Here is a 122,206-nt window from a genome sequence, read left to right on the forward strand (position 1 = left end):
TCCTTTATTTAAATGAAATGGGGAACTTTCCAGGGGAAACGCGAACGTCATCGTTTGCAAATGCAGATTACGGCAAAGTTCGGAAAAAACGAAATTTATTTTTAGCATCCGCATGATAATGCTGTCAAAACAAAAGTTTCATTATGATTCTGCTGTTTGGACATAGATAAGCCTGTCCTGTCCTACAAGGTAATCCATGTTAGATATATTGTTATCGATGGACCTTATCTCTTTTCCAAAACTAAAACAACAAACTAAGGCAAAACGGGGAATGAATGCGTCAGCTGTCAAAACAATCAACAGGGAAAGCTATTTTTAGGGGGGAGGGGAGGGAGATGGTTGATATAGAGAAAGATTCTTCTGACTTGCCAAATTTCTCACTTGATAATTTTAAAGAGTTGACAACAGTTGAATTGTAAATTTCCAAGGTTTCCATTGGTTCGAAAAGTGCTAAACAAATTCAGACGTATTTGTTGACGTCCCCCTAGGTGACCCTTTTATTATATTTTTCCTGATAACACCGACCATGTGGATCGAGATTACCTTTGATTTGTCATCGACTCTGTCTGATCGAAACTTTGCAGACAGAAATAATTAAATTTCTTGCGAATAAAAGTGAAACGGCGGCCAACAGCAACAATAGAAATGACGTTGATAAGTCACAGCTCCTGCCCGGCGCCCAAATCTACTACAATATATGTATTTGCTTTATGAATCAAAAATGTGTTAATTACATAAACACGTACAAATCGTTGACCAAAATTATTTGTTTACTTCGCGCCTTGACCGTCCACAAAATCGCTTTTGGTGTCTTTCCAACATTTTTTTGGCTAACAGCTTGGGCAAAGAGCAGAAAAGAGGTCCAACTGACAGGTTGTTTATGTCGGTCCACACATTATAACTTCATTATGAGAACGCATCTAATCTGATCTGCATATTTGTGGGAATAATGAAAGCCCAAAAGTGGTGTGATTGAAATTTGCGTGTTAGCTGCGGGGCTCTGATCATCTGATATCCCTTTTTGTGAGTACCCTTTCCCAGGCCCAACATCAATTAGGAACTTTTGAGCGTCACGAATCATAAATTTAGAGTTAATCGTTCACTGAGTCAAGGCTATGTGCTTCACAACCTTAGTTCTAATCTATTTAATTACCACCAAATGAATCAATTAGCAGTTACACCAGCTTCGAAGAAAAGATCAGTTTGAATTAATTTCAAAATTAATTTCTACGCGCGTAATCAAGTTTCATATCAGTCGGCAATTGTCATACATCAATGTCGATGCCAACTCTATGCGATGTTTTTTCGATATTTTTTGTCTCGCTTACGTTGTCACTGTTTTTTGGTGACCTTTTTGGTTCAAACCGTGTTTTAGTCCAAATACAATAAAAAGCTGCACTTAAAAGTAATCAATCAGGTAGAAAATTTATTCATTAATGGCCTAAAATTTGCATTATTCAACGGAATAAAGAAATTGAACAGTTGGAACGATTTTTCTCTTACGTTTTATTACGTTTCATTTGTTTGACCATTTTCGCTAGAACCTATTTTTACGCAAAATGCAATAAAAGCAAGTATTAAGAATAAGCCAGTTAAGTAGAACAATTATTCATAAATCGTATAAAATTATGTGGGCATGGCTAAATGTGCTATATATATAGTAATATTCCACGGAAGATCAAAAATGAGGAATATGTAAAATATAACTCGAGTTCGTCAGTATATTTACGGTATATTTTTTTAGTGAGACTGGATATTTTGGTATTTATTTGAATCGGGTACAATCTGTAATAACCGGTTCACAACAATGAGTCCCATTCCATGCACAAATGATGCGCATTCCATACACAAAAGTTGCAGCAACATTTACTTGAAACCCGTATTGTAGTCAAAATAAAATACTTACAAGCAATTTAAAGATGTTAGAAAATAGAAAATGTATTCATCTATGGGATAAAACTAAGTGGGCAAAGCTGAAAACTCTATATAGCTTGAAATATCCGGATTTGGCAATACCCGGTTCGCAACAGATGAGTCCCATTCCATACACAAACATGTTGCTAATTCCATGCACACATACCCTGGGGAAAATGGATGTTATAGAATTGGGGAAATGTGTTTCATCCCATGCTCTAATTAATGCAGAAACAAGTCAGTATCTATTTTAAACGATATTTTACAATTAGTGGTCTTCTTACAGAGACAAAGAATCGCAACAGGGATCAGGTTTTATATACAAATAACTAATCAAATGCATGAATAGACCAAAAAAATGCAATCTAAAACAAGGCCTTTATTAATTACATTTGAAAGCAGCTTGAAAAACAGTATCTTTATATAATATTCACGAAATAGGGTATACAAACGCCCATACCCTGGTTGACAACAAATGAGTCTGCAAATACCAGCAACATTGACGTCACAACCTGCGACTATTGAACATTTTTGTTGAAATCGTGTTTTTGTCAAAATAAAAAACATGCAAGTACTTAAAAATAATTAATCTTGATCAAAATTGATTCAGCTATCATATAAAATTGTCTGGGCAAAACTGAGAGATCTATATAGCTGAGAATTTTTGACGGAAGAAAGAATAACCAGGAATTAGTCGTCATAACCGGTTCAGAACAATGAGTCCCATTCCATGCACACATACCCTGGGAGAAATGGATGTTATAAAATTGTGAATATGTTTGTCATCCCAGGCAAAAACAATTCATTTTCAATATATTTTAATATAATTCAATATTATTTAATATTATTTGCATTATTTCAACGATATTTTAAAGCTTATTGTCTTCTTGTAGGGACCATGAATAGGTATCAGGATCGAGATATATATACAAAACACTCATCATATACATGAATATGTCTAAGAAATGTCAATTTGAGAAAAGGTCTTTATTAGTTACGTTTTATCTTCATATCAATATTTATACTTTCATATAAAATTAACAAAATCGGGTATAGAAAGGCCTATATACGGCTTACGCGCAATATAGCGACTCTTTTTTTGTTGAACTTTTTCGTTTAAACCTTTTTTTACAATAAATACAATAAAAGCAAGGATTAAAAACTATCCAATCTTGTACAAAATTGATTAATTAATCGTATAAAATTATGTGGGCATCTAAATGTGCTATATATATAGTAATATTCCACGGAATATCAAAAACAAGGAATATGTAAAATATAACTTGAATTCGTCAGTATATTTGCGGTATATTTTTAGAATGAGATGGTATATTTTGGTATATTTCTAAGGGTCGATATTTTATTTTATCGATACGCACTTCGGCAAACCGAGCGTGAAAATTTTAATTAAAAAACGCAATTTTTCGGTAAAAACAACGCAATAATGTCCTACCAGCTGTACCGTAATACCACCCTGGGCAACACGTTGCAGGAGAGTCTAGACGAGCTGATCCAGGTGAGTCGCAGCGTGCGGAAACAAGATGGCTCACAGTCTGGCCTGTCTGCATTTATGCGCATCGCGAATGCAATAATTAAACAATAACTTTTGTTGCCCTTCTCCCTTGCAGTACGGCCAGATCACGCCAGGACTGGCCTTCAAGGTGCTCCTCCAGTTCGACAAGAGCATCAACAATGCCCTAAACCAGCGCGTAAAGGCGCGCGTCACCTTCAAGGCGGGCAAGCTTAACACCTACCGTTTCTGTGACAATGTCTGGACGCTCATGCTGAACGATGTGGAATTTCGCGAGGTGCACGAGTTCGTCAAGGTGGACAAGGTGAAGATTGTGGCCTGCGATGGCAAGAGCGAGTTCTAGCACTGTCATTGGCCAGAGAATATTTAGATTTGTAAGATTTATATTTGTTTAGGATCCTTTACATCCATCATTGGTGAAGAGTAGACGACCATGCAAACCTATTGGTAGAGGGCCTTGGTCGTCGAACTTTAAAATAAATATCGTGAAACTGTTAAGGACTCTGTCGTTATGAATGTTACTTGCCCCTGGAGGACAACCATCCCTGCTGGATGCCCTGGCGAATATCAAGTCTGTGGCTGGTGTTGGCAATGAGAGGAGATGTTGGGCCTATATTTGTATTATTCTTATACAGAAGAAGTTACGTTGAAATAGGGCGAACCATAAAGGAAGTGGGCCGGAGACACAAAGCTGCCAATTTAGATGAGGGTATAGGCACCAATACACCCTTTCCTTTACAAGTCTGCCATCACCTTTCCAGGCAACAGACGAACAACCACTGTCAGAAAATGTATGGTGTAGGGGTAACAGCAAAAACAGAGGCCTAACTTCGCTTGTCAGTCGTTGCGGACTTCTGCATCAACAAGAGATGGGCCTTGTACTCCGATCTGAATGCCCAGCCATACTATGGGCCACCATCGCCTGGATATCTATCGGAGCCAACAGCAGCAGCGGATGAGAGAAGTGTGCACATCGGTGTAGACGTTCGCAGACACCAGACTCAACGTGCTCCTCACATTCCGCAACTTCCCAATATCATTCGGCATTATCCCCGTTGCATCTAAAGGATAAACATCAATCTTCAGGAACTCCAAGTAATGAAGAGATGGTGCCTCCAGTCGTGGATCATTCATCTCCAACTTCAAACATGTCTATGCAACGGCAAGCTTCAACGAGAACTGCCGTGAAACCGAGAATTCCGAGCATAGGGAGACTTACAAAACGGATGTTGCAGTTGCATAGACTTGTAATTGCAACTTCCGTCTTCCGAGTCTCCATATTCTCGGTATTGTCGGCATCTACGCAGTTCTGGTTGGAGGTTGCAGTTCCATAGACATGTATGAGATTAGAGAGGTGAATGGCAAATAGTCTCCATTCAGTTCTCGTCCGCAGAAAGTTTGCCTACATAAAGATTTTTGAGTTTTGTTGCTTCGTTCTATTCTGATATTTTACTCTATAAACCTTAAATCAAGATTATTGAACTTGAAAAAAATATTCTTCCATAATAATATTATTTAGGAATAGTCACAATTGAAGCCAACACACAACTGAAATTTTAAACGTCCAACCCAAATTCGGTGATACAAACTAGATCTAGAATTTGGCAACAAGAAATTGTGGAAGACACTGCCGGAAAAATAGTATTTTAATCATAGTTTTAATTTGTATTTTGATAAAGCTATCATAATCCGATGTCGGCTATATTATTGTTATTTTCGAAATAAACGGATGTTACCGCCGAATTGAACTTCCACCTATCGCACAAAAGTACCAATATTTCTGTGCAAGCTGTGCACCGATAGCTAGAATCAAAAGTCGAGTATACTTGTTCTAACGACATGTAACAACAGTAAAACCGTCACAGTTTGCTGGAAAATCAGAAAATTATTTCCGTTGAGTCCATATTTACAAAATGCTTACAATTTTTTTCAGTCCAAAGAATATCACCTGCAAAATGGCTCTTCCATGTCTAGCTCACACACCTTGCCGTATACCTTACATATTACTTTCTAGTATTTTCTAGTGTAATTTAAGACGTATGAACCACCCTCTTGTCCAATATAGAAACCGTGTAGAAATTCCATTTAGAGACATGTCCCAGGCCACATTGAATACAAATTCGGGATCAGCACCGAATTCCTGATCATATGCCATCAGAGTCTCAATTTTTTCAAAAATTTTAGAAAAACTGCATGTTACACTGGCACTTCCATGTAGTTAATATGTAGCATATGTGTAGCTAGAGTGTAGTTACCATGTCAAGCTATTAGTGTAGTGGACATTTTTGCTTGCCCGTTTTACCTTAAACCATATTTTATAAGCAACACAATAGAGATGAAAACCTAAATTTAACCAGTCTTAAAGGAAATTGATTTAATAATCGGATAAAGTAATGAGTTCAGAGCTGAGGGCCTTATCTATCTAGTAATATTCAACCGAATATAAACGAGGGGGAACGTTGTGAGTTGCTGCGGACACCGCAACTCTACAGTTATACCCGATACTAAGTCAGTATGGCTCTCCTCCGGCAGACGCTGCTAATATTAAACGAAACGACAAAGAGTGCGTGCGAGAGAGACAGAAAATCAGTCTGAGCGTGACGTCGGGTGCTGCGTAGCCAGTGCAAATTGATTTGTTCCTTTTGGCTATAAAAATTATCTGATCTGGTCCAGATTCAGCAATCTGATAGATACGGTCGTTATCTATGATTCTGCGTTTTTAGTTTTCTCGAATGTGCAATATTGTGGATGCAACAGATTTTCGTCTTTTGTGGGGGCGGAAAGGGGTGGGGCGAAATTCTGAGATATACGTTTTATAGTGAGATCTAACAGAAGTGCGGATACCAAATTTGGTTACTCTAGCCTTAATAGTCTCTGAGATTTGTGGATGCCCCAGATTTTCGTCCTTTGCGGGGGCGGAAGGGGGTGTGGCGAAATTTGGACACGAAACGGTCAAGGTCCGATATCACAGGAGTGTGGATACCAAATTTGGTTGCTCTGGCTCTTATAGGTTCTGAGATCCTTGAACTCATATTTTGCAATTAGCAAAACCGACCATGAAACCTGTGTGTTAGAGAGAGACAGAGCGAGAAAGAATGAAATTGTTTTCTTGATGCTGGCTATAATAATTATACGATCTGGTTGAGATCTTACATTCTAAAACATATAGTCATCCTCTACGATTCTGCGTTTTTGGTTTTATCGTATCTTTAAAAATGTGGATGCCACAGATTTTCGTCCTTTGTGGGGGCGGAAGTGGGCGGGGCGAAGTTTTGAAATATTTTCGTAGCAGTGACATATCACAGAAGTCTGGATACAAAACATCGTTGCTCTAGCTCTTATAGTCTTTGAGCACTAGGCGCTGAAGGGGACGGACAGACGGACGGACGGACAGACGGACAGACAGACATGGCTCAATCGACTCGGCTATTGATGCTGATCAAGAATATATATACTTTATGGGGTCGGAAACGATTCCTTCTGGACGTTACACATCCACATCATCCACTTTTACCACAAACCTAATATACCCCAATACTCATTTTGAGTATCGGGTATAAAAACGAGGAATATGAGCAACTTGATACAAATAATTCGTCAGTATATTTACGGTATGTTTCGAAATTTGTGACGTAGTTCGGTATATTTCTTATCGATAAGTCCACTGGTCACACTGAAGCCTAGCCATTCAGAAAAATGGTCTCACAAATTATTCTGCCGCGACAATGAAAACAACAAAAAAGAAGTGCCGATTTTGTTCCTGAATTCTGAGATCCGTTGATAAATTAAAAAAAATATATATCATTAATATTCGATATATCAATATATAATCAACGTCGCTAGTCAAACAGTTTATTACAAGTGAATCGTCGTCGTTTTTTTGTCGTCACGCCTGCATATTATTGTTAAAAACAAAACGAAAAACGTCTTAGAATAGCGTTCTGCGAATGTTTATGCCATTTGTTGAAACAATCGAAATCAAAGGCCGCGAGCGCGCGAGATGCGGAAGAGCCAAACGGCGGCAACCATTGTTTATGTGTGCAGCAGCAGCGAAATAATCGCCAAAAATTAATGAGAAGTAGTGCCCCTGCCCCCCGCAGCAAGTGCATTAATAGGTTGCCGCACAAATCATATTCCAGTAAAGGTAAAAAAAAATTCAAAAATTCAGAGTGGAAATATCTAAAGTGCATTCCGAATTGCGTGTTAATTTTGTTGTGCATAATTATAGCGAAAGCGGATCAATAAAATAAAGTGGAGAAGCAAAAAAGGCTTGCAGAAAGAAGAGAAAGAGTAAACTCTGCGTTGGCGGTGGGCAGAGCGGGAGAGCAGCAGCATAAGAAAACAAAGCTCGACGTTGCTGTCGGGCGTCACGTCTCTGTTCTGTTTGCTGTGGCTGCGCAGAGGCAGAGGCAGCAGATGAAATGTGTAATTTAAATAAAAGACGTTAATAAAAGAATATACGTAGCGCTCATTAAATGCGAATCTCTGTTGTTGCCATACATTTTATGGCCGCTGCTGCTGCCCTCTGTCTTGTTTTGGTTTTTGTTTTTTAGCGGTAGTCCAATTGGACCTCCTGCAGCGTCGACGCCAACGCCAACGCCAGCGCAGACGTTGACTGCACCTCTTTAATGTTAATTGTTTCTACTTCTAGAAAGTAAAATATCGCTCAGATATAAATAATTATATTAAAAATCAAATAATCAAACAAAAATCTATACATGTATAATCCCTAAAGGTTTAACAAAAAGATCGTCAAAATTAATTTCCGTCGCATTAAAATCTTTACCTCAAAACTGGATTATAACCGATCCGTTGACATTGGCGTGCAGCAGGAAAACAATTCGGGGGTAACCAACAAAATGGTGAAACGGTAAGTCTCAAACACCTTTCTTATCCGAAATGTATTTCTAATCAGTCAAATGGATCGATATCGATCCATCCCCCATACAACGCGATCAATGTGGTTCGTTAACCCATTTTGACAGGGCAATTAGCGGCATCCAGACACTGTTTATGGCCTCTCTAATACATACATACATATGTATGTGTGAGGGGAGGGATATGGATTTGCGTTGCACTTTGTGTAGAGTGATCACATGTGTTTCAGGTCTATTGAACCTACCGACCGACCTGATAAACACTCGTACAAATTATAACGCAATTTTGATTGCTTTCTTTTTATTGTATTCCTTCTCTTTGGACAATCGTTTGGGTTCGTTCTCTTAATCGTTGATTCTACGTTTCTCAACATTTCTGCGGCGCAATGCAAGATTGCCGTATTCTATTTATATGCGCATTTCGTCACTACCTCTCCTTCTCTTCATGCTTTGAGAGAGCTCCAAAGTGGGCAAACAACAAGCAACCCCCGGTTTGGAAAAACACCCCTCTGGGTGCAGCCACCACCACCGCCGCCGCCGCCACCGCCGCCACCGCCGCACCACCAACTGTCTTTCAGACGGAAAACATTTTCATGTACGTTCCCCCCTCCACAAAATAGCAATTCAGAAGAATACAAATCCAGATCCAAGGAAAATTATTCTCTCCTTTGGACACTAAACCCTTTTCAACAACAGATGGTTTTCTAGTGGGTTTTTTCAAAGTCAGAGAACCACTATCCACTGCTTTCTATTGTACTGATGTCACGAACTTGGCGTCTTAATGGGTATACCCCTTTCGTCCTGAATGATATAGCCGTATAACAACATCATTTAAGGAATGACAGCAAAAACAGAAAAGCGGCATTCAGATCAACGCATGCGCATATTGACGTCACGACCACAGAAACGGCAACAAAGATACGGATAGCATCTGCAACAAAAACAGTAAGCAGAGTCCGGTTCGCGGAGTTGCCTGCAATTTGATTTTATACACGATTTAATGCATTTTCATCTGCTTGCCTCCAAAATAGCCCTCTGTCTGTGCTGCTGTCGCTGTCGCTGTTACCGTCGCTGCCTCTGCCTACATAAATAACTGCATACGTTGCACTCTGTCTCTCTCTCTCTCTTGCTCTCGCGCTTGTTTTAATTTTAGACTTTGCCTCTAACAATTTTTTCCATTACTTTGTCGCGTTGTTTTTCGTGTTCTTGTTGCCCTCTGCTTCTCCTTCTCCTCCTCCTTCTCATGCTGCGTCGGCCTCCAGCCATGATTCTCAAGCAGGTTCTTCTTGTTGCATTTTTTTTACAGTTGTGTTGGTTTCCTTGTCGCGCCCCCACTCGTCTGGAGCCCTGTGTGCTGCTTGCGGTCAGCATCAATGCAACAACTCTTGCTTGGAGTTTTCTCTTCTCTTCCCTTTACAATGTTTTCGCTGCTTTTTACCTGCTTTGTTTTGACCACGAGGGCAGCCAGCGCAGGCCTATTCAAGGTGTATTTCTATAAGGTGAGAGGCAGTGCCAGATCGTCAGAGAGAGAGAGGCAGAGAGAGAGTCGTATGAGGCATACTGCGACAAGCAGCTCACACACACACAAACACTTCCTGCCTGCCTACCTGGTGCGCGACCTGTTCCTCTTTTGTTGTTGTTGTTGTTGCTGCTGCGTTTTTGTGGTTCTGGCGATCGTCTCCCATGGATTTATGTATAAATCCCCGCAGCCTTCATGCATATGCCTTCTGTCTTTTGTCCTCTGATTTCTGCTGCTGCGTCGCGTCTCTTTCTCTGTTTCTGTTTTGTGTTTATTAAATTCTTGGATGTGTATATACATACATTTCAGTTGTTGCCTTCTGACTGAAAATTTATTTGTCTGCCTGCATAGAGAGGGGCGTGGAGAGGAGAGAGGAGTGGAGTGGTTGCTGCTGGCAGGCCTTCTCCCTCTTTCTACCCCATTAGTTTTCTGAGTTTGTGTGTGTGTGTGTATGTGTGTGTATGATTGCATTCTCCCTCTCCGTCTCCCACTGTTCTGGTGTTCTTTTTATTCATTTTTGGCGATTAAAATTAAATTTTAATTCCGCTCTTCTGCCGCACTCCCATTGCTGTTGTTCCTCTTTCATTGAGCATGGCTTTGTTTTATGACTTCCTTGTTCCCCCTACCCTCTATCTCTATCTCGATCCCGCTCGCTCTGCTCTCAGACCTTCCGCCTGTTGCTCTGCAGTTTGCCGACATTTTGTGCTTATGTTGCTCATTTGTTAAGTGAAAATTTATTTATGAAAACTCTACTACACTTATACTCTCGAAACAGACTGAATCACATGTGTGTGTGTTTGGGCATAATTAACTCTTATTATTCATGCACATGACTCAGGGTGTGCGGGGATAGCCCCATTTTGGAGGAGGTACAAAACAAATAAAAGAACTATTTAACACTGAAATAACAAAATTTGTACACATATTCGTATTGTAAAATCCGCTGTACGCCGGAGATTAGCATTTTAGACCCTGTTTCAGGGATTTACTCTTTGTCTTGTCAGATTTTCTGCTGCCCTTGCCTTATCATTTCACTTTTTGTTTCGGACACACACAAAGTGCACTGCCAGCTGATAAGACCGAATACTTCCAGATAAGATGCATGAAAAATCTCTCTCTGATTAGTGAAAAGATGCAGCAACAGAAGAATTTAATCAGACAAGTAAACACACGTGACCTGGTTTGCTAAAGTGAACCTTAATTAGGATTGTGTGTGTGTGGCATATGGCATGTGGCATGTGTGTGTGTGTGTTGCCGTGATAAGCACAGACAGTACTGAATATTTGTCAGCAAAATCAACAGCCTGAACGGTAGACTGGACTGACTGGATAAACAATATAACGGGCGGAAAAACACATTTCGTACTACTAATCATGAGTGTTTTTTTTTCGGGAGAGAGAACAAAGGGAAGCATCAACAACTGCTTTGCTTTGCTTTGCTTTGGCCACCCCCACCCAGTCCACTGCTTGCCGAAAACTGCTTCAACTGTAATATTTACTGCTTGCGAGCGTTGATCTGATGAGAAAAGAGACGAAGAGAAGTTCAGTTGGGTTCAAAGTTCATGCCTATCAATGGACAGAGATTCGAAGCAAATTTCGCCCATTGCCCGTGTGTCCCGTGCATTGGCATTTGAACCCCCCCAAACCCCCCTTAAAAGCCAAAAAACTTTTGATGCCTGACCCACATAGGGAGTGGCCGGCCACCGCCTCTTTTTTAAGCCTCCTTCCTTTCCTCCCAAGTGAAAGTTACAACAATTTACGACAAAAATTTGCATTTGGGCGCCTCTGTTTTCGGAGCATCAGAGTTTCGGAGTTTTGTGGTGTGAAAAAATATGAAAGTGAAAATGAAAATTACTTAATGAATGCACTTAACTTTTGCAATTTGGGATAGGTTTTTGTGTTTTTGTGAGTGATTGTGGGGAGATCCCTTTCCTCTCGACAGGATGTGCATGGGCAGGATATGCGCGTCGCCGATTCGCAGCTGCAATGAAAACTTGCACACATCCTGCAAAAACACAAAAACGAAACAATGTTTCATAAAAAAAGCCAGCATGAAAAGTGTCGCTCACGACGACAGAGAGAGAGAGAGAGAGAGACAGACAGAGGAAGTCGAGAGGGTGAACGACCATTGGGACACCCAGTAGACAGTCGATTAAACTTTTATTAAATGTCACGGAACAAAGATAATATACATTTCAGGCTTTATTGAATTCGCACACAAAGGCCGCGGCGGCGGCGGCGGCGCACCCCTCCTCTGGGGAGGGGGGACCTCCAGTAAGCCTAAGAATTGATGGGAATAAATGGAAAATATTTATTTTCAAGGAGTTTCCTTGAAACTCAACAGACAATGGTTTCGGAATGCCGTAGATTCGATTCGATGTACAAAGTTTTCATAAGCGAACAGATACATTCGCCTGGAGCGTTCCGATGAATCTTTAAAAAGATATCGAAGATGTATCCATGTCACCAATAATTTCCATCATTTATCTGTGTTTTCTATAACTTATCCCTGTTATCGATCATTTAATGGTGTTATCGATCATCTATCGGCATTATCGATCCTATCATATCGATAATTTATCGGCGCTATCGATAATTTATCGGTTATATTGATCATTTATCGGTGTTATTGAGCATGTGTCGTTGTTATCGACATTTTCTGTGTTATCGATCATATACTGGTGCTATAGATCAGTTATCGGTGTTATCGATCATATCATACCGATCATTTATCGGTGCCATCCATCGTTTATCCCTGTTATCGGTCATTTATCGGTGTTATCGATATATTATTGATGTTACCGATCATTTATAGTCGTTTTTGATAATTTATCGGTGCTATATATCACTTATCGGCGTTATCGATCAGTTATCTGTGGTATCGATAATTTATCGGTGTTATAGATCATATCATATCGATAATTTATCGGAGTTGTAAATAATATATTGGTGTTATGGATCATTTATCGGTATTATCAATCATTTATCGGCGCTATCGGCCGCTGTCTGCTTGGCCTGTTCCATCTCTCCTTCCTTTTTGAATAGGGATATCCCCCGCCATCCCCTCGATTAAGAGGTATCATATACCGTGGCACCGCACAGCAAACTATGTTGCATGTCGTTGTCATTAATACCAGGCCCAGAGCAGCTCTCAGAGGCAGACACCACGACCACAGACAAGTTGGCTGAGCGAGATGAATGCGGGCTTAGACCTACCGCCCCCCCCAGCTGCTGTCAGACATGTTTGTGCCTGTCGTGACTGGGCGGGGAAGGGGGACGCTTTTGTATATGATTTGACCTTAATTCCCCGTGCATAAACTGCACTTTAAATGCGGCTCGGAAACTGCTCCTTTAAGCGCGCTTTGAACTTTGCTTTCATTTTGGTTCTTCTCTTTCTTCGAGCATTTCCGGTCTGTGCGAAAATAATGAACAAGGAGAAACAGAGAAGAGAAAAGAAGCAAAGACGGAGCGAAGCCCAGGTTAAGCTTCCTTGTTGCAAGATGTTGTTGGTCGTCCTTTAAGTGGTCGTGCTGCCACATCCTTTGTGTGTGGGGAAGTTGGCTTAGTTTCCTTTTGGGCCAGAGAGGGAGATGGAGGCTTGTGGCAGAGACAATGCGCCCGCAGGAAAGTGAGCGCTGGAGCGCTGGAGAGTGTGCCAGCCAGCCAGCCAGCCAGCAGCAGACGACAGACAGGACGGACAGGACAGTGTTTGCCACAAAGGATAGAGGATATTGCTCTCTCGCTATCTCGCTCTCTGTGTCCCTTTCTGTATCTTTCCTTGGGTCATTGGCTTGCCTTCCAACTGATGCCTCGCCCTCCCTGCCATCTCCCTCTCTGTCCCTGGAAAACCACCCAAAAAAAACTTTACTTCAATAAATTTTCTTACCACATTTTTTCTCTTTTTTTTTTGCAGGTAAGTTTTTTGCTTAAAAACTTTTTGAATCTTGGAAACTGTTTTCACTGCCCGCCCCCCCCATCACCGCCCCCACTGCATGGGCACCACTTGACTTTGACAGCGACCTGGAGGTGGAATGGTATTGGTATTTGTTTTGAAACTTTTTCAATACCCTAAAAAAGAGTATGGCGATTTTAAAGTGCGGAAGAGCAGATAATTGAACCAAATAATATCCCCCTCCAAATTCTTCGACCTTGATGACACGAATTTTTGATTTATATATTTTTTTTTTTGAAATCGTAGTTTTTCCTGTAATTTTTGTAAAAATTGTTCTAACAGTAACATAATTTTTAGCAAAGATATTATTTTAGATTAAAAAACACAATCCATATTAAAAAAAAATAAAAAAAATTGAGAGCAGATGGAGGGAGATTGATTCTTTCAGATATAATGATACCTAACACAAGTCTGGACCCTCAAGAACTTTCATATATGATCAGACTTTGACTACTATATCGTATATTGTATATGTATTATAGGAACGTTTCTTTGAGAAAACAATAAATTACATTGTAATCTTATGATTAAAACGATTCCTTGTAGAAGAAATCCCTATAAAAGAAGTCCATATCTAGAAAATCGTCTAAATATAGCTTTGAACAATCTGCCAGGGTATCTTTAGCTCTATTTAACCTTTCTTTATTGTTTATTTTCGTTGTTTTCAATGTGGTTTTGTGAACTCATTTGAAATAATTACCACTCCACCATCAACGTCCTCATCTTTAACCGAATCTGAACGTCTGGGTCTGGGGGACGCCGCGTTTATGCTTTTTTTTTTACAACAATTGATTTCCCACACAACAAAGACAGAAATTGCAGAGATCACAAAGACCAGAAATGGGAAATTCCTTTGCTTATTGTTGGCTCTATAAATACGAGTATAAATATGTATGTTATGGCACTCGTTAAAAGTAGTTGGCAAATCGCGTGGGCTGTACGTTGGAGTTGTTTGGGGATGGTAGGAGTGTGGTGGTAGGTGGCAGGTCGCAGAGAGCGGCTTGTTAGCCTTGTTATCGCCCAGCTTAGGCGTTGTCCCACGAACAGTTACTATTATTCTGTGGCAGTGCCTTTTGTTGTTGCATTTTCCAAAATTTTGCTTATGAAAATGTTATTGTTTTGGTGTTAAATCACAGCGCGATTTCCCACAAAAGCTAAGAAAACTATAATTAATTTGGAAATGCACATATTTATGGGATTGTCATGGGAATCTTATGAGCTCTCTTGAGGTTCTTGATTCAAGAATATGCCGGAGATGATTTGTAGATTTGAATCACTACTTTAGTATGTGTAGTCGTAAGGTCAAAATGTATACAACTAGGAAGAGAGGGATTAAAATAAAGACAAGAAGAGCTACGCAGAAAAGAACGCAGTCCCGTTGGATTGCTGAGAGATAGAGAGCTAGAGAGAGGCTATCGTTGTAGTGCATTCGGAACCGAAGACTCGGTCGAGTGTGGGCGCAGAATTGTTGCCGTTGCCGAGAGAGCAAAATAGTGCAGAAGCTGCGAGCACATGTAAATATTTGCGTGAGAGGAGCAAAGCTCGTGAAATGAAATGAAGAGAAGAGATCGGAAGTCCGAAAAAAAGAGAGCGATTGAAAGAATAGAAAGAATTGCAGAAAGAGAGAGAAATGCAAGCAATGGAATTTCGTGAGAAGCACAGCTCGGTGCAGCGATTTTATATGAACAAGAATGCGAGTCTTTTCGGGTCTTATTTTACGCTCAGCACAACAGAGAGCGCCTTGGCGCCGTGTTTAATGTGAGAGAGAGAGAGAAGAACTAAGTTTGCGGTGGCAGACCACCTTGTATGATTTTATCAAGGAGAGAGCGATTTAATATCAATACGACTGCGCTTAAGGTCAAATATGACCCAACAAAATGCAAGAAGAGAGGAGAGCAGAGCAGAGCAGACAGAAGAATGTCCATCTCATGATGAAATTATACAAGGTAGCCCGCAAACTCCCTTTTCGGGTCTTATTTTAGGCTCAGCCCAACTGAGAGCGCTTTGACGCCTTATAGATGCGAAAGAGAGAGAGCATAACGAAGTTTGCTGTTGCACTGAAGGAAATAAGACCCTCAAAGAGAGCGCATTGTGGCTGCGGACCACCTTGTATGATTTCATCATGGGTCGAGCGGTAAAATATCAATAAGAATGCGCTTACCAACCAACCAAATGCAAGAAGAGAGGAGACGAAAGCAGACAGAAGAAAGACCATCTCTGGCAAACGTGGGTACCTACATATTCTTATTTTGATTGCCATACAGATGTAAATGATTCTTTACCATAGTTTAATCTTTAAGATGATTCTTGAGTCCTTAAACTTTAAATTATGTATTTTCACAAGACCTAAAAATGGGAACAAGAGTACTGGCAGTTGTAGCTCCCCCACTCCCCTCTCTTCAGTGCAAACCGCACTATCTATTCGTAGTCCCTGCCACTCGGGTTAAGTCCCAGAGCCAGCTCTGTTCTCGCCGCTCAGAGGCGCGATTAACTTTGGGGACGGGAGTGTTCCACGATTACCTCAGGAAATTTGTAGCCCCCCCCCCGCTCTCATAGTTTTGCCCTCATTTTCGGTGACCCAATTAAACTGTTTACTTGCATAATTTCCACGTTTGTTGGCGCGTAATTGCATTAGTTGGAGTGTTAATAGACCATGTTCCTGTCTCCACGGCTCTCCCTGTCTCCCCCTCCCCCCCTCTCTCTCTTTCTCTCTCGCTCACTGTGTGGAAATTCGCATAGCTTTTCGCGTAATTTTCGCATTTGAAACGCGAAAATTGATGAACAAACTACGGCAATGATTACGATTTCTATGATGACGATGAAGGCGCGCCTGCCATGCCATGCCATGCTATGCATTTTGGTTTTCTATGGGCTGGGTCTGCCGGTACTTTGATTTGTAACTGCAATTTCAAACTGCACACACAGAGATACACATGTACAGATACAGATACAGATACAGATACATTCTTGGCACACAATTTGCTGTGTGGCATTTATTGGGTGTTATTGTTGTGGTTTTGCTGTTGACCCACTTTTCCAGCCAATAGTTTACTTTGCAGTTTATGCTCCACCGTCCCCCCCTCCTCAAGCCTCCTCCCAGCTGGAAGATTGTGGCACCCAGAGGAAGTGGCACCCTAGGTGTCATTTATTGTCTATTATTTATATGCATAATTACGGTATTGATTTGAGGGAAACGTTAGCTGTATCTGTGACTGTATCTTTTTCTGCCTGGTTGTCTCTTAAAAATGATTACATTTTACACAAATTTTTTGGTATTTGCTTTTATCTTTCTTCTTCTTCTTTGGCAAAATGGTAAATATTTGAATATGCATTTCTGTAGATGCCAGAAAATATGGGGCTAGTACAGTGTGTTGCGAAAGTATGTGTCGTCTTAAAAATAAAAATATATGATATAAATAATAATTCCCCTCGAGCTATGTTTTATTTTTTTTTAGCAACTTTTACAACAGTCGCAGAAAAAATTACGATGCCTTAAAAAAAAAAAAGCTTGATAGTACGCTTGAAGAATTTGGAAGGGGATATTATTTATATTAAATATTTAAGAGTTTTATATATACAACAAAGACAATTAAAATAGTTAAATTAAATGGGGTTTTCCTGGATAAAAAATGATTTTTCTCAATAGATTCATCGCTATTATTATTTTATGTTTATTATTATTATTATCATTTTTAATATTATTATTATGTATATAACATTAATTAAAATTTTGCTCTACAAATAATATTTTTATTTAACACAAAATCTATAAGTTTGAGGAATCTTAAAGATATTTGAATCATGATAAAGTGCAATATTTTTTTGTGTTGCTTTAAAACATTAAAAAACTTCAATACTAACAATTTTGTACCACACTGTACGCCTACGTGGGGCGTGTGGCCTGTGGGGGTGGCATGAGATGTGCGGCACATATTGCAATGGTAATTTTTGTTATCTCCAATGTCTTGACTCTTGGCTCCCAGAAGCAGAAACAGAAACAGAACCAAGACGCGGGCAGAGCACGAAATAACAATTCCATCTCTGCTGATAAGCAAAGGGCGGGGAGGGGGAGTGGGAGGGGAATACAATATTCAAATGCGGTCGTGACTTTGAACGCGAATCTCTCAACCCAGAGATTGAAGAACTTTTTCACGAAATATTTGCCAAGAAATACAGATATAGATGGAAATACTATCTAGATTATCTACCAGTTTCTCTGGAAAACTATTAAATTTCAAAGATATCCTTAAGGATCTTTCCATATCTGAATGGCTATCGAATGTCGGATAATCCTCGCTATTGTCTTTGGCAAAAACAAGGTTATCGTAGGTCCCTCCCCATGATGTACCTGGGAGTGGATTATTTTGGGATCAACAAGGGATTTTTGCATGCTGATAAGATTAGCTTGGATTTATGGCCTTATTATGATTGTTTTTAGATCATAGCCGGTTCGGGGCTGGGATTATCTCATCTTCATTACCTGAAAAGACACACGACGCGGCGCGACGATGCACACGATTCTGTGGCACCTGCTTTTGGGATGACCTCAAAAGTGAATCACCTCTTAATAGAGCTTCATTTGCACTTGCACTTGCACTCCTCTCCTCTCCTCTCCCTGCTCTGCCACCAATTACCAGTATATTGAAGTATATTTTTCAAGTAAAGAAAAAAGCGAGTAAAACATCCATGAAATTGCTCAAATTGCCGCAATTAACTAACAAATGGTTGGTGCAGATCAGTGATTAAAACATGAAAATGCTTTAAAAAAAAAAAACCAAAGCACATAAAAACAAGCGAAAATTTAATCAACTATTGTTGTGTCTGTGTGTTTTAGTGTTTAAAAGCTGTTAACTATAAAAAAGTAAACGATGAATCGTAAGAGAAAGGAAGAGAGTGTTTTTTTTTTGCATTTTTATTGGAGATTTTTGAGCCTGGATCAAAATTCGAAATCAAGCCGAAGACTGGGGAGTTTTGGGTTAAATTTTTAGAAATTATCGATAGTTCGATTAATGACCAGTAAATCATATCAATTTTCTTTATATAAAATTATAGGTTATCGATAAACGATCGAATTGACAACTGATACTTCATTTGTATTAAATGATAAATTATCGATAATTATCGAACATTAAAATCATTCGATTAAAGTGCCAAAAAAGGTAGAATATTACAGATTTTGATCTGTTGAATTGTTTTTAGAGATGGGTACGAAGGTCCCTCTCGGGTATAGATTCTTGAGTCAAGATTCTGTAAAATTTATACCAAGATAATACGCAATATTAATAGAAATAATCGTATAAATAGCAGCCCCGGGATTTCCATGGAATTCATTCGAATCATTCTTATCAATACCAAGAAAACTCCATTATTTGCGTGATGGAAAACCATTAAAGGCATTTATAATTGCCAGAACAATACTATATAAAAATCGGTTTACACATGCAATAAATAAAGACCGATAAGAGAGAGAGAGAGGGAGATTGCTTCAAGGGTATGCAAAAACTCTGACTCCGAATCTGTTATTTCTTTTTCAAATGAATCGGAAAGATCCGAGGGGATTGTCTTGCACCATGAAACCCAAACCGATTAAATCATCGTAAAAGAAAAAAAAAAAAAGGAAAACTCGATGGTGGCTGCTGTTGCATGCGTCATAGATGGAAGTAAAACTGGTTCGGAGTCGAGGCGCAACAATACCATACGATCGATGAGGCAATGTCGCTGACCAGCTTTTTCCACCTTCAACAACTTTACTGGCTCCCCCTTTCCCTCCACCTCCCTCTCTCTCTGTTCATTTCTATCTTTATGTGAAAGTGAGCAGCAGCCGCAGCCGCTGCCCCCCCCTTGGCCTTTGTCTCGTCTCTGTCGGCGGCGTCTGCCTTTGCACTGATTATGGCAATTGCAATTGCAATTGTCGCTGCAAACAATGCGAAAAAAGCCGTAAAAAAAAGAGAGTAAAAACTCAAAGAAAATATACGCAATAGTCAAACGTAATGAAAAAGGAAACTGCAACTTTTTGATGCTCTTTCCCACACACAAACACAGACACACAAGCAACAAACACAATTCAAAGAATTTTCTTGTGCTTTTTGAGCAGATTGATTCGAGGAGATGAGTATTCTGCCTGCCCTCTGCTGATGAGCTTTCCGCTGTGACAGGGTATTCCAGCGAGCGACTCTCTGCTGCTGCTGCTATGCTCTGCTGTCTGTCCGTCTCTCTCTGTCATTGTCGCCTTGAGACCGACTCCTTGTGACTGCACTGCGTCTTTCGGGTTCAGCGTCTGATTATTGACGAAGTCAACGGCGACGCTGTCGAGCGAGTGTTGTTGACATGGACCCTACCCCCCACTACCCACCCCCCACATTGCGTGCTCCTCTAGAGAGATCTGTATCCATAAATCCCCCAGGCTATCATCAAGGTGGGTGCATGTGTGTGTGCACTGCACTTGTCAACGCAATTTGCGGTTTTTGTTTCTATCTGTTGACTGCTCTCTCTCGCGCTTGCTCTGTCTCTGCCGAAGCTGCTACTGCTGCTGCTGCTGCTGCGGGCTACTTGTCGTGTCTGTGCTTGCATTTACTCGTATAAGAGTGGAAAGGGGATGGTGTATAAGAGTGTAGCTGGGTGTGCGTTTGTGTGTGGCGTGCCCATAGCATTTGCATTAAATATCCATGAGAAATTGATTTTTTTTTCTCTTGTTACCCTAGGGGCGTAGAGTATTATGATTTAGACAAGACTTGGGCGGGACACCAAAACGATTAATACCTATTTCTCAAAATGAAAGCCATCAGCAAATGATTGATCTTCAAGGGGTATCAATGTCTTCGAACCCTCTTTTCGTGTTGTTGCAATTAAACACAAAATTATCTGCACACTTTGGCGATTTGAGAATTCATTGAACAAATATCAAGATATTGTATGTCTGGGAAGGGGGGGCAGGGTGATGTGGGATCGTGGAATTGCATTGTGTAGTATTTGCGGTTCTGTTTTGATTTGTCTCCCGATCTCCCGATGTGTGTGCGTGCGCGTTGAATCGATTTGTGTAGCGTAATGGTTTGGAGGGGGGGGCGGGAGGGATACATATGTGGAGTACTGTACCGTATATATCGTATGTGGCATAAGGAGTGGCACGATAACGAGCCGCATAGATGGCAGGTTTTCGCGGGTGTCTGTCATGATAATTTACGAATACTACGTTGTGGGCATTAACTTTGTTATTAGACAAACAAAATGATAAATGAGTTATCGATGGGAAAAGTTAAGAACTTTTGGGTCTTCTCTTTATAGAATACCACCATTATTAGATCATAGCTAGGGGGAATCACCTATACCAGTACCAAGCAAAAGATACATATGTCTGAAATATGCGAAGGTTATCCGATCCACTTTTAGGCGGGCACTTCCGTCGATAAGAAAATCGTGAAACGGTAAAACCCAACTAGATTTTATCGCTCCTCCATGCAGCACACATGCTCGTACTTATTTTAGTATACATATTTGTACAAGTACCTTGGCTAGGCCTGTGGGTGTGCGTGTCCGTGTGTGCGTGTGTGTGTTGGGGGGCAACAAAAGTTTTGCGTCAATATCCGTTCCAAATTGTTTCCAGCTAAAAGTAAACAAAAGAAACGGTACGCCAGTGGAGCGGTGTAGGGGGGTAGGGGGAAAAAAAAAACTAAAATTGAAAGTGCGCCATGGTAAATTTTACTAATGTATTTCTTACAAGTACCAGTACGACGAGTATACCCTTGAGTGGTGGGTGTTTATGACTTTTAAAGTAGGTTTACTCAACACAAGGAAGGGGGATAATCGAACCCATATAAAAGGTGTAAATCTAAAGGAAATAGGGGACTTTTTTATATAGATCTACAATATCTATCATCTCTTACCGATGAATCGTAGGAGAAGGGATGAGAGTGCTCAAAATTCGACTGGGGAGTTTTTGTTTAACTTTTTAGAATTGATCGATAATTCGATTATTTTAAAGAATAAATTGTGGATAATTATCGATTAATGATCAGTAAATTATATGAATTTGCTTATAAATAAACGACTGATACTTAATTTATATAAAATGATGCCCACAAATGCTCTGCTTAAATCGCACCCACAAGACGCTCGACTCGAGACGCACAAGCGATGAGTGCAAAAGAGAAAGCTCGAGACATGTCGTGTGCCTGATTGCTCGCCTCTAAAGAGGATTGTTGGACTTCTCTCAAGTCTTAAGGGTATTCCAAGCTTCGAAACCGTCTTTCGTTCTGCTTCTTCCTTTTAAGCAGCACCGTTAGCAACCATACGACGAACCACTCTGTAATGAATAACCTCTGAGCACATTGGGCACTCACTCACTCAACGTAATCGAATCGACAAATTCTTGGCATTTCGTAAATCACTTTGGAGTCGGAAACTCCCCCCCTGGAAACTAGAACGGAACTCTGACAAACGAACGATTCTTGCATTAGCAAAATTAAAATAACAACAACAAAGCATATGTACTCCCTGTAACAAGGGCATCCATCTCACCCGAAAAATGGGGTCGTGGTCGGGTCGGCCCATGAAAAACCCCGCCCCATTGGTTGGCAAAAAAAAAAGAGAGAACAATTAAATTGTTGTACTGTGGCTTAGAGTGGTTCTTGGGACCTTTGACATTTGCATTTCGGTTATGGATCTCCAGATCTGGATGGCAGGGTATGGGGGTCTCCATTAAGCCACAGAATTTCACGATTAACGGTCCTGACAGCTCCGAAAGCCCATTTCTCAACATGTCACTTAAGGATTTGGGACTTTACAGTGGAGACTCTATAGGATATATCTTTTTGGGGATGCTGAAACTACAGAGTGTATCAGGCTAATAGAAATTCCATCACACATTCCACAGCCTTGCATTCCCACAGATCTCCAGCTCGTATGGGCAACAAGAATCTCTAGATCGTTGCAACATGCTGTGCAGAAATTCAGAAATAAGCCACTCAGCCGGTCACAGCCGAGTCCGTTGTCATGAGGCGTTGCCATGGGGCTGCCTAAGAAGCCCAGAGAGACTCCAGAGACCACATAATGATGGCAAGATGCGGGATGCACAAGCAAAAGGGGGGGGGGCTGTGGGGGAGACCTGTTCTTTAACCCATACAGCCACCACGGGTGACATAATCGGCACAGTTGTTGGCCTGGCAACAAATGTTGTGCCAGTACTTGCATGTGGTGGGGGGCTGTGGGTGTGGAGCAGTGGAGCTTGGTATTCAAATAAACGTATTTCTTGTGTACACACACACACACATTCGCATCACGCATATTTCTGAGATATCCCGGGGAATGTTTTTATGTGGAATTTTCAGAAATTGCTACCTTTTGGCTATGGATTCTAATTAATGACTTGTACAACGGTCCGATCTCCAGTTCTTGTTAATAAATAAAACACTGAGCATTTGCATATGCCCTAATTCGTTGGAAGGAAATATTCGTGTATTCCATGATTCACACAAATTCCAAAAGAGAAACAGTGAAAGGTCTCTTTCTTTACATCGATTTGCGGACTTCCACTCAATCGATCGGCAATCACAAAATAATTGATTTGATTTCTCCAACTATCGATATTAAAGTCAGGCTATGCTTCCGATATTATCGTAATGACAGCCATACCCATACCATGTAACGGGATATGCTGCAGGTCAATCAATACACACACACACACTTTCACCATGCCTCCTTCTCCCTTGCGCCTCCTTCGCTTCACTGGAATTGGAGGTCATGCCGTGTCTGACCCAAAACTGCACGTTTTCGGATTTTGTGTTTGCTTTTTGGTCTGTGACCTTTGACATCTGACTGCCTGCCTGCCGCCAGTTGATTGACATAATTCCATTATAGACAGACGCCTTGATTTGGATACACACTTGGCTTCATTCCCCCCCTCCCTGCCACCGTATCGATTGGGGTTTGCGGGCAAATGTCAAAACGAATGTAATGCAAAATGTCAACGATCCACACGGATGGAGCGTGGGCAGCTCTGTTTTATGGCTTCATTTCAATTTATGCATTAATTGGCGCACGAATCGGTGAACGTTTGTCGGCTTTCGGCAATCAAAAAGTACACTCTTCAACTCCCTTCCTTTTTGCCAGTGCCATTGGCACTCTCTCACTGCAGCTCATCAAAAAGCTCTCTCACAAGCTGTAATGATCTTATAAAAGGTGGTCGAGCGCTTTGACGCCATGCTTGATGGGAGAGAGAGAGAGAGAGAAGAACAAAGTTTGCTCTACCGAAAAGAGAGCGCCTTGTAGTTTCCTTTTCACACAAGCTGCTGATTTGCGTGCGGTGCCATCGCGGGGGAGAGATAGAGAGGCTTAGAGCTTAGTCTTTCCTCTTTCCCTGCCATTACCCCTGTTCGAACTCCTTATCTTGCTCTCCCCTCTGGCCATTCAGCTGCGGCTCTTTCACTCGCCACTCTCCTACTCTCCCCCCTCCACCTTTCTCTCTTGCATGCTTCAGTGAGTGTGTTGCCTGACGAGCATTGCGCTGGTGGGGAGATTGTTGCTTTTGGCTGAAAAATTTTCAATGCATAATCAACAACAAAAACAGTAATATTTTTCCTCTTTTTTTTTTGCAACGTGACGAATTACGTGCAAAATTGCCGCAACAACAAGAACAGCCAAGCAACATCGTCGTGCCCTTTGTGGCAGCTGATGTTTGCTGTTTGTTGTTGCTTTGTGGCTAAGGGAGTTTTTTGTATTCCGTTTCTCTTTTTTTTCTTTCAGGTTTATGCAAGTCGCTGGCAAAAGACTTTTTTCTAATGCGCAACAAAATATTCTCTTTGACGTGCCCGCCCCTCCCCCCGTTTTCCCCCACGGGTGTGTCACGTACAGAGCATGGCCAAAAATTTGATTGATCCCCCACTCCTCTGCCCTAGCCGTTCGTCTGCTTCCATACCTCTGCATCTTCCCACTCGCTCTCACTTTTGCGTCGCTCCATTCTTTTGTTGTCTGTTTCTGTTCTCGGCTCTTCGGGCTGTTCTCATTCTTAATCTTCTTGTTACCTCCTTACGCATCACGCTTCGCACACAAACGATCCTAATTATAGTGCCAGTTGCTCTTCGTAGGACACATCCAACAACAAAATGGAGCTCTATGGGGTTATGTGTGTCTGAGGGAATGATCTATGGGATCTGCAGTACTATAAGAGCTATAGGAAGCATAACTAGAGTGTAGACTAGTGTAAGACCCACGCAGAACCAGTTTACTTTGTAGATTCTTGTTCCCAAAAAAAATCCAGTATCGACCACTCCATACTCGGAATAAAAACGTTAACATTTTTGTATATTTTAATCAAATTGCAATATATTTTTGTTTTGTTTCTTGCGGGCAGCATATGAGGAGAGGCTCTGCCCCTCCCCTGTTGGGGCTTTTCTCTTTGTTATTTTTGCCTCTCCTTTTGTGGAGAGCAGCCAGCCCCATGGACTGGTTGCCTGTCGTCCGCTTGCAGGTGAAATTGTGTGCAGCGTAACATATTATTAAATTGGCTTGATTATGGCCATTGCCCCGGTCCCGGTCCCGGCCATTGCCAGTTCTCGAAACCACGGTCAGTCATTGGGCGGGGAGCAGCAGCCCCCAGCAACAGCCAGCAGGCAGCAGGCACCAGCCACAGAAAAGAAAAAAAATAAAACCAATTTTGAACCGCCCGAACCGAGCATTTCCTGTCGTGCCGTGTTGCCGGTTCTGTTCCTCTCTGCTGGCCGGGCAATTAAAGCCGTGTAAACGTGGCTCACTGAAGCTGTAGCTGTATCTGGGATCCAAACAGAATTGACTGTCAGCATGGCAGACAGCAGACGGCTGATCATAAATCTTCCGAGTGCTGCCAAAAATAGAGACATTCCCTTCTTTGTAGGGTTCCAATTGGAATGGTTTCGATTCGTTTCCATTTAATCGAATGGATGGATGGATGGATGGTTGGTTGGTTCGATGGGATGCAAGCATGCTTCGATGCACGGAATGGAAAAACAATGAAAACGATAAAAGACCAAAAATAACCACCGCCACACACACACACACACACGCACACAGACGGAAAACGAAAGGAAAAGAATAGAAGCAGAAGCAGAAGCAGCAGCAATGCAATGGAAAGAAAAAGCCATAAGAATGAGTAGAATAAAAGAGAACTATTTATAGAAAACCGAACCCACAAACACACTGGAATATCTGAGAATTTAACAAGATTTTGGTGGGTTCTGGGGCGACATTTGATACGTGCCTTATGCCATCGATAAGGAAAACAAATAAAGTACAAAACACCGGTCTATATCCTGTTTTCTATCAGTTAAAAATCAGCATTATATTAGTTTTCTTATCTAACAACCAGCCTTTACCTCTTTTAACCTCATTTGTGGCTCTGGCCTGTCTAGCCTTCGTTTAGAGAGGGGATTATGATGTGCCTTATCAGTAGTTTCCGCTAATTTGTAATGCCAGAAAAGTAAGGGTATATAAAAGTGTTCAACGCACTAATGATTGATCTACAAATGGAAGTGGGGGCTGATTGGATCCCCATCGCACTCGTTCCCGTCGTATATGGGTCAATAGTCTGTCGATCACTGCCATGTTACAGGCCCTCTACTGATAATGGTATCCCCCCACCCCTTTTACCCCTCCAATTAACTGAAGTTCTCTCTCCTCATCTCTATCATAAATTGAAACGATTTTCCCCCCCCAGTTCTCGTTGGGCTTTTCGGTCTGTTTTCCCCCCATAATTCCACGGGGGCTTTGTGGAGTAAGACAACGTGCTTTGGCGTTTCATTATTTATTGTTATAAAATCCGCGTTGACTCGTTTTTTTTTTGTATTGATTTAACGCGCTTTAGTACGTATGTATATTATGTCATAACGATTTTAGTCACGCATCTATCTGTGTCGACAATTTTCATAACTTTTTTTGTTGCTCGTTATTTTCTTCAGCTGCGTTTGCGTTTGCTTTTGCTTTTCTGTGGCACCTGCAGCTGTATAGAGTTTCTTTTCCTCACCGCCCGTTGGATTTTCTTTTCGCTCATTTGGCCAAATTATGTCACTTTGTGGGTTGAATGTTTATTTAAACGGAGCCAAAAAAGTTTCAATTTCCGTTTGCTCATTAGACGCTTGTGGTTTTTTTTTGTTTTTTTTTTAAGGTCTTTTGACGGCTACATAATTAAGCGCTCTTTTGCCAGTTTTGGGCAGAAGTAGAAAGAGAGAGAGAGAGGCAGCACCACCTACACCCATCGGGCAGCCGAAAAATAGCTGCAAATTTGGTTTGCTTTTGGTTCATGCCTATGCTGTAAAATATTCTGTTTCCCGTATCGTTATTCCTTTTTCCTCTCCCTCGAACTCAGCAACGCCAGGGCGTACGTTCGCTGGCAGCTTTCATTGCCTCGCTCTTACGATCCACTCTCTGAGCGCGCCTCTCTCTCAGAATGCACTCTCTCTCTCTCAGCAACACACGATTGCAGCATGAACAACGGTGTGCAAAAGCACAAAACGCAAAAGCATGGCAGCAAAGGGCATGCACAAGCAGAAAAAGATTAGCAGCAGGCGGAAACAATTAAATCTTTGGATTTACATGTTGTTAATATTTATACATTATTTTGTTATAGTCTTTGATGTTAAATTCCTCCCTTTTAGGGAAGAACCTTCTGAAATGTGGATATACAGAAGCGGTTTACTGGGTATCGGCTAGTTTAAACCCATGAGTTTTTGTGTTTTTTTTTTCGGTTGATTTGTGCTCCTCTCTCTTTGAGTGCTAATGAGTTTAACAACCTACGGACGGGGGCTGCTGCTTTTTCTGACTAGAAAATCACTTGAAATTGGTTTATGGAAATGCTGTGTGTTTGTGGGGAATACCAACAAATGAATTAGTCAGAGAGGGAGAGAATATTTGCGGGTGAATCAACTTTCACAATGGCTACGCGTATGGATCTCTGGATGGGGGGGAGGAGGGCTCAATAAATACTTGATCAAACGGCAACCACAAGCACCAGCGACTAATAAACTAATTAAAGTTTTTGGCAGCGTAAACAACATTTATGGAGTTTAAAAACATGCTCTTATCTCTGCACTAAATTTGTGTTATCTTTTGAACCGACCAAAGAGGCAGAGGAGGCCCATTCGTAAGCGTCTTAACCCATGACATGACATCATGTTGATACATACATATATTTTTTGCACTCTTTCTTGCATAAGTCGATGGCAGTATTTTTTTTGTCGCACGCCCCCCAGACGCCAGAAGGCAAGAAACAATTCCGGAATTAATTGCAATCCATGGAATGGCGGCATGAGAGAGGGAAATTTAATTTCATGCGACTACTGCGAGAGAGAGAGACTCCTTCTTGCGTTTCCTCCTCCCTTTTTGCCGCCAAAGCTGGTCATTAATTTCTTAATCACGTATAAATAGAGAGGCACCAGGGGACAGAATAGATAGATGGAAAGATGGCTGACAGCAGAGCGACGGCGACGGCGACCGACTGTTCGTCATGGAAATGGGAAATTAGAGATGGGAAATTAGCATATTCCTGCCATCATTAACCGACGGCAGACGGCCTGCAGTCGTTGATGAGCACATTTCAGGTTGTGCCTTATTAGCACATTTCTGAATCCCAGACAAAGGCCAAAAGCAGCGCAAAATCCAGGCCCAAACCCCAGACTCATTCATCGTTGGCTGGTGGAAAGCGGGCTCTGGAAATAGAAGAGAAAAAAAAACACTCGACAAATGAAAAGCGAAACTATTAGCACGGAAATAGGTTGCTTCTCTCTCTCTCCATTTTGGGCTCCTCGTGGCTTTTATTTTTAGACACACAAAAAAACTGTCAGGCGTTGCAGTAAAATCCATAAACATGGAACATAATGTAGGCTAACATTAGGGAAAAATCCAACAAGGAGAACATCAAAGTGGTAGGCGGAAAATACTCTACTCTACTAATGGAATGTTTCGAAGTAATTTGGAAACAAAAATCTATCTTCGACTAAAAATAGTTGAACATTAATTTGAACGCAACGAAAAGATAAAAAATTGTATATTGAGATTAATAATAATAATAATTATGCCACTGGAAATGTTTATTCTTATTACTGGAATTTATGATTATGACCCAATAATTATTTGTGTTTATTAAGTCTTTCAATTGCAATTCTAAAATAAATTTACGCAAAACACGCATTTAAAAAAATTATTTATTTTTTATTATTATTTTTATTTCTTTTTTACATTTTTTTTGATTTGTTTTTATTTTTTTTAAATCATCATAATTTTTTCCAGTGCTGTTCCAAAAGTAATAGCAAGCAAAAAAATTGTACTATTATTTTATAATAAAAAAAAGCCTTAAATATTTCAAAAAAAAATAAAAAAATAATAAAATAAAATAAATAATAAAATTCTAAAATAAAAGTAATAGTTCTATGATGTAGTATTTGATCTATGAAATTTAAAAACTGCAAAATTATCTAATTATGAAAAAAATATGAGATGAAAAATGAGACAAAAAACTCGCGAAAATCGGTGGCTTTTGAGACTATGAAATGCAGGAAAAAAGAAAGTACAGAATCATAGGGAATGATCAGATATATTTGATTGCAGGAAAACTATTCCATTGGATCATTAGTAAAGCCTGAACGTCTGCAGCTGACGTTGGGCTCATTGAACACCTGGCTTTCGAACTTCATTGATGTTAGAGCAAGGAGCTTTTTGTATATCTGTACACAGGTTCTGGATCGTTAGCTCAACATTAAGAATACTTCCTTAAAGAAGTAGAATATCCTAGGCAAGAACTCCTCGAAGACAAAACCTGTGGTCTTTTAGGCATGCCTTGGACTTTTTTCTTTTGGGGATCTTTAGAAATACAAAAAACGTGTTCAAGAGCAGACGGTTGTGCTTTTGTTTTTCTTTTGATTTGTTAAGTAAACTATGTATTTCGCTGTTGCTACGGCTTTCTGTTTGTTTGTTTGTTTAATTCAAGTTAGTTTTGTTCTTTTTTTTTGTTTGTTTGTCCCTGTGAGCAGTGCAAATTTGTTTGCCAAAAGAGCAGCTGGGAAGAAAGGAACACCCACCAAACAAAAGACAACAAAAAATTGTACGAAACGTGCCGCTGCATTAACCAGAGGCAAAAGCTGCGGGGCAAAGAGGGGCAAGATCGAGGGCAGCAGCAGACAACCAAGAAAAAAAGCCATTGTTCGGGTCTTGGGCTCCAAAAAAAACCGAAATTTCTGCTGATTATGTAACAAACCGAAAGAGAAAGAGACGCAGAGACACAGAAAGACAGAGAAAGAGTTTTGTTTAAAGAAAAGTTGTTAAGAAATTGACAAGGCAGCAGCGCGGGGGGAGGGGGGAAGGGGGGATTTGCATAAATGGAATTAGTGACTTGACGCTAACAAGCGACCAGCAACAACAACAGTAAAGACCCCGCCCCAAAAGACCCATTCAACTCTTTGACCCTGTCGCGGTTGCAACAGTTTAACAGTATCCGATAGATACAAGCACTTTTGGTTGTATCTTTTGGTTGTACATATATGTATATGTATATTCTGTTGCCTTTTGCTGATTCTCTACTTTTTATGCTCTTCAATATTGTTGTTCGTCGTCTTCTGGCCAAAAACGAGTTTCTGCTTTTATTTTTTTTCGTATTTCTTTTTTGAAGTTGTCTCAATGAGAGTTCCATTCTTGAAATGCAAACAGCTGTATGGCAGATACAGATACAGATACAGAGGCAAACATCTAAAGAATATGAATGGGAAATGCGAATGGAAACGAGCATGTTCCATGGGCAATGCTCATGTTTCAGCGTGAGAGCCGTCGCCAGGGCAGGACAGGGCAGGGCAGGGCAAAGCAAGACCTCAGAAAACCGCAAATTTAAACATAAAATATGGCAACGAAACACCTGCTCTGCAGTGAGCCCCGACCCCCTGAAGCCGCTCGCTCGGCTGCTCTGCTCTCCCTCTCCCTTGCCCTCGGCTGCCCTGCTCTCCTCCCTCTTTTTCGGTTGCCCTGCTCTTCAGCACCTGCAGTATATTTGCAAAAACAAAAAGCCGTATCGTCTGTCCCCTTCGCCCATGCTCTTTGTCTCTGCTCTCCCCCTCTCTTGCAGTGTTTGGCATGTTTTTGCATTGTTCTGCTTGCTCTCTTGTTTACTGTTCAATCTGCCATTGCATTTTTGACAGGTGGAGAGCGAAACTCCGCTCTCTCTTCGGCTCGAATTTCAAATTCCACAAATAAAATAATAAAATGGAAGTGGAGGGAGAACCCCCCACCCCTTGCCCTGTGTATGCTGTCCCTTTTTTCTGCTGCTTGAAATCTATTTTCCGCTGTTGTTGTCGCATGTAAATAAATCCAAGCGGAGACACCTCTTCTCTCCGTCTCCCTCTCTCTCCACTCCTGCTGTTGACAGACAAACTGGAAAGATTTACACAAGTTATAAATATAGTGTGGAACCATCTATGATCTCTGTGGCCCACAACCAAACCCAAGAGGGTGTGTGGAGGCCTCCCTGTAAAAGTGGAGCGAAAGAAGAAGCGGATTTTGCCGCAGAGAACTTGGAATCGGAAAAGTTCAACCGTGGAATAGTATTTTTAAATGCTGTAAGATACTAGACAAACCCACGAAAAAATTTCCCAACTTCCCCGCAGAATTTATCTCAATCCCTAACTGATTCCGAGTCTGAAAGGCGCTTCAAGTTGTTCGATAATTATATTAAATATCAATATTTAAATGGTTTTTGTGCATTATGTAAGCCAATAACTATTTTTCTGCCTTTTCTTCTTTGAATTTTAGTTGAAAAAATTATGGAATTTCGGGGGTTTCACGGAGGTTAATATTCATCGCCGGGTGTCTGCTAGTCATCTTTTGTATTGTCCTTTTAGGTTTCCGAGGACAGTGGCTCCCCATCGGCAAGGATTACACAGTTTGTAGGCGCTAAGAGGCGCTCCTCCAGCTGCTCGAATTCTTGCTGATCTATCTGCTCCTTTAGAGATTGATCCTGCAGCTCCTTATGCGATTGATTCTGCTTCTCCTTCAGCGATTGATCTTGCTGTTGCTTTAGATTCTTCTGTTGCTGCTTTACCTCCTCCTTTACCTCCTCGTTTACCTCCTCCTTTACCTCCTCGTTTACCTCCTCCTTTACCTCCTCCTCTACCTCCGTCTGCTCCTCATCGGACTCCGCCGTGGCCATAATGGCACTCATGCAGAAGAGCGCCGCTATGTATGTGACCAGGATACCCACAATGGTCGTCTCGTGATGGCCGTAGTCCGCTTCATTCACACTGCCGTAGTAGCGAATCGCCGCCTTCACCCACAGAGAGATGAGCAGCTCGATGCGGGCCCAAACGAACAGCAGCAGCACCTCCATCACGGTAATGCTCAGCGTCAGCTCGATCAAGAAGCTGATCGGCCAGAACATGCGACGCTTGTAGTACTGCGGCAGCAGCACCATGTCCTGCAGGAAGTACAGAAAGCCACAGTACATCACGAAGCTGGCGCACAAGTTCCCCGGCACTGCGATCGGCTGATCGATGTTCACGAAGATGTTGGTCTGAAACCCAATGTGCAGGCAGGCTGTAAAAAACATCACCGAATACGAAACCATGATTGAAACCTCTTTTTGGATTTACAAAAAATGTAAAAGGCTTGAATTTACGAAATTTTGTTGGAACAACTTTTTGGAAGCCGACAAATTGTTAGTGCTGTAGGCAAATAAAGTGAATTATTTTCCAATGATGTTTGATCTAAAATAAATGGTATTCTGGAGTCGATTCCGCCAATTAAAGATTGTTGTTGTTGCTGAGAGCGATATTGTGCGCAGTGCAAGCGGGAAACGATGCTCCTGAAATGAAACGAAGAGGAATCAGTCCCGTTTTCCAACAGCAACAAAAAGGCAACTCCTCAGCGCTTGCATTTGTGTTTGTTGTTGCCGAAATAGCAATAGACGAATGGAAGGAATCGCTGAGAGAGCTTTCCCGCGTGGCGGGAATACACCACCTTGCCTAATGGGCAGGAGGGTGCTCGAAGGTTTTCTTTCATTTACTCACTATTCGATGATTCGGGATCGTATAAATATGTATTTCTATAATATTCCTTTCACTGTTAGTACTTTCTAAATGGAATTTTCAATGACAGAAAACAACCCCGTTTCTCTCATAGAAATTATATGCCAGCACTTTTCTGGTATTTATTTTGTATCCCAAGTGCTTGTTGCTGTTTAGCCCTAACGCATTTCCGCTTGCCCTCTGTTGCCGCCGGCTTAACTCAATTAGATGTGCAATGAAATGCTAAAAGCCTCTAAAGAGAGGGCTGGAGAGAGGCAGGTAGGCGCCTAGGGACAGGCTAATGAAATGAATGTAATGCATCTGCACCCTGATAATCAAATTAATTTGCATAAGCTGCGACCTCGTGACATTAAACCCTCCACATGGGGCCGGCCAGCAGAAGAGAACAAAAAAAACCCATGGTCAGAGTCGGGTAGGGGAGGAAGGGAGAGGGAGAGGGAGAGTAGCCTGTGTGTACACCTGCCCTGATTTCAGAGTCCCTTCTATACCCTTGTCCGAGTCCTGGGTGCAGTTTTTAGCATGCAATCAAGGGAAATGTTGGTTTGCCCTTTGCGTTTTGCTGGAAAATTTATTGTAATGCCATTTTGTGGGGCCTGGCGGCCGCAGAGAAGAAGGAAAATCGATGGTATGCGAGACCGACCCATTGTCATGCAATGGAAAGGCCATGGAGAGAATGGAGGGGGGACGACGGACATAATATAATGGAAATACTGCTTTACGCTTTTCCACTGTAATGACAATGTCCGCACAGCCTTCACTCACACACAAAAACGCACAGAAACACACACACGCACACAGATATAGAAATTGATTTCCCTAAACAGCAGACAGCCACGAAAAAGCAGAACAAAACCCGAAGAGCCGACGCGCCACAGTTAGACCAGAACCAGACGGAACCCATACACGTACATGGCATACAGGAGGCAGAAAAGAGAGGGATTAAATTCGCTACCGAAGCTTTGATACCCTTTAGCGGAGGGAGAGACTACTTTGGGAGCAATAAGAGGACTTTGAGAGAGAGTCGGTCTTGACTGGAAACTTGTTTTCTTTGTTTCAGAAAGGGGAATGTTTTGATTGAAACAATTAAATAAATATAAATCAGTTTAAGATATTTGGGCAGTGGCTTTAGTTTTAAACTTAAGTGTAAGCACCGCAACAATTTCAGTTTATTGCTATTTTAAGAGCTACTCAATAGCGACTTTTAAAGGAATTTTAATTCCAGTTAGGGAATGTTTTTCGACTTCAAATTAAGGTGCCGCTTGGTTGCCGTTCCGAAAAAAGAATAACAGGGTGCTGTTAAGCGCACAAATTTTATTATCAGCTGTTTAATGCATCAGCTGTTTATGCTTTATTTACTTTCGTAACTGTCAAGTGTCTTCTCTTACTCTGTATCCAGCTTCCTTAAATCAGCTGTCAATAGTCTTTTCATGTATTTGTAGAGCCGAAAAACTTTAAATAAACTTTTTCTGACACTTTTTCGGTCCAAGAAAACCCGTGAAACAATTTTCTATGAGATTGGCTCCCTATAGAATGTCTGTAGATGAGCCTCATTCAATCTACGTACATAATTGTATCTGTGATAATATTTTATCTTCAAAAACAAATTAAATTCATCATTAAAAAAAATAGTCGCAGTGCACAAGAACTCGTTTCGGTTCTGCTATTCGCTTGCCATTAATACCCTCTTTACAGGGTGGGCAACAAAAAAGCCAATGCAGAGCCCGGGCATATGTAGATAACGTATCTCATGGATACCTCTTTCCGTATCTGCCACAGTATCACTGCTCTCTGTGTTCGCTTGTGTGTGGTAACTCCATTTATCTGTGTATCTTTTTGTGGCCTAACATGTATCGCGCATTTTCCTCTTTTTTTTTTTTTTTTGCTGGTTTTCTTTTTTTAGTTTTTGGTTGGGTTTTTGGCTGTTTGCATGACGACGGACCGCGTACTCGCTTCGGCGGTGCTTGGGTTAGTTTTCCAAATTGAAATGTATGCAAATAAGTAGTCGCTGAAAATCAATAAATTCTTTGATGGTGGAAGGAGACCCAACAACAGCTGATTGCATGTGGAAACAGTCACGCGAATGAGAGAGAGGGAGAGAGAGGGAGCCCTCTCAAAATGTTATTTAAGCTCCGATCTTTTCCGTAATCAAAATTTATGGGATTTGTTAATGAATTCCCATAGGGGGAACGGTCGGGATTCTTTAATTGTGTAATATGAGGGCAGAAGTGTGGAAATTCTGGCATACCCTACACGCATATTGTGTAAATATTTACTCCAATTCGGATTGAGTTTCCATCGTCTTCTTTTGTTAATGAAATTTAATTTCGACAGCAGTCAAATGACAAACGACCCCCCGCTTCCATCATCGTCATCATCGTCATCGTTATTAATATTATTATTATTTTTATGAATGGCAAGAGACACAACACAGACTTAATCAATTTAACCCAGTTTTTGCTGCCTGCCTGCCTGCCTGTCGAGTGGGTGGTCCTTTTGTTGTTGTTGCCACAAGATGCATATCTGTTGGGTCAACAGTGTGCTGGGCTGCTGAGTGTTAACCAACACCTGTTGGTGGCCAACAGAGAAGGGTACACGCAATCCATTCAATAAGACGATTTTTGATTATCTTTACAACTTCCAGATTCCCTCTTTCTCTTCCTATGTGGCTTAGCAGTCAGGTTTTCCTATAATATTGGAATATTTTCTATTTAAATTCATGCAAACCAAAATTTTTTAGATAATTTTTAACTTTTCTGCATATTTCTTCTATGAAAGTAGTAATTTTCATGAAACAAATATGCCTGTTGGGTTTTTCATCATTAAACAAACTGAAACACTCGTGGAGAAAGCTCTCTGTTCGAATTAACTCGCAGCGAATGTGTCCTTTTACTTATGGAAACGTGTTTAGGGCGAAGAAGAGACCAGAAAAAGCTGCCTCTCTCTGTCTCCAACTGTTTCAAAAGTTTGGAGGGAGTAGAAGCTAAGAAAGCGCTCTCTCTCTCCCTCTTTCTATTTATCCTTAAGGACAGTAACTGTACACCAACTCGTGCAAGTCCGTTCATGTCGATAGACGTGTCTAAAACGAAGTTGCAGCGCTAATTTGATGCCTACGAAAGAGCCATGCAAAACAGACAGACAAACAGGGATAGGAAGAGAGAGAGAGAGAGAGGGAGAGAGAGAGTATGAGAAACATTTGCCTTTTGCACTTGCACGCGTTCAGCGTCTGCCCCCACCGCCCCCCCATGGCCCACCCCCATTTCTGTGTGCTGCAATTTCTGTCTGCGCTGCAGAATATCAAGTGGCGTGGCAGCCCCCCGGCTCCACCCCTCGCCCCCTCGGTGGCACCTTTTCAACGTCAGTCAACGCGCAGAGACCCCCCATTATGGGGGCAAGCACACATAAAATAAAAGGGGAGCAAGTTTAAATGCAACGAGCAAAAATCAATGCAACCCCAAAGCAGGCCACCCTCTCCCTATTTCCCTATGTGTGTGTGTGTGTGTGTGGGTGTGTGTGTGTGTGTGTGTGTGGGTGTGTGTCTGGGAGTGGGCGTAAACCGGCGCCAGGCTGCTTTATTAGATTGCTGTAAATAAGTTTATGATGCGCCAAAAAAAAAGAGAAGAAAATGTCAGAAGAATTCTGTAATAAAAAATAGAATCAAAAGAGATCGAAGAGTTAGATACCCTTTACAGGTATTTGATTTCCCGAAGAATTGCTTAGCGAGCTATGATTTCTGTGGCATGAGACGATTCTAGTGGTTTCGACAAAGTCTACAATTCCCCTAGGGTACATTCTTCATGGTTTCATACAAATTTCCATTAAGCGAACGGATATATCAAGCGCATGTGTAAATTTGCTACTAATGGAACAGTGGAATGGAACAAAAACGCTTTCCCAGGCAAATAGCTCTAGAACTGAGCAAATACTAGTTCCCATAGCAGACTTCTTTATTAATATTAGAAAATTCGTACTTCTTATAATAGTAATACCCTCTTAAAAAGGGTATAAATATCGTAAATGCAGCGAAGCCGAGCCGTACAGCCGCTGCAGGAGAAAGAGGCAGCAGAAGGAAGAGGCTGCTGTGTCATGGACCCTAATGAGAGAATGTCTAATGGAAGCAGGCAATTTTCAAATAATTTGCATTATAATTATACGACTATAAGGCCAGCCTAGTAGCTGATTGAAAGGGGGAGGGGGAGAGAGAGAGGGTAACTTGAGGCCGCATTCCTAATACTTCCATGGCCTGGAACGATGGTACATTTCCATTGCACTTGGGGACAGCGGAGACAGAGAGGCGACAGAGACCTCATATTGCAATTCCAGAAAGATGGAGAAAGGGGAAGGAAGATAGAGAAAGGGGGAGAAAGAGGCAGGTAGTGGGGCAGAGTGGGAGGGAGAGCATGTGGAAAGTGAGCAATTTCTTTGGCATTTTACTTTGAAATTGTTTCGCCTTAGTTTTTCTTTTTTGTTCTTTTCCGTTTCGTTCTTTTGTTTCAGTTTCTGCCACAAAAGTTTTGCTACCTTTTTATTGTTTTTGTTTTACTTTTCTCTTGCATAACACAATAGAGAGAGAGAGAGCCTGTTTCCCCCCTCTCCCTCGTTATGTAAATCCATCCAGCCAAAAGCCTGAAACTTGAACCATGTGAAATGGCTTCATATTCTCATATAATTCTCATTGAATTGAATTTATTCATTTGAATTTGTACTCTATTCACGAATTTCCATTGCGTTTTCCTTTTGCAGCACCGACGGCACAGAATCTCCCATACTGGCTGAAGACGGTGGCGATGGCCATGACAAACCGCGTTTGCGCTACGGAGAACTAGTTATACTCGGGTAAGTGCCATCAGAACCCCATCCCCAAGTAATCTGGGAATAAACCAAGGGTTTCCCTTGGTCGGAATTCCAATTTGGAAGCTTAATGATAGCTGGAAAGGTTTTAAAGTGGGAGAGGTGTAGTTTATCCTCTTTCCTGTGAAATATCCAAGGAAACTAAGTTCCCAACAATCCATTCTGAAGAGACATCATTCAATGATCAATCAGTGAAAAAAAAGCGGCTCATTATCCCCCCAAAATGCCGAACCTGTAAAGCTGTAATCTTTTCCTAGAGTCTAGACTCTGAAGACTCTGGCACCTAGTGCCTCAGCGGGCCCCTGCCCCTGCCCCTGCCGCACAGTCTCACGGGCCGGGCCTGGAGACTAGATTGATGGCTCTGGCCGGCTGCTGGGACGGATGATTGTAAATCTTGGCCGAGCAAAGAGCTTGACATTGCGTTGATTACCCAACGGCTCGAAGTTTTGGTGTGACTCACGATGAGGCCAGAAGCAGACCCAGAGCCAGAGCCAGACCCAGAGCCGGGCCAACGCAAATGCGTTTTGAGTCATTCGACGCTGTGGCTGCATTGTCTTAACACTTCTTAATTGCCTTCGGGACAAAGGCAGAGGTCTCTCTGAATTCTGGAATTGTAATGTACATAGTTCTCCATCAATTCCCCATTTATCATCCCCGTATGGTGGTCCCGCAGTCAGGTCTTTGCGGCAGCTTCCCCTGAAGCCAAATTGAGGAAGTCGTCGGGTCAGTGATATATGCTGGAACACTTTAATTATTGTCCACCAAAACCCATTAAAAAAGAACAAAAAAACTATGTGAAATAATAATTCAAAAGCCGCAAAAGATTCCATCGGCCACCGCTTCTCAGAACTTTACATCACGAATGCCATCAAAAATTATTTCATAGAAAAAAAAAAAAATCATGTATTATTTTTTAATGGGGAAACATGGGGTTCAGGGCTTTTCTCAGAACAAATACACGTGATATTGAGATTTTATGTGTGTTCGTCTGATCATAAAATTGTATCGATATCAAACAGAGATCATCTCTTACTGAAGGAGAAAATTATGAAGAAGAGGCTCAAAGAAGAGAGGGATTTATTGGGGGATTTTATGGCCCTCCGAATATTATCGAAACTTTGAACTATAAAATCCATTTAAACTCTTGTAGAATGTGTTTATTACCAAAGAACTCTCTTCCTCTGCGGGGAGAGCACATCTTTATGATCATTTAGTGGAAAATAGTTAAAGAATCGTGGGTGTTTTCTTGAATACATGGAATCTTATGGAATTTTGGGGTTTCTTTCAATGAATTCTTCAGTGAATAAAACTGATTATGCTCCTTAAAGATAGTTCTGATTCAGAGTTCTTAAAACCAGGGACCGGAAATAAGATTTATTAATGCCTATTACAACTAAATAAATCAATGTGAAGGAAATATTTTACGGCAACATAGAATACACTAAAATTCGTATTTTGTATCATATTTAGCGATATTAAAAAAAACTTATATATTTCACAATTTTGATTCAAAAATAAAAAAAAAACCTACTTGTGATTTTTCAATAAAAAAAATAATAATAATAATAATATAATAATAATATTCAAAATAAAAATAATAATAATAAAAGTAATAATAATAACAATAATAATAATAATAAAATAAGAATAATAATCAAAATAATAATAAATAAAAAATAGGAATCAGATTTGATTTGTATGTTAAAAGATACTATTAAGAATTATTCCGTAACATTTATTTAATAAATTAATTGTATATTTTTTTTTTAAGTATATTTAACTACACCCAATTATGTTTTTAAACGGTAAATGTAATCCCCTTAAATTTACACAAAAAGGGAATTCTCCTAAATTTTTGCTATCTACAATTTGCTCTGTGTGTGTTTCTATCTATTTGGGTTGTGTTATTTGGAACCGTGATAAATGGAATAAAATCGTGTAAAAAAAATTTAAAAATTTTGCTTGTCAAACCGTGTAAAGAAAAACTTCGTAAAAACAGAATTAAGTGCATACAACAGTCGTATCATCTAGAAAAAAATTGTTTCACAGAAATTACACAGTTTCTTAAAATAATTCTCGAGTAACAGAGCTAAAAAATATATGTAATACATTTTTTTGTAAAACTTATGATGTCTAAAAGTCGGTATAGGTGTCCTATGCATTGATTTAGACCCACTAAAAAGCGATTGTTTCGTTGAAATTTGGTGTTTCTGTATCCATTTCTCCCAAATACCCCAAACAGGCTTCAGGCACCTTTTAACAGGAGCTGGCAGAAGGGTTTTCCATCTCCAACGTTTCAAATTTCATTCAGAAATATTGTAAGACGTGTGTCATTCATTGGCTATGTTCTACTGGCATTTCGTGACATTTTCGCTTTGATTTGTTTGTGGAGCCCCTACCGCAGAACTTGCATGGATCAGTCGATCGTGCTGTTGCCCCAATTGCCCCACGCCACAAACAGCTGATGGGCACTTTCTTGTGCCATGACTCAATAATAATTATACCCATTTGCCGAAAGCCGTAATTACACATTTATGGTGTGGCTAATGTGGAATAAAAAAAAGAGAACTTAGCGGGCGATTCTTTTGAGTTATTAGCGGAGTGGGTAATCATTATCTATGGGAAGCAGAAAACAGCGAGGGGGCCATGGAACCCCCCACTAATTGTGTAAACAGCCACAGAACTTGACCCAAAAACGAAATATACGAGTATGAACATACGCTGTGCGTTGGGCAATAGTGCCCCATGCCCCCAATTGTGCTATCTATACAGTCACTACATCTCCCTGTCTCTTTCTGTCTGTTGCAGCTACAATGGCTACTTGCCACAGGGCGATCGCGGACGACGACGCTCCAAATTTGTGCTCCACAAACGGACAGAGGCGAGCGGCGTCAAGCGCTCCAAGCACTACATCGTCCAGTCGCCACAAACATCGAAGGCCATTCTGGATGCCAATCAGCATTCAATCTCGTACACGCTCTCACGCAACCAGGCGGTTATCGTCGAGTACAAGGAGGACATGGAAACGGATATGTTTCAGGTGAGTGTTTCCCCCCACAATGGAAAGGGGGTTGGGTCCTTCGCCTAGGGAACGGGATTTCAGTTTGATGTTAATCTTCCCTGGCACCAGCGTTTGTGCCATGACTTTGATGAATGTTCTTTGGGTTAATTAGAGCTTCCTCAAGTGTTGGGGCGCCCCAAACCCTTAAACAAGGAAAGTAGGGGGTATAGACTATGGACTACCACTTGGAGGATTATTTATAGGATTTTTTTGACGATTTATTTATAGTATAAAACAAAAGGCCTGTCCTATTATTGCTTCGTGCTCAAAAAAGAGTTGCCGAGAGTGCAAAAACAAAATACACAGTTTTGACGTTACGAAACGGTAAGAACACAGTACCTGCGGGTCCCAGTCCTTGCTTTATATTTGTTTAGTGTCGATACTGAAAAGGGATATACAGAGGTGCTTTAGACACGCCTTATGGACTCATAAACGCCACCTTCCACACGCTACCCCTCTGCACTGCCCTTTCAGCCTGGCCAAAAGGTCAACAGTTTTACTCGAACAGACAGATAGACAGAACGACATTCAATATTTATACGAGGCCAAAGTATCGCTTTCTTATTGGCCTGAAGTGTAATGCCAATATCGCATGATTCGCCATTTGTTTGTACAATGATAAATTGCCAGATAGAAAACACCCCAGTAATCCCCTGCTCTCTCGTTCACTCCTTTGTCCTCCTGCAGGTGGGACGCTCCTCAGAGTCCCCCATCGATTTTGTTGTGATGGATACGCTGCCGGGCGATAAGAAGGACGCCAAGGTGATGCAGAGCACAATCTCCCGGTTTGCGTGCCGCATCCTGGTCAATCGGTGTGAGCCTGCCAAGTCGAGAATATTTGCCGCCGGCTTTGATTCAAGCAGAAACATATTCCTCGGGGTGAGTGCTTGTGCAGCAGTCGAAGCACTACAAATAACTAATGAGTTTTCCCGTTTTTCGCCACCAGGAAAAGGCAACCAAGTGGCAGGATAATGTGGAAATCGATGGCCTGACCACCAACGGTGTGCTGATCATGCATCCCAAAGGATCCTTCTGTGGCGGCAATGCCAAGTGCGGCCTCTGGCGTGAGTGTTCCGTGGGTGGGGATGTCTTTAGCCTGCGCGAATCGCGTTCGGCCCAGCAAAAGGGTCAACCGGTAAGTATTTCTAACAGTTTCAGACCTTTCACATATCCCTGATTAATCTGTGTCTGCCCTTGCAGGTCTATGACGAATGCAACATCCTGCAGGATGGCACACTTATTGATCTCTGCGGTGCCACGCTGCTCTGGCGCTCCGCCGAGGGCTTGCAACACTCGCCGGTAAGGGGCCACTGGGATTCCCCCCTCTAGATAGGGTTTATTTAAACTTGAATTATCTCCGCAGACCAAACACGATTTGGAGAAACTTATCGATGCCATCAATGCCGGTCGTCCACAGTGCCCGGTGGGGCTCAACACGCTGGTCATACCACGCAAAGTAAACATTAGTGATCAGGTGAATCAGCCTTATGTGTACTTAAACTGCGGCCATGTGCAGGGTGAGTGGAGTCCCCCCCCGTCTCTCAATGCCTTCCACCCAACTAATTGTCTCTCTTTCTCTCTGTCTGTGTTGCAGGTCATCACGACTGGGGTCAGGATGAGAACACTGGCGCTCGCCGCTGTCCCATGTGCCTGGAGCTGGGTCCCGTGGTCACCCTCTGCATGGGCCTCGAGCCGGCCTTCTATGTGGACGTGGGGGCCCCAACGTATGCATTCAATCCATGCGGACACATGGCGACTGAGAAAACTGTCAAGTGAGAGCGAGATCGAGAGAGACCGAGTGTTTCCCCCGTTGATCATTGGCTTTACTAATCCTTTTGTTCTTTGTCTTCCAGATACTGGGCTAATGTTGAGATACCGCACGGCACCAATGGCTTTCAGGCTGTTTGTCCCTTCTGTGCGACGCCGTTGGATGGCGCGACTGGCTACATTAAATTAATATTCCAGGATAATCTAGATTAAATATAAATATACATGATAAACAATTGTATTTACGTCTATATAGATATTTGTAGTAATTGAAACGATGTCCAAGTTTGAAGCAGGCATTAAAACTAGGCTTTATTTATTACCATTAATTAATATTAACCGGAAACTGAAACCGAAACCGAAACCGATTTCTGCTAACTGAATTGAAAAGCAGCAAAGCGAAGCAAAAGATTGTATTTTGTATTTTGTATTTGCATTTGCATTTGCATTTGCCTTTGCCTTTGCTGTGACTGCAACTCTGATTTTTGATTTGTTTCGATTGCTGCTGCTCTTTAATTGCGGGATTATGTTTGCCAAACCCCTACCCGCCTCCCCCTTTGAATTGCATGTTCAACTCTAATGTTTGTATAAATTATTTTGAATTAATTCAGGCAGCGATCGGCAGCAGGCAGACAGGAGAAAGCACTGGGAGCATAGGAAAAGCATTTGAATGTAAATCGCAGATATATAACGATCATTAATTGTCTATAATTGTGTACAAAAACAAAAAAGAAAAAACGAAATGATAAGAAAACAAAGAAAAAACAATTTTGAAGTTGTAATCGTTAAATCCAATCCAATTATTCGCAAATCCAAACCATAAGCAGCCACACACAAGCAAACATTTATGTATTTCTCACCAAATCTAGAGCTTACATATAGAAGGGAGTGGAGTGGGGAATGCGCCCCAGAACAATTATAAGCCGGCATTTGACTCGATCAAAGTGCTAGGTGCGGTAAAGCATATTCTAAATAGCATATAACAACATGTACAGTTTCAAAACTCTGTCAAAAAGTAAAAAACAAAAAACAAAAAAAAACGAAACAAAAACAAAAACAAAATGTAACGCATTTAGTACGATCCATAATGAATTCACACATGCATATGTATATCCAGATCTATATATATATATCTCTATATTTATCTGCTGCGATGTACGAGTGTGTGTGTGGGTTATTCTTTCATTTTCTGCCCAAATCGCATTATGCATTACTATGTTAATTAATCTTACATCTTATTATTATGTATTACGATTATTTGTATTATTATAATTATTATTTTGTATGCATTAAACACTCTTGTGTGTTCATCGAGTGTTGCGCCGCAGCATTGCGCTAGCAAAAAAACAAAACGAGAAACAAACAAAACAAAACCAACAACAAAATAGTTCATAATAAATACAAAATGTAAAATAACTTTCTAGCAATACACACATCCACGATAAAAAAACAAACAGAACGAGTGTATATTGATTTATGGGAAAGCATCGTCGACGATTGTGGGTGGACAAAAGAATTCCTTGAATTCAGGATGTATGTATAATCAATTGATTCAAGAAACTATGGGGCTGGGATGCTGTTCCCCTTGAGATTATTTTCTCAATAAGATTTTACGAGCTGCGGACATATTTCGAAATTATTATAAGTTCCGATACGTTTGAAACATTTCCGAATCGTAGGACCATGGACCATGCTTGCTTTTAAGGCTGTCATCCACCAAGATCCGTTCGTTCCGTTTAACTTGGGGCACGAGGAGTTCTGCCAAGCAATCTTCCCCGTTAGGAGCTAGCTCGTCCAGCGTTTCGTGCGATTGAGTACGGGTTTGCCCAACACGTTTAAAATTTGTAAGGATGTAAGGATGAAAGACTCTCAGTCTCTTGTCCTCTGATCACTGGCTTCAATGAAGCGTCTTCTGCTCTAACTGGAGGACATGGGCTGGTTATTCTAAAGCTGATTTTCTTCGATCATCTCACACATTTGTACATACCTGAGCCTCGAAGACTGAAGTCCAAACAAACGCCGACCATTCTTGTGCCATCCATTCAAGTCAGGAAAGTCAGGTGGTGGCTAGTTTCTTAGAGCCATTGGAGCATTATTTTGTGTTGGCTGCCTAGAATGAAGTTTAATAATACCCATTGATGAAATCGTGTTGGTCACGGTCACGGCTGATACGGTTTTGGTGATGGAATCCATTGCCTTCTATCACAGAAAATATCGATTCATCAGAATGCTCCCTTGTTCAGGATTTCATAGCGAAAGATTTAGTTTTAGGGTTTTTTTGTTTAGTTTAGTCAGGGAATTGCGTCAGTGTCAAAATATTTTTGTCGATTTTTTACATCAAAACTTAAAATGCCAAACAAATGTTATTTAATTGCGTTTAGGAAATTGTTTATATTAGAGATTATTGGAAGTCAGCGAGGTAACCAGATTCCTTAGCATTTATAGAAAGAAGAAAATAAAAACACGAGCGCATTAAATTCAAATAAAAAAAAAAACAGATTCAATATCTGGCCAAAATTCAAAAATAAGCCACTAAAATCAGTTGGTGTTGGTCATGAGTGGGATTTGAACTCAGGTCTGATGATTCAACATTTGGCATACAAATTTTCATCCTCAATTTTTCTCCTGTTCTGATATTATTTATGTCGGGACGGCGCGAACGCCATTCCCGGCTACCAAAAATTACACGCACGAGTTATTCACATTAGGAATAATCGCAGAGGTCAACTCAGCCGAAGTGCAATGGCCAAGCCTCACTCCGGAGGAACCGCCTTCGTGATCACGGTTAACCTCTACGCCAGGTAAGTATGCTTTGCTCCGTTCGGCAACGGACTTTCCATTTCGCGGCGGCTAGAACCAGTTGGGAATTATATGGCACTGAAAATTGTATGGCGTCGGAAACTGCAAACTACCCCCAGAAGTATGCAACACAACGGCTGCTGATGTGTTAGTCTGCGCTCTTTCCGACCGGAGTTCAAACCCCATTCATGACCAGCTAATTTTTATTAAAGATGATTTTTAAATATTTTCCTGTTTTTTCGATTTTTTAAAATTGTATTTTAATTTTCTACTTTATAAGAACGTACAGCAGTAAAATCGAACGGAAGCCTTGACAAGAGTGAACCCCTAATGAAGCCGTTCCCTCCTTCCTTGGGTAAATTTTTAATCTGCATCTAGTGCTGCTAATATCATATATCATTCTATATCAGGGCCAGACCAATTCAACAACTTCCATAGAAGAGAGAGAATATAAAAAAAATTCTATATTCTTGCGGAATCTTGGAATAATCTTGTAGATATTTTGTATACAGAGAATTCGGGTTTTGTCGAAAGATGAATAACCAAAAACAATTCCATCTTCATTGAGCTGCTCCATGCTTTGGATTTTTCCTCAAAGTACATTTCTAACCATACAATACAACTAAGTGATAGAAAGTAAAGGCATTCATTGTTCTATAAATAAATCATGTCTGTCTAAAACGAAGAATTGAAAACAAAATATGTACATATACTGTATGCGACTTTGGTATCACCTACTTTGAAAGACTGCACACCACACATATACATAAGTACATAAAGAAATTTCAATACATTGAAATGGGAACATTTACCATTCACACTTTCTTTTGGGTAAATATAAATACAATGATAACAACTATCATACAAAATTAGCTTGCTTTCTAAATTAAATATCATAAAACTCTCAAAATACTTTGGTAGCATTGGATAAGCCTTATAATTCCCAACCAGTTCTAGCCGCGGTGGCAAGGAAACCCTGCTGTCGAGCGGAGAAAAGCATACTTACCTGGCGTAGAGGTTAACCGTGATCACCAAGGCGTGTTCCTCCGGAGTGAGACTTGGCCATTGCACTGCGGCTGAGTTGACCTCTGCGATTATTCCTAATGTGAATAACTCGTGCGTGTAATTTTTGGTAGCCGGGAATGGCGTTCGCGCCGTCCCGAAATAAATAATAAATATGAGAACCGTGGGAATAGGACACTATTCTATAAGGTGATTCAGTGTGGGCCGATGGCTTATCCGTCCTCCAGAATGCTGTCGAATGACTTCATATGTATCTTGACATCATGGATCTGTTTAAAAGATTCGCTTGCTGTGGATTGATGCAGCCGATCTAGGGGGACAGCAACCGGAAAACTAAGTAAAAATATAAGTGATATTGCTCCGCGCAACGATTTCAGCAGAAGCTGTTATGCGCAAAAGAAGAATCGGTGGCACACTTCCATATAAGGAGTTCCTGTTCGAGTATCACCGACACCTCTGAGACGGCTGTAATATCTTGAAGTGGCAGCATATCCATATAACGACTGTTGCCATGGCATCACAGCTAACTGACCGAAATCGGGATAAGTGTCTTAGCCTAACGTAATCTAAACGTACTTAAATGTACTAAATATATGTTTTTATATTTAAAAGTTACTTCAAGCAAGTCGTTGATATTTTGAAATCTTATAGCACATCTGTCGCACCATATTTTTAAAATTTTTCAAGGCCTAAATTCACATTATGCTGAAAATAGGGCGCCTAGTTCTGTAAGAAAGAGTGTCAGTACAAGGTGTAAGAGATCTCTTAGTCTCTTAAAGTCGCTTAATTGATTGCACATGGCGTTGCGAGTGCGAAGAGAGCTAAAGAGGGAGAGAGTTTCAAACCAATGTGCGGCTCAACCTTCATTACTACCGTCTGCAAATCTTTGTATTCCTAACTAGTTCTAGACCTAAATTTAAGGATACCCCTGAGGATAGTCACTCTAACCCTGACTTCTGTAAATATTACATATATAATTAGGTCATATGTATGTAGACGAGACAATTATGGATACTAAAGAAGAACTCTTCAAGTATTTTTGGTAGCCCACAAAGGTTGATTTGTTTTTCTACGTTATATCTACTATATGGTTTATTTTGTTTTTGTCTTCCTGAATAAGCTGATTTTGTTTTTAAGCTGTAGTACCATAAACGAAAATGTGGATGGGATATGTTTCAAACATCTTATTATAATCCGTACTCGAAGTGTATAGGAGTATATTAGAAATGTGGAGAAAGTGGATGTGTGTAACACTCAGAGCAAAGCGTTTCCGACACCATAAAGTATATGAGCTATCCGATCCAGCCCAGTACTTTGCCATCTGCATTTCGTTCTTCATTCTGATCTTCACGTGGACCAAATGCTTTAAGCTACAAATAAATGCTACATGCCGCGTCTCGTAACGTAATACCCAAGAGGAGCCCAACAACAGCTCGTGGTAAAAGAAGGCATAAACCCGCGCGTGAGCCAGCGACTGCGTAGCAGGCGTCCTTATGGCTAAGATTAAGATTTCCAAGATTCTCTAAGACCTCCGCTCGAGGAAAAATAAATCTCGCTTCGATAATTTAGATTCGTCGATGATATTTTATTTGGCCCAGCCGGAATTAATTTATCTATACTCGATCAGCATCAATAGCCAAGTCGATATAGCCATATCTGTCTGCCTGTACGTCTTGTTTGACGCCTAGTTTTTAGAGACTATTAAGGCTAGAGCCACCAAAGTTTGTAACCAGACTCCTGTGATATCACACTGTTACAAGTGTATTTCGGCCTCATCAAAAAACGCAGAAACATAGGTAAGGACCATATCTACTAGATTGCCGAATTTGGATCAGATGGGATTATTACGGCTAACCCTTCCAAGCGCTTACTCACTCCCTCTCTCTCTGTCTCTCCTACACACTCCTAAGAATACAGAAAAAGAGACACACTTCGTGTCCGTCAGTCCCCGTTAAAAGATTTTCAAACTTAAAAAAAACCTTTTTATATTTAATTAATTTCCTTGCGACCATTCAATAAACCATTCAGTATAATGTAGAGCCGCGGTCTTTGCCGCTTATATTCTATAGTCTCTACTCCCAGTCTAAGCGAACTATTCTGGTCATACGAACTCTTGCTCCTTTTTTTCATTGCCGATTGTGGAGAGTTCTCTCCATTCAAGGCTTATAATTCCCAACTGGTTCTGGTCAGGACTTCAACGACACCCCTGACCATGGCAGAGGAAAGCATACTTACCTGGCGTAGAGGTTAACCGTGATCACCAAGGCGTGTTCCTCCGGAGTGAGACTTGGCCATTGCACTGCGGCTGAGTTGACCTCTGCGATTATTCCTAATGTGAATAACTCGTGCGTGTAATTTTTGGTAGCCGGGAATGGCGTTCGCGCCGTCCCGACATAAATAATAAATATGAGCACCATGGGAATAGGACCACTATCTATAAGCTGATTCAGTGTGGGCCGATGGCTTATCCGTCCTCCAGAATGCTGTTTAGAGACTTCATATGTATCATGACATCATGGAGCTGTTTAAAAGATTCGCTTGCTGTGGATTAATGGCTGCGATCTAGGGGAACAGAGATGTTGCTCAGCACAACGATTTCAGCAGAAGGTAGTTATTTACGCAAAGAAGAATCGGTGGAATACTTTAATATAAGTAGCCGCTGTACGGATATGGCCGTAATATGTTCAAGTTGCAGCATATGCTTCACGTCTCTTTTAGAATAGGGGAAAACCTAATGATACCATGGCATCACATCTGAATGACCGACATCGGGATAAGACTCTTAGTCTAACGTAATCTACAAGTACTTAAATATACTAAATATATGTTTATATATTTAAAAACACAGATTGTATTCATTAGGTAAACCGTAAACCTACATATATATATTGAAGTAATAGTATATAGACGAGACAATTATGGATCGAGCACTAAAGAAGTATTTTTGGTAGACAACAAAGGATGAATTGTGTTTCTTTCGGTCAATAATGAATTTATACTATATAACAATTCGATGAAGTACTCTACTCTATTTAGTGAAACAAAATATTTAGCACATATATTATTTATTTCTATCCACTATGTGTATTATTTGCTTCCTGACTTCCTGGTCTAGGCTCAGATCAAAAAATTATCTAAACAGTCTATATATGTACATACTATTACCATGAAGCATCTTAGCTAACTATTCTGGTCAGGCGGTCTGTTATCCTTTTAAGTACTCAAAGTATAAAGGACAGCCGTACTATTTTCTCAATGACAATTGTGACGAGTTTTCTTACGATTCAAGGCTTCTAATTCCCAACTGCTTCAGGTCAGGACTTCAAGGATACCCCAGACCATAGCAGAGGAAAGCATACTTACCTGGCGTAGAGGTTAACCGTGATCACCAAGGCGTGTTCCTCCGGAGTGAGACTTGGCCATTGCACTTCGGCTGAGTTGACCTCTGCGATTATTCCTAATGTGAATAACTCGTGCGTGTAATTTTTGGTAGCCGGGAATGGCGTTCGCGCCGTCCCGAAATAAATAATAAATATCAGAACAGGACATGGGAAATGCAGTGTGTATGCAGTGCAACGGGTATGTTGTTGACCAAAAACTTAATGGTTTGCGTTTTTCGAAAGTTTATTTGACTTTTTGCAAGACTTAAAAGCTAAAATGTGATTTTCATCAAATCAGAAGAAGGTTCGTTCCATGTTCGCCATCGTAGCCGGCACCAGGCCAGGCCGCGCAGACACCGCTTACAACTTGAAGTATTTGGTGTAGTAGTCGCGGAAGAAGGTGTAGTCGAAGTGGCCGTAGTTGGTGTAGCCCTTGTACTTGTAGTAGGGTTCCATGGTGTCGGTGTGGAAGATTGTCACGTCCTTGAAGTACATGTTGGGCACGAAGAACTCGTACTCATCGATCTGGCGGTCGAAGGGATAGCCGAAGGGCATGCTGTCGACGAAGCGGGCTCCGGAGCCAATGCCGCAGGAGTAGGTGTAGTCGAAGGTGGAGAACTGCTCGTGGCTGGGGGCCTTGTATGGCATCACCATGAAGAACATCTGCATGGGCATACCCTTCTTCCAGCCCATGGGCAAGACCAGGCGATCGGGGAAGCCGCAGTGGGGCTCGCTGATGTCCAGAGGGAAGTCATACTTGCCATCGAAGGCCATCATCACGTAGTAGTACAGCTCGGTGTAGGTGGTGCGATCCTTGACGGTCCAGTAGAAGTCGTTGGACTTGCGGGTGATCACATTGCTGCCGGCCTTCAGGTCGTAGTAGAACTCATCGACTTCCATGAAGTTCATGCGGTTCTCGGTGAGGGAAATCATCTTTCCGAACTCATCGAACTTGGGTCCCAGGAAGGCGCGCACCACAACCTTCTCGACCTTGTCGGACTCGATGGTGTAGGTGTAGGTGAAGGGCTTGTGGTTCAGACGCATCTGGCGGGCATACAGCGACTTATCCCAGACGAACTTGCCGTCGTGGAAGATCATCTTGTCGTTGAGCATGTTGGTCACATCGAAGTCAACCAGATCGAAGTAGGTGGTCAGATCGCTGACCTCCACGTGCTTCATGGTCACACCGGGCATCAGGAGCTGCTCCTTGGTGTACTTGGGCAGGTAGTGCATGAACTTGAAGTAGATCGAAGCGATCGACTTGTAGAACATGTAGTACATGGGATCGCGCATCATCGTCTCGAAGTTCAGCATCACGTTGGGGTAGACCTCCATCTGGTGGTAGTCGACATCGCCGAAGTACATATGGGCCAGCATGTACCAGAACTGGTAGAACATCTTGTCCATGGCATCGATGTTGCCTTGCATCAGGTTGCCAATGAACTCGATGGACTCGGGCTTGCGCAGATCAATCGTGTGGCCGTCCGTGGTCTTGTAGTAACCGAGCTCAATGATGTCCTGGATGCGCTTCATGAAGCCGGTGATCTTGTCGAGCATTTCGAAGTTGCCGTAGGTCTCCATCTCGTAGTAGTTCTTGCGGTAGCTGAAGCCAACGCCGTTGTAGTAGATCATCTGGGGATCGTAGCCCATCTCGATCTGGTGGTACCAGGAGAACTCGGGAATGTCGCCGAATCCGTGCGACAGACGCTCCATGTAGTAGCGGGAGAGCAGCTGGTGGACGTTGTACAGCCACCATTCGCCGCGACGATCGTTCTTCAGGTCGAAGGTGGTTCCGTCGAGGAAGAAGGAGTAGTCCATGTTCAGGTAGTACCAGTATGCGTTCCAGCCCAGATCCTCGGTGAAGTAGGACAGCATCGATTCCTCGTTGTACAGATCCAGGTCGCGGGTGTAGTCGACTGGCATCCACCAGACCTTGACGTCCTTCATCATGGCCAGCCATTTGGTGTCCTGGTTGAACTCGTAGATGTTCTCGCGGAGAATGAACTTGTCCTCGCTGTACCAGTGCTCGCCCAGACCCATCAGCTTCCACCACTGCCACATCTTGAAGTCCTTCATGTACATATAGTCGCCGTACTGGTACATGTTGCCGTGCTCGTGGCCCTTGAAGTACACATCCAGATACTCCTTCTCGTACATGGTCATCTTCATCCACATCTCGTAGTCGAACTTCTCAGCCTCGTAGACGAACTTGCTGTTGAAGAAGAACTGCGGGAAGATCTCGTAGATGGAGGGCAGCATCAGGCCGTGGAAGTCCTCGCGGTGGATCACTGCCAGGGTGAGGGCGTAGACGAACATGCCCTCGTTCACGTGCATGCGGGCCCAGGCCACGTTGTGCATGAAAGTCTCCCAGTCCTTGGCGTAGTAGAAGAAGTTGAAGAGGCCGCGCGCCTGCTTGGCATGGGACTTCACCAGCTGGCCGAAGAACTCGCCCTTGGGCAGCAGGGAGTGCATCTTGTAGGCCTCGAAGAACTTCTTCATGTAGAGGTCGTAGTGCTGTGGGGGGTGAAATTTCGGGGTGGCATTAGAAGCGAACCTGCAGAAAGGACTCTGCTCCAAGCACTCACGGTGTAGTAAGACTCATCAAAGTAGAATTTGTCGCCCAGCTTGATGATATCCTCGAACATCAGGGGATCCTCGATGCGGTAGACCACCTCGAAGAGGAACTTCTGCTTCACGAGGAATCCCTTGTCGGCGATTTTCACCTCATGCGTTTGGTGGAAACTGGCCGCGGCGACCAGACCCACGAGGGCCAGCAATGCAATGGCAATCTTCATCTTGACGACTCCTTCGACCACACTCAACTTTCAACTGCTCCGGATTAGACACACTGAATGGATCCAATGCCTAAAGACTGTTGCCTTTCTCCGGCCACTGCCGCTGCTTATATACCCCAAAGCTCACCCACCCATATCTGGGCTGATAATGATACCAGCTGAGTGCAGTTCAGTGCAAGTTCAGGGTCGCCAAGTCTATCTCAGGTGGTCTGACCATCTGTTTCAGGCAGAGCTCCGCAGCTGCCGTCAGCGAGCCGGGCTGTGGCTTATCAGCCATCCAGGTTGTGGTCAAGGGGCATCTGCAGTTGCAATCAAGAAAGCCATTAAAATTAACAATAAGACCAACAACAAATCCGGGTGCCGCGAGCCGAAAATAAATTCGATGCAACTTTGTTATTGGGTAGAAGATTTGTAAAGTCTTTTTTAATTTACTGAAGCTGCTTCCCATTTCGATCTTTAATTCGAGATTTTATTTCCCCATCATATTTCATGCATTTTCATTCAATAAATAGGGGAGTGCTTCATTTAATTTGGGTTTTGTTTTCTTTATTTTGATTTTATTTGTAGTTTGTAATGAAAGTACTTTTCTTAGGTAATGCAGAAAAATGTTGCTATCTAAGTAAGTAGATGTTAAGTTATAATCGACATGGAAATTTTCATATTTGCTTGAGTGTAATCTTTAGTGTGATATTCTTTGTTTTCGCATTGATTTACTTTTGATTTACTGTTTAATTTAATGTATCTATGTATGCATATCAATTTGAATATAAATGTATGAATTTATTTATAGAGTACATATTTGATTCGCTTATCTCCTGCTTCGCTACCGCTCACATTTCTCTTCATTTCTTCTTCTTTTATTGGACTCTTGTGAGCTTCGCTGCTTTAACTATACAAAAATCAATTTAAATTACAAACCATGCCCCAAACCATCGCTAATTTCAATATCAAATCGATCCATCCCTCAAAATATGGGACTTTCCAATTACCCTCAGAGGGGAAACCAAAAAGGAGAAGCACAACAGAAACTTAACAAACATTAGTGTCCATTATTGTTAATACACTCATACTTTTAATAAAAGTTAGTTCATATACGATTTCCGCTATAATTACTGTTCAAAATGGGATCTTTCTATATTTATGTATGGAGCTCGAGGGCCCAAAGTACAATCAAAAAGGTGTACCTTATTTTCAGTTAATAATATTACATTTAATGCCATGCCACATATTTCTAAAGCATCCAGCATGTTTATTTGTCTGAACCCCGTATGGGTTCTGGGTATTGTCGCACTTTCTTAGTTGGGTCTTTCCGCCTTAACTTTATAAACACACATCGCTTACTGTAAACATATACTCATATATTATGTATTTGTGTCTGTATGTATGTATATCTTGCTTATATAAAAACACCAATTATGCAAATATAGTTAAAAAAGTTACAGGAAAACCATCTGATAACAAAAACTGTATCGCCCATCCAAAGGGGGGTCTGTCCTGGAGAGGGCAGGGATTTACATAAGTTACATTTGTGTATGTGTTTGTGTGTGTGTGTTTGTGTGTGTCAGATCATCCTAATATCGTTACAAGAAGCACCACAGTAGTTAGTAGCATTAAATAACATAGTTTTCCCATTGGTTTTTCGCTCTTTAGTTCGTCTCAGTACATTCAAATTGTGTAAAATTATTGTATTGTCCGCCCAACGACTTCCTCGAAAGTTCACATATCTGTAGATTTTTTTATTGTCATACAAATTGCATTTGCCTCTGCCATTCCTTATGTATTAATAAATAGTATATGGTATATTATAAATCCTATTGTACAAGTCCAATGGGCGTCAGTTGCGGCCCTGCTAAGGTTTATCTGATTTGATTTATTGTATCATTTTCATATTTGCATTACAATTTATTGTCATTGTGTAGATGCGTATTTATTGTCGGCATACACTTTACTTGGAACCGCCGTGCAAACGGCTTGGATTCTTCGTAATTTAGTTTCTGTAGTCGTACTGTACTTGTAGTTTTTATAAAAATTACACCGTTACGACGCTAGAGATGTAGATGTATAAGTAAATTTAATAAGTATACATGTAAAAAAGTAGAATTCCATACTCGTAAATGTACAAAAAGATCGTTCCCCTCAACCGAGCCGATCCGGCTCCCACTTCCTCTCTCTCTTTCTATTCCTCTATCCTCCTTGCGTAGCAGCACAGTGGACACTCTACTCGCACGCATGCACACATAATTTCAACAGTTTTACATCTTACGAATTATTATCAAGATATGTTTTTCAGATGATATTAGCCTGGTTGTGAACGTCGCCTAATGGCCCAAGATCCCCGACAGACAAGGCCCTGGGCTTGTTAGTAAAATCATAAATTCGTCAAGAGCAATACGTTAGAAGGAATAACTCAGCGGGGCAGGCAGGGTGGGGGGGGATATGTAAAGTGATCCAGGATATGTGCTCAAAGGCCCCGGGACCTTGTCTGTCGATCGTTTTGAAGTTGAACTCTAATTTATACCAATTGACTGGCAACGGCCAGAGCACTATCAGGCAAGTACATGGCCCGTGAGAAGAAGGCGTGTCGCAACCAGACTAAAGACTGTTGAAATTACGTAGACCATGAGGCCCCTGCTGCCATCCGAAACACCCGATGCACCCATGTCCACCACGTTGATCTTCCAGCCCAGATTATTGTGGGTGAAGCACTGCAAGAGGAGAAGGACGGCTTTATGTATTGTGAAATCTTATCCATGCGATTAAGTGGGACTAACCTGATAGTACAGCTGATCTGGGGCATTCATGGGAACTGTCCAGTTGAGATAGCCCGGCTCTCCATCCTCGCACTTGAAGACCAGCGTTTTGACGTACTCCTCAAAGGTCTCGATCTCAGCTGATCGATCAATGGTCTGATGCTCCCACTCGCAATAGCGCCCAGCTGGAAGAGGAAGAGCATACCATTTAGGCATCTAAGATTATGGGAGAGTTGCTTCACTCACCGCTCGTTGGTATGGCATTGCCATCCTCGTCGTACTCCACACCGGCGTATGCCTTTTGTTTCCTGGCCTCCAGACCCATCTTCTGGCCCAGGCCGCCCTCCGGTGAGTCTGTGATGTAGAATGGATGATATCTGTGGGGCAAGAAAATACCGCTTAGTGGAGAGAAATCGTTGTGGAGCAGGGGGTACTCACCTAGCTGGCTGGGCGGGATCGTTGCCGCCTTCGATGATGAACTCGTAGTTCAGGCCACGCTCCACAGTGATCTCAGGTATCAGCAGATCGTTCACATACCAGGCAATGCCCCACGAGGGCACACCCGTGATGGCCGTATAGCCTCGCTTGCCACCCGTCGGACCAATGCTGGCACGGAACTTCCTGACACCTTCGATCTTTCGCGTGGGCCATGGCCTGGGTCCGCTCTCGTCCTTCACCTCGTACAGCGAACTCTTGCAGGCATGATCGTTCTGGGAAAGGCCCGAAACTGAGGTCCATTACTCTTTGAGGAGCATTCAGGACTTACCCGAGCCGAGAAGTTGATGCGAATGTCCTCCTGGTTGTGGTCGCTGGCGGTGTGCGAGTGGGCATTGGCCTCCTTGCGGGCATTGAGCGGTCCAATGGCAGCGATAACGGACACCTCGCGGTCGATGGGAATGGCCGAATCGTAGATGACCTCGTTCGTCTGCAGCAGACGCTTGTATCGGATGCTAGTCACCCCGTTCTTGCGATCCCCGCTCACTAGAAAGGTGCGGATTAGTATCAGACTTGACCAGCTGATCCAGGACTTCCGGTCACTTACACACATGCACATCGTTGCGGGCCCCAATCCGCTCATCGGGACAGGCGCCGCGCTGACCATCGCACTGGGACAGATCGGAGATGAAGTAATCCTCTGCCCGGAACACACGGGCATTGGTGTCGTAGAAGGCCACCACCACATCGGACTGGGACATCTGGGCACGCCCATTGGCCCCCGAGAGGCCAAAGGCCATGTACTGATCCTCCGTGATGCGCCCGAAGAGCTCTATCTGCAGGTACTCACCCTGGAGCTCCCACTTGACCTGCAGCTTGTTGGGCAGGATCTCCCGGCAGTTGCTGTACACTGGCCGGGGGGTGGTGGTGGTCTGCAATGGGCAGAGGGGGAGAGTGTTAGAGGGGCGGCTGTGGGGTGTGGGGCAGGCATGCATGAGGCTAAGTCTAGTACTCACGGGTGAATACCACCATGGAGGCTAATGCGGCGAGCATAAGTCAAAGAGATATACATTATGAGTTGTGTGCAAATGAGCAAATGCTAGCAGATGGATCGGGGCTGTGTTCCACAACTATCTACGCGAGTAGGTACGTGAACTTTCACTCGATCCCTCACTTACCGTGATCTTTGTCTGGCCCAGGGCTGGCGGCACGTCCATGTCCCGCGGTATGTAGACGTGCCCGAAGTTGTGCCTGTACTCCACACACCACACGGCCAGCCAGTCGATGTCGTAGACGGTCAGGTTGACCGGCAACTGAATCTCGATATCCTCGCCCTGGTAGCCACGCAGCGGTTCCAAAGATCCCACCTCGTTTGGCACCTGCAATAAGGAATTATTAGCCAAATCTCCTACTCGAGAGCTTCAAAGGGTCACTGACCTTTATGCCCATGATGTTGGGTTCGCTGCCGTTGCCCACCCAGAAGTAGGCATCGGGTCCGGCGCCATCATAGTGCAGATTCGGTCTGGAAGGGCGAGGCGAAAAGTGTTTATAGAAACTGAGTTTGGGGAAAGGAAAGTGAGTGACGGCTTACATGTAGAAGGTCTTGGCATCTAGTACGCTGATGTTGCTGGACCGCAGGCCGTGGGCCAAACGCTTGAATTCGGGCAGTACCCGCGGCTTGGGTATGTCAAGACCAGGTGGAATGAATACCTCACCAAAGTCCACCTATGAAAAAATATGCCAGGAAGTTTAAGGAATAGTTTTTATAGGTTTTTCTTGCACTTTTAAGGTTCTTTAAAGTACAAATACTCTTTATCTTTTATCTTCCAGCCAGCAGGTTTCCCTTTCCCATTCAAGGCGTGGCATGGCCACACACAAAGATGCATTAGAATCCTTTTTTTTTATGCATTTTTTTCCTTTCGCTTCTACTTTACATCTTCATTACATATACATTACGTTTGATCTACATTCGACATGGCGCTAAGTAAGCAAACAAACATTTTGTTGTTGTATACCCAAAACATTTGTACATAATATATGTTAATGTATGCATCTGTGTGGGGCTTTTCGCCGCACAGCCCCTTAGCCCTTGTCCTAAGCCCCACTGCAGGGTGGGGGGGGGGGGCCCTGAACCACTACACACAAACAAAATAAAAAACCGGGCATGCGCGCTCAAAACTCCACAAACAAAACTCGCCTCCACACACACACACACACACACACACACAAACTAACCCCAATGTGGATGCCTCTGTGTGGGTGCCAGCCCCCAAGAAGTTTTTTGGCTGTCAGTCAATGGAAGGAAGCGTAGCACACACACACACACACAGGCGCACAGGCACACAGGCACACCGCAGAGAGAGAAAGAGAGCGGAACAGACACACCAAATGGGCACCCTGTATTCCATACGAGCGTATACACACATAGCCCGTGTGTATTAGTGTGTGGGAGAGAGTGTGTCTGTATTTATGTGCAACCACTTGAGTTAATCAAAAATGTCTGCTGTAATTTATTTTACTACGGCCGCCATCTTTTATTCGCCCGTGCAGCAGCCCCAACTCCAGCCCCAAAAAGAGCCCCACCTCTCCCCCCAGCATCGAGTCAAAGAGTTTTGCTAACAATTTACACAATCTTTTTGGGGAGAATGCAGTTTTGTATATCCTTTTGGTCCGTTTGGCAAAGTACAGCAAATGAAATCCGTGGCGTGGCGTGGAGGAGTTGCCAAGGCAAACATCATTTGCAGTGGGTGGGGTGGGGGGGAGGTGCTCTCTTGGCCAATAGATTTGCATATGCAGTAGAGTAATTAAAATCTAAAACTCTAATGAAAGCAAAGTTTCCACTTGCCCGTTCGGCCTGACCCATATTAAAAGCTGCACAATGGCCGGCCAAAAAAAAAAAGAACAGAAAACAATGGAGAAAAGACAAAAATTCTGCAGCAAATTGAAGGCTGGATGTGGAGGCAAGTGGCAAATGCTTGTGTGAGCAAACCCATCAGCAAAGTGAATGGCTCTCCATTAGGAAGATTATTAAGACCGAATCGATGGAGTGGCAAGGCATAATGCTCAAATCTTTGTGCTGCTGCAGTTAAATTACAAAAATGTAATTACAAAAAAAGAAAAGGGCCAGAGCCCGGCTAAATACACACATAAATCTAAGGGGACGGCGCGTGCCGTCTTACAGCAAAAAAAAAAAAAAACCCAATTTAATAGATAGAGGGAGGACTCACTGTGAAGCGTCTGCACCACACCGACAGCCAGCGAATGTCCTTAATCCTTTTGCCCATGGGTAAGCGCAGTATGATGTCCGTTTTATTGTGGGCCTGCAGAATGGGTGGATCTCTGTGGGTGGAAAAGCAAAAAAAAAACAAAAAAGAGGAAAGATTAAATATTGTAGGGGCCACAGTCAGTATCTGTCTGCCTCTCTGTTTGCAGATACCGCCCATAGAATGCATAGTTTATTGAAAATTTACTCTGAAACTGAAGGGACAAAATGGAAATTAACCATGCCAAAACCACCCGACCACAAAGTGTCCTGCCAGGGGGCACGCCTTTGGGATGGGATTAAAACGCAGCCAGTCGGAGAATGCAACAGTTCATTAGGGACAGCATCCGCAGCCAATTAGGGGCTGGGGTTGGAATGCCCCCCCCCCCCCCACCGCAAACATTCCTCAATTTTACATTTCCCTTTCTGCTTCGCGGAATTTTTGAAAAGCCATGGGAAAAAGAAGATGTAAACGTCGAAATCTTTCGGAAGAAGAATCCCACAAATACTAGAACACTAGAGGTACAAGAGTCCTTGCCACCAGGATTTTGCTGGATTAAAATTCTAGTTTTGAAAATAGCAAAACCAACTATGAACCACGAACGAAAAACTATTCGCATTATTTATGAAGCTCACTCTGATGAAGATTTATGGCTAATGCAACGATGCGAGGCATTGCACACGTCTCGTACGCCGCTCCTCCTCCCCTTGGGAATAGCTGCCGCTAACAAGTTTTTGCTTTGTGCTTAAAGCGTTGGCCAATTAGCGACGTGTTTTTTTGGGCATCTATCATCTCCGGGCATGCATCTGTGGGAATGTCTGATGATGCCTTGGCATACTTGGAGGAAATTATCATTAACAAAAGTTGATTGTGGGTTACATTCACATGGAGTCACAGATACATTCGAGCCGAATGGCAGAGAAGCAATGGGTCGGGAGTATAAATAATCAACTTGAAGTCTAAGTATGCCAATTCCCCAGGGACCGTCATGGGTGGAAATCCATCAGCAAGTGCACAGCCATCCATGCGAGAGAGAGAGATTCTCGAGGGTGCTCTGAGGGGATCGATTAACAACTGGGACAAGTGTCAGTCGGTTAGTCAGTCAGGAAAAGGTCGCTGTCTAATGAATGTCAGGACAGGCCACGCTATCCGCATTAGACACGGCTAAGCACTTAGCCAACACCCTTGAAATGACGTTGACAGCGGGTCAGAGAGGCCGACACGATCTCGGAGTCTCCATGTCCGTATCCCTGTCCAGATTCCAGATTCCAGCAACAGTTGCAGTCCTCTAATGAGCCAAAACAAATTGAATGGTTCTATGTCAACAGACCATCAAATGTATCTGCAAGATACACAGAGATACCATCCCCCATCTGTCTCTCTCTCTGTGTCCGTGTGCTTTCGTGTCTCCAGTGTATCGAAGGAGCAGCAGTTTTCTTCGAATTCTGTTTGCCTTCGATGCCTGCTTCCATTACTGTTTCCGTACGGCAAATATGTTTTGTTGCTTTATTTGAATTGCTTGTCCGCCCTTTGTCGATGGAGACGGGACTTCGTCTGTGCAACATTTCGACATTTATTGATGCACTTAGACCGCACACACAGCTACCCATCCACCCAACCACCCATCCACCCAACCACCCATCCTGTGTACCATTAGACGATCCATCGATTTTATTCTGTTTGCTCTCATGACGCCTGCCAATAGAGAGAGAAGCCTCTGTGCACTTTCACCCAATTAGTTGAAATTCACAATTAAAAAAGGAAGGAAGGCGGCTTTGCCAGTATTCTGTCCCTCCAACGTCGAGGGCTTAACATTCCCTATTCCTTTGTGTGTGTGAGTGTGTGTGTGTGTGTTTGTGCCACACTCCCTAAGCCCTACCGCCCCCCCTTCGAATCGGTATTTCAATATTTTCGTGCTAGGGAAACTTTTCCAACTTGTTGCTCGATTCCGTACTCCTAATCCTTCCGACTCTCGCTCTGCTCTGCTCTGCATTCGCCTGGTAAACAAAACGCACAACAATTGCCAGCATTTTGCGGACAATAAAACGCGCCAACTCAGCAGACAACTCAACCATCCAATCATCCCGTCACCCAGCTCCATCCCAATCCCCATCCCCAACCCCCACACCGCAGACCTCATCAACACAAAGGCCGGTGGGAAACAACCACCGAAAATATTCAAAAATTATTATGAATATTTCATGTTTCCGTGACGAACGCCCTCGACTGTCGCTCGTGTCGGCGACAGACCACGGGCAGATGAGTCCCAGACCCCATCCCAGTCCCGGCAACGACTACTCAATTAAATTTGTAATAAAGTGCAGCGTGGGTGGAATTCTGTGGGGGCACTTTTTGGTTGGTTGGGGGGGGGGGGCATTAATCATCCAAGCGGCAAACAACAATTAGGAAATGGTTTTTTTCTTCTTTTTTTCGCTGTGAAGAGCACTCTGATATGTAAAGTATAAATAAAGAGTATGTACATGTGGAATATCTACCGCTAAAGTACGTTTTTCTGATAAGTAATACTCAGTGATGGAAAGATTTTATGCCAGACTATTGGTCTTGGAATGCTGCAGATCGACATTGGTAGGGAAGCTCTATAAACACTTCTCAGAAGTAAAATCTTCCGTACTAATATGTGTCGATAATAGGCGTTTAGAGGCTAACATCTTACCCTAATAGATTGCTCTTCCATCCTTAGTTAATGGTCGAAAAATGCTTGGATTGATTTTAAACACAATCTTTTAGAAACTACATATTGTGGGCCGTTTAAACAGTGGATTATGGGCTACAAATTTCGATATGTTCATTCAACTCTATACAAAAACACAAGCCCGGTGATGATCTCTTTATGAGCAGCTCTTTTGCACCGTCTCTCAAGATCGCCTATTACCAAGTGCTCTATCTTATGGGCCTTCTCTTCCCTATCTTCCTCCCAACGAGTATATCGATGGTGCTGTAGATACTAATTGAATTCCTTAATTCCTTAATGCCTTGCTACTATATATAGTACCTACCGTTGTGTTTTCCCTGTTGTACATCGTATTATTCCTTCCTTGATATATACTAGTAATGCCCTTCCTCTTCTTAAATTACTAATACCAGCATACCTTTCTCTGAGGCCACATGATGGTGGAGTTATGGCAAATCAACGTCCAAATATAAACCATTTTTAACCTTTTGCATAGAACCTTTGTAGATATCCCAGCTTCAGTTCCCTAAATACATTTATATCCCCATCTCTCTCTGCAGCCCGATTTCCACAATCCCAATATGCCTTCCGCTTCCGAGGTGCGAAAAGCGTTGCCTACTTTCGAGCGCGCGGACGAAGTGACAGCAACAGGCGAAACTACTTGATGGCTGACAGGCGGGGGCGGGGGCGCGGAGCGTAGGCCGGGATTGTGGACTGCCCGATGGAGGTATGGGCATGGTTTGGGGTATGGTTTGGCACCAACTTTTCGTTGCTTAATCGAGTTAAAGCCATTTGCCACATCATCCGCTGGGCAGAATCGGAGGCAAGTCGACAGCCAAAAACAGTTTTTCATGTTGCGGCTGCGTTGTCAGTGTTGATTAATACAATGCAGAGATAGTATCAAGGGGTAGGGGCGGGGGCGGGGGCGGGGGCAGGGGAAAGGGGGTAGAACAATGAGGGGACAAAACTAAAACTTCATTTTGCTACTTTGCATGCAGAAAATTTTAATGAAATCTGCATAAATCAGCATTAAGCGAAAAGGCAAGCACGAAGGTGGAGGGATGTGGGGCAAAGGGGTGCCCCGTGCAACGGAGATGCAAATGAACAACAGCCACGGGGCCGGGGTGGCAGCGGCAGCGGCAGCGGCAGCGGTAGCGTCATCCTCCCCCATTGTCATGCCAACGGGCGTTAATCAGCACGGCGTCGCTTTTATGCTTCTCAAAAAATTCTAATTTAATTACTTATGCTCGATGCATCCATTGTGACACATTCCCCACTTGCCACTTGCCCCCTTCCCTTCCCCCAGGCGGCAAAGCGAGCGTGAACACAAAAAGAAGTGAGCAACAAAGGAGCTGCAGCAGGACCCGGACCCGCACCCGGACCCGGATTGGCAGCCCTTCAACGGAGCACGAGCAAGCCCGCCAAAAACAGTTGGGATAATTAAAGTTGATTGGCATGCCCGAGAAGCTTAGCAAGAAGCCATCTGAGGCGCCTGTCACTTGCCATTCCCTCCTCCCGCCGTCGGCAGGTGGGAAAGGGTGCCGTGGCCTCGGGGACTGGCTGCCAATTAGTTGCATCTATCAATTATCGCTTGGCGGCATCCCCCAAAGAGTGATCGCGAACGCGTCTATCAGAATCATTAGACATAATAAACGGGCACAATTTGTTGGAAATACAGCGCCACATAATACAGCAATCATCATCATGCCCCACTCCCCACTCCTGCCAGCCAATGTCAGCCAGAAGGTGCAGCCGGTAATGTACTCCTCGCACTGCGAAGAGGGGAGGCATGTGATGGCATGGGTAATGTGTCTGAAAGCGTAAAAGCGTGCAATCGCTGCGGCGTTCCGGGCTTCTACTTTCAGCCCAGCCCCCAGCCCCATACACACACACACACACAATGTTGCTCTTTGTGATGTGCGGGGAGGGGGGGGCACGAGGTGGAAATGGAGGCGATGCCATCGTTGTACATTGAACTAATAAAGCCCGGCACGTGGCATCAACAATGAAACGCATTAAAGTCGATTACAATATGAATGTTTCGGCGCCCGGGCTGCGATACGCGTGCCCCAGAGCCTGTATCTGGGGTCTGGGGTCTGGGGTCTGGATCCGGCGTACTGGATTCGGTTTGGTTTGCTTTGCTTTGGTGTTAGCCTGCCATATACACATCATCAAACATCATCAAAAGCAAAGGATTCATTCTTCCTCGAGCGGGAAACCGCGCTGAGCAGCTTTTTTTGCGAATGGCATGGGGGAAAATCCAACGCGTAAACACTCTTAGATATACATATAGAAATATTTTTTTGGTTGGCAAAGAGCCTGCGCAGTGGGTATAATATTCCCGGCACGATATGTACTGTTTTTTTAAGCGGAATATTTCTATGGAAAACACGTCGAAAGGTATGGCATATTTTATAACGATTAAGAGCTTACAGCCTTTGGTGAAAGTTTTCTAGGAAAACCAAAGCCAAGGATCAGAAAACAATTTGCTTTCAGTTCGATTGGCATTTAAGATTTGAGCAAAGCAATCCACATGGGTTAACCATTAGTTTAGTGGGCTTCCAAAGGCCTTTAACTCTGGCAACCTTCACTTTTGGCCACGCAAATCATCATTCACCTGAGGCATGTTTTCTGTGGGCGCACCTGAGAAAATGTCAATGACGAGTGGGGCAGGCCACTCTACTTTTGCCTTGGGCTTGGGCTTGAGAGTGGGCTTAGTTTGGGGCTGCATTGTTCGTGATAATGAAATATGCAATGCTCAATGGCTAAGCAGCTGGCAAATGACGTCAAATTGTGTGCGTGGATGCGCCAGGATCAGCCCGAGACCGAGGCCTGAGGATAAGACTGAGGCGGAGGCCAAGAGCGGCTTAGTGTGCTCAAGTGGCAGAAGGCAGAAGGCAGAAGGCAGGAGGCGGAGGCGGCAGGGGAGGCAAGGTAAATAGTTGAGCGACTTAACCTTGTGGCGACTCAAAGTAAATAGTGGCAAGAGAGGAGCACGAGCCCTGCCAGCTTAGCTATCTTTCCCCCACTTTTTGCCGCTGTCTTGCGGCTTTTATTGTTTGCTGTTGCGGCTGTGGCTGTGACTGTGACTGGGAGTGCTGCCTCCACATATGACCGCAAATCTAACGTAAAGAAATAAATGAGTTTTTCACATTAGGAGGCAACGAAGCGACGCCAACAACATCCACCTCCACAGCCACAAGAGCGACAATGGATCTCGGAGAAGGAGCAACGGATACGGGCACGGGCACGGGTACGGTTACGGGCACAACTGGCAGGCGAGATGAAAAATGTTTTTTAATTTTTGAAAGTGGTTTCATTGTCAGCCGTGCGTAACGTAAAGTCAGCAAGGATACGTGGCACACACGTACACCCAGACACTCGGAGTAGGAAATGGTCTGCTGCGCTTGAGTAGCCAGGACATCAGCATCCACATAGCAGCATCCATAGCACGGTCTGGCACGGTCCTGACCATCACCATAGAAATGTGGCCGAAATGTGGCTGTACTCACACGCCCGTGTACTCCTCCGGATAGGGTATGATGTAGCCATCGGGGCTGGGGCGCGGCGTCTTGCCCACCCAGAAGAAGGCGTCCGGTCCGGTGCCGTCGTAGGCGAACGACTTGACGAACATCGTTGACTCATCCACGGCATAGATGTGACCCTATAGCAAAAGTATCACAATATAATCTTCATCGTGTAATCGGGTATAGTATAGTCGTGGCTGTACCCACCTTGATGCCATGCGCAAAGTTGGTAAAGTCCCCGATGTAGCGGCCGTAGTAGGGCTCCGGCGGTGCTCGTCTGGCAGCTGTCGATGGGAGACGAGAGAGAAGGAAAGGTTTTTGGTTAGTTGTAGTGAAATTTAATTTAAACAAGCTTTCAGAGCAGAGCGAGAGTCGTATTTCCGTGCAGTGCAGTTTCAGTTGCTACGGATTCATAATCCGCAAGACTCAAGACATTTTTGCTGGACACGAACAAAGGGAGAAGCAGCAGAAGCAGCAGTCGCTGGATGGATGCTGTGTACAAATTAATCCTTGGCCAGAGCAGAGCAAAGGATAGCAGAGCAGAGCAGAGAGCTTTGCCATACAAAAAGTTTCACCCACCTCCGGTGGAACTGTCGATGTTCATGCCGCTTCTGCTCCTGCTTCAGATGGCTCTCTGGCTCTGGTGGTAGTCATTCGTCAGTCAACTCTGTTTGCAATCCTCTTGACAAGTCCCCGGGGAAATTGGTGCCATACCATACCCAGTGGGATTTCGGTTTGAAATTGATTGAAAACCATGAAATATATTGAAATTCAATGCTAAGCTCTGCAGAGCAGCGAACTCTGCCCGGGGCTAAACAATGCAAATGTATGCCAAATGCTTAAACAGAAGCCAGCAGTCAATGGAGGAGGTGCCCCGATAGGTGTCAGGGGCATGGGGCATGGGGCAGGCATCCTCTACCTATCCTGGAACTGGCTCTGGCAAATCCTTTCGCTACAATCTCAGTTTGTGCATGTTCCAGCAAATGATTCGATATTAAATCCTGATGCCGTCAGCTCAAACCGAGGGTGGCTCCGTTGCCAGGGTATTCCCCAGAATGTCTCAATTGCTGACGGTAGCCAGGACAACAGAAACCGTACCCGTAATATGAATTAAATCAACTAATGCGTGCATTAATCTCCAAAGTCTTTGGACCGCCGCTCAAATAAAGAGCACGTGGCCCCCATGAAATATACGTGCTCGAGGATATTTATACAAAGTGATGACGAGCACGTTGACATCCACATCCACATCCACATCCACAACCTCCCCTCCCCAGAGCAGCAGGTCCAGGCAGAAGATACAACCATCCCATACCATCCCATCCATCTATCGACAATGAAGTGAGCCGGCCCCAGGCTGCCGGCACACGACCGCTGATGGTTGTTGTTAATAATGTTTGGTAGCTGCTCAGCTCTGCTACCCTGGAAGCGTGGTGGAGTGCGTGCTGGGGGGTGGTGGGGTATGGCAAGCCAGCAAATAATAGTCAATGGCCATGTCTATCTTTCTGGCTGGCTGAGTGGTTCTGTCTGGGCCGTCTTCGCCTACAACTGACTCTCCCAGATATTTCGTCATTGAAAGTGATAAGATTTTTCACAGCCGATAAAAAGGAAGGAGGCAGCGCCACGCAGTGACGTTGCCAGGCGAGCGTGGGGTTTTTCTTTTGACTTGTTGCCAGGCCAGCAAAGGAAAATTGATTGGCAAACGAAACGGACACACCGAGAGCCGCTCTGCAGATGGAAACACGACCCACATTGCGTGACATTTTCAGTCATTCCCAAATGAATTTCCCCGGCATTTGGCCAGGGAGCTGGAGCTCAAGGAGAATCACCCAGACAACCAGTCGATGTGCCATTCGGGTACAGAAAACAATAAACGCTTTCAATCTACTAATCGCATTTAAGTGCAGGCAGATCTTCCGAGAAAGGGCCAGACACATAAGCCCTATAAATTAACGGGTTGCCAGGGGTACTTAGCAGGGGATGACACTCGGTCGGTCCCCGCTTCCAACCCCCTCTTAGGCTTTGCCCAAATCTGCATTCTGCCTACAGAAAGGGTTGCTCTACTCCTGGCTATCACGACAAGTGCGTAACCGGCTGGAGGCCAGGACGAGGGGGCAACCAGTGCAGCATTTGATTCTGGATCTGATTTTGTACTCCTTCCACGACAGATGGTCGCCGCCCTGGTGATGGATGGACAGACAGACAAATGATTGACTCTCGGAGTTTACATCAAATATTTGCTTTGCTTTGCGAAGCAGGCAATAAGGATGATCTTGAAATGTATTCGCATATGTCGGGACGGCGCGAACGCCATTCCCGGCTACCAAAAATTACACGCACGAGTTATTCACATTAGGAATAATCGCAGGGGTCAACTCAGCCGCAGTGCAATGGCCAAGTCTCACTCCGGAGGAACACGCCTTGGTGATCACGGTTAACCTCTACGCCAGGTAAGTATGCTTTCCTCTGCCATGGTCAGGGGTGTCCTTGAAGTCCTGACCAGAACCAGTTGGGAATTGTATGGGAGTAGGCGCTGCTAGGGCTGGGAAAATTCAGGTAGCCTCGCATACCTTCCGCAATTAACTGGATCGAGGGATAGGTATAGGGATTGCTCGGTAATGATGTTATAACTGCCGTCGAACAAGGACGAGACTGTTCGTATAATCTTCATATTTACTTCGTTTATTTACTCTGCGCGGCGACATCAAAGGAACAAATGATAATTAAATTCGCACTAATCTGGCCGTAATTTATTTTATCACATGCCCATCTTCGACTTTGACGTCGTCATCAGCATCCTCGTCAGCCTTAACATCATCATCATTCGTATCCTCGTTGGGGGAGGTTCGGCTCTGCTACGCACGCACGACCAGGACACACGAAATTCCAAATCAAATTTTCATTTACTTCCGAGATAGACTCTCCCCGAGAACAGGGCAAAGGAGCGGAAAGGAGCGGAAAGGAGCGGAACGGAAAGCAGGTCGCCCCTTGCCGGCGGGTTCATTGGTTGGCCGCCCAACCTCATTAAAGCTGGCAAATATTCCTCCCCAGGAATGTTGTCCTCTACCCTTCTGACAGGGGATGCTCCTGGTACGAGTATTCTTTCTGCATCTGTATTTGTCTTTGCGAAAGAGCGTGTGTGTGTGTGTGAGGGGGGATGGCAAATCGAATAAAATTTAGCTGACTCAATAAAAATCAAAAAGCGTTAATGCTAACGATATGACTTTAACCTGAAACCGAGTAAATTGTTGCTTGTGTCAAAGCCAAAAAAAAAAAGGGGGAGTGGAGTCCTCTCCTGTGCTCCGGCTACCCCCAACCAACGTCTTTCGCAGTGGGTCGGAAAGGCGGCAGGATATGGCAACTGGAAGCAATATTGCACCGTAATCTGACAGCGACAATTTTTTCCCGAGCTCGGCCCGGACGAAGGACTCCTTTCTTGGCAACGGTGGGCCCCAAGACTTGGCAGGGAAGTGAAAGCGTTTAATAAATGATGATAAATAAATAGGAAAGCGCGAAAAAGGAGGCTGGACCAGGATACCAAACGAACCCAAACCGAACAAGGGCTGCTAATGAATGGAATGAGGAATAGGAAATGGAAAATGGGGGGGCTGGCAGACCACATTGTGTCTGATGTAGAGTACCTCTCCCGAATGATCGATGAAGAATGAAACTAGAAACCTCTTCTCTTGGCATACAGACATTTGTTCCAATTACCTTCGGTTTCCATTTTGATAAGAGTCATTTATCAAATCGCAAGCTATCAAAAATATCTTTTCCAGCTCCATTTCGAGTTTAAGATGTTTTCGACGTTCGCTTCAAATATCTTTTGTCAAAAGCTGTTCTGTGATCGATCGTTTGTTTCTACGAGTGTGTCCTCATTATCATATTGACAAAATCGTGTGGTGGTTCCAGCAGCAAAAACTAGAGTCTCGAACTGAAATCTTCAAAACTGAGAGTCTAGTTTCCATACAGAAAAACGAAGAATATTCTGCTTTTATGCGTTGCAAATATCTGGTATACAATGAAAACTATATATCGATTTTATAGCTCTAACCCAATGCGCTCTTTAAGATACCATTCACCATAAAGTCACGCCTAGCATAAAATCTATCTAGACCTTAAGAGAAAAGTCTAGACATTTGCTAGTTGAGTTGTAAATTCGAACTAAATTAAGTTCTTAAAATCAGAACCTAACATTATATGTGAGGCATAAGATACATTTCGTATTATATCATTATCGTTAGACCCACGCAAAGGATACATTTTTACTGCGGGTGTTTAAGGTTAAGTGTTTTGTTGTCGTATTTTTTAATGGGTTATAGATCTCTGATCTCACACCCGAGCAGTCATAACTTCTCCACTTTATGTGATTTCTTTAGAGATCGGTTTTTGGTTACATGAGTGAACCGTGTACTATAAGAGCCATAAAATCTATGATGTATTATTTATGTCGGGACGGCGCGAACGCCATTCCCGGCTACCAAAAATTACACGCACGAGTTATTCACATTAGGAATAATCGCAGAGGTCAACTCAGCCGCAGTGCAATGGCCAAGTCTCACTCCGGAGGAACACGCCTTGGTGATCACGGTTAACCTCTACGCCAGGTAAGTATGCTTTCCTCTGCCATGGTCAGGGGTGTCCTTGAAGTCCTGACCAGAGCCAGTTGGGAATTATAAGCATTGAATGGAGAGAAAACTCTCCACAATCGGCATTGAGAAAAAGGAGCAAGAGTTCGTATGACCAGAATAGTTTGCTTGGACTGGGAGTAGAATAGAATATTAGCGGCAAAGGCCGCGGCTCTACATTACACTGAATGGTTTATTGAATGGTCGCAGGGAAATTAGCCTGCACTGACCATATATAATTTTTTTTAAGTTTGAAGATCTTTTAACTGGGACTGACGGACACGAAGTGTGTCTGTTATTCTGTATTCTTAGGAGTGTGTAGGAGAGACAGAGAGAGAGGGAGTGAGTAAGCGCTTGGAAGGGTTAGCCGTAATAATCCCATCTGATCCAAATTCGGCAATCTAGTAGATATGGTCCTTACCTATGTTTCTGCGTTTTTTGATGAGGCCGAAATACACTTGTAACAGTGTGATATCACAGGAGTCTGGTTACAAACTTTGGTGGCTCTAGCCTTAATAGTCTCTAAAAACTAGGCGTCAAACAAGACGGACAGGCAGACAGATATGGCTATTTATGCTGATCGAGAATAGATAATTATGAGACGCGGCATGTAGCATTTATTCGTAGCTTTAAGCATTTGGTCCACTTGAAGATCAGAATGAAGAACGAAATGCAGATGGCATAGTACCCGGTTGAATCGAATGGCTTATATACTTTTTGGTGTCGCTTTGCACTCATCCACTTTCTCCACATTTCTAATATACCCCTATACACTTCGAGTTCCGATTATAATAAGATGTTTGAAACATATCCCATCCAAATTTTCGTTTATGGTAATTTAAATTTTAAATTTTTTTATCTGAATCTAGAACAGGAAGACAAAAAGAAAATAATCCACACACATACATATGTATTTGATATAACGCTGGTAAATATTTAGCTGTACTTAGTAGAAAAGAGTACTCCATCGAATTGTTATATAGTACGAATTCATTATTCTTCTTTAGTGTTCGACCCATATTTGTCTCGTCTACATACATATGATCTCATCAAATGTGTAAATTTACAGAATATAGGTGGCTATCCTCAGGGGTATCCTTAAATGTAGGTCTAGAACTAGTTGGGAATACAAAGATTTGCAGACGGTAATAATGAAGGTTGAGCCGCACATTGGTTTGAAACTCTCTCTCTCTTTAGCTCTCTTCGCACTCGCAACGCCATGTGCAATGAATTAAGCGACTTTAACAGACTAAGAGATCTCTTACACCTTGTACTGACATACTTTCTTACAGAACTAGGCGCCTTATTTCCAGTAAAATGTGAATTTAGGGCTTGAACAATTTTAAAAATATGGGGCGACAGATGTGCTATAAAATTTCAAAATATCAACGACTTGCTTGAAGTAACTTTTAAATATATATACATATATTTAGAATATTTAAGTACGTGTAGATTACGTTAGGCTAAGACACTTATCCCGATTTCGGTCAGTTAGCTGTGATGCCATGGCAAGAGTCGTGATATGGATATGCTGCCACTTCAAGATATTACAGCCGTCTCAGAGGTGTCGGTGATACTCGAACAGGAGCTCCTTATATGGAAGTGTGCCACCGATTCTTCTTTTGCGCATAACAGCTTCTGCTGAAATCGTTGCGCGGAGAAATATCCCCCCTTATACTTAGTTTTCCGGTTGCTGTCCCCCTAGATCGCTGCATTAATCCACAGCAAGCGAATCTTTTAAACAGATTCATGATGTCATGATACATATGAAGTCTTTCAACAGCATTCTGGAGGACGGATAAGCCATCGGCCCACACTGAATCAGCTTATAGATAGTATTCCCATGGTACTCATATTTATTATTTATGTCGGGACGGCGCGAACGCCATTCCCGGCTACCAAAAATTACACGCACGAGTTATTCACATTAGGAATAATCGCAGAGGTCAACTCAGCCGCAGTGCAATGGCCAAGTCTCACTCCGGAGGAACACGCCTTGGTGATCACGGTTAACCTCTACGCCAGGTAAGTATGCTTTTCTCCGCTCGACAGCAGGCTTTCCTTGCCCCTGCGGCTAGAACCGGTTGGGAATTATAGTGTCCGGAAATCTGTCTGCACCTAAAGTATGCAACACAAAAATGGTACCCCTAAGGTTCCACAACCGAATGGAATACGTAAACCTTTGGCCGGAGAGCATCGCATCCCTTCTATTTTGTTACAGCACGAAACACGAAGGAAGGACATTCAAATCCTCCAAGGCATTATCTGCTCGACGGTAAGCCCGGCACTCTTGGGAGATTTGTAAGCGACACGCTGTGCTGTGTCGTCGCCTCCCCCGGTCTTGGACGGGGCGTAGGCGTGGCCGCTCAGCTGGAAATCATCGGCACAACTCGCATTTATATTTATTTCAATTTTATGACTTCATGTTAGCCGAAACCTAGCCACAAACGAAATGAAACTCAAATATGTACACAAAGTTTCAATGTGGTTGTTGCGGGGGGGGGGGGGGGGGGGGGGGGGGGGGGGCGTTGAGCGAAGGAACGACGAAGAAGGGGTTGGGGGCGGCTTAGTCGCGAGTGCATCAGAGTGGGTGGGGGGTGATGAAGTGGGTGGACCGAGAAGCAGTGTGTAAATCCAGCGTAGAGATTAGAACATTTTGCGCGCCAACATCAGAGAGAATTATTTGGCCGCGAAGGATGGGGAGAGGTGGGCTGGAGGCGTGGCACATTTGCACCCAACATAAACCCACACAGACATTGTGCGGTCTCTCTTTCACTCCCCTGCTGTGTATCTCATTCTGTCTCTCTTTCAGACTTTGCTTGGTGGTGGTTCATATGCAACCACAGCCTCCAACTCTGGACTCCGGACTCAAACTCCAGCTCTTGGAGTATTTTGTATACATTTAATACTTTAGCAGCAGCAGAAGCAGGGGGAGGAGGAACAGCAACAGGGGCTGGGAGAGAATCATCATTTTGTGTGTGTGTGGGAAGAGGGGGGGAATGGCAATGGGAAATCTTCCTGCGCGGCACGCTTGAGCTAATTTAATCGCTGCAAATTGCTCGACAATCTGCAAGGCATTAGAACTACTCCACACCCACACACACACACACGTGAAACCCGAGAGCCCCCAACTGAGAGCCAGAGAATTGGCCATGGATAGCCTTGTGGATGTGGCCGGAGGGGGGGGGAGGGATTGGGATTTGGATGGGAATGGGTGAGTGGCTGGCTGGATGTTTGCTGGTTGCTGGTGTGACCAAGATTACATAGCCATGGATACGCCAGAACACAGAGCTGGAAAAAAAGTTTGTTTTCTGTTGACTGCAAACATGCGATAAGCTTGTTAAAAACTGCACTCTCCCCCACAACTCCATTTCCATTGGCACAACAACATCTGATGTTCAATACGCAATGACAGCAAAGAGTGGACAGGAAATGATGTAAGCTGCATTTCACAACCAAATCAGTTTTGACATTTTTTGCCCTAATGGCTCTTGGCCCACTACAGCCCCACCGATCACCGCCCACCGCCCACCGCCGCAGACAATCGAATTTCAATGAACTGGAACCGTGCTCCAACTGGAAGGGAAACGGTTGGATAACAGGGCTCGCAAGCGGCGCTTAATTGGCTGGTACTTCTAGTGGCCTCGCATCCACTAACTCGGATCTTTCCGCGTGGGATGCAGGCAAAGCTGCGGGCTATTTTTGGTCCACAAATGTCGTCGAGAGCTGAGCCCCAGCATAAAAAAATGTCAGGTATTACACTTGTGTACCCTTTGATCACTTTTTGAAGGCATCTACAAAATATGCAGCATTGGCGGATAGATATTTACAGACAGATACAACTACTGTCATTGTCTTCCCCAAGCCACTAAGCCTTGCAGGCCAGCTGCAGCCCAGACAGACCCAATAACATCAATTAGTTGGTAAACTGGTTTCGACCACACCATCGAGAACTGGAATCGCATGCGTAAGAAGTCAAGGCACGCACTCTTTTTGGGCCCGACACACTTTCATTTTTGCCCGGCTGTGGCTGTGGCTGTGGCATCGGAGCCAAGTGGTTGCACGTTCCACTGGGCTGCAGTGCATTTCATACCATTTTGAGGCTAAAGCTGGGGCTCGCTTTTGTTCGCCGCATAGTAAGTGAGTGTTACGTAAGTGTCGGGTCGACGATGGCGACGGAGACAAGATTGCTGCCGACTCACTTCTGTTTGCTCCACTAGCAGTCGTCGGCGGGCGTCTCTTGATGTGTTACTTTTGGGCCAAGACGACTGTGTGGGAACACACTGTACAGGGGAAGTACACAAAGGCCGGGGCCCACCAGACTGTCCGGACTGGTAACCGGTTTCCGAGTTACACCATTCCCTCCAGCTCTAGGTGCCTTTTTTTTTGGCCGCATTTGGCGGGCGAGATATGAATGATTTAGTTCGTTTGCGGTTCATTGGCCTCTCTAATGTCTTATCGCGATGTTCTGCATAATGCGCAGAGTAATTTTTGGCAATAAATAAGAATTTCCTGGTCGCAGGCTGGTTGGCAGTTTCCAGTTTCCAGAATTTATAAGCAAATGTCAAGCACACCCGTACTCTCACCGAACAAAATGAATCGAATGAGAGGGGGGCGGCCTATTAAGTGTTGCCCCATTATTCAGATAGATAAAGACGTGCACAGCACTGCGAACCGAACCATCTTGAGGAGTGGTAAAAGCCCAGCGAATTTCGCGTTTTTGTTGGTCATCAAAAGCGCTTCCCAGGCAATTCTTTTCTTTTTACGCTCCAGTTGTGGCTTGGCCAACACCTTCCCTCATTCCCAGCAGGTCTCCATTGTGGCAATTCAAATCTCTATTATGTATCTGACCGCTGACCAATTGCGTGACCAGCTCGGAGTTGGCTTTTGGTTCAATGAACCTCAACGTTGCGTCACTGGGCCCGGCTCTGGCTGGCCCGCCTAATTATGGCAATTAGGCAGTCATAGCCAAAGAATGGGAATGCTTAGACTTAGAGTTCCCCAATTTGCATAATTTATACATATCGAAAGGCACGAAATCTTAAGACCAAATGGAAGTGGCTTGAACAGATGTATGAACGATTCTCATACACGAATCAGACTTGGAAGTGTTTAAAGATCGTTAGGATCGTTAGAGTCGAGTTGTGATACGAGTGTGGGAAAGGCAAATATGACAGATGAAGATGTCTAGAGTGAGAGCTTCCTGTTGGAGAAACTTCACTTTAAATGCTCATCTTTGTTGGGTGTATAATTGTGGCTATAATCATTAAGATCTTCTCCACGAGTTGATAGAATTTTACATTCTATTCTGTAATTAAATTACAGAGTTTCGTGAGAGGTGCTAATAGTTTTTGTAGATACTCATTGAGGGTTTAATGTGTATGGTTTAATATCTATATGAGTTGGGTTGCGCCATAAAAATGACACATCAAATTTGTATTGTTTTGGTTTGTAAAGGAAATCATTATAAGCACACCATAGCCAAAAGGCATCATCATTCGCGATACTTCCAACAGTTTTATTGAGTTCGCACTTGTCCAAGCCTCAATTGGTTTTGAAAAATCTCAGTAGAGGGTCTGGGGCTTGAAATTGAGGGGTTTTTTTTTTTGGTATCGATAATTGCTTAAGGCCAAATGCAGTCTGGGCTGGGGCTGGGGCTATTTATTGAGCTGAGGTGTCTGGCAAGAGATGAAAAACAAACCACAAGATAATATTGGTATTCATAATGGTCAAGCATTCTTGTGTGGCAAGTCAAGGAAAAGTAAAAGTGTCCCCCACGCTCAAGGACATCGGCTATGTATGGGACACATACGTATACACACATTGACACCTTCGACCACAGACTCACCTTGACAGACGACGAGGCAGTTGAGCATCATTGCAAAAGCAGCAACAACGGCAAACTGGGACCATGTGATGGTTAATCCTTGTGCAGTTGATGTCCTTGTTCGCCTCATTGTTGCTGTTGCTGTTGCTGTTGTCGGTTCTCCTGTTTGTCCCTGACGACGCGTATTCCTCCATGCTGATGCTGATGGTGATGCTGTTGGTGATGGTGTTGTCGTTTCCACGAACAGCTTGGTCGCTCTCCTCCTCCACATTTTCGATGCGCAAATAAAACAAAAGCCAAATCAAAGCGAAAATAGTTTTGTTAGCTCCAAGACCTGCGCTTGCGTGCGTGTGCGTGTCCGTGTCCGTGTTCCTGTGCGGGATAGGTGCTACGGATGGGGGCGCTAATGATGCCCGCGACTTTCAGGTGGGTGGCTGATGGTTGGTTCGCATTTAAAATCAGCTTGGAATGCTGTGCTGTGCTCTGGTTCTGGCTCTGATTTCGTTTCGTTTCGGTTCTTTTCTCTTCGGTTGGTGGGTTTTTCTTCTTGTGGTGTGCTGTCGCTAAATGTCGCTAAAAACTTGGCGGCAAAATGTTCTCTTATTCTTTCGAGGGGTCTGTCGGTCTCAGGCTCCGCTATGTACATAGGATGCCATGGCATTGGTGTGGCCTGGCTGAGTGTGTATGCGTGTATACATTGTATATATGTACATACATATGTATTTACGTTCCACTGCGATTTTGTTGCAGAGATTTCGTTTCTTTCTTTTACATTACTTTATAAATCTAAGTTGCATAACATTTATTAATTCTGAATTTTAATACATATTTTTATAGTTGCTCTCACTTAGAAATTTCTTATAGAAATTTTAGCGAGATTATTGCACAATTCACAGTTATAATTATTGTAGTTGGGCTTGTACACACAATTTACTTTGAGTAAACTATTTTTTGTTTGGGTATTGTTAAATAAACTATTTAAAAAAGAAACGAAAAGTTTTATTTTGGGCTAGGCCCATTTCAATTAATTCGGTTTTTCGGCTCGCGCACTTTTATTTGTTGCTTTTCACACGGATTGTAAATGGAAGTAATTATTATTATTAAAAAAGTTGGTTTATTTCGTATCCGGTTTAGGGGCGGAGTGGGTTTATTGTTGAAAATTCGGTTTGGTGCATCCTTTTTGCGATAGATTTTTCAGCGCCAAATGTTTGTGGAGGAAAATGAAACGGAAAAAGCATTCACGCGCGTCAGGGCAAGGAAAAAATCAAGTCCGAAAGTCGAGTCAGACTGAATTCAGAATTCCAATAGGAAGGCGCGCGTCGTGGTATCTTTCGTGGTCGGTATTTTATGTATCGTGCGCCGCTGGTATTTTTATGCAGCGCTCAAAATGTCGCTATGCTGGTCCTGCTCGGATTGATTATCCGCGGTTGTTGAATCATTTCTGAAATGAATTAAATAAGTTAATGTTTAAATAATTATGAATTAAACCCGAGCAGCAGTGAGTAAAGACTATTTGGTATTTTTAAATGTAAGCGAGTTCGTGTGCATTGCGTCAGATGGCGCCACCAAATGACGGTTAAATTCAAATGATCAGGAAGAAGCAACGCATAAAAAATGCTTTTTATTTGCATTTTAATGTCCGTTTCGCACTTTGTCATGCCATGCCGCAAACCGCAGAAGCTACAAAAACATGAGAAGGGAATTTCGGGAAAACATGCAATGCAAATGACTTCACACACGAACAGAGACTGCCTCTGCGTGTGTGTGTGTGTGGTTGCCACAACTTTAAACAGTTGCATTTGCGGTCTACTGTTTTTGCTCTTGCAGCCACAAAATAATCCTTTTAGTTCCTGTTTGCTGATGTCCTGTGTATATTTTATAAATTCGTGGCAGCAAAGTTACCCGCAAAAGCCAACAAAGTCATCTTTTTGCCAATGATTCAACTGAATGTTGACTTTAAAGGTCTGTCTCCCCACAAATAAGAAGCCACTTCGACAGCCACAAAAAATACTTAGACGTCTAGCAAAAACTAATTTTAAAGAAATGGATAGCAGCGTAGCATTTTAATTCGGAGTGCGCCAAGACCTGGCCGGTCAAAGCCCAGGCTGATGGCTGAAGAGTAAGAAACGAAACTCGATTATAGGGCAGGAACAACAGAAATGGCAGCCGCCACACGAAGGGGGAAGGGAAGGTGTTTGGACCAGGGTCGGTCAGTGGGAGGAGATACGGCGGCCATGACAGCATATCCGGCAGAATAGAAAGAGCAAGAATTTTACTACGAGCGGAGGAACGAACCAGGCGCGTAAACACTGCAAGTATTCCACGAAGCCCCCGAAACGGGAGTGGAAGTGGAAGCCGCGCATGGAAGTCTGCATTCGGCGCATGTCCACTCACACTGAGGCAGAGTCAGAGTCCTGTACATAGGATGTCACAATTTACATGCCGGCATGCGAGTACCAACAGCAAAACAATAGACCCCTCGAACAAAGCCCCCAAATATGTATATCAACAGAAGGTCAAAATGGGCGTCCAACTTTAAATCTTCATACAGCAGACATTTATATTATTTCTTTTTTTAACTTTTTTAGGTATATATTAAAATTAATGATTATGTTTAAGCCCCGAATGAAGTATGTATATCTTTATTTCTGGTGAGGGGTTCCTCTTTCAAAAAGACCGCCGTTAGATTTCAACTTTAAAATAGCGCCACGTGGCGGAAATTTTAAAAACTGCTCAAGACGCGTTAAGCAATTGGCAGGTTGCATATCGTCTTTGCCGATAGTAGAATATCGAAAAAGGAAATTTTTTCCTTAAATAAATTAATTGATAGGATCAGGGTGACCGTTTACGTTATTTTTAATACTTTTCGGTCATTTTTTAGGTCACAATTGAACCGGTGGTATGTTTACGAAATATCGGTATATTTTTGTCAATTTCATCAATCCATAAAATTTAGTTTGCAACGGTATATAGAAATACAATAAAAGAAAGTATTTAAAATAACCCAGTCAAGTAGAAAATAGGTTCATTAATTGGATAAAATTGTGTGGGCATGGCTAAATGTTCTATCCAGCTATTAATATTAAACCGAACATTAAAATCAAGGAATATGCTCTCCATGGCGGCAAAAGTTATGGTTGCGTTTCAATTTCGATTGTTAGATTTTTCTAATATATTTCATACCTATCGTATCAACTATCGTAACTTATTAATGGTGTAAGTCCTCCAAGCATCGATTATTTAGAAAAAACATCGCTGACATTTAATGTTAATCTAATTTTCAATGTTATATAGAAATCCAATAGAAGCAAGTACTTCGAATAGGCCAATCATGTATAGAATTGATTCATCAATCGTATAAAATTGAGTGGGCCTGGCTAAATGTTCTATATAGCTGGTAATATTCGACGGAATATCAAAAACGAGGAATTTGTAAAATAGAATTTGAATTCGTCAGTATATTTACGGTATATTTTGAACATGGGGCGGTATATTTTGGTATATTTCTGAGGGCCAGGCGATAGAATTTATCGACTTGCTACACTGATTTTGAATGATCTATACAAAAGGGTATAGACAACAGGCGAAAACACCCAAGGGGAATTGCAAGGTTCGTACGAACCTCACCTCGCGTGTGAGGACAATATACCTTGAAGACCAAATCGTCTTCAAGGTAAATTATGATATTAGGCGAAAGGGGTGGATTTTTCCTTAAATGCGATGCATATTCTGGACCATTTTGCCTGTTGTCCATACCCTCCTTTTCCTTCCCTTATGTAGTTACCGTGTAGTTGCAATGTAGTAAATTGAGCAAATGTAAGCAATCGCAAAAAAAACAAACACACAGCTAACCAAGAAAATTTTTATAAAATTACAAAATTGTTTGTAACCAATATAAAACGAAATATACATAACGAAGTGCGAAAAACAATGAACTAATGTAAAGAAATAGTGCGAGTACTCCATTTAGCGTGTTCCCCGCGTGGAACTACATTTTTTTTCGTTTCCCTCATTTTGTGTAATGGTAATGTGCGCTTGTGCTTGTGTGTGAGAGCGAATCGAGTAAGTACCGACACACCGACACACCGACAGAGACAACGACTCGACCAAAAAGGCGACGGGACAAAAACAACAAGCAACGCCTCGGCGCAGGAAAAACTGTAATTTGAGTCAAAACTCACTCGCAATTTTTGGGGGATACAAAAACACAACAGCCCTAGCCTTGATCGGAAGCTCAACTAAAACTCGAACGAATTATTTCCCTAATTGTAACTTGATTCACCTACAAAATTTAAGCAAACTTTTTTTTCTTCTTCTTGCAATTGTAGAAAAAAATTGCCGTGAAACTTAGCAGTAGCTAAATTTTTTGAATATATTTACGTACGTAAATACTTGTTCTCAGTTGTTGGTGCGAATGTGCGTGTGAAACTCGCGTGTTTCGTCCATCCCTACATGAAATATTCGAAAAATATTCCGGGTGAGCACACGAGTCTGACGACAGAGAAAACCGCAGCAGAGACAAAAGGCACGGCTAATCCCTAGTTGGGAGGGGGAGCGGCACGTCCACACATTACGCCCCACATTGGGGCTTGGCAGTAGCTGTATCCGCCGTAGCAGCGGAAAAACGCAGCGGCAGGAGCAAGAGCAGCGGACGCAGAGTCGGAACGGGAAGCGGTAAGCGCAATCAGTCCCATAGAAAAAAAAAACACACACACACACACACCACTTAGATAAATAATACTCTTTTTCTTAGTATAAATAATTTGTCATAGTTATTATTTTTTCTTAAGTTTTCGCTACGCCTTTGGGAGCTGTTGTTCCCCTTTGCTTTCCCACTCGCACACATACGCACACACGAACCACACACACACACACACGCATGTACGCATCTTCCTCTCTCTCCCTCTCTGATGCATTGACAGCGGTTTTCAATCGGACCGAACGGTGGCTTCCAATCAGAGATATGTGCTCTGTTCTCTGTTCTGTTCTGCACCCACACAGACCCAAACTGGTTTTTGTTTATAAACAAAGAAGAAACAAGTGAGAATTCCGCGCAAGCAGTTTTCGTTTTTGTTCTTGATAATGCAGCGAGTAGAAAGGCAAAGGCCAGGCCCCGTGAAACTCTCTGCGGCCAGCGTTTTGCCTTCTTCGTTGGGGAACAGGTTTTCCCCCGTTTTCCCGTGTGCAATGGGCCCAAATGATGAGGTGGTTGCACTGTCAGATGGTTGTTGGCCCCAAATGCCATGCATTTTCTAGGCCAAGAGTAGATGGATACCACCATTACAGTGGGCACTGCCTCACAAAAATGCAAATGCTGTTCATGGCCAATACTTTTACCACTCGGTGGCAATCTTGACTGTTGCTTGCATGTGGGCCGTGGAAAGTGTTGCACTGCCAAACAGGTTGGGGCTGCTCCCACGCCCGTCGCGGGAGCTTCTTCCATTAGCCGCTTCTTTGTTCAAGTTTGGTTTTTTGTTGTTTTTTTTTTCGCTGCTGTGTGCGCCACCTGTTGTTGTGTGTGTCATCGCTTAAGACCGCACCGCTCTTTGCCTAGCGACACTGGGACGTGCCACAGCGACAACTGTTTTTCCATTGATAAAACACGCAGATAAGGCACTGGCGAATGCCAGAGCTTTGGCCATCTTCGATCGGCGGCTTGGATATGTGTGACATCATTAGCCAGCCCGGGCCAGCCAATTGATGATGCGCCATTCAATTGAGAGGCAATTCAGTCGCCCCAAGAGAGAGATGGAGAGAGAACATATGGTTTAACTGCGTTAGTCATAAGCGGGAACAACAGCAAACAACAGCCAGGTTAAATTTGCATGTAATGCCGCTTTTTGGGTTGCTTTCTTCCTCCTTCCATTGTCACCCACCCCACCCACACACACACCCACTCACACACAGACGAATGCATGCCAATACACGCTTTTTACAATAATCTGCAGACCATCATCCTCGCATTTTCATTTCCATTTCCATCTTACTAACATAACGATTTGTTGTACATTTGTTCTGTTCCTGGCGTGCCGCGCGGGCCGGTGCTTTACTTTCTGTGTGTCTGTGTCTGTGACTATGACTGTGACTGTGTGCTCTGCGTGAATGCGTGCGTGCAGATCCTGCGAAGGTCCTCCCATGTTCCTGCAAACGGGAGGGGGTGGGAAGGGAACCAGGGCACAGTCAACACACCAGCAGAACCACAATCACCACCAGACGGCGCATTCGGCGCACCACCACCACCTCCAGCAGCAGCAGCAGCAACAGCAGCAACAGCAACAGCAGCAAGTGGTCCAGCAGCAGCAGCAACAACAGCAGCAGACTCGGAACACACTGTTGCACCACCCTTCGACACTGCAGCAACAGCAACAGCAGATTCCCCAACAGCAGGACCCACAGCAGGCCCACGCACTGTACGTCACCAATCACAGCAACCTTCATCCACACCAGCAGCAGCAGCTGCTGCAACAGCAACAACAGCAACAACAGCAACAGCAACAGCAGCAGCAGCAGGTGGCGCAACATCACCTTCAGCAACAGCAGCAACTTCAACAACAGCAAACGCTATCGCAACCGCTCCTCTACTTTCAGACATACGGCCACCTCCCGGGTGGTAACGGTAATGCCAGCATTGGCGGCGGCGCTGGACTCCAATTGAGCGCCGCCGCCAACAATACCCTAGTGCAACATACGCACCTCCACGGGCACGGAAATGGTGTGCTATCGTCGCCCAGTAACAACACCAGCCTGTCACTGGGCCTAAGCAATACCGGCATGCCCCCGCACTTTTCGCAGTCAGCTGGACTGATCGCAACCACCGGCGGGAATGGAGGTGGGGCCCCCACTTCGGGTTTCCTGACCACCGCCTTTTTACCATTCAATCAAGCCGCACAGCTCATGGGCATGCAGCCCGTGGCATTCTCGAACGGAGCTGGCGGCGCCCCAGCAGCCGCCTTCTATACGGCAGCCGGACACTCACAGCAGAAGCAGCTGCAGTCAGCAGCCCAGCAGCAACAGCTGCAGTCAGCAGCCCAGCAGCAACAGCAGCAGCAGCAGCTGGGCACTGGTCCAGGAGCTGGCCAGCTAGCGTACTACCCCATCATGGGGAATCCGGGTACGCCCAACGGCGGCAACAATAATGTGAACACTGGCAGCAACTCCCACAGGGGCATACGCCAGCGCTCGGCCACGCCCCAGCAGCAGAGCTACTATGCCTATACGGTGGGAGCGCCCACAACGCCGAGTGCCGCGATGGTCAACCAAACGACGGCCGGATCTGTGGCGCCCATGATGGGCGCTCGCAACGGAGCCGTCAACGGGGCATCCCCATTTCATATACAGCCGAACTTTATGACCAACATAGCCCTGGCCCCTCCGACTGGGATCAACGCAGCGCCTATGCTGACAGAGCCGCCGAATACAACGCCAGGAGGCGGCGGCGGCGGCGTCGGCCTGCACACGTATAATCCTCACATGCAGACCAGCAATGCCCCACCATCACTGGCGGCCAACGTTCCAGGCGGAGTAGGACTGGGAGTCGGAGGAGTGGCAGGAGTTCCGCCTGGAGTGGGAGTGGGTGTCGGCGTGGGTGTGGCTTCTGCAGTACAGAGCGTTATACCTGTAGTACCCGCCGTTGCCGGAGGAGGCTTTGCGCCCGGCCCCTCGTTGGTGGCACCGCAAGCGGCAGTAGTCCAGCCGTTGGCCATAGTCTCGGAGAAGGTTCGAGAGCGCCGCCACGCCATACCCATCATACATCCGGACACCAATGAGGACGTCCTCGATCCGAAGAGTTCGGTGTTTATCAAAAAGGAACCGAACCTCGCTCCAGCTCTGGACAATGAAATCTCGATGTGTCAGTACCAGAGTCTGCCTCCCATTCTGATGGAGGTGGATGCTTCAACGTCACTGCTCTCTGTGGTGGATGATGGGACTGGAACAGGGCCTGCGACTGCGGCGGTGGCTGGGCTGATGGTGGATGAGCAGCTGCAGACATTGCAGCCGTCGCTCGAGCACATTGGTGGCCTGGTCTTTGTGGATTTAGTTGCGGATCAGGGCGTCCCCGTCATGGAACCGCCCTGCACCACGGATAAGGAACAGATAAGCACCATTGTCAAGGATATACTGGCCCATTCGAGCCATGCATCCGATGATCATATCAGCTTCTGGCAAAACACCGATGGTAAGTGTTTCCTTATCCTCCCCCTTTTTGAGATTAGAAAAACATAAAGAAACAGAAACATAGCAAGCCTCTATTATGTTTTCGTTTTTTTTTTGGTTAATTTTGATACACAAACAAAATTTTTTCGATCAACAGCCAGGGGGATATTTACCATATATTTTTATACATTTTGCAAGTGTAATTTCAATTTACATTTGAAATTGCTAAAAACAACACAAGACACACCAAAAAAGAAACAATTCGATATTTCCAGGGTCGCAGATTGGGGCGAACACTAGCTATACAGATACTACTCGGAACGGTATGCACATGCGATTCGGACTAATCGAAGGCTCTGCTTTTCATGTGTACCTCTCCCCCCTTTCAGTGGACAATGCAACGGAGACCCATGCCAGTCTGCCGATGGTCCATCAGGAGTTGAATTCAACGGAGAGCCTAGACGGAGGCGCTGGAGGAGGAGGATGCGGAGGCGTAGACGCAGACGGCTCTGGCACACAGCCTGGACTGGCCAAGGAGACTTGCAAGAGAAACCAAGAGCAGTCGCAGCAGCAGCGTCCCAAGTCGGCCAACAAGCAAAGTAGGATAAATCCGGACAGAACGACTCGTGAAACTAATCACCGAATCACATTTAACAATTTCAGGCACCGCCACGCCCACATCTATAGCGAATGACGTGGCCAAGGCAGCCGCCTTAGCAGGAACGCGCATCAGCATCCTGTCCAGATGCGATTCGAATATTTCTTCAAGACAGGAGACAGGAGAGACCCAGCAGCAGGAGCAGCAGCCACCGCCAGCACAGAAGCCCACAAAATCCATTGCATCCACCGCAGCTCCGATTCCAGCTGCAGCTGCAGCTTTGGTCGAGCCTTTTATTTCATCCAACGAAAAGTCGAAGCAGCAGCGTCCGCAGCGGCAGTCGTCGAGCACCACGAGTTCAGGGACATCCTCGTCGGCCGCCTCCACGCCCACGCATCAACCGAAACAGACGCAGCAACAGAGGCAGCAGCATCAGCAACATAATCCGGCTGGAGGAAGAGCCCCAGTGGCATTCACACAGCCTGCAACGCGCATGTCGCCGGCTGTGGTTCTGCTTACGGGGGCCACGACCACCAACACGACCAGCAAAAAGAATCGCAGGGCTATGAAGCGTGCAAAAGAGATGGAAAAGAAGAAACTGATCAAACCGTCACCATCATCCACAAACTACAGCAGCGATCAGAGCCAAAGCAGCAGCGGCATCTACAACAACAGCAGCTGTAGCATGGAGACAGTAGTGGCTGAGGCAGAAGCCAATAGCACGAGCAATAACTCTGATGCTTCTCCTCTAAGACCAGTGGCAGAAGAAGGAACAGCAGCGGCAGTATCAGCAGGAGAACTTTCTGCAGAGACATCCAAAGGGGCAGAGGCGGCAGCGGCAGCAGCAGCTGTTGAAGAGAAGGCGCAACCGACGACTGATAAGCTTAGTGCATCATCTAGTAGTAATTCTAGCGTAAGTTCTAGTCTAAGTGACAAGCCACACTACGTGCAACCCAAAGAGGAGACGCCACAGATTGGCCACAACAACAACAATGACGAAAAAGATGATTTCGCAGTAAATGAGACACAGAACAGCGCATTAGAACGTAAGTATAAAGTACAACAGTCCTTGCCATTGATCCAGTACTAAGCGGAAATCTAACCCTGGAATATCTCTCTTTTTCTGTATCTTTTCAGCGGAGAAGAAGGAACAAAACGTTGCCGAAACAAAGGCTGAGCAGCAGCACATACCAATCGATGAAATATTCTCAAAATTCTTGCTAAGAGATAGCCCCAGCACTGCGGACATACATGGGGTGACGACGCCACAACTGGAGTTCCTCAACAGCAGTGTTTCCACGTGCGGAGAGGATAGCAGCCGACCTGCAGCCTGCAGTGTATGGCCCACGAAGAGTGAGGAGAGTGTCGCCGTGGCCGATCTGAAGTTTGGGGATTTCCAGGAGGATTCCCGAGAGAACGAGACCGAGACCGGTATAGGTTTCATTTGCAGCTCAACGTGGTCCAGTTCGACGGTAACGGAGCCCAGCGAGGATCCACGCGATGAGGTTTCCTCGCAGAGCAGTCAGATATCGGTGACCAACGCTGCCAGCGCCGCCTCGACTACCACCACCACCACAACGACATTAGCCAGTAGCAGCAGCACCAGCACCAGCACCGACTACGTGGACTGCGCTCCCAAGCAGAGTACGACTACCACGGATATATCGACTACGGGAAGCAGCATCAGCGCTGGGCGCACCTCTAGCAGTACCTCGAGTAGCAAGAAAAGCTCTCCGGTACACAATAGACGCAAAAATTCCGACTCGTCGAAGCCCAAGGGCGGCGTCAAGAAACAACAAGGACAAGCCCTGCCCCCGGCTTCCCCTCCGATAAGTCCCACGCCCGCAGGCACGCCGGCCACGACCGCTACCACCGTTAAGTTTATCCGCTACTCCATGGACGAGCTGCGCAAACTTTGCGAACTTGCCGACTCTCGAAAGGCCCCGCTGGTGCCCTGCCACAAGGGCGACTGCATCTCGCAGCTGTTTGTGCCCCGTCTAATCACTCATCCGCATGCTCACGTGCAGCACCACAACCACCAGCAGCAGCACGTCTCGCAGTATCAGCACATCAACTTCAACGAATCGCTGGACTTTGTGCCGGGCAAGCGGGGACGCGGCCACGGCGGCTCGAATAAGAAGCATTACGACGGCGGCCATCAGCAGATGGGCTCAGGCTCTGGCTCCGGTAACATGGGTAACATGGGTGGCCCTGGTGCTGGCAGCGGCGGCAGTTCGAGCTCCAATCAACGCCACATGGACATTATACGCGTGCAGCTGTCGCTCAAAGAGGAGATCAAGCTGTCGGAGTGCGAGAATGCGTGGCAGCCGGAGCCGTTGCGTCGCAAGGCTCCAGCCGCAGCCATTGGTGGTGGCGCCTCGGAGGATGATGGCGACATTGAAGGTGTGCTGAAGAAGGTGCGCGGTATTCTGAACAAGCTGACGCCGGATAACTTCGATGTGCTGCTCAAGGAGATGTCCAGCATCAAGATGGATAACGAGAGCAAGATGACGAATGTAAGAAGCGCAAGGAGGTTTTCTTCCACATAATTTAAGCTTCTCAATAATCCCTTTCCAGGTCATGCTGCTGATCTTCGAGAAGACCATCAGTGAGCCGAACTTTGCCCCCACATATGCGCGCTTCTGCAAGGTTTTATTCCACGAGATCAAGGCCGAGAACAAATCGCTCTTCACCTCATCCCTCATCACGCGGATTCAGCACGAGTTTGAGTCGAATGTAAACGACGCCAATGCCAAGACCAAGAAGCTGCAGCCCACCCTGGACAAGATGAACCAGAGCACAGATGCGGCCCGCAAGGCCGAGCTGCGGGCGGAGATGGAGGACCTGGAGTATCAGTTTCGGCGTCGCGCCTGGGGCACTGTTCGCTTCATTGGGGAGCTCTACAAGCTGCAGTCGCTGACCAGCGACCGTGTGCTGCACTGCGTGGAATCGCTGCTGGAGCACGGCTGCGAGGAGAAGCTCGAGTACATGTGCAAGCTGCTGACCACCGTGGGCCACCTGCTGGAGAGCACGCTGCCCGACCAGTACCAGCTACGGGATCGCAACGAGAAGATCTTCCGCCGCATTCAGGATATCGTGAATCGTTCACGTGGCACGTCGAACCGCCAGCCGCAGTTCAAGATAAGCAGTCGCGTGCGCTTCATGATGCAGGATGTGCTGGACCTGCGCGTGCGGAACTGGGATCAGCCTGTGACGCCGCAGCAGCTGAGCGGCCGTCAGCGGCACAAGCACGATGACTCCAAGGATCAACAGCAGCAGCAGCATAGCGGAAGAGTCAGCATGGGCCCACAGAGCGGCGGGCACTATCAGCAGCAAAAGCAGCATCAACACGGCGGCGGCCATGGCCACGACAGCGGCAACTACTTTCTGCAAAAGTCGCACAACAAACAGCAGCAGGACAACCAGGGCCTCAGCATCGATCCGAACAAGCTGCGCTTCAGCAGCAGCAACGCCAACGACGACTCTAGCGCCAAGCTGGGTAACTCGTCGCAATACCAGTGGCGCAGTGTCAGCAATCGTCCGGTGAGCGCCACTCCGTCGAGCGGGCCACCCACCAGCCTTTTAAAGCGCGCGGCCTCCGGGGGACAGAACTTCACGCACTCGCCGTATCAGCAGCAGCCACCGTCGGCTGGCGCTCCCGCACAGCCTGGGAACAGCAATAGAAACAGCAGCCAGGAACCGTCGCACATCCACGCGTCCTTGGATGGGAAACAGTGCCAGGAGATGATTTCCAAGCTGGTGGAGGAGGCCCTCAACGAGCGCAACTGGCAGAAAGAGGTGCTGGGCATGTGGCGGTCGCTTCAGGCGAAGTATCACGCTGCCGTGGTGCACTACCTGCTCATGGACTACCTGCACCGGGCGACAGTGAAGCGGCAGGAGCGGCTGGGCTGTGCCAATGTCTTTGCGTTCCTGATGGCCAAGGAGGCCATCGACAAGACGACGTTTGCTCAGGCTTACGCGAAATTCGCCGAAGACCTGCCCGACCTGTTGGTGGATGTGCCCAACGGCATGGGGTATGTGTTCGAGTTCCTGGGCCCTATCATGCATGCGGGTCGGCTGGAGCTGAAGGATATCTGGCACCGCCGCTGGCAAGAGGATTTCTACGTCACGGAGCGTTTTGTGTTTGCCTTCGTCAACTACTTCGTGCGGGAGTTCGGTGCCGGCTACATACGCAAGCTGTGGCACAGCGACCTCAAGCTGGATCGAGGCCAAATGTTCTGGGGCGACAGTCGCAAGCATCGCGACTTTGTCAAGTCGAACAAGTTCTACTTCCTGGACTCTAGCCAGGGCCAGACTGGTGTCCAGAGGGTGAAGCTCACGCCGCTGCAGCGCTCCCCGGAGGACCATGTGGGTCGGATCAGGTATCTGCTGGGACAATCTGGCGACATGGCCATTGACTACATCAACACCAATGTCGGCGTCTCCGCCGACTTTGTGAGGGAGCTCACGCGATTCCTCTGCTGTGATTTCGCACTGACTGTGATTGCAACAAACAACAACAACAAGGCCACCGGCAAGAGCGGCAACAGCCAAAAACCGCTGCAGCTGAACGCCGAGTGCTTCAGGAGCCGCTGCACGCCCCTGTTGCGGCTGTGCATCGATGCCCAGGAGCCGCTGGAGATCGCCTGCATCGATGCGACAGTTGGCTCGCTGCAGGAGCACTTCATGGCCGAGCTGGAGGACGAGATGGCCGCCTACGATACCATCTGTAATGCGTTCAGCGTGCTGTACGACTCCGAGGTGATACCCAAGGAATCCTTCGACAAGTGGTACAAGCTGGAGGTCGAACAATCATCCAGTTGCCGCCGGCCCTTCATTGACAATTTGCGCGGCTTCATCGGGGATCTATAGAAGAACACCAAAGAGAACGTATTTACAAGAACAACGAGGAAACACACACACACAAACACACGATTTCAGAAGATGAAACACCCAACACCCAAGAATCTAGAATCCAACAATTTCAAGGAGCTTAGCGCGGTCGCAAGTCTAGAAGATAATCGTCATTAGCCCAAATAACATGACATGAGGCATGCCCCAAACACACACACACACACGTATAGTTAGTTGTTCGACAAACAATTGAGATTTGACCAAATCGAAATTTCTTGTTTCTAAACACACAACAGAACAACAGAACAGAAAACAGCAACACCAACAACAACAGCAACAGAAACTACAACAGAAACATCCACTGGCCAAGAAGAGCTCATGATTTCATTTGTATCACAACACGTTCCTTAAAAGAGATGTTAAGACGCTTTTCGTTCGATGACAGGGTCATCCAAAAAGCAACAAAACACACACACAAAACCCGTATCGAAAATCAAATAATAAAAAATAAAAATGGAAATGGCAAAGATAAAAAAGAAAATGAAAATGGTATAACAGAATCTCCCATTGAAGAAAAGTAAAGTTCAAGTTCAGTGCAAGGCAGGGTAAATGAAACATTAACTGATATACAGTATAGTATATACGAGTATATATAGCATACTTTATATAGATATAGGAAATATAGGAATCAATTCGTTTTGTTTTCGTAAACCACAGTATTTTGTTGATTATAAACAATTTTGTGTTTCCGCTGGGGAGAGAACATTGTTCTTTCGTTGGCTCTTTATCTCTTTATCTTTGATAGCTTATCGTATACGTTTCTCTAGACCTTAATCGAATCTTATGTTCAGTTTTTACCTTTCAGTACAAAGCTTTATGAATTTGCGTTGTTTTGTTTATTCGATTTATTATTATTATAAAAAACTATTGCCTACGTTTAATTATTGTGATTTCTGCGAGAACGGCTCAAAATGAAACTGAAACCTAAACCGATAAATTAACCCCAAATCCCGTTTAAACCCAACCTTTCTCCAAAAAACAGATCTGTATTTAAAGCCTCAAGTCCTGAGGTCCTTACTGTTCGATCCAAAAACGGAAAAACTCCAAAAAAATCAAGTATAACAGATAATAGGTTATACACAAAAAAAAAACAAAAATGGATGAACGAAAGAAAGAAAAAAAAAAAAAAAATATATATACTAGACGTATAAAAAAAATTGTAAATTATAAACAAATTAAAAGTAAAGACATGTAAAGTATTTATAACACAAACCCATGATACATGATTGATTATCCAAAGATAAATCTAAAGAAATTAGCTGTAAAAAGGAAAGAAAAAATACACTATTCTTAAAGCCGAATCATCTATGAAGAAACAACCAACCCGACCCCCTAACTATAAAGCTATTTAAACCAAATTTAAGAGAAGGAAGACGAAACGAAAAATAATCTAATGTAAAAGCATATAGAAACACTCACAACATCATTAAGAGACAAGGAAAAACAGAAAAAAAGAAAAACAAAGAGCTCTAAGCCGCCTTCGATTAGTTATTTTTATAAAATTGAGTGAAAAACAAAATTGAACAAACAAACAAAAAAAAATCTTCAAAATTTATATATATTACATTTAACGTGGATGCAAAAAAAAAAAGAGTAGAAAAAGAAAATTAGTTATACGAAACTCTAGATTTTGTTCTGTTTGTACAAACTCTAGGTTTTTATTTTTATTTTTACACTACAAGTGACAAAAAAAAAACTGAAATTTATTTACGGCGAAGGCGAAGATGAGACATGATATGGGAGTTGTATGCATAAGAAATTAGCAAAAACTAAAAACAAAAGAATATATTATTAAGAATATTCCGAATTATAACAGCAGGAGAAGAGGATACCATACAAAATGAAACGCTTCTGCACTCGAAATCGACTATTTCTAAAGCCAAGCTAAGACAATGTTTAAGACAAGGCTAAGCCCCCATTGAGAGAGGGGGCGTGGTGGCACGTTTAGATTCGTAGCAACATTTCGGCAGGCATTCCAAATGCGTTTTGGCCACCACCTTCTCAGACACATTTCACACTTTCAGCAGCTGAGCAGAGCAGAGCGCCAGAAGATAGAGATCCAAACTATAGAGATCCCCAAAAACGATAAATATATATAGTGCATATATAAAACGGGAATACCCACAAGCAGCAGAGGGAAGAGCGGGTGGGGGAAAAGGAGAAATACTAAGAAGAAAACTGTGTAAACTGCAAATAATAAAAAGAACAAGTAAAATGGCAAGGCGTTTTCAATGTGGGTGCAGCACGTTGACCCCCCCGCGGTCTGGAGCACGGCAATCCCAGGAAGGACAATCGCATGAAGCACACACCCACACACACACACACTATCTCATTCCCATACCCACACACGCATACACATATTCACGCACAGCATTTGTTGGTGATTGGCAGCTTTTAAGATACATTTTGCATTGGCTTATCATAAGGGTTAAGGATAACATAACGCTTTAAGGCTTGTAAGAGGCAAACGTAAGCACAGTCTAAGTCCCACCAATTAGCCAAGTATATTAAATATCTCTTATTTTCCGTACCCCGCAGTGAAGTAGCACAGAATGGAGCGACGCGGACGCATACCGGTGGCCAAGTTCCGCACCCAGGAGGCCAAGACACGCAGCAGAAGTCGCGTCCGGGAGCCGGACTACAACGAGCAGGACCCCGAGCATGATATGTTCACCTTGCTGGAGGATAACATTGCCCTGAAGGAGGAGAACAAGGCCCTCAAGCTGGAGATTGACACCCGTTTGTGCAGCAAAAGATATCACCCTCTGATCCGAATGCTCATGAATATCCCCACATGAATTGTAGATAAAACCACACAGGAGGAACAGCAGGCCCAGCACGAGAAGCTCTGCATCCAGCTGGAGGCACTGCAGCAGCAGCAGGCCAACTTCGAGACGCAAATCAAGGAGCTCGGCGGCAAGTTCAGCAAGGCCCTCAACGAGCGCAATGCCCTGGACAAGCTGCACAAAATGAAGGTCGATCAAATACAAAAGTGAGTAAAAAGGAACACAAATTGGAGCATACAGTGAAATTTCCATATTAATCCCTTCACAGTCTCACCAGCGAACTGGAGCACATGCGGGAGAAGCAGCTAGAGCAGCAGCCCGGTCTGGGGAGTAGTGCAGCCCAGCAGGTCCTGGGCTCTGCGGAGCTCAAGCGAAAGTTGTTCAAGATCCTGCAGCAGGGCAGCACCGACAGCGGTGACAGCATCGGCAATCATGATTTGGACAGCCTGGTGGATGTGAATGCGGATGGTGTGCCAATCACCAGTGGCCTTGTCGAGCGCCTGGCGGACGAGTTCCTGTCGCTCAAGAATGCCACGAATGCCGTGGAGCTGCAGCTGTACGAGGCCAACGAGAAGATGGCCGAACTGTTGGAGCATGTGAGTAGAAGGAGAATGGTGAATGAATCTGCGATACTTACTGCTTTCTCCGGTGGATAGCAACACTCGCTGGAGGAGGAGAACGAGACCCTGCGCTCGGAGAACAGCAACCTGACCAAGGTGGCCAAGCTGCTGACGGAGAACATGAAGGAGAGTGTGGAGACCAGTCAGAAGTAAGAGACAGCCTTTCGTTGATGGAGTTCCTGAAGTAATCCTGTATCCCTGCAGAATGGAGAGTGCTCTGATCAAGCTGAAGCAGCGCAACGATGAGCTCACTGCCAAGACACGCGATCTGACCGATGGACAGCCCGGAGCGAGGACCAGTGCCAGTCCCAGTGCCTCGCCCACCACTCTGAAGGAGGAGCAGGTGGAGTTTGAGCAGATCAAGGATCAGGTGCAGCAGCAGGCGCGCGAACACAACGAGCGCATTGTGGAAATGGTTAGTCCGGAGTTCTGGTTACACTCTCTCCCTCTGAGTACAGCTAGTATCTACAATCTATCTATCTATCTATCTATCTGTCCTGTATCTATCCTATCGGTCTATTAGCAAACACGCAGCGTGTTTGACATTTTCAAGCCGCTCTCGAACATGTTCAAGGGCGGCAACTGAAGCACAACACAGCGGCTGCAACTTCTGAATGGCACACACATGAGAAGTGCATGGGAATGTTCCGCCCTGCTGCCTTCTGCCTTCTGCCGGGTGTGTTGTTGTTAACACCCCCACCCCCGCCCCATTTGGTGCTGGGTACTGTCCACCATCTATCCACACACCGTTCAATACCATCTCTGGGAAACGTAAGCAATTCGCTTGCTCTGCGTCGCTTCTAACTGCACCTGCCTCTGGCTCTGTCGCTGCCTCTAGATGTCTATCTTTGCACTAACTTACCGCCTCCCCCCCTCCAACCAGATGCTTTGATTGATCTACTAATTTTCCATTACCCCACCCTCCACACACCCATGCCTCCTCCTGCTCGCTCCCCGCCCGTTCTACCCTCTCGTTCTCTGTTTCTTGCCTTTGTAGCAATGTCTAATGGATGCGGCTATAGCAAAAACTACTAACGATGAACTAAAAAAATTACAACTTAAGTTGGAGATACTCGAGGAGCAGCTGCGCGAGGCCCTCACGCGTGCCGATCTCGCCGAAGAGCAGCTGGCCCACTATCACCAATCGGAGGAGAAGACAACAGCAGCTCCAGTGCCGCCACCTGCTCCGCCACTGCCACCACCTCCGCCACCGCCTTTGCCGGGCAAACTGTTGTTCACGGCACAGACGAGGGCCGGACTGGGGGCATCTGGGGGTAAGGATGGTGGCGACACGGGAAGCTTCAGCGATCACATTGTTGGCCACAATCTGCGCAGGGGCAGCGATAAGATAATAGATAACGTCAAGCATCAGGTACAGGCCGAGGCAGCAACAGGTATGTAAAAAACAAAACACTCGACAGACACACCCACCCACCCGTCCAGCCTCCTTGGAGAGTCATCCGAGTGTCAACGTCCAGAAGGGACTGCTTTTGTTTTAATTACCCCTATTTTTCCGAATCGATATTGGGCTTTAGGTATTGCCAATCTCTTGGCAATTTTACCAAGTTTTCAGAGGCCATTGTTCAAAAGTTTGGAGCCAGGCCCAAGGATGAGCACCGGCCCCCATGCATGAGTAGAGCCGAAGAAACTATGCAAAAGTCGAGAGTGAAAAGTGGAAAAGTCTGCAGAAATCTTGTGGAGCATTTGAAGCGTTTCATGGTGCATGCATGGACTAGCCGCTCCCAACGAAAACTGTGCATCTCCTAAAACGCTTTTTTGGCATTGTTCTGGGCCACCTCAGGAATGCTCCAAAAAGCAAAAGCAAAAAGGCCCCGAAATAGAAGGGAAAATGCCGAAAACATCTCCCCCTGTGCTTTCGCTTTGGTCCAGAGGCCTGAATGATTTGGTTTTGTGGCTGGGCACTCATGTTACCAGCTAATCCCTGCCAGCCGAGCGTTGACAAGTGCCTGGCATAGTCGTGGCGGTGGCCGGGGAATCTGGCTGAAGGCTGAAGGGCCTCAACTTGTTGCTGTCAATTGTCAGTTATGCCTCACGCCACTCACTGGCCACGGTTCCTTCTCTCTGGCTCACGGGACACGCAACATGGCAACCCGTCTGCGATTGTAATTGATTTTACCTACACGTCGTGTCGGCTTCTTTTACGGCTCACTGCATCCGCCCCAACCGCCTCCTGCCCTCCTCTTCTCCGTTTCGCTACCCGCCTCCCAGTATCCAGTATCCATTGTTGACTGCTGCAGCAGCAACTTCTTAATTAAGTTTGCGAGCAGCTTTTCGAGGTGGGCAGGTGAGTGCTGCCCTGGAATAGGCCGTGCTGCTGGAATAGGGGGCAATAGAGATGCTCAGGAGGAGAGATGCTGTTCGAATTAAAGCTTCAACTGGAAATTTAATGAAATCTATTAGGAGAATTATAGGTTGGAGGGCTTTTTTAAATTTTTGGGGGACAACAGAACAACCCTTCTCAGCGAAACTTGAATCCGGCATATATGTGCCGCGTCATGTACACGACATGTATGTTGTTTTAGTACTAGCTACTTTTTGGGCATTCTCTGTTGTCGCACTCGCTTGTGCGTCTCGAGTCGAGCATCAATGTGCCCCCTCATGCACACGACATGTATGTTGGTTTTGTCCAACACATTCTCGGGGACTTGCTTGAGCGTCTTGTCATGCACACGTCATGTATGTTGTTTTTGTACAACACATTCTCGGGGCCTCGCTTGTGCGCCTCGAGTCGAGCATAAATGTGCCCCCTCATGCACACGACATGTATGTTGGTTTTGTACAACACATTCTTGGGGACTTGCTTGTGCTTCTCGAGTCGAGATTCAATATTCCCCCTCATGCACACGACATGTATGTTGTTTTTGTACAACACATTCTCGGGGACTTGCCTGTCAGCAGTTGCGAGAAAAGGACGTCCCCCCACCACTGTCCTTTATGAAACGAATGTGAATTGAAAATTCTCCTTTATTTGTAAGTGAATTTGTTTCGATGTGGGGATCGTTATTGTGTCACGCGCTCGGTTCTAGGAATAAAGTTAGTGAAAACCTAATTAGCGTTGGATTTTCAACCTGCTGTGCGTGTGCGTGTCTGAGCGAGATGGATTGACATGTTTCTCTCTCTTTATTTTTGTCATAACTTCATAGTACATTTTTCCCGCACAATACGAAGCCGAGTGAAGGGGGAGTTAGGCGATACATACGAGTATATACAAGTCATATATGTATATGTATGTAGTATATACTCGTGTATGTGCGTTGTGCACTTGTCGGCCTTCTTTGCCGTTTAATTTCCGCCTTTATTAGATTGAAACAATTGTAAGAAATATGGTTGTGCTACCCCCCGACACCAGCTCAACTTTGAGGGTAGTTCAGGGCCTGTGGATTGGAAAGGAGATGTGGTTTAACTATTGAGATATCATCACTGCATATGACACTTGTTCGATAAGCGGAATCAAATGCAAATCCCGAGCGCAGCAGTCCAGAGACCCGCATGAACACAGTAAATGTTCTACTATATATACTATATACTATATAGTTCTATAGCTTCCTCTTGCTCTCTCTGTGTGTGCTCTGAGTGTTTGAGGACGGAGCAAGAGCAAGCCAGGAAAGTGCATGATTATATTATGCATGCACCAGGCAATAGCAATACCTTGGGCAAATATGTACATATCGACTTATATACTACACATAAATATGAAATATCGATTCGGGGAGACTAAACCTTAATGTATATCCATCTTTATCCACTAATTAGTGGGGAAATCTGTCACATCAGTCACATGCAATTGTCACTTATTCCATCTCATGGGAGGGCCACTTACCCGAACAACAATCTCAGACAATGTCAGGGCCACACACACGGACAAACAAACAACACACACACTAGCACCCACAAACACACACACACACACACACTCACACTTGTAGAGACAGCGCGCTCTGTCACTAAGTATTTCCGTTTCCGCTTTGTTGCTCTTGCTGTTGCGCCTTAGCGTTGCCTACTTTTTGGCGCGCACAACGCGTCGTATGCATAACGAGCGCACATTCAAATCAAAATCAATCAACGCGCGTATTGTTGGAAGCCAGAAAAATGCCGAAACGAACAGGATACATACTATGTCCATATATATGGCGATATATACGCGGATATACGAGATATAGAGCCCTCTACCGTAGTAGTGCGGAGCGGTACGGAGCGGAGCGTGGAAAGCGCGCGCGTCTCTTGGGGCACATGAAGCGTTTGAGCTGGCAGCGAGCCGTACATCAGCTTTACAGCTAGGCATCATTGCTGCTCGTGTGTCCTGGCCGCACTCGTCAAAGCCATCCTCGTCCTCGTCGTCGTCCTCGTCCTCGTCGTCCTTCTCGTTGTCGTGGCAAAAACAAATGAACCATAGGGATGCGGAACGGGCCACGGTGAGGTGTCTGCAGAGGTCGGATAAAGCGAAGCGCTGGAAATTCCACCCCACTATATGTATGTGTATCCACATAAATACATACGTCTGTACATACCATACATAACAACAAGTAGTTGCTATTGTTGTTGCTGCTGCTGCTGCTACCTCCTACAGCTTCACTTTCAATGGGGGGACTGCCCGCCGACACTCCATGACCTGCCCTGTGCCAAATCGTTGTGCGATAGTGCTATATACCTATATCTATACCTATGCTAAGCGCCCCCAACGCAAATTCTCTTTTTTAGGAGTAGAAAAGAGTGGAATTCCAGCACACACGGAGTCACGGAGACAGAGGCTGAGTGCCATTTCCGGTTTCATGGGATGCACTGAAAACTTAAATTTGATTTGAGGCACCCCCCCGCCGTGCCCCTGGGCTGCGTGTGAGCCGTGATCTGAGCCAAACTGAAGCTGGGGGAAGCTGCGAAATCTGGGAACTGGAGCAATATGCTTTTTTTGTTGTTCGATGTTGGTGGGCTTCCATGCCTTGGCAACGCCGAAGGGACTCCATTCTGGCTTTAAGCAAGCCAAGCGTTCACATTTTTCATATATTTCTGTTCGCTTCATAGCTTTATGTTACCTCCCCCCTCCCCCAGAGCCACGGTTCTTCCCCGACCAAACTGTCAGCACAAGGCAGGGCCGTATCAAATTCGACTACGACGACGACGACGATGATGATGGTGATGATGGGGATGGCTATGGCGATGGCGGAGAGGACGCAATTTATTATTTTTACGAGAAGGGGCCTGGTCCAGGCCGCATTGTTGTGTTGGGCTATGGCTTATTATTATTATTTGTGCGTTTTATATTTCCGTGTTTTATTGCGCCACTTTCTTATACACAAACCTTGGCCCCCATCCTCCACAAACACAGAGAGAGAGAGGGAGAGGGAGAGATGGGGGAGACCATAGATTTTCATTGACTTTCTTGAATCCAAGTCAATGCGTCTTCAGCTTCATTTGTCGTCGGTGACAGTTGTCGAGTGCCCGGCAACCCGTTCCGTTCCGTTCCCATCCGGCCTTGTCGGTGATTTATGCTCTCTCCACCCAAGAACCCCCTCCCCCCCGCCCCCCCTGTAGTTTAAAGTCCAGCGCTTGCTCCATTGATTGTGTCAAAGGCGAGAGGTGAGAAGGTGAGTATGCCAACCCATGTGGACCGTCCTTCTGGTTGGGCTACGGTGCGTCCTTCTCCTAACAGCTAACCGCATGGTAGATAAGCTTCTGTAGCGACTTGTTGGCTAATAGCGAGCGCCTGGCCAAGCACTGTTCTCACATCCTTCCACTCTGTACTCTTTCAGGTCTTGACGCTTTAGTGCGGGAGTTCAAGTCGGGCGGCGTTACACTTCGGCGCCGCAATCGCCGCAGGACTGGCACCAGCGAGGCCCTCAAGGAGATGTTCCAAGTACTGGAGATAAGTCAGAAGCAGAACCGCAACTCCAAGATATGCGTGGATCTGAATCTGAACATCTGATAAGCTCTCAAGGCGTTCCATGCTCTCTAACTCTCGCTCTGTCTTTACTGAACTTTGGTCTCAAATCTCTCCTCTCAGGACTCTGCTGTGTGTCTCTGAACAACAACGAACATTCCATGCATTTCAATGTCCTAACCCTCCCTAACCTCGTCTAAAACTGTATTATTTTATTATCGTGTGCCTTTTCAGAAGAAACCAAAAGCCATTTTACCCTCTGATAATCTTAAGACTTTTCCTCTTCAGGATCTATTTAATCTATTTAATACATACACTATTATTTATATTGCTTTTGACATTTACAACAACTTTATCCGCCCCTCGATAATGTGTTCATTTTAACAGGTTCCGTGCTTTTTACTTATCTTAACAACCCCAACGATTTATATGTTCTGAATAAAGGTTTATTTTTTAACAAATTATGTGGATATGGCTTTTGACTGTTGACTATCAAAATGTGGGCAACTGTATGCGGGGAGAACGAGAAATTGGCAACAATGCAGTGTGGCATGTTTCATTATATTGAGATTTTAGGGGGCTATTGTCCGGCAGATTCTCTTTGATTTATAGGCGAAGGGTACTATCCACTGACGTTGAACTGTTCGCAGTTAATTTATGTAAGTAGTATTTAAGCTTGGATGGGTAAGTAAATAATTTCATTGCTCATTCTGGGTCTTTAGGTACTCCTTGCGGAATAATAGTTTTCAGGGGTATATCGGGAGTTTAATGTTATTACAGTTAGGATTGTATTTTTCATTATAAAATAATATCACTGATACAAATTATGTTGTTTGCTGATACTGTTAGAGCAACTTATACAACAGTCAGAGGAAGAACGAGGGGTAACGTTGTGAGTTGCTTCGGCGACCGCAACTCTACATTTATACCCGATACATAGTCAGTAGGGCTCTCCTCCACCAGACGGCGCTAACATTGCACGACACGACACATCCATTTTCACCACAAATCTAATATACCCCAAAACTCATTTTGAGTATCGGGTATAAAAATGCGTGTCATCAAGGTCGAAGAATTTGGAGAGGGATATTATTTGGTTCAATTATCTATACAGGTTTCTAGGGATACTTGGAACACAAAAGCTAAAAGCACATGGTAATTCAGCGGAAGATAAATGGACTGAAATGTGTGATCCATCTTCATCGAAACATTATCCTGATGAGAAATACAATATACTAGAGGTACAGAATAAATCACTCAGCTTTATTTAACGTGGCGGTTCCACAGGTAGGGATTTCAACCAAGGTGACAAATATGCACGCCAATTAAAGCAGGGGTATTGAAGATGTTTCTCTCTGCTGTGCTAAAAAGAGCTGAAAGAGATAGATATTGCTGAACAGGTTACTGGCGCAGTAAATCGAACGATTTGTACGCTTAGGTATTAGATTTATTATTGCTTAATCTTTGGCCGATACACAGATCGCAAAATACGTACGTTATTACACACGAGTAGTTTAATTATAATGAAATTATAAAATTTTGATTTGTTCACGTTACGACTAAAAATACATGCACACTCGGAGAACCTACTCCGGTGGCAGTGCGACAAGTGGATTACATACATATATGGCTATATTCTGAATCGCATTAAAAACAGTGTAAATAGTTCATGATCTTTCTTTAAAAAATTGTTCTAATGTAAACATTTAAAAAACTTGCTTATCGCATTTCGTATTTCGTAATTGACTTGTGGTACTCGTCGTACATAATTTTGCTAAAAAAACCTTTTGTTTTTGGTCTTATAAAATTGTAGACATGCATGCATATGCTCGTGATTTAAGCTTATTGTGTATTAAATTTGTGGCACTTGTTTGTTCCTTCGAATTGCCGACAGAAGCAGGCGCTCTTCTGATTATGGACTACATGTAAATACGTGTACATATATAATATATATATATATATAAAGATATCTAAAACTTGTGGAAGACAAGTAGTGGGTGCTTTTGGGGCTTTGTTCGAAAACAAATTACATGACGAATTTCTAAACTAAACGGAAAATGATGACATGTTCAACATAATATCATTTCAAACACTTAACACAAAGTTTAACCTAAACATTATTAGTTATCGGATACATCTGATCTGATCGTTCGTTAAGACACTTGATTCCGTGCTCTGCGGCTCTCTGCCGTTGGCTATTTGGTAGGCGGTCAATGTGGTTGAGGCAAAGGTCGTTCTGGCTGGGGCTGCTCTCCGCCGACGCTCTCTATATGCTATATGTATGTAGTAACAGGAATATTTGGCACTCGACAACGTTTGAACATATGTATATATGGCGCTGGCGCTGTTGCTGTTGCTGCTGCTGGCACTTGCACTGGGAGCAGAACTCGCCCTTATGGAATGTGTTTGCTGTGCCGCGATGGCTTCGGCGGCGGCGTTGGGGGACGCGGCTTACTGGCATCTGGTGAGGCGGCGCCGGCACCCACCAGGCTAAAGTTCGTGGCCTCCAGATACTCGTACGTGCTGTTTGTAATACTGGTCTTTGTCATTGTCGTGCTCGTGCCCGTGCTGCTGCTGTTGCTGGTGAAGCTGGTCTGAGTGCTGAGCATCGCATAGCTATTCGGTGTCCAGTCCAGGTTGTGTGACAGGCTTGTGAAATCGGTCGAGTCGCGTGTCTTGGCCGGCAATGGCGGCGGTCTAATGTCCTCCTCCGACGTGGAATCTGTGGTTTCTGCGACACCAAAAAAAACAGAGAGTTGTATATCCCTTCGGGACAGGTGGACTGGTGTCAAGCTTACCAACTGAATTCCGATTACTGCTCTCGGATAGGGAGCGTGTGTCGTTCGGGAAGTTCTTGATGCTGGCCGTGGGCGTGGCAATGCTGGCAGGCCTAGAGAGGCGACGTTCCTTCTCCTTTTCGGAGCGCAGAGGCCGCTTTGGTGTGAGCTAAAAATGGAGTTCCGTTAGCAAATGGGGTAGGACAAGGTTATTTCCTATAAACTTCACCTCCTCGGTCAGCACATGAGGATCTGGTGTTTTCGGGCCACTCAACGAGCTGTTGGAAGCGCTGGCCAGCGAGCCTATTGACGTGTTGATCTCCTTCTCGGGCGTCGAGGTAATGGTGGTCAATGGCGGCGTATACCATTGACTGCTGGGAAAGCTAAGCGCCTCACGATCCTGAACGAGGAGAAGGGAGATTGGAGTTAGACTAATGATTGATGGGATAAGCTATCGAGTGTTTTTGTACCTTCTTCATGGACCGCCGCTTGGCTGGTGTCTTGTCCTTGTTCTTGCTGCTCTTGGTGCTTTGCGAGTGTCCCAAACTGGGCCTGCGGGGTGGAACAGCAGCAGCAGCAGCAAAGCAACAAAACGTAAGTTAAAATAAAAGTAAAATTTAATCATAAAAACAAAATCAAATACAAATTAAATTCTCAAACTAAAAGCAAGCAATTAGCACGATAAAAGAGAGAGTTAAAAAAGGTTTCTGGTTAGGAGGGAGTGCATTCCATTCATTCATTCATTCCGGGGGGCTCTGCCACTCACCTCGTGTTGAAACTCAGGCTGGCCAGCGTGGACTTGATGGAGTTGGTCGGCGGCCTGGGCAGAATGGTTGACTTCGACAGTCCGCTGCTGCAGTTGGGCGAAAGGGAACTGGGAATTAGTAAGCCGCATGGGGGGACTGCATTTGGACTTACTCTGAGGATCCCATGCTGGTCTCGGACAAACGATTGCAGCCGCCATCGAAGATGGCCGGCAGAAAGGAGTTAGTGCGTCGCATCACCACCGAATCGCGTTCGATCTTCAGGTCACAGGTCTTCCGGCCGTAGCGCGTTTCCACGTGCTGCTGCATGTCCGAGAAGCAGCTCTCCAGGTGCTCCTGCATAGCCTTTAGGCTATCGGGGGCCTTCTGTCGGTGCAGCAGAATGGCTATCTCCAGCAGCGGTATCTGCGTGGCAATCAGTTCTTTGAGCTCCTCGATCAGATCCTTGTCATCGGGATGCTCCTCCAGATACTCGTCGGTCAGGAAGGCCTCCTCGTACTTGGCAAAGCCTCCCATCACGGCCGGATCCACGATCCCATTGAGCTTCATGCTCAGCGGATTGATGTGCAGCGTCTCGTCGCTTTTGTGCAGGATTACCAGCTGCCTAATGTCCCGGTTCGTGTCCTTCATGATCTCCACTGCACGCTCCAGAGGGGAAATCTTGAACGTGATGGACTCGACGACGGGGAACCAGCGCAGGATGCCGGGCAGGGGGAAGCGCGTGATCAGCTCTGTGCGCTCGAGCCAAAGGTTTCGCACATCATCGCCGCCGCCGCTGCTGTCGCGGAAGGGCCGTGAGAACTGGAACTTCTGCACATTGTTGGCGGTGTAGTACTTGACGATCTCGTTGGAGATGATCTTGTCGTGGAACTTGCTAAAGGCCGAGTCCATAATGGGCTCCACCTTGTTGACTTGGATGTACTGGGCATCGCTTTGTGTGATGTCCTCCCCGGGCGCCTCCAGTGTTTGCATGAGTTCCGCCTGCGGATGCTGCTGCAGCATGCGAGTGCAGAAGTCGCTGTGCCGCTCGTACTCCTTGCCCCGGAAGATGTACACCCGGTTCTGGAGGAGGCGCGGGAACCCGCGCCCATAGAAGCACACGCGGAAGTACTCGCAGCTGTGGCGCAGCTCCTTGAGGATCTTCTCGTAAAACTGCGCCATACGCTTCAGCAGCTCCGACAGCTTGATGTAGTCGTAGATCTCCTCCTCGTATTGGCGGGCCAGCACCTTGCACATGTCGATGGCGCACTCCCACTGCTTGCCCTTGTCGAAATACTCCAGGATCTCAAAGTACAGGGCCTCCTTCAGGTCCCTGTGGGTGCGGCACAGGCTGTGCCGATAGCTGCGCAACTGCGGCGACAGCTCCATGTCGGTCCAGCGCAGCAGTTCGGTGTGCAGCTTCAGCGTGAAGGCGGCCTCCGTGTAGTTCTCGAACTCCATGTGCAGGGCGCACAGCTTGTACACGTAGCGGATGTACATCTCCTTGAGGTCCACCTCCGAGTAGAACTGCAGCAGCGAGAAGGTGCAGGCCATGCGGTTCTCCTTGCTCTCGTCCTGGATGATGAAGCGGTACTCCAACAGCTTGTCCATCAGACGCGTTACCATCTGGACAAAGCTGGTCCCATCCACGTTTAAAGTGTTGTGGGCGGCACAGCGCTCCAGCATGATCTCCTCGAACATCTGCTTGTACTCGGCATCGCCCTTGCCTGAGAGAAAGACGATTATTTAGTAAGGGACTTTGGGAACGCACTCCAGCACTCACCTGCTCCAATGAGGATGTCCAGCTTCTCGATCATGGCCGTCTTGAACTCCGTAAAGTTTCCCTTGTGGTGGGCATTGTTGTATTTGGTGTCGCCATAGCTCTCTAGCTCCAGCCGCGAGCTGTAGTACTCGCACTGCATCATGTCGAAGAAGATGGGGATCGTCTCGCGCCGCAGCTCCGTCTCCGGTATCATGCTCATCTCCAGAATCGGTTCGACCAGCTGCGGCACAAACTTGGGCTTGTGCTGGCCCAGCTGGAACCACATCTTGCGGATCTCCATGGCCGTGTCCTTGCGAATGTCGCGATAGCGGGCGAACACAATCTGCCGCTTGTTGTCGTTGAAGTCGTTCAGCTGGAGCGGCGACTGCACCAGGAAGGCGATGGAGCACTGGAAGAAGTTCGACCAGATCTGCTTCTCGAAGGGGCACAGGAAGTAGTCCGTTATGACCACGCTCAGGTGCTTGAGGGCGCCCAGGATGACCGTGTTCTGGTGCATGATCATGTCCATCCAGTCCCTGGGGAACACTGCCTTCTGGTGCGGCGACACCAGCTCCTCGAACACCAGCAGGATTTCGATGACAAAGTCCTTGAGCTCCCCCCTCTGATGCAGATCCTTGACAAAGTACTCATAATGCTGAGCGTCCATGCGCTGCAGTATGCCCAGCATAATGGCAAAGAACTTCCCCACCAGCCCCGTGTCCCGGTCCAGCGAGTGGGCCGCCTTCATCACGGTGCGCAGCAGAATGATCATGATGTCCCGAATGTCATTGTGGGTGGCTCCCACATCCGTGCGGTACAGCAGCTTCAGTATGTTGTTCATGATGTTGATGCACTCGGCAATCTGGCAATGGAAGAGTCTGTTAGTGGAGATCTCAACGGGGTAATGGAAGAACTGTGTGTGGGGGGCCAGGGGATCATTATATTTCGCGGCTTCCGGGAGCTTCCGACTCGGTGCGGACTGTCTGTCTGTCTCTGCCTTGCAGAATTTTCTATTAACTGTTAACATTAGTGCTTTAAAGTAATAATTAACATAAATAAACGTTGCGGTTGCAGTTAAAAAAAAGGTAAAGGGAGAGCAAAAAACACGAACATTGCATGTCAAAAAGCTCGAAACAAACTTAAGCTTAACTTAGCGGGCGATGCGGCCACGACGAAAGCTTCTGCGAGAGCCTGCAGCTGCAGAACTTAACCAAAAGCCCAGCAGCAAGAGCGAGAGCAGGGGAGAACTTAAGCGCTAGCGTAAGCATAATAACACGAGAGAGAGAGAAAGGAAGAGGGCTAGCTTCGGGTGCCGAAGCTCTTGGTTACCCTTGCAGATCGGTTATTATTTCCAGACTGCAGCGAAACAAAGAATCTGTGCATAGTTTTAGGCACAGAACGACAAACAGACAGACAAATATCTTTATCGTAGAGGGTTATCCTCTGCAAGGGTACAACAACAATATGGGGGGTATGAAAACAAAGGGTTCAAGAGAATTACAGGTGCAGCAGATAGATGCTCCCTTTCCGCTGAGTGGTCGAGTGGAGTGGAGTGCGGGGAGGGAGTACCTGATCTGGGTGAGAGTGCATTTGTGAGTGAGTTTAATTAATCGTTTACCTTTTTGTTGGCAGTAGTTTCACGCGTGTGCAGTTGGGATTTCGACTGTCCGAGCACTTTGGCGGCTTTCGAAAGATTCTTTTCTTGCTGCCAGATATCGGTTTTCGTGTCTCCCTATTTTAGCGTACAAGGCGGATTGATTTTTGTGTGATAGCAACAACGAGAACGATGCAGCAAAGCACAGCAACACCAGCAACAGCAACGATTTGTTGCGTGCGTGTGTGTGTGTGTGGTTTGCGTGTGTAAATAAATATTTTGTTTTTTTTTTTCAAATATTTTAAACGAAAAACATTTAGTTGCAATGAAATTAAGAGAAAGAAAGAGTCAGATACAGAGAGAGAGAGGCGCATTAATACGGTGCAACGGTGCCAGTGAGAAGAGAGAGAGAGAGAGCGATCACAAGAGAGTAGCGCACGTTCCATGGATATGTGTGTTGTTGTTGGTACATTCACAGTTGATTCTTGTCCGTGGCTTGGGTGGATGTGTTGATAAGTGTGTGAGTGTGTGTATGAGTGCACTGCTTGAATTGACTGCACCCATCTGGTGGAGTATGGGTGTGTGTGTGTTCATGTGCAGTGTTGCCAAATGCAAATTGCATTTCCTACGATGGACAATGGACGATAACGATGACGATGACAATGAGAGTGGGTGGTGGGGGGTGCAAAACTAATCTAAAAACGGCCCCTCTAGAGTCTAGACACAAACAGAACAAAAAAAAGAGAAATCTCTAGCTAGAATGAAACGATCCTTGCATCACTACTTTTGTACAAACACATGATATTGTATGGGTGGTTTGGGTGCTTAAGTCTAGGACGTGGACAAAACATAACAGTAAACAATAGAAGACGAACAACAATCATTCAATCAAAAACAGTTGAATCGCATGCCAAAAAACCTTCAAGCAAATGCAACATGCTTAACATACTAACTAATAGTTTGTTCCAAACACTAATACTAAGCTAAGTTCCGTACTAAAACTCGGAGCAAAATTAACACAAGTCACATGTCACGATGAATGGATCGGATACCCAAATATATGCACATATATCTGGGATATGTCAATGATGGTATTGGTATTCGTTTTTCAATGAGCATTTTAATTATGGAATATTATTAGAAGTAGAAGAAGCTCTGTTTTAAAGTTAGTCACTTTCGGATCCAGGGATCGACTCAATCATGTGTTGGGTTATGTTTTAATTTTGCGTCTCGGGGACAATAACGAACCGAAAAAGGGGATGCATCGGATTAAGGATTAACAACAAAATGCATAAGGATTCCCAAAATGACACGCAATGGAGTGGCTTCTGTTTGGGGGGACCTACCTCCTCTTTGCTCTCGAGATGGTCCTTGATGTGTTTGCAGAACACCGGCAGCAGGATGGCCCGACACTTGGGCGAACTGAAGAGCTTCGTCTCCACGAAATCCTTGATGCAGCCCATCTTGGACTGCGTCAAGCGGCGCGGCGGAAACTTCTCCAAGATCTCGACAATGGAAACGCTAAAAGAAATACACAGTAGAATAAAGCAAACCCATTTTAAAGTTCTACTTTAGAAGACACACCTCAATCGCACTTGATCAAAGACCTGCATCAGATCGGTGGCTATGATGTGCAGATTCTTGAGCAGGGCTCCCTCCGACTTCAGCAGATTGCTCGGGCATCCAATCATGTCGATGAACATGCGCAACAGCTCCTGCAGGCGTGTGGCAAAGTCCACATAGTCCGTGTTGCAGTTCATCTCCGCATAGAGCACCCGCGACCTGATCACAAACTTCATCACGTAGTGCAGGTAGCGCGTGGTCTTGTACAGGCGCCGCACCTCTGCACTCTCCTCGACATCCGCGGTTTTCTCTCGGGGGGCAATGGCATCGCTAATGTTCTTCTGCAGCACATCCATAAGTTTGCTGAAAGAAGGGGATTAGCCAATGTTTGAATCTATCGAGGGTCCTGCACTCACGTGTAGGCCAGCGTAAAGGAGAAGCTCTCGTTGATGTAGACATCCAGGACGGTGAGAAAGTGCTGGTACTTCAGCTCGGACACCGTTTCGATCAGATGAATGATGCTCATGAACACCAGCTGATCGTACTTCTCCGGATGATCGTTCTCCACCAGAATATTGAACAAGGCATCGAGTATGTCCTGCAGAAACTTGACCACCTCCTCGCCGGGCACTGAGCACAGGGCATTGAGCGACTGCTCGAGGGTTTCCTTGTGCGCAGACCAGTTCAGAAGACCCAAAAGGCTCACTGGAAAGATCGAATGATTAGTGGACGTGGCTACGGAAAGGGTAAACGTGGTCTCTTACCGCTCTGCGTGAGCTTCGTGCTGCACAGATTGACCCCGATTGTCAGCTGATCCTTGGGCAGGAGCGTCATGGCACTGTTGGAGGGTCTGGTGCCCTGCAGCTCGGCCAGGGTCGACGGCAGTTCCATGTAGCAATTGGCATCCGACTTGTCGTACTTCTTGTGATCGATCTTGTAGACGGCCAGGACATGCTGGCCCTGCGGAATGGTCGTGCCATTGGCCTGCATGAGACGCACATAGGCCAGAACGAAGGACTTGTCCTGCCGGTCGCGCTGCTCGTTGCTGCTGCGGTGCTTCAGAGTGAACCGCAAATGGCACTGCTTGAAGTCCTCGATGGGCACGTGAATCTTGAGGGTCTCCTGCCACTTCGGCTTGTCCTCGTGGTAGTACACCACCGACTTGTACTCGTCGATGGGCGGATGGCCGGCGCCCATGCTGATGACGCCCGGCATGAGGCTGCCCTGCTCGTTGGCCACGCACACGGACACCTCCACGTTCTTGGCCGTCTTGGCGAACTCTCCGCTGCAGATCGTCAGATACAGATCGTTGCGCACATCCCCTGGGAGGATGACCTCGGGGAAGCCCATCTTGCGGGCCACTGGGACGTTGCTGTGCACCAGCCGGGGGAAGTCCTCTTTGATCTGCTTGATGTCGCCGCGCAGCACCTCAATGGTCACGGCCATCTTGGAGTCGATCTTCCCGATGTCCTTGTTGGCAATCAGCTTCCGCAGCGTCCCGTCCAGCGTGTCCTTCTCGCACATGATGAACGGCAGGTCCAGGTTGCCCCGATAGTCCTCCGATTTGCTAATGATGGGCGTCAGGTCCTTGCAGGCGACGCCAAAGGGCCGTCGCAGTACGTACTCGCCGGTGCTGCCCGCGGATCCGTTGGAGCTGACAGACAGCTGCGAATGCTTCCGACTGGCGGCTGTGAGGACACTGTTGGCTATGCTCATGCTGGTGCGCTTCGAGTCGGCGGAGTCCTTGACCTCCATCGCCCCGATGCGTATGGCATAGCACACCAGATACATTTTGGCAATGTTCAGGTCGCTTCTGCTGAGATCCGTGAAGAGCACCCGATTGTTGTCGATCTGTTCGATGTCCCGGGCAATGCCCGTGCGCGACCACTTCACGACATAATTTTCGCTGATGGGTTTGTGCGTCTCCCCATCGAAGAGGGTGAAGAGCAGGTCCGCATCCTCTTGGAACTTGCACACAAACGCATTCACATGCAGCAGGATGTTGTGCGAGTATTTGTTGAGGCTGCGGGTGGTTCCACGCTCCGTTGAGAGGCGCTACAGGGGGAGGAATACCACAGAAGATCAGTATGGGGAGAGCTATGGGTAGGGGCCTACTCACATTCGCCTTCTCTATGCGGGAGACGGCGTGGACATGGTGCTCGTACAGCTCTGTGGTGCAAATGGCGTTCGTGTCCAGTATGTCCCCGCTCTCGTCGCGCACCACCATGTCCAGGCTGAGGATCTTGTTCCCTGTATCGATCTGGGCCGTGGCCAAGAGCTTCACTTTCCGCACCTCATCCAGAGGCAGGTTGCCAGAGATCAAGGCCGCTCGATTGTTGTTCAGTTCGTTCATCTTGCGGCGTATCTTTTGAAAGCTCGGATTTGTGGCCTACAGAAATGGAGACACATTAAAGAACTGGCTCCTCCTTTTGTGGGGCTCTGGGGCTTACCAAATAATAACTCTTGGCTATGGCGCCCCACTCCAGCAGCACTTTGGTGATCTCCTCGACAATGTCTGTGCGCTGGATGCAGAACTCCCCATTGACAATGCTGTACTCGCACAGATGCACATAGCTCTTGGGAAATATGCCGCGCGTTTCCTTGGCTCTGAAAGAAGGGCACAAAGAGTCTGTCATTAAATATGTGGTCTGCAGATGGGGGAGGGAGGGAGGGAGGGAGGCAGGGACTGTCTGCTGTCAACGACAATGCAACAAATTGCCAGTGCGTGTGTGTGCGGCTACAGTGGGTGCTCTCTGAATGCAGCACTTCTGCTGCTGCCTTGCAGCAAAAGGCTTCACTGTGGGCTCCAAACACTCGCATCTGACACAATTTCATCCATCCAGCGATTCTGATGAATTGCCCAACCCCAGAGCGCCCCCAGTTAAAGCTGAAGCTGATTTTGTATCTGTATCTGTGTCGACTGCAGTCGGGGGGGGACGGCAGAGGAAGTGCGCTCAAAGTGTGACACTGCCAAATGGAAATGGAATGCTTTAATTTGGCTCAATTCCTCAATTCGTTGCTTGACATGCGGGGTGGCCCGCTTTAATTGCTCCAAAGCAGGCAGGCATTCCATTTCATTTCATTCCATTCTTCATTCATTCATCATTTATTGTGCTCCTCTAGCGTTTTCCCTCTCTCTCTTCAGAAAATGGTTCTCGCATATTCAACGCTGGGCACTTTCCTGCTCCATTACTCAGAGATTTATTCATAATGGGAAAAGAGAATGCCTAAGAAGTAAAAAAAAAACCAAAAACAACATACTTGTCGTGTAGATGACGCGGCACATTGCTGTTTGACTCGAAAAGCGAATGCGGCTAAAGAGAATGGCCAAGACTTTCAAAAACAAAATACATGTCGTGCGCGTGACGCGGCAGAGAGAATACTGCTGCTAAAGAGAATCCTACGAACTAAAAAACAATGCAAAATACATGTCGTGTGCCTGACGAAGCCTTTGCTGAGACTGAAACCGATTCTCTGTGCCGAAAATCTAAAAACAAAATACATGACGTGCGCGTGACGCTGCTGACATTGCTTCTAAAAAGAATTCCTAAGAACTTGAAAAACAAAACAAAATACATGTCATGTGCTTGACGAAGCTTGACGGTTCTCGGTGCCGAAAATCCAAAAACAAAATACATGTCGTGTGCATGATGCTCAAATTCAAAAAACCTGCTCTCGACTGGTCTACATATGTAATTCTTTATATAGAGGGCCCATAATATGTATACATCATTTAGTTTCAGTTCAGGTATCATCGGTTAAGGCGGCGACCAACCTAAAGTTAACCTTCAGCTTGATTGACCATTTTCCAATTGATTTCAGCCTCCTCCCTCCTTTCAGTCTTAATTTACGATTGGAAAATCGTGAGAAAATGCTCAATTAAAATTGATAATTTCCCATAAACAACAAAAGAGAGAGAAAGAGAAACAAACAGAAGATTTGAACCGAAAACTAAACATACAGTTTTCGGGGGCAAAGGGGTTATCAGGGTCTCGCTTTGAGAATTTCTTAAGTGCCACACAAAACTGTTGGATACGCAGTAACTACAGTGAAACCAGGGCCATGGAGGAAGCAAAATTGTGGAGAAAATATGATTAATTTTAGATTTTAAAACAAATTTCGATTAAATGTTGCATCATTTACAAAAAATTTCAATCGATTGCTGTGGAACGAATTTAAGACGATGGGAAAGATTTTCGGTAAAATTTGTATCTTTAATAATCCCAAAATATATCAAAATAAAAACACACACAAAAAACCTCTTCTCCCGAGTTCCCACTGTGATCGATGGATTATTTTTTTTCTTGTATATTTATTTATTTACTTTCTTTATTAATATTTGGTCTTCCATCCGCCAGAGATCTGTCTGTGGCTCTGTGGTCTTTCCATCAGTGTATCTGTATCTTTATCTTCTTCAGTGTTTCTGTATCTCTGTATCTGTATCTGTCCCTGGCTCTGACTCTGACTCTGAATCTTGCTTGGGTTTTCGGTTGTTTGCTGAGCAAAGCAGGGGCTTGGAGGGGGTAGCGGCATACTGTGGGTCAGCAGAAATATGGAAAAAGGTCAGCTCTCGTCAATTCTGTTCTCCCCTCTCACCCCCTCCTTGCCTTTCAATGCGATAACAGACTGTGGCTGTGGCTGTGGCTGGAGACAGACCCCCGGTTGTCGGTCAGTCCGTGTACTGCTGACGAGACAGACTCGTCTATAGATAAAAACCAACAGAAACCCGAACGAAAAATGGGAAAAACTCAAAGAAAAACAAAACCCAAACAAACCAAAAACAGAAGCAGGGGCAGGGGCACAGCAAAAGGGTCAAATATTGAATGGTGGAATGTTGGAAATGCGGATGAAAAAAAAAACTTTATCTTTTGGGATGCGACTTTTGGTTTGCTGTGCCACATATGGTGGCATCTGTTGGCACAAAAAGGATTGAAGGGGTCTGGGAATACACAGAGAAGCATCGCCGATTCGATTCGATCCAATCCCATCCAATCCACGGGAGTAAACAAGAATACAGCCAGCAGACAGCAGCCTGCCTCATCAGCATCAAATGCATGCAACAAATGGGCGGTGCTCGTGTACCTGATTTACGATCTACGATTTGGTGTTGGTGTTGCATGTGAGAGAAATGTGTTTCAAGCATTTCCGCTTCTGAACTTTGTCTGTCTTCTGTCTGGCTGGGAGATCCGAGCCGTATTTTCCCCCCAAACGCTGCTCATGAATATGCATTAGACAGAAATGAGAGATTTCAGTGAAAGTCTCGGGGAAAAGATCTACTAGCTTGATTGTTGATTACAGAATTACAAAAAAGTAGCCATCAATCTACTCAAAAGCAAATTAATGCCGCTTGTTTTCGAGGAATTTAAAGTACCTTTCGTCAAAGAAAATGCGGAATAAAACATTTGAATACCCATCTTCCTTAACTACGGGAACCTTATGGTGAAAATGAGGTTCTTTCGCTGAGCAAAAACGTCCAATAAGCGATCAGATACATTCGTTTTGAGTGCCACGAAAACACAATCGATTTGGAATGTTTTAAAGAGGAAATAGTTAACTGGATCGCAGTTGTTGGTAATTTATCGATGCAAAACATTGCTTATTGATCGAAATGATCGAAATGATCGCTATAATTTATGGACGTTATCTATTATTTATATAATCTATAATATATTCGCCCAAAAATGTATAATTTATCGAAGTTATCGATAATTTATGGACGTTATCTATAATTTATATAATCTATAAAATATTCACCCAAAAATGTATAAGTTCTCGAAGTTATCGATCAAATTTAAGATCTAGATAAATATAGATTGAAAGTATTCCAAAATAATAGGCCATAGGACATGTAGATACATCCAGTATATGCAATAGAGCCTATAGCATACCCGTGGAATCCGAAAATCTTCTGTTACGAGGACTGTGGTAGCAGACAGAGCTATAGCCATATTTAGATACTGAGATTCAGATACAAAACGAGCTCTTACTATGATGATTACAGCACAGTACTATTCACTCGTTCTTGTTCTGCTCTGACTCGTAAGAGTCTTCAGATGAGACCATTCATTGCTTATATAATCTTTTGTTTTACACTCACTTTTGCCTGTAGCCGTAGTACCAGTGGGTGGTCTCCTTGAGTATTATGACTGCATCGCCCACGTCCAGGTTTAAGCGATGCGGCTTCCTCTCCTGATCGAAATTGCACTTTGCTGCAAATAGGAACAAAAAATATATGTATAAATCAAAATTAGTGTCAAATGAAAGGAAAACAACACTTCAGAGACCTGTGGGTTGCTATATAGAGAAGCAGCCAGTGCCTTGCCCAGCACTCGAGTGGCGGTGGACTGAGCGAAATCGCAGCAAAAATCAGAATCAGCAGCGCTCACCTACCTATCCGTATCTGGGCCGCGACATCAACGGGAGCGGAAGGTTATCAATTAACCCCTGTGTCAGCGTCACCCCACAGTGGGGGAATCATCGCTAATCATCGGAAACTGTCGGAGCTGTCGCTCTGTGCGCGCCCCACAGCGGATGGGATATTTGATAAACCGAACAGCTTCCGCAGCAGAGACCATTCTGTTCTACGTGAGATCTAACTACGAATACGATTTGAACCAGAAACGCAATTGGGAATCGGATTGGCAGCCGCTTCCTCAAAGCGGGGCAACCCGATAAGCCCAGATTTCTGAGACGCATTTGCATTCGAGAAAGGGAAATGTATTTTTAACCAAATGGAAGACGAGATATGTAGGTATTACACAATGTCCAACTGCTAGATCTCCCTATAGCCCTCTGATTCCTGTTCATTCACTTTGAGGAAATTCCCTTTTTCGTACTTCTGTGCAAGATATGGTGCAGCTTCAGCTTTAGATGAGGCATACCAACTAGCGAGTTTTCACTCGAAGCGACGCAACGGAACGCAACGACGATATCGTCATCGTCTCCGGCATATGTATGTATGTTTGTATGTACTTCCTCCTTGGTTGATAGTGCAAGTTTTCAGATATGCCATATAATAAATACATAAATTGTGGTGGGGATGCACTAACCGATGGGCCGCTGTCAAGCATAAAAGACAATAAGAAAGAAAGCGTCGGATGATTGGAGTACCGAAGCGTTTGATACCCTTGCTGAAAGTCTAGACTGAGAGAAAGAGACAGCCAAACATCGCCGAAACATCGCACTAGTAAAAAGTTATTTACCAACACTACTTGGAAGGCACAAGGAAGCATCTATTTGTCCCGCTCTTCCCACAACCCACCTTCCAGTCTAGCGGAATACCTTCATTAATAATCAATCGGTGGAAAAACAGGTTCAGTGCGTGTTAAGGTTTTAATTAATATCTTCAAACGGTCTTCGTTTTCTGGTCTTTTGGTCAAAGTCATAAGCTTCTATGAGAAAGTGTAATTGAAAACAAAGTTAAGCCGCTTCTTCGCGCGGCACGCTCTCTGGGTGGTGCCGATGGCGGCTGCGCAACGACAGCAAAAGCAAAAGAAAAAACAACAATAACAACAGCAACATCCTCCACGGTCCAATGACCGATGCTCTGCCGCGGGCCGCCTCTCTGCTTGATGAAAAGCATAACAAGCGAAATAAAGCGAGAACGACCTCCACAGCACATTAAAGCGACAGCAACAAGAACAACAGCGCTGCTAAAGGTAACACCCGATGTTGTTGTTGTTGTTGTTCTGTGACGCTTTGTCTGCTTATGCGCTTGCATGATAGTAGAAGAGTGGGAAAGAGTGACGATTTGCAAAAGGTAATTCTGTGTGTGTGTGTGTGTGTGTGTGTGCGCGAAGATAAGAGAGTCTGCGATTTGTCTGTCACTTGGGTTGTTGTTGCTTTTTGCTTTTAATTTGATTTCGTTTGGCAGAGTGGGAGAGAGAGCGACCGTGTCTGTTCTTCTGTTACTTTTCGCCTGTCCAATTGAGTGGAAAGTTGACTGCGAGTGGGACTGGGTCAATTGCTGGAAACCAGTTGAGCGAGAGCCTCTTCTAGGAGAGCTATCCAGCCAGGTCTGGAAAGTTTCTCATTCTCACTTCACATACAAATGGAGCACAAGGAAATTTTGGAATTCAACTCTTTGCAATGAAAATAGCAAAATTAAATGGAATTGATTTTGATATTGCTTCTGGTTTCTGCTTTTTGCGGCTACTTATGCGCAAGTAAAAAATTACTTGGAAATGGCAAATGAATCATCACCAGCCGCTGCTACGTTAACGCTGCGGTCAGGCAATCACTCAGAGTCGTCGGAGTCGCAGTTGGAGTGGGAATGCAAAGGGGACGCGTCGACACACCTTGTTTGACCCCAGAGAGGGAGAGGAGACAGAACTAGAGTGGAGGAGTGGTAGAATTATCAAAAAACCTCATTGAATCGTGCCCATTTCCTTCCCTCCAGTTAACCGATAATAAGCCAGGCGTCGAGGCCTATCCCAAGTCTCTTTCCTGCATTCACTTGTTCAAACTCGTTGACTAACGGAAACAATCATAAATAATAATGAAATGCACAAGTTTCCGAGAGCTATAAATACGCAAAACGGATAGGGATAGGGATAGGGGGTGGGACACGGCTCAATGGTCATGGGAAATGAGAGAAAAAGTGTACAATACAGAGGGCCAATACAGACAAGCAAATCGGGCAACACTCAACAGGCAGGTAAACCAAACAAAAATTATGCACAAGTCTGCTTCGTTGAAACTGCAGCGGATGCAGCTGCAGTTGTACAGGCGGGTGAGAGAGAGAGAGAGGGGGAGCGATGGGTGATGGGGAGACGTGACTGCCCCCAACAGCACGTGAACAAAGTGTGGCCCCCTCCTGGCACGCCTCCCGCAAAATGTTTCCTAGATAATGAAGCAGAACAATAAAAGAGGGATATCCAAAGAAAGAACAGAACACAAAATACAAAAAAAAAACACACTAAGAGATGCGACTATGTGATACCTTATAAAGTGTGTGTTTAAATAATAATTCATGGGAATATCTTCTAATTATTTGTATTATATTCTTAGATAAAAACTTCTCAACTGAAAGGGAAACAAGGACAGTGTTTCTTCTGTGTGTGACATTCATGTACCCTTTTATTTTGCGATAATTACTGGGTATGCAAAAACATAACCACAACAACAGCAGTGGCGCTTCGTCATCAATTGGTGTCGAAGTTGGCGTCGCAGTCAGCGCTTTGGAGAGCTCAGAGCCAGAGCCCCATAAAGTATGATCGTGACTGGTGATGGTGACTGGACAGACGACAGCGACTTGGCTCATTTTGAAATTTCAGGTTTAAATAGCACGCGGCGCTCAGAGAAGATTCTTTATGGCTATATATGTTCATATACACATATGCAAATACATATATGTACATTTACCGTGTCTAAAAGCTTGTTCTCTCTGCCTCTGCCTCTGCCTCTGCCTCTCTCTCTCTCTCTCTCAGTTTTGTAGGATAAGTACTACGTAGATTCTATGAGCTAAGCGTCTTCTATATCTATATCTGTACGTATTTTAAACGTATAATTGCCCAATTTCTGGTGTATATTTTCGAGGGTTAATTATAACGATTCTCATCAGTTATGTTATACATATGCATTGTAGTTGCTGGCATGTCCCTGGGGGATTGACTAATTATACACTCAGAACGATACTTCTTCTCTCACTGGGAAGATCTCGAGTGTGAATTTAGGAGGGGATTCATGAACACAAATCCCCCTCTCCTACATACCTTGTACGGGTACGGGTACTCTATTGTTTGTTTAGTTGAAATAATTGAAAGTGCGGGAAGAGAGAGGGTTTTGGAATGCTGCTAATTGGAGATGTTGGCTAGAATTTATAATTAGAAAAATTCTGTGCGTGTGCTTGTGTGTGTGTGTGTGTGCTTTCCACGAATAAATTAATTTTAATTTTGTGGAAGGGGAGCTAATAAATTGTGTGTAATTTGCACTCTTTGAAATCGATTGCTGATCAGTTTGCTACTCTCAGAGAAGCTGAAGGCTCAAGAGAGCGACCGCCCGTAAGGCCTGCAGGGCAGAAGGAGATGACGTGTCGCAGGCTAGAGCTTAAGCTAAAGGCTCAAGAGAGCGACCGCCCGTAAGGCCTGATGGGCAGAAGGAGATGGAGTGTCGCAGGCTAGAGCTTGAGCCAAAGCTTCAAATAATGTTACAGATTGAACTTGAAGCACTCATTCCCCTACCTTGCCGACAATTATATTACAATTTACACAGCAAATATTTAAGAAAACATTAAAAATTAAACAAATTTGTTGCATGCTGATTGTAGGGAATGTCGGGTATGTGGGGTTGGGTACAGTGCCCAAACGAACCCATTTTCCAGATAACATTTGATGGCACATAAATCCAAAAAACCCGAGTCTTGCCTTTTGGTTAAAACGGTTACCGGTTAATGTCGCGGCGGTCGTAAAAAACAGGCAGCAAAAAATTAGAAACCAAACAAAAAGAAAAGAATGCTGATAAAAGACAAAAAAAAACAAAATTATTATTACAGAGCAACAACAGCAGGGCCATAAAAAACTGCGGTGCCTCTCCACAAAAAAAAAAAGAAAAAATGAAAAAAGGAAATGTAAACACAAACTTGACCCATTTGGTGGTGGTGGGGGTATTTGATAAAAATCACTTGAAGACAATGTAGAATCTGCTGGGTTTTTATGGCATTTGAGGCGGGGGTAGGGAAGGAGGTATCCACTTCCAGAAGGTATGCGGATAACCTTTGTAACCTTAACATTTTTATGATGTACTTTGAAATCCAACTGAAACCAGTTTTCGCTTGCATTCAATGATGACGCATTGCCTCCATGACACAACCTCCTCCTTTGCCTCCCACAGACACACCCTCTGCCGGGCCACTTTCTCGATCGGAATCGGATGGAACGAGCAACTGCTCTCTGCCCGGCAATTTATGTTTAATTAAGCAATTTCAGCAACGAATCGAAGATAGCATTTGGCCAATTAGCATGAGGAGAGGAGAGAGTCCCCCAGCGATGGGACATTCTCTGATTCGGGGGGTGGGTCGGCAGGGAGGGAGGGAGGCAGATTGAGTATCAATTTGATTGCAAAACGGAAAGCAGAGATTCGTTGCAAGTGGTGGAAATGGAAATTGGAGGAGGGTTACATGGGGGTGGGCTCTGTGGTCCAAGTTGATGATGTGTGGATGTGTGGAAGTTGTTGCCCAATCTATTTGTAATCCAAGGCGGGGAGTCGTCGACGCCTCCTCTGTTGGATGAGTCTTTCCGTTTCTGAGTCAGCAAGACAAACAATGATGCAGATGACGCCAGGGAGGGGGATTGAGGGCTGCGGACATCAGACACGAGACACGATAACAACAATAGCTGGGAGGTAGGGGGACTCTTCTTCTCCCCCAAATCCAGCCCCGCACTGACTTTGAAATGAAAGAACTAAAACCACCCACAGACACGAAAGATCACAGCTTTTCTCCCATTTCCTGGTCAGTGGCCATCGAAGTTTTCACTTGGGGGAAATGGAAAAGGGAAAGCGTTTTGGCAATTATGCAAATCAGAGGGCATTAGCATGCATCGGCTAAGACCAACGAGCTGGAAAATTTTAATTAAATCGAGAAAAGCTAGACTCTAAAAATCACAGAAAACTACTCCTCTTTACTCCCTCCCTCTCGCTCACTCACTCACACACACACACATTTCCCGGCTCCCAAGCATCATTAAGTTTTACGTCAGCTCTGCTTCTTCTTCCGCTCCGCCTTTTCGTCTCTCTTCGTCTCGTTTCATCGTGTTGTTGTATTTATTATTAAGGCTCTTTTTTGTTGTTGTTGCTTTTCAAATTTAAAAGTAGAATGTACTCCCTCTACCGCCCCACCCGCCAGGCACTGTTGAGCCAAGTGTAAATACATAAAGGGAGTGGGAGAGAAAGAGAGGGAGAGGTGCAGATGTGGAGAGTTGCAGGTGCACTAGTCCCAGTCCCAGTCCCAGTCCCACTAAAGGCAATGAACAGTGGAGTAGAGTAGTGAAGATGTCGTTGCCAGCCACAAGGCATCCTCAGGATAGAGCGGGATGTGTGTATATTCTGTGTGTGTGTATGCGTATGTGTACTCCCGCTATGCAGGAGGCAGAGAGCACTCTTTGAGTTCATTTTAATTTAGCATACGCTCAACCCCACTCACAAACACTCGTACATATTTACACATGTACACGCATATATTCATATTTAATGCCATAACCAACACCCATATTGCGGCCCATAAAATGATAAAGCGATTACTAAATCTTTATCGCACTTTATTCAATAAATGGAAATTAACTCTAATGAATAAGCAATGGGTCAGACGACACCTCTTTCTCCCCCAACCCACCAAAAGTCCCCACCCTAGCAGATTTGCCAATATATGTATTGTTTGTATGTACATATATAATGTTGAACAAACTTTTGTCAAATGTGGGACAACAAATGTCTTGTTTATCGCGCTGCAATCCTCAATACAGCTGTAGCTGGGTTGTTGAAACTTTCAAGACGCCGGGCGAGGCAGAGGCGAAGGCAGAGGCAACAAAAAGAGCAAACGAAATACAAAAAAAGAACTGCGATAAGACAAGAGAATACATCAAACGGCTGCTGATAAACAGTTAAATACGAGGGCTATTGCACGCAATGTGGTGGAGGGGGGTGGTGCGGTCTAAGAAAGGAATTACTGTTAGGGAAGGGCGCACAAAATTCGAAGGAATTTCGCATTACAAAAACCGAAATCGCAGCTCAATGCCGTCTTCCAACTTATCTCTCAACCTCTATCCCCCCCTCTCTGGCACACTCCTCCAATAACGTATCAGAGAAGGCAACGTTAGATTACATTTTAAGAGTACAGTGGTCACACTTTAGTCGAATTGAACCGCAAAATTGGTTATAATAAATTTTTTAATTAGAAAAAAAGCCCAGTTCGAATTACTGAACCCCCACTGTACCCGCACCTGACCACGCCCTGCAGCGGAACGGTAACTGTACGGGTGGTAGGGTTGGTGGTGGCGTTAGTGGGTGACTGGAGGGGTATTAAGTACGCGAAATGATTTCGACAGTAAGTACAAACGTAAACACGCACAAAAAAGGGACAGCCAGGCGGCAAATGCAGAGGCAAATGCAAACATGTGTAAATAACAAGTGCAAACAAACAATGATGGACGGTGCTCCGTTCGAGTGTTAACTGATTACGACAGATATCGTGCATTTGAGTGGGTTTTCTATTCCACTCCACTCCACTGTTCCATTCTACCTGTCCCACCACTCCACTAAATTCCCGTAGTCTACCTGTAGTGCTGCCCTGCCCAACCCCCAGCATGTCATATCTATTGATCATCACATTGCACAGGCGTAGAAAAGGTCAACAAAGCGAATGTGCCGCGAACTATAAAAAAAATTCACACGTACTCGTACGTAAAACGGGTCACGATTAGATATTTCATGGTCACTGCCAATGAATAGGCTGGGATTTGTCTTACATACACACACGCACACACACACACTCACACAAAGATGTGTAGAGACAATGGATATGGATGCTTGGGTTGCAGTCGCGTTGCAACTGAGTGCACATGGGAGGTAGGCAGGCAGAGGCAGATGATAGAAAACAGGTTTTCGTTTCAAGAGCAAATCTCAGAACTCTGTGCTAGTGTTGAATGAGCGGCGGTGGCGGCGGCGGGACGGGAGGAGGCTGGGGAAAACAGGATGAAATTGAAAGAAAAACGAAATTGGTGTGTGAGAGAAATAGGAGAGCGCAGTCGACCACATGGCCAGCGAGTGCAAGCGAGAAGGTGCAACAAGTTACCGTACAAAACGCAGCCAGCACAGCAGGGGGGAAGAGAGCGCTGAACGACAGCTAGAATCAAGAGAGGGTGGAGGAGAGAGAGAGCGCACCGCGTGTAGGCGGGTTTCTGGGAAGAAGCCGTCGCCACAGACCCACAGCCACAGCCAAAAAAAAAACAACAATCGAAACAGTTCATAGACAATCATTTACGGTTGTTTACACCGCAGCAGCACTTTGTTTAAACATTATTTTTGGCGCTATATTCTAGTCAATTTATGGCCATGCTTTAAACCTTTTCACACTCACCAATGCCGAATGCTTGCTTAGCATTGCAATCGCTCCACACAGTAGTCATCTTGTCGCGCTTTTGTTGCTATTTTCGCCAACTTTTACCACCAACACACTCTCGGTCGCGATCACGATCACGCTTACGCTTACACGAACAAGGGGGAACACGCACACATGCAGCAACAAATGGACTTTCGTTTGCAGAAAACAAAAAATAACAAATTAATCAACACGTAGTTGAATTTCGGTTTCTGGCATTTTCTTCATACCGATAACTAATTAATAACAAATGGGGACAAAACTCGTACACTTATTATTGCACAATGGCTTTCGTTTTATTAGTTTTACTACAGCATTTAGCACTGTTTTTTCAATTTGTTCTCATTTGGGGAGTTGGCCGCTGCCGCTCAGCTAATAATCTCCGCTTACGCTTACGCTCACGCTACGGTCCCGCATACGCACACACACACACACACGCGAGCGCATAGTCGCCGTTCTGTTCAAAATTAATTAATTTCTACGAGCTCCCGCGCTCTCGTTGAATTTTTTTTCGACACTCTTTGTTGTTTCATCGTGCGCGGTAGAATTTTATGTCAGTGTGACCGCGGACTTATCGGTAAAATATACCCACCGACCGTCAGAAATATACCAAAATATACCGTCTCATTTCTAAAATATACCGTAAATATACTGACGATTTCAAGTTTTATTATACATATTCCTTACTTTTGATATTCCGCCGAATATTAGTAGCTATATAGAACATTTAGCCATGCCCACATAATTTTATCCGAATTATGAATCAATTTTCTACAAGATTGGATAGTTTTCAATCCTTGCTTTTATTGGATTTTGCGTAAAAAAAGGTTTAAACGAAAAAGTTTAACAAAAAAAGAGTCGCAATGTTGCTGGTATTTGAAGACGTGATGCGTGCTTAGCCCTTTGTACACCCTATTTCGCTAATTTTATATAAAGATCAAACGTAATTTATTAAGACCTTTTCTCAAATTGATATTCTTTAGACATATTCAAGTACATTATTAGTATCTTGTATATATTTATGTCGATCCTGATACCTACTGAGCCTTGGAAGACAAACATATTCACAATTCTATAACATCCATTTCCCCCAGG

At 44.6% G+C, this 122,206-nt stretch overlaps 8 protein-coding genes, 1 long non-coding RNA gene and 7 other non-coding genes across 21 annotated transcripts; 7 read left to right on the top strand and 9 right to left on the bottom strand.

Moving 5' to 3' along the window:
* Positions 1-3,264: 3,264 nt before the first annotated feature.
* LOC108157387 (transcription initiation factor IIA subunit 2) lies at positions 3,265-3,943 on the top strand. The gene is made up of 2 exons (XM_017289423.2): positions 3,265-3,430; positions 3,543-3,943. Exons 1-2 carry the CDS (start codon positions 3,359-3,361, stop codon positions 3,786-3,788), a joined length of 318 nt encoding a protein of 105 aa, XP_017144912.1. The 5' UTR covers positions 3,265-3,358; the 3' UTR covers positions 3,789-3,943.
* Positions 3,944-7,147: 3,204 nt separating this feature from the next.
* LOC108155358 (protein pellino) lies at positions 7,148-43,888 on the top strand. Its single transcript, XM_017286122.2, has 10 exons — positions 7,148-7,589; positions 8,181-8,315; positions 37,558-37,650; positions 40,474-40,705; positions 41,414-41,605; positions 41,673-41,861; positions 41,927-42,025; positions 42,090-42,243; positions 42,321-42,498; positions 42,580-43,888. Exons 2-10 carry the CDS (start codon positions 8,305-8,307, stop codon positions 42,704-42,706), a joined length of 1,275 nt encoding a protein of 424 aa, XP_017141611.1. The 5' UTR covers positions 7,148-7,589; positions 8,181-8,304; the 3' UTR covers positions 42,707-43,888.
* Positions 31,449-32,906, bottom strand: LOC108155359 (X-linked retinitis pigmentosa GTPase regulator-interacting protein 1-like). The gene is made up of 2 exons (XM_017286123.2): positions 32,800-32,906; positions 31,449-32,594 (listed from the first exon to the last, which is right to left on the bottom strand). The coding sequence occupies exon 2, from the start codon at positions 32,355-32,357 to the stop codon at positions 31,632-31,634; it is 726 nt and encodes a 241-aa protein (XP_017141612.1). The 5' UTR covers positions 32,358-32,594; positions 32,800-32,906; the 3' UTR covers positions 31,449-31,631.
* On the bottom strand, positions 43,679-45,313 carry LOC108155360. The gene is made up of 2 exons (XR_001775041.2): positions 44,481-45,313; positions 43,679-44,414 (listed from the first exon to the last, which is right to left on the bottom strand). It is a non-coding gene; the product is annotated as an uncharacterized LOC108155360 (long non-coding RNA).
* On the bottom strand, positions 45,138-45,302 carry LOC117187581. Its single transcript, XR_004472237.1, has one exon. It is a non-coding gene; the product is annotated as a U1 spliceosomal RNA (small nuclear RNA).
* Positions 45,314-46,290: 977 nt separating the features above from the next.
* LOC117187587 lies at positions 46,291-46,456 on the top strand. The gene has a single exon (XR_004472243.1). It is a non-coding gene; the product is annotated as a U1 spliceosomal RNA (small nuclear RNA).
* A 2,086-nt stretch (positions 46,457-48,542) lies between these two features.
* LOC117187583 lies at positions 48,543-48,708 on the top strand. The gene has a single exon (XR_004472239.1). It is a non-coding gene; the product is annotated as a U1 spliceosomal RNA (small nuclear RNA).
* A 962-nt stretch (positions 48,709-49,670) lies between these two features.
* Positions 49,671-49,836, top strand: LOC117187582. Its single transcript, XR_004472238.1, has one exon. It is a non-coding gene; the product is annotated as a U1 spliceosomal RNA (small nuclear RNA).
* A 128-nt stretch (positions 49,837-49,964) lies between these two features.
* LOC108155356 (larval serum protein 1 beta chain) lies at positions 49,965-52,575 on the bottom strand. The gene is made up of 2 exons (XM_017286119.2): positions 52,281-52,575; positions 49,965-52,209 (listed from the first exon to the last, which is right to left on the bottom strand). The coding sequence occupies exons 1-2, from the start codon at positions 52,488-52,490 to the stop codon at positions 50,056-50,058; spliced, it is 2,364 nt and encodes a 787-aa protein (XP_017141608.1). The 5' UTR covers positions 52,491-52,575; the 3' UTR covers positions 49,965-50,055.
* A 965-nt stretch (positions 52,576-53,540) lies between these two features.
* Positions 53,541-76,911, bottom strand: LOC108155357 (protein Skeletor, isoforms B/C). Of its 2 annotated transcripts, XM_017286120.2 has the most exons (14): positions 75,634-76,911; positions 65,365-65,441; positions 65,143-65,294; positions 58,903-59,014; positions 57,267-57,400; positions 57,113-57,197; positions 56,854-57,054; positions 56,692-56,712; positions 56,283-56,607; positions 56,007-56,221; positions 55,679-55,950; positions 55,487-55,617; positions 55,262-55,425; positions 53,541-55,195 (listed from the first exon to the last, which is right to left on the bottom strand). In XM_017286120.2, the coding sequence occupies exons 1-14, from the start codon at positions 75,881-75,883 to the stop codon at positions 55,037-55,039; spliced, it is 2,298 nt and encodes a 765-aa protein (XP_017141609.1). In that variant the 5' UTR covers positions 75,884-76,911; the 3' UTR covers positions 53,541-55,036. The 2 variants fall into 2 exon arrangements, with proteins under 2 accessions (XP_017141609.1, XP_017141610.1); XM_017286121.2 differs by lacking the exon at positions 56,692-56,712 and having other exon boundaries at positions 75,634-76,910.
* Positions 67,450-67,615, bottom strand: LOC117187588. The gene has a single exon (XR_004472244.1). It is a non-coding gene; the product is annotated as a U1 spliceosomal RNA (small nuclear RNA).
* On the bottom strand, positions 69,607-69,772 carry LOC117187584. Its single transcript, XR_004472240.1, has one exon. It is a non-coding gene; the product is annotated as a U1 spliceosomal RNA (small nuclear RNA).
* On the bottom strand, positions 71,653-71,818 carry LOC117187585. The gene has a single exon (XR_004472241.1). It is a non-coding gene; the product is annotated as a U1 spliceosomal RNA (small nuclear RNA).
* Positions 76,912-79,409: 2,498 nt separating the features above from the next.
* LOC108155569 (shootin-1) lies at positions 79,410-99,044 on the top strand. 4 transcript variants are annotated; one of them, XM_017286466.2, is made up of 9 exons: positions 79,410-79,674; positions 79,941-80,286; positions 91,817-92,017; positions 92,084-92,270; positions 92,333-92,660; positions 92,721-92,833; positions 92,889-93,099; positions 93,682-94,078; positions 98,453-99,044. In XM_017286466.2, exons 3-9 carry the CDS (start codon positions 91,831-91,833, stop codon positions 98,623-98,625), a joined length of 1,596 nt encoding a protein of 531 aa, XP_017141955.1. In that variant the 5' UTR covers positions 79,410-79,674; positions 79,941-80,286; positions 91,817-91,830; the 3' UTR covers positions 98,626-99,044. The 4 variants fall into 4 exon arrangements, 3 of the variants coding, with proteins under 3 accessions (XP_017141955.1, XP_017141958.1, XP_017141957.1); XR_001775055.2 differs by lacking the exon at positions 93,682-94,078 and adding an exon at positions 93,208-93,455 and having other exon boundaries at positions 79,413-79,674; positions 98,453-98,542; XM_017286469.2 differs by lacking the exon at positions 93,682-94,078 and having other exon boundaries at positions 79,414-79,674; positions 98,453-98,560.
* Positions 83,907-90,392, top strand: LOC117185876 (eukaryotic translation initiation factor 4G). The gene is made up of 5 exons (XM_033389232.1): positions 83,907-84,089; positions 84,156-84,365; positions 84,430-85,410; positions 85,502-86,880; positions 86,942-90,392. Exons 2-5 carry the CDS (start codon positions 84,191-84,193, stop codon positions 89,234-89,236), a joined length of 4,830 nt encoding a protein of 1,609 aa, XP_033245123.1. The 5' UTR covers positions 83,907-84,089; positions 84,156-84,190; the 3' UTR covers positions 89,237-90,392.
* A 965-nt stretch (positions 99,045-100,009) lies between the features above and the next one.
* Positions 100,010-121,658, bottom strand: LOC108155689 (dedicator of cytokinesis protein 1). 2 transcript variants are annotated; one of them, XM_017286661.2, is made up of 16 exons: positions 121,091-121,658; positions 113,117-113,228; positions 109,470-109,626; positions 109,139-109,408; positions 107,784-109,074; positions 107,436-107,724; positions 107,041-107,382; positions 106,803-106,977; positions 105,481-105,594; positions 103,884-104,724; positions 102,276-103,827; positions 102,124-102,210; positions 101,828-101,909; positions 101,587-101,757; positions 101,379-101,526; positions 100,010-101,311 (listed from the first exon to the last, which is right to left on the bottom strand). In XM_017286661.2, exons 1-16 carry the CDS (start codon positions 121,137-121,139, stop codon positions 100,974-100,976), a joined length of 6,018 nt encoding a protein of 2,005 aa, XP_017142150.1. In that variant the 5' UTR covers positions 121,140-121,658; the 3' UTR covers positions 100,010-100,973. The 2 variants fall into 2 exon arrangements, with proteins under 2 accessions (XP_017142150.1, XP_017142151.1); XM_017286662.2 differs by lacking the exon at positions 105,481-105,594.
* Positions 121,659-122,206: the final 548 nt, after the last annotated feature.

The sequence above is a fragment of the Drosophila miranda genome, chromosome 2 (assembly GCF_003369915.1).
Source record: "Drosophila miranda strain MSH22 chromosome 2, D.miranda_PacBio2.1, whole genome shotgun sequence".
Lineage (NCBI taxonomy): Eukaryota > Metazoa > Arthropoda > Insecta > Diptera > Drosophilidae > Drosophila > Drosophila miranda.

Bases quoted from the DNA above. Each gene is read 5' to 3' on its own strand.
- LOC108157387 (XM_017289423.2), top strand. From the start codon at position 3,359: ATGTCCTACCAGCTGTACCGTAATACCACCCTGGGCAACACGTTGCAG. The intron at 3,431-3,542 runs GTGAGTCGCAGC...TCTCCCTTGCAG, and splicing joins GTCTAGACGAGCTGATCCAG to TACGGCCAGATCACGCCAGG.
- LOC108155358 (XM_017286122.2), top strand. The intron at 41,606-41,672 runs GTGAGTGCTTGT...TTTCGCCACCAG, and splicing joins GCAGAAACATATTCCTCGGG to GAAAAGGCAACCAAGTGGCA. The intron at 42,026-42,089 runs GTAAGGGGCCAC...TTATCTCCGCAG, and splicing joins AGGGCTTGCAACACTCGCCG to ACCAAACACGATTTGGAGAA.
- LOC108155359 (XM_017286123.2), bottom strand. From the start codon at position 32,357: ATGGTTTCGTATTCGGTGATGTTTTTTACAGCCTGCCTGCACATTGGG.
- LOC108155356 (XM_017286119.2), bottom strand. From the start codon at position 52,490: ATGAAGATTGCCATTGCATTGCTGGCCCTCGTGGGTCTGGTCGCCGCG. The intron at 52,210-52,280 runs GTGAGTGCTTGG...CACCCCCCACAG, and splicing joins TTGATGAGTCTTACTACACC to CACTACGACCTCTACATGAA.
- LOC108155357 (XM_017286120.2), bottom strand. From the start codon at position 75,883: ATGTGGAGGAGGAGAGCGACCAAGCTGTTCGTGGAAACGACAACACCA. The intron at 57,198-57,266 runs GTAAGCCGTCAC...TCGCCCTTCCAG, and splicing joins GATGCCAAGACCTTCTACAT to ACCGAATCTGCACTATGATG. The intron at 56,222-56,282 runs GTAAGTGACCGG...GCACCTTTCTAG, and splicing joins CCGCAACGATGTGCATGTGT to TGAGCGGGGATCGCAAGAAC.
- LOC117185876 (XM_033389232.1), top strand. From the start codon at position 84,191: ATGGTCCATCAGGAGTTGAATTCAACGGAGAGCCTAGACGGAGGCGCT. The intron at 85,411-85,501 runs GTAAGTATAAAG...GTATCTTTTCAG, and splicing joins ACAGAACAGCGCATTAGAAC to CGGAGAAGAAGGAACAAAAC. The intron at 86,881-86,941 runs GTAAGAAGCGCA...ATCCCTTTCCAG, and splicing joins ACGAGAGCAAGATGACGAAT to GTCATGCTGCTGATCTTCGA.
- LOC108155569 (XM_017286466.2), top strand. From the start codon at position 91,831: ATGGAGCGACGCGGACGCATACCGGTGGCCAAGTTCCGCACCCAGGAG. The intron at 92,834-92,888 runs GTAAGAGACAGC...GTATCCCTGCAG, and splicing joins AGTGTGGAGACCAGTCAGAA to AATGGAGAGTGCTCTGATCA. The intron at 93,100-93,681 runs GTTAGTCCGGAG...TTGCCTTTGTAG, and splicing joins ACGAGCGCATTGTGGAAATG to CAATGTCTAATGGATGCGGC.
- LOC108155689 (XM_017286661.2), bottom strand. From the start codon at position 121,139: ATGACTACTGTGTGGAGCGATTGCAATGCTAAGCAAGCATTCGGCATT. The intron at 104,725-105,480 runs GTAAACGATTAA...TTCCATTGCCAG, and splicing joins AAACTACTGCCAACAAAAAG to ATTGCCGAGTGCATCAACAT. The intron at 101,527-101,586 runs GTGAAGTTTATA...CTCCATTTTTAG, and splicing joins CTCATGTGCTGACCGAGGAG to CTCACACCAAAGCGGCCTCT.